This window comes from Nesoenas mayeri (genome assembly GCF_963082525.1).
Source record: "Nesoenas mayeri genome assembly, chromosome: 4".
NCBI lineage: Eukaryota > Metazoa > Chordata > Aves > Columbiformes > Columbidae > Nesoenas > Nesoenas mayeri.
Window position 1 is genome coordinate 58,451,376 of NC_137540.1, and position 131,456 is coordinate 58,582,831.

Sequence of the window (131,456 nt, forward strand, 5' to 3'; positions counted from 1 at the left end):
AGAGAACCTGTACATCACACTCACGAGATTCATTGGTGACTCCAGAGTTATGAAATGGAACAGCAAACAGTTTGTGGAGATACAGGCTCTTCCATCCCGAGGAGCCATGACGCTGCAGCCTTTCTCCTTCAAGAACAATTACTACCTAGCCTTGGGAAGTGACTATACCTTCTCCCAGATATACCAGTGGGATGGTGAAAAGAAGATCTTCAGATTATTTAAAGAAATCTATGTGCAAGCACCGCGGTCTTTCACAGCTGTGTCAACGGATCGAAGAGATTTTTTCTTTGCCTCTAGTTTTAAAGGAAACACTCAAATATTTGAACATATTGTCATTGACTTGAGTTTATGAAAAGCTGCTGAAGTGAAATTCATGTAGAATGACATTTATACACAAACAAAACAAAAAGAGACCTTTCCAAAACCAGGGTGCACCTATGGAGTATGATGACATTTTCTGAACTTTTCAAACTTGCATATTAATCAGGGATTGCATTCACTTGGTTACTGCATGACATGTCTGGTTTATCCTTTTTCAAAGACACTTTGCAATCTGCAGTCATTCAGAGAAGAGTGCAGTGCATTAGGATTAATTTGGACATCAAAGAGAATGATCTAAATTTTACCCAGAAAACTACCTTGAATTGAACATCTCATAAAAAAGTGAAGAGTAAGCCATACAAGACATAGAAATGACTTTGACTCTTACACGAACATGTTAGTGATGATTTTAAGATTAGAGCCAATTCTTCATGGCTGCTGATGAATTGTAGAAGTGAACAGTAATGTTCCAGAATACACTTTAGTTTTGTTTCCTGAGGTCTGTCTTCAAAACTCTCTTTGTGGTTTATAGTAAGACTGGGGCATAATTTTAATTTACTGTAAATTAAAAGGAAAGTCAAAATCTATTGCCATTTTTCTTCCACTGATCACTATTTCAGCAACAAATTGTGCGTAACAAATAGCCCAGCCCACAATTACAGGGTAGCCAGGAAAAGAAGGTTATGTCACTTCTAGACTGTGAGATCTTAACAAGATAACATGGACAGATAATACCAGAGGTCTGCTTGGTGCCATGAATGAAGCAACTACAAATTCTGGCCACTTTCTGTTTTATTAGGTATTTCAGCAATCCACCCCATGTTGCCCTAATTCACACTCTTCCTGATGATCCCAGTAGATTTTGGGATGTTGTGACAAGTAAATCTGTAGTGATCTCTCATTCTAGAAGGCACAGCTTAAGTTTAGCATGAAACACATGTCCACATTCGTGTTCTCCATGGTGTAGCCTGTCTGTACACAATGAGATGATTTATTCTCCAGTTTTCTCCCTTCAGCACCAGCTCACAAGCAATAAATTCAGGTTTTGGGCACCACAAGCTGTATTTGAGGAATCCTCCTTCTGGCTGAGGTCTAACTGTGACTTGGGTATCACTGAGTCTTTTCAAACCAAGGCAGCTGGAGCTGTTCCAGGCTAGAGCTAACCCTGGCTCCAAGAAGGGTTTCCTCTTGGTAGCTCCAGGCTTTTGCCAGGCTGCCAGGCCACTGAAGATTAAACAGACCACACAACATTGTTGTTTTGGGTGGCTGCAGACGGAGGCAATTCAGTCATCCAGGGCAGTCCTGGCATGCAGAGCCTCTGTCGGGATAACAGCTGGGGACTTTTCCTGGAAAGGCTTTCCACCAGCCTTACCCAACAAAGCTGTGTATCAGAGGTCCTGTTTGTTCATTTACACAATATGTTTCTTTATGTTTTCATAGTACTTAGCATAGTAGGTTGTTTTATCATGTCTTGCTGCTGCCTCGGATAACGAGGAAGCTCTGTGTAAAGCAGGCAGGACAGAGGAAACTGTCCTTAGTTCCTTCATACTCAGGGCTATCTCACCATCTCTGTGCTGAGTGTCATGTTTTTGCCCTGGACATGTGAAACATGGTCTGTTGTCACAAACTGAGATGTTCGCACAGGCTTTCCAATGTCTGAGATGTGAACAGTGCTGCAGAAGAGGATTATGCACAAGGACTCCTGTGAGGAGTCAAAACCTGCCAGTGACCTGGAATATCACAGCCTTCCCCAACTGTTGCCTCGCCGCTATGAAATAAAATTATTACTGTCAGAGACCTAACTAATTTTATTGTGTTTTTAAATGATGTGTTAAATATTTTTCCTATAGAAGTGCTCATCTTGGTTTTATTTTTAATCAATCACATTGGCAATTTAGCCCATTCAGCCACCTGAAGTATTGTGCTCTGCCCCCCAAATCCTGAAGCGGTGTCAGTCATGTTGGTTCAGTCAGACCAGAAGATGCAAATCAACCCTCTGCAGCAGGTTTTAGCAATATCTCTTCTAGGATGAAGCTAACAAATCAGACAAAATGAAGAGATGAATCATATGTCTGCTAGTGAATGCAATTTCTTACCATGTGCCAGTTTACATTTTAAAGTGTGCATGGTTGGCAAACGATGTGTCTTTAAACTGTGTTGTGGGAAGGCATTCTTTAATTGCTTTTCTGTCCAGTGTGCATGTTTAAAGAGAGCCAGATGTTCTGCCAAGAGGGGCATTTCTCAGAGTGCTGGCACTTTCTGTTGGGGCTCACTGTGAGTACCATCCATTCAGCAAGAGGCATCAGTCAGAGCTAAAAGCTAGTTTAGAGAAATTGGATCTTGTCGTTTTTTACATGAAGGAAAGCAAGCAAATGGGGAAAAGGGCTTATGTATCCAATACCAGGAGATGGTGCTCTTTCAAGAGCCAAGGGGATTTTGAGACTTGGCTATCAAGTTGAATTAAATTAAAACGGTCTCTGCAGAGACAGGCTTAATAAAGAGGATAAAGTGATCCGCAGGAGTCTAGCTCATTCGCATGGGACCAGAAGAAGAAAGTGAGAGAAATGAATGCTATGGGCAGGCTGCTGCTTCTGAGTAGCCGTGTGCGTTGGGCAGCAAGCCCAGCTCAGCAGCACTCCTGGCCGCAGTGGTCTCGGGGTTTAGGGCGGCTGACCTGCCTGTTCTGCTGAGTTAGTGCATGGGAGGTCAAAGCAGCTGAGAGGAAGGGAAGAAAAGCACCACTTGATAAAGGAAAGAGATGATGATACATTTCTCAGGGCTAAACAGGCAGTGTCTCAGAAAGAGCCTTCTTCTGCTCTTTCTGCTCCCAAGGAGAAGCTATAGGACGCAGCCATAACAGCAGAAATCACCAAGCATCAAAAGTACTTTGTACCTTCCCAAATGCAACAAGTTTTGTCTCCACGGCCTACATTCTATAACGGAAATTGTTTTGAGTAATAAATAAACTATGCATATCCATAATTTACTGCAACTGTTAGACCATCAGAACAGTGAGAAAGGATAACAGAACATGCCACCTTGTAATTTTTGATGTATCCTAAAAGACATACAACTATGTAAAGAACAGTAGTTCTTTGTAATATAAGCATATGTTTAATACAATGTGCTAGCTACAGTGGGAGCATTTTAAGGCTGTATAGACATTGAGCTTTTTTTAGTAAAGAGGAGCTGATGCAATCTATGCTACTTACACATGTATGTACTATTTCAATATATGAATAAAATGTAGATAATGAGACTAATAGTGGTGTGTCATGCATGTTAAAATATCCATGCTGTGAAGATCCACACTGCCAGAGGGATGGGCAACGTGGGCAAACGAGTCCTTGTCCATTTATCATCAGTTTTGGCTTTTGAAAACATGGAGGAAGCCCAGCTCTGCTTAGTTGAACTCAGTTTCTGTGCCTGGGGTAGCTTGGACCTGCAAGGTTTTGCTGTTCCCTGGAACATCATCCCTTTCATTCTTTCCTTACACCCCATCTAGTGTTAGCAAGTATGTAATGCAGCTGTTACTACAATTTTAGGTTCATATTAAACCTGGTTGTTTCCTTTCTTTCTTACTGCAAAACCAAGAGATCTTCCTTTTCGAAAAAAAATTCAAAATGTAAGATACTTAACCAGATTTCTTACATGCAGAGTGGGTAGAAACCAAGCCCTAAAATTAATCCCTAGATTTTCAGATCTTCAATATGGGATCTCTTAAGAGCTGTTAAATTTTACTGAATCATTGGCATTTACTCTGAAAATGCAGAAATAAATAGAAATCTATCATCAGTTAATACATTTTATTTAAATGAATCCTTGAGCATTATCCACTGATCCTGCTAGTCACTAACACAAGGAATAATTCTTTTTGTTTCCCTTCTTCAGAAACAGCACAATTCCTGTAACTAATTATAGGCTTGTACAATCAGAGACATGTCTGACATACCATAATGGGATGCAATTGTTCTGAGATCACTGCTTTCCTTTTGGGCATTCCACTTTTTTATGAGTCAGCAGCCCTAGTGATGTGGTTCACTGAAGCTCCATCATAGCTCAAACATCAGCTTCACATCAGCACCATTTCCCCACCTGCCCTCCCCCAGTTTCTCTGTCCTTGCTCAGTGAACACTTTTTTTCCACCCGTTACCAACTTCTTCAAATCTTCCTTGGAAAGTTTCTGTTCCTCCTTGAAAGTCACAGCCAGATACCAAGAGAAAATCATTCCCCACAAGCAATGCAGAGAGGGCCACTCCTCTCCAAATTTCAAGGGGAAGCCAGAGCAGGGTCTTTCTGATAGGTCAAGCTGAAGACAGATGTGTAAGAAACAGCTGGAGGAGTCCCACTCACCCTCTCTAAGGCCCATTCACTCCTGGTCTACAGACTCGAGCTGCTACCACCGCTCCCTCTTGGCAGCAGCGCTCACAGCCAGGAATCGCTGGGACTTTTTTTCACACCCAAACCCAGAAGAAATGGAGCCAAGCTGCTAATGCTGTTCTTTTATTCCCTGGTATCTGGAAAGCAGATCCTTGACTCCTCTTGTATCCCCATACAGTCCAGCATCCTTTTTGGGAAACTGCAGACTAGATGATCTAATGGGCTTCAAAACTCACCTTCAAAATCTGACAAAACCAGCTGGCACATAATGTTAGATCCTGCACAAAATTAAGAGACTGATACTGTGGAAGCATTTCAAATGATAGCTACAAAAACTTAGTCCACCCCGTAGTACCACTTTCCCCATAAGCTGTTGCCATTCTTGCTGCAGAGCTGTGTGGTGATTTGCAGAAGTGTTTTGCAAAATCTTGAATGGGAGGAAAGTCGCTGGATGTTATGAAGCACTAGGCAAATGCTGTTATCTTTAGGTCTGAGTGGATGGGTTGGAGCCATCCACATACGTGGTGGGTAGCTGCATACATTGCAAGTTGGACGTGATTCCTCACAAAGCCATGCACAGCAAAATCAAAGTCAAACTGAACCATACATCATGGCTCTGGGTAAGGAAAATGTTGAAGGGAAGCATCGGGGGTGGCACAGTGCCACCCTGGAATGATTCACAGAGGGGTGCGATGCACTTTGACTAGCAGACAAGGGAGATGCATTTTTTACAATCTGTGAGTTGGGTTGAGGAGATTATATGGTTCTTCCTATAATTGTAGAACAGTTTGAGTTGGAAGGGACCTTTAAAGGTCATCTAGTCCAACTCCCCTGCAATGAGCAGGGACATCTTCACCTAGACCAGGTTGCTCAGAGCTCCACCCAACTTGACCTGAAATGTTTCCAGGGATGGGGCATCTACCATCTCTCTGGGCAACCTGTTCCAGTGTTTTACCACCCTCATAATAAAAAATTTCTTCCTTATATCTGGTCTAAATCTGCCCTCTTGTAGTCTAAAACCATTACCTCTTGTCCTATCACAACAGCACTGTTTTAACCTTTCTTATAATCTCCCTTTAAGTACTGAAAGGCTGCAATAAGGTCTCCCTGGAGCCTTTGCTTCTCCAGGCTAAACATGCCTGACTCTCTCAGCCCTTCCTCATAGGAGAGGTGCTCCAGCCCTCCTCTGGACGTGCTCTAACAGGTCCATGTCCTTCTGATATTGGAGGCCCCAGACCTGGATGTGGTATTCCAGGTGGGGTCTCACCAGGGTGGAGAAGAGGGCCAGAATCATCTTCCTTGACCTGCTGGCCACGCTTTTTTTTTAATGCAGGCCTGGATATGATTGGTTTTCTGGGCTACAAGTGCACATAGCCAGCTTATGTCCATCTTTTTTCCATGAGTACCCCCAAGTCCTTCTCAGCAGGGCTGCTCTCAACCTCTTCATCCCCCAGCCTGTATTGACATTGGGGGTTGCCCCAACCCAGGTGCAGGACCTTGCACTTGGCCTTGTTGAACCTCATGATGTTCACAGGGGCCCACTTCTCGAGCTTGTCCAGGTCCCTCTGCATCGCATCCCATCCCTCAGGCGTGTCGACTGCAGCACTCAGATTGGTGTCATCTGCGAACTTGCTGAGGGTACCAGTGTCCCACTGTCTATGTCATTGATGAAGATATTAAATAGTACCTGTCCCAATATGGACCCCTGAGGGACACCACCTGACAGTGATCTCCATCTGGACATTGAGCTGTTGACCACTACCCTCTGGATACGACCATCCAAACAATTCCTCATCCACCAAACAGTCCACACATTGAATCCATATCTCTCCAGTTTAGAGAGAAGGAGGTTGTGAGAGACTGTGTCAAAGGTCTTACAGAAGTCCAGAGAGATGACATCTGTAGTTCTTGTCCACTGATGTAGTCGCTCCACCATAGGCAGCTACTAGGTTGGTCTTGGGAAGACTGGATGAAAAATTTCTATAGGCATCACATTATTCCAGTTTTGCCATGTCAGTGAGGTAGCCTAGATGGAGTTTGGTGGAAAGCAAGGAAAGCAGGTACCACAAGTTTAATATAAGTAATATTGAAGTAGAGATTAGAAAACTAGACATGGTGAGGCTGTAGACAAATGTTTAGTTACCTTGAGGGAAATGAATCATATTTTCTAAGCACAGAGATAAATCAATGTAAGATCAGGAAATCAGGGAGAACAAAAAATGTTTCTAAATAAAGGAAAGGAATAGGAGTGACAGCATATGAAGTGTGAGTTTACTTAATTGCTATGTAGAGAAAGTATCTAAGTGCCTTTCCAAGGTCACTCAAAGAATGCAATCCACATCATTTTCCTTTCCAGAGTCACCCTAGTTTATGCTTAATTAAACTGTGCAAGCTCTGCACACTCTAGAAAATGCCCTTTTTATTACATTGTAGGCAATTTGCATTTCTGAAGGGCATTTGGGAACCATGACATCACCAGAATGAAGAGCTTCTGGTAGCGTTGCTCCCATTTTTATTCATTTGCAATTGTTGACTTTAATTCCAAAGTTCATTTCTATTTCCTGCTTGGACATTAGCACTGGATTGTACAAGAATGCTCATCTGCCAGCTTCTGCGCCTGTTTCATTTCTTCTGACTCAGCAGCCCCTTGGGGGTGACTCATCCTCCAGCTGCAGGTGCGCCCTGACAATTCACTCTCCATTGTAGTCCTGTGAGTGAAGGGCCAGGGGGTCAAGAGAGCTCTCATGACCCACTGCTAGTGGGGTCAGTGCAAGGTCTGGACTGACACATGGAAGGAGGGAGCAGCACTGCTCTCTGCATGCTGATTATTTGCTTTCTTCCATTTCTTCCATTACCAGTGTGGTAAATGGTTTTGCCAGAGTTTTACAGAAAGCAAAGTACCAATGAGGCCGGGATGGTGCAGATTTACTTGGGATGCTTCTGAAAACAAGCTAAAAATAGAAAGGGGAAACAGAAGTTAAATCCACAATTCTGGTTAATAGCACCTGCCTACTCTTTGTTTGTAAATTCTGCAGCCCAGGGATCTCCTTGGATCCCCAGCTTCTCTGGGTTGCTGCTGACAGCATTTTCTGACTCTGTACCATTAGCTCTGGGGAGAAAACTGCAGTCCTATCATTTTGGAGAAAGACTCATCACAACTATTTGTGTCTCCGTCACCTCAGGATCTGATTACGGTGCTGGGGTTGCACCTTGAAATGGTTACAATTAAGATTTAATGAAGTGAGTACATACAGAGTCCTGCAGCTACTCCCCACCCACTTATTGCATCTGCCTCTATCTCAGGAATAACTACAACCTGATTTTTACAAATTTTAAAAAGTCAATCCTCATATTTGGAGTTTGTCCTATAAAATCCCACATGACTGGAACTCTGAGAGCCTGGGCAGCTCTCCTTCCCCATCACAACACAGGCTGGATGAGCGTGGAGCATGCTGCAGGCTGAAAATGGGTGCAGGTAGGAGAAAAAACCAAACAACCAAACAATTTTCACTGCTTTTTGGGCTGGAAGATTATAAGCAAATCCTGGGTGTCAATGGTGTGGAGAGGGCTGTGCTCGTGTCCATGTGAATCCCAGTCAATGCTGTACAGTGGTGCAGGTGCAGTGGCCCCAGCAGCCGAGGTGCTCGGGCCAGCTTCCTGAAGCCCTGCGGGAGCTCCACAGCTCCCACGGCGTTTATCCCAACGTGCATTAAGGATGTACCTGACCTAAGCCAAGACAATAAAGTGAAATACGAGACTAACTGGCACTTTAATGCCTTCTTGCAACCCTTGGCTTGAAGCAGCACATACATGTGTGCAGATGTACTTCCCAATCCCGCACCACCTTGCTAGTAACACCTTGCTAGTGATTTGTTCCTTTACTTTTCTCAGACATGGATCAAGACCGTTCATCTCCTTTCAGTTTTCTTTCTTTGCCCCCAATTTACTTGCCTCTGTCTTTCTAATTGCTGGGAAGTTATTATGTCTGAATCATCAGATGTGAAGAACCACATGCTATTTCCCCTTAAACGACAGCTCAGATATTTATCTTTATTGTTGTAGGGAGATTCATATTGACATCTGCGGGTCAGGTGAAGATAACTGGCCTTTTGATATGGACTACCGGTGGGGGCCAGCTGGTGCAAATGGTGGCCCTTTGGTGTGGTGGGCAGGGAAGAACAAAGAGGTTCTTGTAGCTGGGCATGAGGCAGCTCTGGGACACACTTTTTCTTCCCCATTGAAGGTGTGGGGGAAAATTCTAAACTATCTGTGGAAGTAATGAACTAAAATACCTATTTTAAAAAATCATTGACTTCTGTGTCCTGTTCTACTCTGGAATATTTTTGGTAAATGTGACCAGGACTTTGAACATCGTACTGGTAGCCTCTCTGATGTTGCTTGGTACAGGGGTTGCAGAAATTATTTCTAAAATGCCTGGAGCTCTAGGATAGGCAGAGATTTAGTAACAATGGACAGGAAGGGGTCCAACTGGCAGCAGGTTGCTTGCTGATGTGCTAACAGCTGTAAGAGTAGGGGATGAGAATTACCCTTTGAATTTGGGAGCTCATGAAGATGCTGAAAGCTCCAGGCTGCTAGGCAGAGCTGTACATATGCCTTTGTCATCTGACTGTGGGCACTGGGCCTTTTGGGAAGATTCTGGGAGGGAAGAATCTGCTTGCAATATGTGGACTGTAAAAAGAGGTGTGCAAGTCAAGAAGAGTTCTCCGCAGTGAGAAATGCTGCATATTTCCTGCAGTCATCAGTTGAGGCATGCTAGATTCCTTAGGAAAAAATGCAGGAATGGTAACTTTTTTAGTGGTTATTACATTCCTTATTGGTGTTGTCTTTAGTGTTTGCTTCTCTGAGAGTTCTTCTCCGAGACTTCTTCTCCAGGTTTTCTTTAGTGAGGTGAATATCAATTGTGTTTTCTACCTTCTTTTCTATTCTGTCCATGTTGGTCAGGCCTGTGATAGGAAGGATCGGCAAAGACAAGGCACTCAGGTATTGGAAAGGCTGTCAGATCATGACCTGAGCCAAAACAGAAAATGTCACAGTCATAGAATAGCTGAGGTGGGAAGGGGCCTCTGGAGGTCATCTGGCCCAACCACCTGCTCAAGCAGAGTAACCTGGAGTCAATTGCTCAGGGCCATGTCCAGACGGCTTTTGAGTATCTCCAAGGAGGGAGGCTCCACAAGCTGAGAAACCTGTGCCAGTGCTCGGTCACCCTCATAGTGAAACAGTTTTTCCTTTTGTTAAGTTTCTTCCTTATGTTCAAGTCCTCCCTACGGAAGGAGAGCAAAGAAATATGCTGCTTATGACCACTTGTATAGAAAATCCAGCCATTCCAAGAATATTTAATTCTCTGTTCCTCTTATCCTCATCAAAATGTGTATAGATTAAATAATTTCCATGTCATTTGCAGCACCGAAGTGTTCCTAAGTATAGACTTGGCTTAGTGACCTTGTAGTGAATGTCAGCAGTCAGTTAAGTCACTGACACTGAAGCTATTTAGGAAGTAATGAGTTGGCACAGCGTACTAACTTCTGGAATAACTGGGAGCTTGCTAATGTCTGATGTATGCCCCACGTAGTGGTATAATTTAGGGAAGAGAGTGAGTCACTCCTACTACTCCCAATGACAGCCCAAGACATTAAGTTTGTCTTCACTAGAAACAACTCAGGCTCATTCATGGGTTTCTCGCCTGCTATACCTCCCTTTCACTTGTCTACACTGACAGGTAGCTCAGGATCTTCCCTTTCAGACCAAGAAGACCAGCTATCCATGAATACTTGTGCGATTGAGGTAAACATTGTAAATATTATCTAGAGTCAAAATGATGATGACAAAATGATGTTCTGTTCCCTCTGACCTGAAGTAGGTAATGAGTTGTTCCCAGGGTCTCCCCGTGGGTGGGCTAAGGAGAATGCTTATTGCACTCCCTCTTATTTGGAAGAGCTTGAGTGGTAGAAAAGCTCAATTCTCCCCTATCCTAAGGGGAGACAGAGTCTGGTATCCCAGTCCTGGGGCTCCCCACAGCCTACACTTGGAAATAGGAAGATAGCAACCTTGGAAATTCCTTGGAAATGGCATGTGGTTGTTGGGCAGAGGCAGCCTCTGAGGGTGTGCGGGTCAAAAGACAGCGTGTTATAAGCAGCAGCTTTGAACACCTCTGAGCAACAGAAGGTGGGGATGGATGGGAGCTCCTCAGGGAGCAGCTCCTCCCGCCCAGAGAGGGCACAGTGCGCGGCAACTGCTCCTGCAGCTTGTTCTGTACAAAGCAAGTTTAAGTCAGAAGCACCTGGTTTACATGAACAATTCAGCAAGAGAAACTGGGAGGAAGTTTGCTCTGATTCATAAGGATGGGGTTTGGGCCTTCCTTTCCCTTATTTGCTAAAAACTGATGGTTTTTGTTGTGAAGAAACCAAGGCACAGCACAGAGTTACAAACTGGTTTGTGTGGAAGGGCAGAAAGGATGCCTGGATGCTCATGCCAGCCTTCAGCACTCCCTTCTTCCAGCATGAGCAGCTACTTCTTGTACTCTGAGTCGGTACTTGAATGTGCCACCTCAGTGTGCCGGCTGGTGACCCTCCAGTTACGGATGCTGCCTTCATTAGGCGTCATCACACCTGCATATTTCCATACTTTTGTTTCATGTTTTCAAATCAAGACCAGTCTTCCAACTGGTTCCTCTATGAAGATACAAATATAATCCTGTGAGGAGTACATAGCTTGAGTCTGAGGCAGCTTCTGGGCAGGACAGACTACTTCTTTCACTGAGTTTGTTCTCTAGTGTCAACAAATCAAATCTGAATTTGCTCAGTTTAAACATATTTTCAGAAAAACTCCATTGTTGGATACATTCTATTACACCAGTGTACAAAAACAAAAGGAAAAATGATAAGGAAAGGTTTCTATCTTTTTTTTTTTTACTGTTTCTTCTCTGAAATCTTTCACATGCAGATGTTGATGCTTTGTCAAGTACACGAAAAACAGCTCAGTTTCTGCAGATGCAAGGAAATATAATATCTAAGGAAATGGCAAAGAGTAGGAACAAATGAGAGATCTTTTTCAATAACATGCAAGGTTACAGAAAACAAGGATATTCATGAACCTTCTAAAACAGAATGCAAAGCAATGAGATTGTATTTACTTTAACAACAGAGCTTTCTTTTGTCTCTTTGTATTTAACCTCAAATTATTTGCACTGCCTCCCATGGCAACAAATTCAATCCTTTGAAAATGTATTTGCCTTTTGCTAGTAATATCTATTACAATAAAACATACAACATTTATTGTCAAGAGCTATACAGGAGATACAGATGGAAATTCAAGAAAGGTGTATTGGGTTTGCATGGCAAGATATTGGTAGCAGGGGGGCTACAGGGGTGGCTTGTGTGAGAAGCTGCCAGAAGCTTCCCCCACATCTGATAGGGCCAGTGCCAGCTAGCTCCAAGATGGACCCACCGCTGGGCAAGGGCAAGCCATCAGTGATGGTGGTAGCACCTCTGCAATCACAGATTTAAGAAGGGGGGTGGAAAAACCTGCTGTGGAACAAGAGAAGCCAGAGGAGAAGAGTGAGAATATGAGAGAGAAGCAACTCTGCAGACACCAAAGTCAGTGAAGCAGGAGGGGCAGGATGTGCTCCAGGAATTGGAACAGAGGTTCCCCTGCAGCCCGTGATGCAGCCCATGGTGAGGCCAGCTGTAACCCTGCAGCCCATGGAGGTCCACTGTGGAGCAGAGATCCACCTGCAGCCTCTGGAGGAGTCATGCTGTGACCCCGTGGCAATCCAGCGCTGTCCCCATGGACAGAGGAGCCCAGGCTGGAGCATGTTTTCTGGCAGAACTTGTGACCCCATGGGAGACCCAGGCTGGAGCAGTCTGTTCCTGAAGGACTGCATGCTGGGGAAGGGACCCATGCTGAAGCAGTTCATGAAGAACTGTAGCCCATGGGATGGACCCATGCTGGAGAAGTTTGTAGAGAACTGTCTCCTGTGGAAGGGACCCCACGCTGGAGCAGCAGGAGTGTAGGCAGTCCTCCCCCTGAGGAGGAAGGAGCGACAGAGACAAGATGTGATGAACTGACCACAGCCCCCATTCCCTGTCCGACTTCACTGTTCAGGGGTGGGGGAGGTAGAGAAATTCAGAGTGGAGTTGAGCCCCAGAAGAAGGGAGGGGTTGGGGGGGAGGTGTTTTAAGATGTATTTTATATTTCTCATTACCCTACTTTGATTTTGATTGCTAATACAGTTAAACTAATTGTCTCAAGTTGAGTCTGGTTTGCCTGTGATGGTAATTACTGAGTGATCTTCCTGTTCTTACCTCAACCCATGAAACTTTTGTTATATTTTTCTCTCCGCTGTCCAGCTGAGGAGTGGAATGACAGAGCAGCTTTAGTGGGCAGCTCGAGTCCAGCCAGAGTCAACCCACCACAAAAGGTAAAAAAAAAAGAGCTATATGCCATGTGTTCCGCACACCAAACAACCTCCTGTGTCTAAACTGTCCCTCTTCAGGTCAGTAGACATCTGAAGTGCTGCCAAGACAACATACTCCTTTTGCATGGACTAGAGATTGCTCCATAGTGACCTCTCTGCCCAGTTAAAGTCTGGACTGGAAAAAGACTGCATGTCTCTAGGGATTTCTGCCTCCTCTTGCTTGGCTGCATACTGAGAAAGACTGTGCAGGTAGTGATTACCAGCAGGTTCTTAGATGCCTTTCAAGAAACAGCATGAAAGAATTACTTCAGCTGTTGCGAGTTGTGTTTTGTTTACTTCTTAGCAGATGAATAGGTAGATAAGAGAAACACTATGTTTGATTGTTGCACCTCTGGGGACCGGGAGGAACAGGCGGGCAGGGAGGTTCGTGCATCCAACAGGGGTGGGTGGCTGAGCCAAAGTGCTGCACCAACACAGCGCTTCTGGGCTGGTAGATCCTCCAGTCTCCGCACTGCACATGGGTTTACTGGGCTGGACACCATTGCACTGTGCGCTGCACCGTGCTTCAGTGGCTGTAAATTTGGTGTCCTTGCCTGAAGCTTCAAAAGTACAGAAGGGGTCCTCCTTGCTGCTGACTCCCTTGGTGATGAAACACAGAAGACCGTTTTAAAGATCTTTCCTTGCATAATCCACCTGTCCTCAATTCCTCTGACACTTGAGATTTATGATAAGCAACATAGGGTCATGAGCAGCTCAGGGAGTGGAAAGAGCCCTGTTCCGGAGAGAGAGCTGGTTTCTGTCTAGGAAGACCGCACACTGAATTGAGCCCTCTCAGCTCCTCTCCTTGATGGAATCCGCGGTCAGAGAGAGGACAGAGCAAAGATGCAGACCTGTACCTCTGCAGTGAGAGATGGTGCTGGCTGGGGAGGGGAGCAGAGCTGGACTTCAGTGAGTGCTCATCTGTTTAAATTCCTAATAAATGGCATCATTACAGTAGGCCAAGCAGTGACTTAGAGCCCTTGAAATGGGAAACAGACCAAAGGAGTACTGCTGCAAATTGCAAGGAGGAAAGAGTGGATAGGGAGGCAGAGTGGCCAAAGAGCTATTATCTGCCTGGGTGGGAAGGGACCTAAACTAACTGTCAAAGAGGCAGAAAAGATGTTTTGCTCTTTATTCGTACATGTTTCCTGCTGAGTTCTGAGCTTCTGACTGTGTTCATGTCCCTCAGGCAAGATATGCCTCTTTGTCAAATGTTCCGGACACCCATAGTGGGTGCATTCAGTCTTCTGGGGTTTCAGGATGCAGGTTTAGCCTGTTCTATTACTCCTTAGTTTTTATGGATTTAGTGGAAACCTCTGCAGAGTTCAGGCACCCAATATTTCCACCTAAGACTTGCATATTATCCCATTGTGTGATTGAGGATAATGAAAATTTGAGGCAATGTTTTCAGGTAGTTTCTCTTCCTGCATTCTTGTGTAGTCTTGTGAGGGCTTTATAAATCTGAACCTCTATGCTCCCAGAATTGAAAGAAAAACATGCTTAAGAAAACTACAAAACTTAGTAAACATCAGAGATTTTCCATGTGATTTTCCTGACTATCAGTGTAGTCTGTGCTTCCAAAGAACACTCATTTATCTCTTCTTGGCTGTTAAAACTCCTTTTCTGTCTTGTTCTCTCTTCCTATTGCTCTTTTGCCTTATAGCTGGTGTGGGCAGCCAAGCTGAAACAAAAATGGATGGAAGAGAAAAAGATAGAAGACCTCGACCAGGAATCTCTTGTGGATGGAAAATTGAGGTATCTCTGTGGTAAGAAGGTAAGAAGAAGTTTCCAGAGGTCTTCCTGTCCTTGTCTTTATTGTCTGTCACAGGTATTGCTTGCAGGTCAGAGAAGCAGAACTAAAGTGTTAGACTGAAATCATTCCTGGAACTAAATCCTTCAAACCATCATGAGGTGGGGCTGACTTTGCCCAGTCTCCGCCAGCCCCACCTCTACTTCCATTCCCATCACCACTCTGAGCCACATGAACAGTTTTCAGCAAAGTAAACCCTACAGGAGCTTCTTGCCTCTTCTCTGTTAATTTGATTAATAGGCTGGATTGAGCAGCATCTTCTTCTCAAAGAAACCTCATGTCACCAGGAAGGTGCAATGGCTGGTTTCCAAACCACGCAGCGTGGAGCACTAGGGCTTAAGAGGCTGCTTACAGAATTGTCCTGATAAGCAGTGACGAAGGAAGCAGAGACACTAAGTCACAAGGAGACCAGGGCTTTGACAGTGACTGCTGATGATGTACAGCACCTGCATTTGCTTTGCAATCAGTTCAGGCTACTCTTCAGATATTGAGGTGTCTTTTTGGGTTTATTTTCTTTTAATTTTCTTTCTTTTTTTCTTTTTTTTTTTTTTTTTAAGCATATCCAGAGAATTATGCACATTGCTCCAGTTGCTATGTGTGTGCCAGACTGACAAAGTGTTCTCTTTCGAATCCCCGGCGGCCTGCTAAAGCCCCAAAACAAGCAGCAAGGATTAATTCATCCCCAGATAAGATTTTCCTAAATCCTAACCGATAATTTGTTTGAAGTTTAATTTTAGTCCGTTATTACACACACAGGTCTTATCTTCATTCAGAGTTGTTAGCAAAATTAAACAAGCCTCTTCAAACAGGAAAGGGAAGCATAGCAAGAGCCTGAGTAAATGAGTGAATTGCAGGGCTAATGGCACCACTGGTAGGCTTACACAGTGACGGTAAACTCAAGCCCTCCAATTTGTCACATTCTTGCATGTTTGAGCCATGCGGCAGGGGCACAGCCTGCCCTCTGGGATCCCATGATGCTCAAGCCACCTGTGCTGTGATCTATGTCAGGGTACCTAGACCCTGCCCCTCCTTCTAGTTAATAGGATGCCTCAGTCCATGGGTCCCCAACTCTTACCCATCTACCTGCATTGCAGCAGCTCTGGGTTTGTTTCCTTAGATGGCAGAAGAAGGTATAGCAGCTGTGTACAGTGCAACAAAGACGAGAACAAAAAAAAAGGCCACATCACCTCTTGTGTGGTCCTTTAAAATGTGCACTGTACCACTGCACCACTGGTTGAGGCCTGTCTTAGTGGCTTTGTGTGGTGAATCCATGTCTCCGTCAGTGACCTGAACTCTTCCTCTCTAGCCACCAAGACATAGGAGCCTGGGAGGAGGAGGTCACCTCCTCATTGCACCACTCTGTAAATGGGATTTAGGCCCCCAGTCTCCAGGTGCAGAAGAGTGTCTGAACACATTAACGTTGCAGCGTGCTCCTGATCAGGGTGATATTTAAGGGAACACTTAGGCAGCTACCATTTTTATGCTCTTTGACCTCAGTCAACAATGTTTGGATCAAAGCTCAGCTGACCACATTAGTATTTCATATGTAGTCTTCATAAAATGCAAGGTTCTCCTCAGACAGTGCTCCAGAAGGCTCCCTTCCCCAACTACAGTTTATATAAAAATTCCAGATCTAGAAAAGAGAAAAAGAGACTAAGATTACTAGTGACTTCAATCAAGCTGGGAAAAAAGCAATACTGCTGGTTACTGTCTTTAAATCAGTTTCTTTCTTCTTTAGCACTGCTGGGACCACATGGGCTCCCTCTAGTGAGTACAGGACAGATTCTTCTGCACTGACGCTGTGAAGGTTACCTGGAGCTCAGCAATTTTGGCACAAGAAACTGCGGGTGGTAAGGCAGTTAGGACATAGTATCTATAAGATTAGGCCTCAGGACAGGATGCTGAAGACCTACATTACATTTTCTGCCCTGTCCCCAGTCCATATGTCCACAATCAAGTCACTTAGGTCTAGGTTGATTGGTATGTCAGGGTATGTCCAATGTGTCCCTTGGACATCCAGCCAAACAGCCTGGGGGCTAGCCCCAACCGCTTGCACAGCTTGTAGGTACAGACAGGCACCCCAGAAGATATTAGAAATTGTGGTGGCCACCCACAAACCACTCTGTGGGGATCTCCCCTCTCAAGGTTTAAGCATTTAACCCTGGCCTCTCTGCAGTATGCAGATGCCGGTTATCAGGAGGTGGAGTGTCCCAGCCCAAGCCTGTCCTGGAGCTGGATGGCTGATGAACCCTATGGGCGAGTTTTGGTGGGATGAGCTGGATGAGTGCTATCACAGCTCCAGAGTACTTTGTGGGCACTTGCTCATGTCCTGCAATGAACACAGGGTTATGCAGGGTAGCTTACACCTCCATGAACGTGAGGAACTGTACACATCTGGGGACCTGTCAAAGGTAAAATGACTTCCTGAAGAGCTGCACCATGCATCAGCCCATTACAAACTGCTCATCAGTGTTTGGGGGCTTTTAGGTGGAGGAGAGATCATTCTTATCTTCAGTAGCTTTTCCTCCAGGACTGCTTTTAAAGTAAAGTGGTTGTGATCACTGTAGACATATCAATTGTGCTCTGAGACATGGTGGCTCAAGTCTAGGGGCTTAAATAGAGGCATCTGGACATCTGGAAGTTTTTGAACAGACATAACCGTGAGATAGATATGGAGTTGTTCAGTCCAAATGGAAAGGTGCTTCTGACCACATGCACAAGCGTAAATGCAGTTGTGCAGCAAACTTTACTTGCAAAACTTACAGTGTCACTTAGGGCAAAGGGGATTGCAGCCTTAAGTAGAACATAGGTATCCAAGACCAAGGTCCAATGCAAGTGCAGAGTGTGGATTTTGGCATTAGTCTCACTCTACCTCATTTCATAACCTTAACCTTTGATAGATAATCATATTTCCTGATCTTCTAGATGTATTACAGAGTTGACCACCTAATTTACTGTTTACCTATGGGTATAAAAATCAATACGATGAATACAATACTTAATTTTTAAATCAAATATTGTAAGTCAGGGTCTCTTTTTAACTCAGTTAAACAAAAATTAAGCAAACCAGTCTAGATTAAGGATGCACAGCAATCTTCCTTCCACATAGTCTACCTATATGTTCCCTAATATAAATACATTTGTAACTATTAACTAGCAACTTCAGTGGTTACAGGTCTGCCACATATGTTTTAAGGACAAAGTATAAGAGTGAGTGAATAACATTAGTTCTTCATATTTCTCATAAACATGAAAAATCTACTTCTACCATAGAAATGCAGACATGTTAATCTTCGTAAAGGCAGCCTTGAGGCAAGGGAAATCCCGTATCTGAACACGAATGTGATGCATCAATAAAAAACATTGAATTCAGCCATTACCTTCTGATAATAGAGAATTGACTGTATAATTTAATTTAGAACAGCCTGCAAAAGAAACTGTAATAGCCAGAAAACATCCTTATTCTCCCTGCCTTGTAGTATGGATAGGTTCGTGTAGAGTTAGATGGAACACAGAACAATTTTTCTTCTAAGTATTGCACAGGAAAGGACAAGAGGGAACAAATACAAGATGCTGTAAGGGACATTCTGGTTAGATATAAGAAAAAAAGTTCTTCTATGGTCAAATGCTGCACCATGTTGCCCAGGGAAGCTGTGGGATCTCCATCCTTGGAGATACTCAGAACTAGACTGCACAGAGCCTCAGTAACCTGGCCTGTGACATTTGCCGTGCTTTGAGCAAGGTGTTGGACCAAATGACCTCCAGAGGTCCCTTTAGCCTCAATTATTCTATGATTTTATGATAGATACCAAAGTCCTTCTGATGCATTAATTGACAAGTTTTTTTATACTACCAAGAGGGGGCAACATATTTTAATTCAGACACATATGCTGGAAGTAGGCAGGGTGAGTTCTAAGGCAGGACAAAACCCACCATACAGGCTTTAAATATTTACATGTAATTTAATGAGTTCAGAGAGCAGCCCACCTGCCTCAAGTCTCAGTGATGGATTTTGAAGTTTGCAAGTCTGGCTGTTCCTTAGACTTTGGACCACATGTTTGTAAAGTGGCTCACAGACAGAGTTGCACAGGTACAAGTGAAATTGAAAATTATTTATACGGAATGGCATTTTCAGGCTTTCTATGTGCATTTATCTGGAGGTTGTTGGGTTGTTTTGGTTTGTTTTTCTGGAAAGAATATACTACCTCCAAATAGACTGGGTAGTATTATGTTCCTCCAAGAGACTGCTAAAATTAGGCAAGTTCTTAAGAAATTATTAACAGTAAGTCACATTTTAAGTTATTTCTTTCATTATATTTTCCACAAATTCATTTAAAGCTTTTTTATTTTTTCTTTACAAAATGACCTATTTTGATAGCAAAACTGTTTAAAAATGGTATCTATTCAGGTTTCTATGAAAATACAAATATGCCAGTGCATGTGTGTTCCTCCTCAGCCTGCACAGCCACACCAGCCTCTTTGCTGTAAACAGTAACAGCATGTTGTACCTTCACACTGGGAAGAGGAAAAAAGCTTTTTAAACAGCAGCCTGAGTAGGATTGTAAACAACATAACAAGCTGTAGAAAGGCTGAAGTGATGCTCTTTTCTGAATGAAGACCACTAAAGACAGATAAGGAAGGTAAGGTACCTACCTGGGTACCAATCTGGCTGGTGTAGATATATGCTGAGTTTGAATTCTGCTGCCATGGAACTGTGCATCCCCTGTGAGATGCAAAGCATGCCTTCCATAGACTGAAAGCCATTCTCATTTGGACTAAACATTGTAACCCACTCTCATTAGAAGTGGGTTAGGTGATTCCAGGCAATTTAGATCTCCAAATCCAAGGTTCAAGTGACCAAGGAAAAATCTTCCTTCTTTTCATCACCTTGCTGTCATATCACCTCTAAACAGTTCGGAAGGTTGAGCTAGTGGAAACTCAGTGTTTAGAGAGGAGACAAAAAAACCCCCAATGCTGTGATTCTGATGAGCAGATGACAAGGCAGGTGGTAAATCTCATGTATCTGGATTCCAAATAGTGTTGATATCAAAAGTGTTTTCTCCTTATTATGATGGCTTTTTATATCCTTGAAACTTTTTTGTCTTTTTTTTTTTTTTTAATTTTTTTTCTTCTTTTCCTTCTCTGCTACTCTAAATTTTGGTATTTTTTCAGTGTTTGGAGATTCACACATATCCAGGAATCGAATTATGGGGATTCTTCCCTCTGATAGTTCAATTTTACACATTGTTTAGGGCCATCACTAAGCAGAAGTGCTGTTAGTTTTTGTGGGAAACGATGCTAACTCTCATGATGGTAACATTGAACAGTAAACTATGTTTTCTGAAAGCACACTTCAGTAAGTCTCTGTGCCAGTAGAGCTCTGGGATCAAGCAAACCTTACAGGCTCTCCAGATAAATTGTACTTGCACAGCTTTCAATTTTATATGGTGATGGTCAAAATCCAAAAGAAAAACTGTGCTTCAAACACCTCAGACATTTTGGGAGCTAAGTGTGAAACTCTCACCCTAATATGGGGTCACCTTTAATAACTTTATTTACGGAAGCAAAATTCTCTCTGATTGAGACCATGGCCCTGAAATCTATAATGGGATCTGATTTGTGTGCTTTGATTTCATCTGGGATTTTAAGACTGTTGGTTCTTATTTCTTCATGTGCTATTAATTTGTGTTCCCTGACAGAATAAGCACAAGATTCATTTACATGAATAACCCCTGAGGGCTGAAATGCCCCAATACTGTAACAGATTACCTCATTTCCATTTATTTTTTGTGGCAGTGTTTTTTTCCCCACTGGTTACTAACTGCTTTTGTCCTAACATTATACCAGTGTAAAACTTAGGAGCTATTTAAATCCCTCCCTTAACAAAGAAGAAAAATGATAGCAGCAGTGGCAGGCATGAACCCACCAGGCAATGCAAGGCGGGGAGTTCACTCCCACGTCACCTCCTGCCAGCATGGTACACGTGGTCCAGGTCACAGATGCAACTACACAGCCCTGTTGGCAATGAGATGGCTGTGGGGAAACGTGTCTGGTGTAGCTGCCATGGGACAGCTCTTTGCTTCTTTTGTAGACAGGCCATAGGGTAAATGCAATCCTGTGGACGGCTCAAATTCATGAAGGTTTCCCTCCTTTTACTATAAATCACTTTTTCCAGTATAATTTGCTAATATGCTTAGTTACTGTAAAATTCAGTAAAAGTATGTTATATGTCGAATGGATGCTTGAGTGGAGAACATTTTACAGAACTGCCTATACTACTGCTGCTCACCTGAAGCTCAAAATTAATGAGTCAGCCCCCTGAAAAGTTACAAAATTCTGCCATTTTTTGCTTGTGCACAGGATCACATAACACCACTGATTTTTTGTGTAGTTTGCACAGTGTGCAGCTTGCTCCTCTGTGCCAGGAACCCTCTGCCTGGGCTGGGAGCTGAGCAGTTCGCTCTTCATCGCTCTCCTGAGAATCTGCCTCTCCTCAGTTTTCCTGTACTGCTCTCTCCTGCTGCCTGGGGAGGTGTTCGGTGCCTGCACCCAGACTTGCTTGCTGGCAGGTAATGGCCTAGTGCTTTGACTCTGCAGCGGGAACACTCTTTCAGCCCAGCTTGGTGTTGTCCAAGTTGCTCCTGTGCCCTTTGTAAGTTGTTCAGTGCTGATTCTTCTACCTGTCAGCCTCAGCTTGGCTGCCTTGCAGACTTTGAAAGGACTACAGTGACAATCCACCCTCGCCAGCCCTCTCCCTCTGTTCTGTGCCTGTCCTTCATCCCTTGTGCTGCTTGGCAAGAGATGCTCCCCACTGAGCCGTTCTTTCTGCATCTGCGTACCATCACCACTAACTGACCTGCTGTGGAGTAATTACTGAGGGAGCAAATTATTGAAACTGATTATCGAGGATACACTTATTGAGAATAAAGTTATATCCGCATCTTCAGCATATAAGGCAGCTGTGTGGCAGGTAAGAAATCTCTTCTGCATGGTTCTGCCCCCCAGCCTGGCCTGCATTCTTGGACGTTAGTGCATGGGGAAGCCCAGTGTGCTGGCACTAAGAAATATGGGGGAGTGGAGCGGTGTGGAGGTACTGCAGCCAGGCCCTGTGTATAAGGCAGGTACAGGAACCAGATGGTATGGCTGCTGTCAGTTAAAAAAAGATGAATGTTCAATTCCATCCAAAATGCTAGTTTTGAGCCAACAGATGTGTTGAAATTTGCTCTGTGGATGAACTTTGCTCATTACAATTTTATTATAATACCAAAACACACCTCCATCTCAAAAGATATATGTCTCCCTCACACCCCTATCTCCCTTTGAGCAAGTGCAGTCTTCTTACCTTAAAAATCAAAGCGAGAGTCTTTACACCAATCAATAACAAAGTAATGTATGACTAGAGTCACTCAAGCTCTACCTAAACTTAGAAAATAATATAAAATACCCTAACAGTAGGGGAACGTTAGGGAAGATACCTGTCGCGGTTGAGACGGACAAACGACATGGACCAAGTTCCTCCAAGGTTGAAGTAATAGGGTCCATTTATTGCTACAAGTGCATTTTTATACAATTCTACCAGTTCATGTGTCTTTTCGCTATTGGTTACAAGTTACAGCACTAACATCTCATTGGTTAATTTTGCTATCATCCATGTTACTCTATCCCCTTCTCTCCCCTTCTCTCTCACGGGTACAACTCCATACCTCCGGATACTCCTTTACTCCCATCCTTCTCAAGCGTAAATCTTAATATCTTCAAGGCTGATCTCTACTCTCATATTTTCTGTCAAGGATTCCACAGACCCGCTGCAGTTTCCCACAGATACCATCACTGAGAAGCCAAGGAAACACCATGATAATTTCTGCGATCAGTCAATGGGCTGAGCCTATCTTCTCCACCCAAAAGGATGCTTTTGGGTAAGATTTGTGCACTTGGTTATTCCAAGTGTTTCCCCAGGACACTTAGACTTCAAGGTTGTATTTGTAATCATGTTAGTAGCACTATATAGTCATCTTAGAATTTATATATACTTGGTACTAATACGTATTTTTGCAAGACTGTGTATTTTATCAATGTCAATCTAAAACTTGTACCTGTTGCTTTCATAAACCTCATTATTTGTGGATCTAGTCATGAGAATTTCTCATTGGATGTGCTCATACTTACAGGATGTATATTATACTATTTGTGAATCTGTGCAAGCGCATAAGTTCAATGGTCATGACCCAGCCCTGCACTATTGGTGTATCTGTAGTCATGTGAATTCAACATAATACCGGACTGGCTGTTGAGCACGATCAGACTTACAGTGCCAGCCTGAGGTCATCTGGTGTGATTGGGCATCGCTCAGGGGTTTAGCTCAGCTGGCCCCAGCCCTCAGTGCAAGCACTGAGGACAAGCTGGAACACAAGGGAGCTCAACTTCTGCTAAATTAACCCTCTTAACACAACACCTGCGCTGTGCTCTCACACTTGTCACGCTTTGCACCATGTGCCCAGACACATCTCTTGCCACTGTGAACAAAGCAAGAATATAACACACCACCAGTATGTACATCCTCTTGTATGACAGCAAGAACCATTCTCTGTCTTTTGGCCAAGTAATAGCCTTATTTATTTTTTTTTCCCCATTTTCATTTTTTTTGGCTGTTGAGATGGAAACAGTATTGTCTCCATATGTTAAACTGTTGGATATTCAGCTGGATATTCAATGCATTTGGCTTAGCTCAAGCCTATAACTTTCAATTCCCTAGCTTAATCTGGTAGGTATTCGTCTTGTTTGGTCAATTCTTGTGCTTTCCATCATTAGCTGGCATTTTTCAAAGTCCTGCCTCAGATACCCAGCTGACCCTCGCAGGGAATGGGGTGAACTCTCTGTGAGAGCCGTGAATTGATTTGCTGGACCCAGCTCTCGTGTACAGCTCGGAGTTCTCTTGGGAAAGCGGTGGTCCAAGAGCACACCGGCAGATCCGTGCTTGTCACACACAGTCTCTGCCTACACCCTGGGGTGAGTGTGCTGCTGGTAGTTACTCTCGTGGCCTGGTTTTACCCTTGGCTGACATTACTGGAGGCTCAGGTAGGATGTGCTGTAGTGCCTTTGTCGAGGGTTAAGATTGCGGGGTGACAATAAAACCCTGGCAGATGTATTGTTAACCTCCTCTTTCCAACCCCACTTCCCCCTTTTGCCCCTCCCTCTCCCCCCTTCCACTAAGGACAGGCGATCGGGAGGGAAGAAGAACAGAGAGAAGAGAGTTGGAAAAAATTAAAGATGTTTTACTAATGCTACTAATAAGAATAGAGAAAATAATACAAAATATACAAAACCAATCTTGAAAGTCCCAGCAACTGCAGAGCCAGCAACCAAAGTCCTGGATTGGACTCCACAGCCAACCGGATCTGGATTCAGTCTGTCACTAGGCCTCAGTTCGCAGGGACGACTAGCAAGGTCCTCTCCTAATGTCGGCCATAGGGAAAAGAGGAAAGGGAAAAGGGAAAAAGGAATGAGATCCTCGTGATCTCCCACTTTTATATGAAGTGTTCACGTGAATGGAATGTTATACACAGTTGGTCAGTTTCTTAGTCACTTGTTTCTCGTTGCCCCTCTCGCGAGATGTCCATCCATGCTTATCAATAAGTTTGCATTCCATTGCCAGGTTTACCAAAATGTGTGTCTGGTTCTCCAGGAAAATGCAGTTAATATGAAGCTTTAGCTGACAGGCCAATTCACTAAAAGAGAAACTTGTTTTTAACAAAACCAGGACAGCCTTGCAAGTGCTTCATTTATAATACTCAGCAATGGCTTCTGATCAAACTGCAAATGGACCTCAAGCCCAAAAGTAACTGTCAGAGTTACAGCAAAGACAGCAGTCCTGACTCTGGCCTCATTTGAGACCGAGAAGGGGGCCATGGATGGTCCAGTGACAGATCTGGGTATTCAGGAGAGGAAAGCCTCTCTGACCTGGACTTTTGTAATGGTGAACTAGTCCTTCAGTCAGGCCCTAGGGTGGAGAGCGTGGAAAGCTGCTCAAAGGCAAAGGCACAAAATGAAGTCAGAGAGAAAAACAGCCCATCTAGAGCCAAAGGGCAGAAAGAGATAAAAAATAAAATATGAAAAGGAAGAAAAAGAGCCAATGCAACAAAAATAGGGAAATTTAGAGTAGATTTATTGTAAAGAGGGGGCGAAAGGGAAGCTGAAAGAGAGAAATTACTCAGTAGGCTAATAAAAGGCAGGTAGATGCACATTCGCAGGTTCTAATTTTCTATTCAGTTAAACTTTTATGCTTTTATTTAGAGTTAAGAGAAAGAAGATGGACTTGTAGGCACATAACAAGTTACTATTTTAGGTCACAGTGACTATCTCTGAACTTGCAGCCCAAGGGATAGTATTTGTTGTGTTATTTGTGGACAACCTCTACAGCACTCAATTCTGATGTAGCCATGCCATAGCATGCATAAACTTCTTTAACTCCTGTCTCAAAAGGAAGGATTGAAACCTTGGCCTTTCCAATGTCAATGAAAAAACTCTATTTCGCTTCAGTGTGAATTCAGGATTTCATCTCAAACATGGAGTTTGTTCAATACTAAGAGCTCTGTGAACTTCAGGTCATAAGCAAAGCCAAATCTTGGGAGTTCAGGTGTTTTTTCCATGGAAGCTAATATAAATTGGCAGGAGTTTCTCCAGTTCCTCATAAGTAGAGAGTCTGTCCCAGGGTTAGTATAAAATAAGCTGCAGTTCTTCTTACTTTGAAGATGAATTGCTCTGTGTGGTGTAGCAGGGGCAGGTTTGACAAAGGTGATTAGAAAACAAGCATTTGCACACAGGACTTTCAATGAGGACGTTATCTCTTCTAATCCATGAATTCTGCCTTTTTTCCTGGCTTGGAGCGTGCAGCGCTTTACAGGCAAATACAAAGGCAAAACAGCCATGCGCTCTGAATAACTTGCATTCAAATTAGATTGACAACAAATGAAAGCTGAATAATGTTATATTTGGAAGTCGTTGATGGAAATCATCCCCAGCTCGTATCTTGAGAGGATAGTAGGATGAGTGGTTATCTATGCCTCTGCTGCTGTGCTGCTTCTTTCACAGTCATTTTCTTTTCTCATCTTGCCCAGCACTCTTCAAAAATAGCCTCTTTAAGATATGAAATTTATCTTTATTCTTTAAAAAAATATCCTCCTAACTTTCTGGATGGACTCTTATAACGCTCCGATTATGTTTTAGAGTTGGTGTACTCAAATCCTCACTGATTTCCAGGATGGGTCTTAAATCACACATTATATACCCTTATCCCCCAATACTCTGCTTTGGATTTACAGTTTCAGTTAAAGTTACATCTGTGAAGGAAGATGACATTGTGCTGCTCTCTGTCCTTTTAAAATACCAAATCGATTTGAGGGCTTAACTTACTGTTATAGTTTATCCTGAACCTTCTGAGTCAGTTCATTGAATTTTAGCTGTAGCCATATAAAAAGTGAAATTGTTTGGCCATACTGAGAATGGCTATGCCTTGATCCATCAATGCCACTAACTGCCAGCAATAAAGAAATTCTCCTTTATTCTTCATTTATTTCAGTGAATTTGTAAAACTACTATTGAATATCAAGAGTATTTTTTACTGGGTTTTAATTTTTTTCTTATTCTTTCAGGAGCACATCAATGATATTTACCTGAAATGTACTTCACTGTTGAGCGGCTTCAGTAGCTGTCAAATAGAGACACTGGGAGGACCCAACAAAATGCAGACTTGTAAGACTGACTGTAGTAGCGAGCAAGATAATGGAAACATTTATAAGGAGAAGATTACAATTCAGTTAGAGATGTGATTTAGTAAAGGGAATGCTGCATGGTTCTGTTCAAAGAAGATCATGTATGACAAATGTATTAGGGTCATTTCAATGCATTGCTGAATTGATAAAGATGAAATCGTTGACATAATTCATCCAGATTCCAGGAAAGTATTTGTTACAGACTGTACAGGAGAACGATTTACAGGGTCAGAAAGCTGAGCATAGGGGACAACTCTTGAAATGGAATACAAATCGGTTTAGGCACAAGAAACAGATGGTGTCAGTAAAATGAAACAATTGAGGGTGTGATGAGGTATGGATATGCCTGAACGTGAGCACTGAACACCACATGATTCAGGTCCCAAATCATTTGTTGCGCTATGGATGTGGACGTGGGCAGGTCTTCACTACTTTGGAATGAGAAGATTTGCAAACCTCTCTGGAGTGATTGATTGAAAACAACCATGAAAATGCAAATCATCGTGGAGAAACCCATGCAGTAAATGCACTTCTAAAGTCCTCTATGGACAGCAGAAAAATGCCGAAAATTCACAGGTGATTAACCACTCCTACCTGCTTTTTAACACCATCTGTGCACCTTGTTAAATACCAAATTGAAATAGATACATTTTCCTGGTGTGTCAGAATCTGCCCAGCCACTAAAGATGAGAAAAATGACATTGTGCTGTTAGAGAAACCTGTGAACAGTGTAGAATTGGAGGGCTAGAGAGTGCAGGGTACACTCTCCATCAGCAAAATGTCCAAGAGGACAACCTCCAAGAGATTTTTACTTCTTTTTCTTATTGTGTGGATTTTTTTTTCCTCTTTATTTTAGAAACAGACTGAGAACAGTCTAGGACTGAGAACAACTATGACTGAGCACAGCAAGCTCACAGGATGGTCCTAAAAACTAGCAATGTTCCACCAAAGCAAAACAGGTTGGCTGCCACCCTACTCAAACACAGAAACAACAAAGGTCCACATTACTCAGTACACTCCATTAGATGACAGTGTCATTGCTTATTTTATTGCAGAAGGGACAGACGTCTTAAAGTCTGGACAGGAATTAGGCTCCTCATTGCATTTAAAGTTCCACCACAGGTGTCTCTGCATCTTCTAGCCCTAAAGTTGCTTAAACAGTATAATCCTTTCGGACTCCACCTTCAGTGGTGAACGCACTGTTAATTTTATTTATTCCAGCCTTTAAATGTACATATTTCTGTAAAGCAAAGATCCTGCTTACTCAACAAGAATCTTGATATAGAATCACAGAAGCATTTAGGTTGGAGAAGACCTTTAAATCATTGAGTACAACCATAAACCTAACACTGCCAAGTCCACCACTAAACCAGGTCCCTACATGCCACCTCCACACGTCTTTTGAACACCTCCAGGGATGGTGGCTCAACTGCTTCCTCAGGCAGACTGTTCCAATGCTTGCCAACCCTTTTGGTGAAGATACAAAACTTTAAGTCCATGATGGAGAAAACCCTTCATGGCGACAATATTTCTGGCAAAACCAGAAAGAGCAGAGGTCTAAATGTTTCTGGCTTCTTATCTCTGCATACGGCTAACCACACCACATTGCTAGTACACACTCCCAAAACTCCCTCTCGTGCTCTTTTGGAGGTTTCAGGAATGTGACTTGCAAAAGAGGGCAGATGTAGAACAGGTGGCTAAAGAAAGCACCGTAAATATGCTTGGCATACACAAATTAATTGAAATCCATTTTCATTCATTTCAGTACACTTGGTTTAAAATCCTGATTCAGAAGCTGCTTCATAATTTTCATTTGTTCTTACAAACTGCTTCTGGGGGACAAGGCAAGGGCCAGGGAGAGCACCCACTTCAGCCTGTGATTTCTGCCCACTGCTGAATACAACTCAGAGCCCTCAGCCCTTATCTTGTCTAGTTTTATGGGGTTCTGCTTGGTACTGGTTTGTATGGTGCCTCCACCATTTGTCAGAGTGAATAAATAAACATACCATCCACATATGACCTCTCACTAGGACCAGAAGATTATATTTTAAATTGATTCAGTGACCAACAAGCATGAAGATAAAAACCATTTTGTAGCGAAAGAGATTATTTTGAAAAAAACAGAAAACAATAATAAAAAGGAAAAGGTATAAAATTCAGAGGTAAAACAAGCAGAAATGAGTAAATTAAAGGTATAGCTCTACTTTCACTCAAATAATAATTTCATAGGATCATAATCTCATCAGTAAAATTGCCACCAATACAATAAAGCAGCAGGGGCAAAGAAAAGAGACTGTCACTCTAGAACCTCATCTATTCCAACGGCTCCTGTGATAGAGGAATCACGGGGTTTTATTTCTTTCCATCTGATTCAAACCTGGAGGATAAAACAGATCTCTTAATTTCTTCTGTTAAAGCTGTTGCACTTTCATAACTAAATATTTATGAGAAGAGAGGGAGGCTATATCCCACTAGCTATGGCTTTACCTGGGATGTAGAAATCCAAGCTTCAGCTCCTTCATCCAATTAACATTTAACTGCTTTTACCAACTGGAGAAGCTTCCCGGAAGATAAAAGAATGTTCATCAAACTTCACTTAGAAGAGACGGAGGTTGAAGCCGCAAAGGTCTGCACAACTTGAATGTAAAAGATGCAGACTTCAGCTCAGTGTCACTGGGTGCCACTGCCCATTCTAAGGCATGCAGTCAGGGTGTGATAAGAAATTACCTCACGAATCCAGAAAAACTGGATACCAAAACTGATACTTTTTGTTTTTTCCAGATAAATATTTTCAAATGGAAACTTATTTTTCTGTAATATTCTCAACAAGTTCTGTTTCAATTTAATTTTTGTGCTCTGTCTCAGTGAGCTTCCCTTCTTTATGTCTTCTGAATTGACTAGGAAGCACAGGATCAAGCTGGTCGTCTTCCAGATTCTCTACCTTGTTCTTTGCTTACAGTCTGTTGAGTATTGATCACATATGCAAAGTGCTGGTCTTGGTGCTGGAGGCTGGTGTGGTCACAGCAAAAAATGTCTCCGCAATGGTCAGACAATTTTCAGGGATTTGATACACCCCACCAGTGGAAAAATGAACTTACAAGTCTGAAAAGCTACTCATATGTCAGATTTGATGACAGTACTAGGTCACTCTTCAATTTCATAGTAACAGAGAGTAGTCTGAATTCCCCACCTGTATTTCTTAGTAAAATGAACTATTTCTTATCTATTTCTAACACACTCAGAGGAACATAAAATGCAGAACACGTTTCCTTAGTACCCGTCAGTTGTGCCTGTCTGAGTCACTTGACAAAATATTTTCTCTGATCTTATATTGCATTTTTAGTTACATCAATAGCAGATACTTTAAAGGAAATAATAATAATGCAGAAGGAGGGCAGTCAGAGACTTTCCAGTCTCTCCTGAGAGACTGTCTTGACAGGTGGAGTTTGATGCCTCTAGGAAAACAGAATTCATTTACACTAACTCTATATTCAATTGTAATGACAAGGCCTTGAAACAGGCTCTGAGATTTTATACTTTTTTTCTTTACTGCTGTGTTCTATATCCTACTGAGCCTTCCTTATTCTTAGGGTGAGGGAAAGAAGAGCCATGAATTCTGCTGGTGAACATAAAATAACTTATTTGTAACCCATACAAAGTTATCTACTGTCGCTAAAAGAGACAAGAGTGCTGAACTTTTCCAACACAGCATAGATCAAACCAATTAATTTTACAGATGCTCTTAAAGAACTTCGAGCTCTCGTAGTCGAATAGGATTTTAACTCCTTCCCAGCATCTTCCAGAGCCTTGTCCACAGCCTGGTGGTCCTGGGGGACTTCACTAAGTCCATGCTTGGTGTCAAGCTCAGTATATCCACACAAGAGTGTATTTGAACTGAGCATTTCTATATAATGGGTGTTTACTAGCAATATCTAAGGGTCAATGACCTGCTTAAACACCTGTGCCCACCACCCTGCCCATTTTCTGAGCCATAGCTAGGTAGGAAGCACCCAACAAACTGTTTTTCAAGGAAACCTCCCATATTACCTGAGGCTCCAAACTTCTCTAGACAGAAGCGTGCCAAAGCGCTAGGTGCTGCAACATCACAGGGCCTTGGAGAAACCAGCATTTAAACCAAAATTGTTTAAAGCACTAACAAATGAAGTTATACATAATATATTATTCCTAAAAACCTCATACAACAGAACACTATTGAATTTGCCTTCTCAGTCACTTAGAAAAAGATAAAGAAAGGAAAAAGGAAAAACACTGTCTCAAGTTTTAATGTTACATGCAGCATTTAATACATGAAGGAACACAATACATTGTAGGTGCAAAACTGTTGAAAAAAGAAACACCATCCCTTTAAAGACCTTTGGTGTTTGCCTAAGATGTGTCCTTCACAGACCTGACTGGGCACAAAAGGATTCAACATAAATTAATAACTGCTAAACTGCTTCTGATCTGCAGATCATATTGTCCTGCTGACAGATCATGCATGTGAAGTAGAAGAGCTGATACAGGACAGTGAAACCAGCAATGAACCTGAGAAAATTGAGAAGGCGCAGCTGGAATATAAATGGACCCAAAGCAGCCTCTGACAAGGAAAGGCAAAAGCAAAGAAAGGAAAACAAGTAGGGGAACAGAAAAATGCTAAAAGTAATAGTAACCCTCACAAACATAGGATGCTTCCTCCAGAATGTGTGCATGAGGGTTTGAATATGTATTTATCTGTCATCAGATTAGCAAGAACATGAGCCAGAATAATGCTGATACAAATTACCAAAGGTACCAAAGTGCATGTTTTATCTATGACAGGTTATATCCTCATTCAGAGGTATTTAAATCCTGATTAAATGGAACCCTGAAACATCTGTGGAGAGTCAAATTGAATCATCCTTCAGGGGGACAAGCACTACATGTTTTCATTACATTTCAATTATGTAGCCTGTCCAGATCTTAAGGATTTACACTGTTTTTTTAATCATATATTTCTTTAGAGCTGGACAGAGATGTAATGATGATGCTAGTGCAGTAGACAAATGTTGACAAAAATAAACGGCAAAATTTGAAGCAATCCATTCATTAGATTACCTATGGATGAAAAAATGTGTTATTTTCTTTTTTAATGACTGACAAAGACAGTGATTTCTGAAAGCTGTGTTTTAGAACTGTTGATTAAATCTCCTACACGTGAAAACTGTCGGATAAATCTCCTACATGTGTTTACCTGAGTAGTTGCATCAAAGAGCCACAGTAGCTCGGATCTGATTCTGAATGTGAAAAAAAAAAGAAAAGAAAAAGAAAGTGTTTTTAGAAAGCCTGGAGCCTTTGTAATGAAATGTGGAAAATGCTTAGAGAAGTGGAGGGTAATCTGGTGAAAAGCCAGATGAACTCAAGATACTGAGGGAAAGATTGATCATGAAGCAGAATTGCAGAGAAGGGAGATGAAACACTAGAAGCAGATAAGTTTATCTAGTGAATGTATAGAGGAAGAAAGCAAAGAAGATAACAGATCTAGAGACAAAGACAATGAGATGGTGGCTGAAGAGGAAGGCTGAGAGATGATTTTTTTCCTCAGAGGTTCAACGACAATACTGTATTCTTCTGATGCTGGCAAGGTGATGGTGCAGAAGCAGTTACTGCAGCAGGTAGGAGAAGAATCACAATGCCTTGTTAGTTTTGCAATTAAACCAGCAGATTGATACTCCTGAGACCTGCAATTTCCCTGCCTGGTTATGTTTGAAACCTTAGTTTCCTTGGGCAAGGCAATTACCTCTCTCTGGTAAATAAGGCAGAAAGGATGAGAAAAGCTGAAGAAGCTGCCAAAAGGCCTGATAGCAGGCACTAAAAGTGATTACTTACAAATACATATTTGGGTTCTTTTGTTTCCTTTCTGATCCCATCAAGAGCACTCAAGGCACATTTCAGCTTATTTTTTCTTAGTTCCCTTGAATCTTCCTCTTACTTCAGAAGAAAGTGGTTATTCTCACCCAAGAGCTTGGGCTCTTTGAAAAGCACCAGCTCTCATCAGACTTTTGATAAAATCATAAGAGCTGGAAACATCGAAAGATCCTTTTGTATTAATAACCTCTCTTTCCTTAATACTTACTTTTCATTTGAATAATTATCATAAATAAAAATTAAAACCTTATGTTTGTGGGGAGTGTGAGCAGCCTTGGGATTAAAACGAGTGACATCCCTCAAAAATGAAGGATGTTAGAGGGTTATTTTTCTTACAAGCGGAGCTGTTTCTGCAAAAGCATTCTGAGTCTGGCGTACTACCAGACCAAGAAAACAGAGGAGATCAATTCTGCAAATGAGAAGCAGAACTGGGAAAAAGATTGTTTGATTCATCTACAACAAAAATTGTGTAGCTTTAACTATTAATACTATGAAAATGATGGAGTTTCTAATACCATTAATGATTCTTTTAAGCAGTGGGTTTAAATTATAGTTCTTCTTCATTTAATTTTCATTATTTGCTATTTGCCTGTGCAAACAAGACGCGGTTTTCAGCAATGGTTTGCGGAGAAGCTTGGAAAGACATGCAGGATTGTGATATATCACACCCATGACAATGTAAACCACAGAAAAATATGAACAAAGGCAAGACAAATATACCCTCTAGAGCACTAAAGTTACAAAATGCCTGGAGATGAAGAACAGCTAATTTAGGAGAAAATGGGCCATAATTCGGAGAAAATGTCTAAGTTTGATTTATAATTTGCAGGTAAAATGTATGAACTCTGTGTCTATTAAACTAGAGCTCCATACTAAAGCTAACTGCTCTCCTGGACTTTTTTTTTTAAATATATATATATGGAGATAACCACAAGCATTGATTAAACTTGATAATTTTACATTCAAAGAGAGCTCCTGCTCTTTTCAGATGTGGCCTATATTTCTTCCCACATAAGACATCAATTAAGCACCCAAAACAGAAACGTTGTCAGTGGCAAGACCGAGGCATCACCTGCCATTTTAGAGAACAGGAGGACACTGTGCTTAGATGCCAAACCACAAACAAATCTTAACAGTGGGGAAATTGTGTTAAGGAATGAGGCACACATATTTTATTGTGTTGTCTTGAACTGTTTGTTGCGTTATTTAAAACAAAGTGTAATTGTTGGTTAAACTGCTCAAATACTCCATGTAATTACACTTGGACTCTGTTGGCTGCAGCTGAGCCACAGAGGTATCTGGAAGGGTGTGGAGTGTGCTTGGATTTCAATGCTGATGGAGGGGCTTGGGTTTCAATGCTGATGGAGGGGTCTGCACTAGCAGGGAGAAGAAGAAGACAGACCAAGTCCTGGGTCGTTACATTATTTACACCTCTGTGAACTGAGTGACAATAGAGATCTGTGCCCGAAGTGGGCAGTGTAATAGTATCATGTCTTGAGAAGATGGTTTTCTACCTCTTTGTCCTCCTGCTCTGTCTTAATTTACACATACAATGTGTGTACCTGATTCGCAGAGGGTGGGTTGCATAGAAATAATACCTATGGTTGATGAAAAATTGGACACGAGCCAGCAAAGTGCGCTTGCAGCCCAGAAAGCCAACCAAATCCTGGGCAGCATCAAAAGGAGCGTGGCCAGCAGGCTGAGGGAGGTGATTCTGCCCCTCTGCTCTGGTGAGACGCCACCTGTAGTCCTGTGTCCAGCTCTGGAGTCCTCAGAGAGACACGGACCTGTTGGAGATGGGCCAGAGGAGGCCGGAAAAATTATCAGAGGGCTGGAACAGCTCTGCTGGGTGTACAGGCTGAGCGAGTTTGGGTTGTTCAGCCTGTAGAAGAGAAGGCTCTGGGGAGACCTTATAGCAGCCTTTCAGTACTTAAAGGGGGGTTATAAGAAAGATCACAGAATCACAGAATGTTAGGGATTGGAAGGGACCTCAAAAGATCACCTAGTCCAATACCCCTGCCGAAGCAGGAACACCTAGATGAGGTTACACAGGAATGTATCCAGCTGGGTTTTTAATGTCTCCAGAGTAGGAGACTCCACAACCCCCCTGGGCAGCCTGTTCCGGTGCTCTGTTACCCTCACTGAGAAGAAGTTTCTTCTCAAATTTAAGTGGAACCTCTCGTGTTCCCACTTGAGCCCATTACCCCTTGTCCTACCACTGGTTGTCACTGAGAAGAGCCTGGCCCCATCCTCGTGACACTCACCCTTTATATATTTGTAAACATTAATAAGGTCACCCCTCAGTCTCCTCTTCTCCAAACTAAAGAGACCCAGCTCCCTCAGCCTTTCCTCATATCATAAGGGAGACGCTTCACTCCATCATCTTTGTTGCCCTACGCTGGACTCTCTCCAGCAGTTCCCTGTCCTTCTGGAACTGACGGGCCCAGAACTGGACACAACATTCCAGATGTGGTCTCACCAGGACAGAGTAGAGGGGAAGGAGTACCTCTCTCGACCCACTAACCACCCCCCTTCTAATACACTCCAGGATGCCATTGGCCTTCCTGGCCACAAGGGCACAGTGCTGGCTCATGGTCATCTTGCTGTCCACCAAGACCCCCAGGTCCCTTTCCCCTACACTGCTCTCTAATAGGTCATTCCCCAACTTATACTTGAACCTGGGGTTGTTCCTGCCCAGATGCAAGACTCTACACTTTCCCTTGTTATATTTAATTAAATTTATCCCCACCCAACTCTCCAGCCTGTCCAGATCTCGCTGGATGGCAGCACAGCCTTCTGGCCTGTCAGCCACTCCTCCCAGCTTGGTGTCATCAGCAAACTTGCTGATAGTGCACTCTATTCCCTTGTCCAAATCATTGATGAATATATTGAATTATACCGGCCCCAGTACTGACTCTTGAGGCACTGCACTAGATACAGGCCTCCAACTAGACTCTGCCCCATTGACCACGACTCTCTGGCTTCTTTTCTTCAGCCATTTCGCAGTTCACCTCACTACCCGGTTGTCCAGACCGCACTTCCTCAGTTTAGCTTAAGGATGCTGTGGGAGACTGAAGTCAAGGTAGACCACATCCACCGCTCTGCCATCATCCATCCACCTCGTTATGTCCTCTTAGAAGTCAATGAGCTTGGTCAGGCATGACTTCCCCTTGGTGAAGCCATGTTGACTGCCCCTAATGACCCTCTTATCCTTGATATGCCTTGAGATGGCACCAAGGATAAGCTGTTCCATCACTTTCCCAGGGATGGAGGTGGGGCTGACCGGTCTATAGTTACCCGGGTCCTCCTCCTTGCCCTTTTTGAAGACTGGAGTGACATTCACTTTCCTCCAGTCCTCAGGCACCTCTCCCATTTCCCAAGACTTGGCAAAGATGATGGAGAGTGGTCCAACAATGGCCTCAGAGATTCAGCAGTCTCTACTGCAGTACAGTATCCTGATGCACACCCCACAGGTGTGTTCGGTGCCTGGGATGGCAGCGGAGCCCTGCCGCTATGCAGCAGGAGGATGTAAGGAGATGAGGACAATCTGGGCAACACATCTCAGCCACTTCTGCACAGCGCTCGGTGGGTGACTGCGCTGTGCTCCCCACTCTCCCCTGCAGACCCGTCTCTCCTCCTCCTGCCCAGGCACGGCGGTCCTGCCCGGCTCTGCCGGGGCCCTGCGCCGTGCGGAGGCGGCCCTGGGCCCGGCAGCGCTGGGCGGGCAGGGCCGCGCCAGGCCGCGGGCGCTGAGGCGCCGCCGCAGGCCCGTGCCCGGCACCCCGCCCGGCCGGCCCCGGCCGCTCGGCAGGAGGCGGCCGCAGGCCCCGCCTCTCCCCGCAGGCTCCCCGGCGGAAAGCTGGGGCGGGCGGGGCCGCTCGCCGCCACGGGCCGCCGGAGCCATGAGCTCCCGCCGCAGCGAGAGCGACTGGCAGGGGCTGGTGAGCGAGGTGAGGCGGCGGGGCGGGTGGCGGCGGCCGCGGGCTCGGGCGCCGGCCCTTCTGGCATCGCCGGGGGAGAGGGGCGGGCGGGTGCGCGGCCGGCCCCTCCGCCTCGTCCGGCCGCTGTCCCGCGCTTCGGGGAGACTCCGCCGAGGCGCAGGGCACAGCCGGCGGGAGCGGGCCCTGGGCCGGGAGCGCAGCCTGACCCCGCGGCCGGCGCGGCAGCAGGTGCGGCCGGCGGGGCGGGGGCGCTGAGCTGCAGCCGGGCGAGGCGGAGCTGCGCGGCACGGCTGCCAGGCGGCACGGCCCCGCCGCCACCCGCCCGCGGGCCGCCGGCCCCTGCGCCGCTGCGAAGCGCCAGTGTCTGCGACCCTCTCGGGTGTACCGGCTGCCGGAAAGGCCGTTTTCAGGTGCCCAGCCCGCTGTCGGGCCGGGCGCCGGGGATCGGCTGCGGCCCGGGCTGGCGGGGCTGCCGGCCGGAGGGAGGCCCCGCAGGCGGGCCGCGCTGACCTGTGCGCTCCTGTGGCAAATGCTTTGTTTTCTTAACTTGAGTCATAAAGGAAAAGGTTTTGAGACCCGTGTGCAATGGGAGAAAAATCTTTCATAGGATAGGGGCTGTGAGCTTCAACAGGTAGAATGAGGATTTTCAGAATGCATAGGTAGAAACCTGTATTATCTACTACATCCTCATTAAAAGTTCCACAGTGTTTCCCGGTACACATATTTGTGTAGGATAAGTTACCGAATTCAAAACAACTCGAGGTCAGTATAATTTAAAGGAATATCACCAAAGTCAAGCTGGGTTAATAGACAAAACTATGAAGTGTGTAGTAGGTTGGCATGCTGGTTTTTACATTGCATTTTGCATTGCATTAATTCTGTATGACTATAAAATAGCATTTTTGTGTTTACAGCTAGCAAACAAAACTTTTGTGCAAACGACTTGGGCCTAGATCAACCTGGCTGAATCTACCGTCCTGGAGTATGATGGACACTGGTGAATTCCTTCGATTTCAGGAGGCCTTTGCCTCTGTTATGTTATGTGAGCATCACTTAAGGCCCTGACCTGTCGAAAAGATGCATGAGTTCAGAATCCTGAACCTGTCACTTCTCCCTGTTATTTCAGTGGGAGTTTGTGTGGGCCCAGATCCGTGCTAGTACAGTATGTCCAGAATTGGAGTCTACCTGTGCACTGGGTGCCTGCAACCACACAAAATTATCCAGAAGAAAGTAAGAAGTGTACTTTCAGTAGTATCCTAATCATGCAGCACTGCATCTGATCTCTCATTTCCCAAATGGAGTCTTATTTGGGGGCAGGGGTGGTGTCACATGGCAGGGAAGGGTTACGAGATAAGAGGCAGTTCCTGAGGTATGTTCAGTGGAAATGTCACTATTCTTTGCTTTAAAAAGTCATTTAGAATTACCTCAGAACTTTTTAACTTTTTATATAATTTAACCTAAAAACTTAATCCTGAAATTGAACACTTATTTCTGGTTTAGGGGTTTCTTGATTGCAGCAAAGTTTAATGACTGTTAAGCTATGTTCTTGCAAATATGTAAGCATACATATAATTTCTTTTTTTCAGGAACAACTGGAGGCCTAGTGATTTATATTCCATTTTTCCTTCCTTTCTCTCTGTTCCCACAGCAGGCTTACAGCCTGTTTTTCTGCATGAAGTCTATAGTACATATAGCAGGGTAGAGGCTTCCCTCTTTTGCCTTCTTCTTCCTTTGGCTGTTGTGATTAATTTTGTGCAATTAAGCCATTAACTCCAACATCATCATGGATCTGTGAGAAGGTGGCTCTAATTTGTGAAGTAACTGGTAGTGTTTTTCCAGTTTACTGTATTCCTCGGTGGTACAGAGCTTCTCCAGGCCTCTTAGTTTCAATGTAATTTAAGTTCTCTTCCCTACCCATTTTGTAAATGTTTTGAAGTGTTTTCAAAATAGGAGATAGCACAGCATGAAAAGACATGGTAGCTCTAAACAAATACTCTCACATTGCTGATGCTTGACAGTTAAAATACAGAATGGGGTTCAAAATCTTGGTATAAAAGACCAGAAGCTGGTGGGTTCGGATCCGTGGTCACATTCTTTTTCATTTCCACAAGCTCAGTCCTCCAAATTTGAAAGCTAGGAGTAATTGAACTCATTGAAGCAATTGTAATGTTTTTAGAAGTCTGGTATTGCAGGTGTTAAGAAAAGTGGTAAGATATATTTTTTTTGTCCTTACATATACACACAAACACAGCTGTATATTGTTGTAGTTTGGCTTTTAATTCTTCATTAGAGAAAAAGAATGCTTGTTTTGTGTGTTTCAGTCTTTTTCTGTATTTACCCCCCCCCCCCCCCCCCCCTTTTTTTTTTTCCTTTTGGACTGCTGTTCAATTTCAGTGCCTTTTGCTCTGTACCATTTCACATACCTTTCTCTGCTTTTATTATGCTCATCACTAACTTCTTGCCTGTTCTTTTGCCTCCATGTTTATATATTTTTCCATTTATTCTACAGCCATTTGCCTTTCAGGCCTAGTGTGCACCTGGTACTCTTGAATAATCTCTGCACCACGTGTACCTTGAACATTCTTTGAACTAACTTTGAATAGGTTGACTAGGAAGGAATACTGGGACAAAGCCAACTTGGCAAATACTGAAGGAGCAGAAAGAGTCATTATTTCCCATTATAAGCTGAATGCAACAGAGTAAACTTCAGGAGTGAGAATTCACCTAAATTTTTCTTGTCCTTAGCTGAGTTCAAGTATTGATGGTGGATTAATATAAATAAAAAGCAAAGTACTATGTTCGGTTGCCACATAATTTTTACTTGGAGTTTTGGTTTTTGTCTAACGTTTACCTAGAAAGCAGTCACAGAAAGGTGGTTGTACTGTGTTTTCCAGTGAAGAGGACAGAATTCTTGAAAACAATTTTGGTCACCAAAATTTGGTTGCAGAGTTTTGTTTGTTTGCTTTTAAGTGTTTTTAAATGTCTGTACTTACTTCTCAGCCTGAGAGCTGTGGAGAAAGGTAGGATTTCAGTTTTTGCCTCAATTTCATTTTAGTCTGTTTTGGAATCATTTGATCTAAGGATGATGACAGAATCAGGGGTGGAGAAAGGAGTAGGTGATAGCATGATCTTGGGGTGATGGGATGAGTTGAACAGTACTGGGAGATCATGTGTGGAAGGGAAAAAACACTTTTAAATCATCTGCAAGATCAGCTCTGCCCTTGCTTCAGAGATCCGACTTCTGTGAGTTCGGTCTCCTTTCTGCTGAAGTCTGTGAGTGTGCTTCCATTCACTTCATTAGGAGTTGGCACTAGTCCTAATTTAATGCTCCTTGGAGAACGTGTACTTTTAGCAGTGTTTTCTACTGGGAGCAAGAAAGGTTTCCTAGGAAACCCGTAAGACTACAGTGGTTGTCCTCCGTCCTTTCTGCTAGCTTCTCCCTCAGATTTGCCAGCTTCTAGAATTAAATCCAGTGTCAAAAGGCCTCTCTTTTCCTTGTCAACTCCCACACATTAGAGCATTTACTGTATGCTATTTACAGCTACGCATATGTGACTGTGCCTCCTAAAATTAGTTTGAAGAAATTTAGTCTCCATTTAATTTGTCATTCTCAGGAGGCTATTTCTTGATTAATAACTGTGTATGATCTTTGGCACCACAGAGGGAAGTTATATGCTTGTGCTCTTGAGCTTCCTTGCCTAGTAATTACCAACTTAAATTTGGAGAAGGAGTTTTGGGCAATTATTTATCAAACGTGCAACTACTGAGCAGTAGTTCTAGTTGAAATAGTTGAACGTTCCAGACATTAATTCTAAATGAGAGTGAGAAACCTAACCTACTTGTAATTGGCAGAGAATGCCTTTCCCATTGCTTGCACTTTTTTTACTTTTTTCATGTGGACAAGAGAGAACAGAAAGAAAAATTAGTTTATAATATCTCTCTAACTTTCTGTCTCGTTGCTTTTTCAAACAGAGCGTGAAATGTAATTCACCAAACCTCTATAAGGGGACCCAATAGGCTTTGGAGCCACTAATTTCTGAGCTTTTCTAAATGCAGGCAAATGCCAGTGGCTGTAGGGAAGAACAAAGTGGAGTGGATGCTCTGAGGTCCCCAGGCGATTGGGTCGACATTGTAATGGCTCTGCCATTTGGAAGAGGAAGTGGAAATGCTAAACGAGCTGGCACTGTGACTTACTGCTCTCCAAAGTTCTTGGGAGCTTTGGCAGAGGTGCTACAGAGACCTGCGTGCTGGGCTTTCAGGCAATAAAACAAGTGTTTGCTTCTCATGTTTCCATGTTCCAGGCTGGACTAAGATACCCACAAGGATGCTGAGGAACAAACACAGATAAATTAATGATGCAATCTGATGCACAACTTGCAAAACTTTTAAGGATTGGGCCACGTTGCAAACTAGTGTTGTTTTGACTAATCAAGTTGAATGATAGTAATTCCTAAATGTCTAGTGATGATTATGTGGTATAATATTGTCATCAAGACAAGATGTGGTGCTCTGGAGATCTGCGTATATCACTCATGTCATCAGTGAATGACAGCAACCTGCTCTGTATTTCAGCAGTCAGGAGGCAGCTGGTGACGCAAGTGCTGGGCAGCAGGAAAAGCAGAGGTGATATTGTGGGATAAAACCAAGGGCACTGCATTGTCTCAGGTTTCATCAGAGATGAGGACATGAGATGGCAGGCAAATAGCCAGTAGTTGTGTATTTCTCTGGGTTTGAGTGCTTGACTCCTTCAGATAAGTTGAACAGTTTAATCTCAAGCCAATGGCAGCAACATTACTGAAATGCTGTCAACAAACACCTCGAGTAGTGACATTGCAAAGCATTTGGGGACTCTGCAGTTTGCCATTTCCACAGCATAATTACCTCCAAGAGTACAGTGATGAGAAGTTGGATAAAACTTCAGGCAGTTCAATAGCAGCTGGATCAGTTGTATAAAAAGTGGTGAGTAGAGGTCATGGTTTCTCTGAGAGCATGGCAGACAATTGTTTTCCAGGCCCATGTACAATGTGGTGGTCCATCGGCATTTTGAAGGACGCCAGGTCCTGGAGTGTTGAGGGAACATGGAAAATATTCCACGGTAATTCCAAAGCACAGTTTGAAGATCTCTGCTTTTACCCTCAGAAAATTAGATATTTTCCTTCTTGTCACTAATTGCCATTAAGTACCCAAATATAGGCCAGTAATTTGTACAAATTTAAAATAAATTATTTTGTGATAGGAATTCAGTGTGTTTGTTGGTTTAAAAAAAGAAAGTCTAAAACCTTGACAGTGTTCCAGCTTCATCAGATTATTAGACCATGTCTACTGTGTCGTTAATGAGATCTATCCAGATTTGTCAGTAAAAATAGCAATGGACAAATAGTAAATGTTCAGTCTGGAGAGTCACCTTGGAGCAGTTACATTCTCCTGTAATGTCAGTCTCTTTTTACTTAATTTCACTAAAGTAGTTATCTGGCTGTAAAGCAGTTCAGGCAGTAATGTAGGATGTCATATATATTCCTTTAATTATTATGATCTTCCTTGTAGCAATTATAATTTGCTTTATTGCAGATAACAGTGAATTGGTAGATAAAAGTCACTAGACAGATATGAAAAGTTGTTCATCATAGCTTTTAGATTGAAAGTATAGCAACTGATTCTTGGTTAACTTTGTTTTTTAAATTCAAAGATTATTTTGGAACATCAATTTAAAAAAACAAAAGACAATAAGAATATTTTGTAGTAACTAGTGCACAATAGGATTCACTTATTTGTCTCACTGATAGTCAGTGTGTGAGATGTATGCTTTCTTTCAAGTGCAGAGGAAGAAATATCTGTATGAATGCCATAAGCATCTATTGAACTCTCTTTCTCAGACTATATGAGAACATTTTCCTTATTGCTTGCATTGCTCCAAAAAGACTGTTAAGCTCCTATGTTCCTTGTGACAGCACACCAGTTCATTTGTCCATATGTGGGAAATTGTTGGTGGGACTCAGTTGTTTCCGTGGGTAGAATCCGTTTCTGGTGTACAGTTGTTAGCTCAGTTTATGGTCATTGTCAGTACTTTTTTTTAACATTCAGAAGCATATCTATTGAATAACCTGTTTGAGGTCTGTCTTTGTATAATTTGATTTTCCTTCAAAAATGGTAACAGGAATTGGAAGCATAGATCTGTCAAATAATCAAATCCCACAGAAATGCTGTGGCTTTATTGTTTCTTGTGCCGTACCCCCATGGAAACAGATTGCCTTACAACATTATCATTTTTATCCCATTTATTTGGGAAAGTAAATATATGCAAAAGGCAAAAATAGCTTCAAAACTCTTCTAGGTGGTCACTTTCATACTAAAATCCAAACAGTAAGTTGATGAAAGATACCAAGCCCCTTCCTTCTGTATGGCACACCATCAGTATATAATTCATGAAGTTAAAATATACTTTAAACTTTTCATTTGTACTTTAAACTTTTTATTTAGAGCCTGAATACAACTGTCCCCACAATCTGTTTATGGTTCATTATCCTCAACCTGATAGATGACGAAGAATTCCCATGTGCTGCTGTGAAAGGTGACGCCTTCTTTTGTGCTTTGAGGGTGTCCTTTGTGGAGAGCTGTGACTCATGGCAGAAACAAGATTTGTTTAGCACTAGGTCTGCATTTCCTGCCTGATAAGTATAATTTTTACAGCTTTATCCACATGTTCTGGTTGCTTCCAACTCTTTCATACGCTGTTTTGTATTCCAGCACTTGTGGCAGGGCCCAGAGGTACCTGCTGGTGGTGTGGGTGTCCTAAGGTGACTTGTTTAGCGTTGCTCTCTCCCACTGTGCATGTTGTACAGGCTGCTCTGCTCCACCAGTTGGCTGGATGGGCCAACTTCGTTCTTCCTGGAGGCTAAAGGAACAGGCCATGCTACTTGCTTCAGGAGCTTGGGCTGTTGAGGTTTTTTTGTTGTTTGGTGGGGGGGTTAGTTTGTTTGTTTTTGTTTTGTTTTTTAAGTGATTGCGAGGTTTGCTTTTACTCATTTTTGTTTGCAGTAGCTGTATCAGATTTTTAGTATTTAAAAACAATTTAGTGAAGGCATATTTTAGAATTGACTAAGACATGAGATGAAACCAGAAAAAAGAAGAGAGATTATCAGAGGCAAATACTTCACTGTAAGGGAAGGAATTATTTTATCAAGTTTGAAGCGGGTTTACCATGTCACTATAATCACTTGCTGACAATATTAAAGTTTAGCTTCTGATACTTTTCAGTGCTTTATCAGGGGACTTGACATTTGTGTTAGGTATCAGTAAGGACATAAGTACATAGGTACAGTTGCCTTAGTAAAGTTGATGCCAAGGCATCATAATCCAGAAAATTTATGGCAGGATTTCAACTTCAGTGTTGCCAGAAATAAAATTAATCCAAGGTGGAAGTATCCTTTTTGTGAGTTGAAATCCTTCTTGGAATTGTTTTTCTCATTCCCTCCTCACGTTTTTGCAACTAAGCATTTACCATTTTTGGAAAATGTTGGCTGTACTAATATACCAAACCTGCTTTTCCCTTTCTCATTGACTTGAAATTGAGGTTAACAAAGTCAATTCCAAGCCAGGTGTACATACAAGTAATGATTTTTGTCCTGAAGAACAGCACGGACTTCAACAGTATGGAAGTGCTGATGCTTTGTGCAAGAGCCCATAATGACAAACTATTCTTGTCAGGGTATATAATGAAACTATAAATTGTTTTCATGACTGCTGTGATATTTGCTCTCTTGCAGAGCACATTCAGAAAGTATTTAGTGGCACATCTTATGTGAGTAACATCAGAAATAGAAATACATGGTTTAGCATGAGAAGTGTCAAGTGATGGGTGAGAAGAATCTGCTGACTGAACATCCCATTAAGTGTAAAAAGTTGCCTGAAACTTGTGCTAGGTAACACTTAGCCGGTGCAGGACGGATGGCATAATCGGCACTCGCTCTTCCTCTCAGTGGAGAAGGGCAGTGAAGCAGGTCAGACTGATGCAGCACAGCTCAGATTTGCATGTCCTGCTTTGCTTTGTGCTGGAGCCTCCCACATAAAAGGCCGTGCCTGGAAGGGAAGGCTCACTTCTGCCTTCCCTCCCCATGCAGGTGCTTGCAATATTCCTACATTATTTCCCATACTTGACTCAACAAGCAAGTGCATCTATTATCACAGCTAAATTAGTTTATTTTACCTGTGCTGATAGGGTATCGCACTGTAATTGTTTCAGACTCAAGGTACATTCTGCTGTGCCACGGTCTTCTTCCCCTGTCCAGGTGGGAGGCTGAGCACAAGGACATTGCTGGTTACGGGAGCAGGGAGGGGCAAAGAGGTGGGAACTGCTGGTTGCAAACTGTGAGCTGGGTATTGTGGACACAAGTAGAAAGGGAGTTTGCAAAGGCTGCTTCTTTCCAGCAGCCTTCCCAGGGCTGTGGGTTAAGTTGTGAGGTTCCTTACGCTGTTACATATGAGGAAAATGAGGAAAAACTTAAATTGCTGAATTTTCTAATTCATAGTGGTCAGGTGAGTGTGTGGCCTTACAAATGCATTTCAGGCTTCTGATACAACAGATTGCTTTCCTATGATTGTTCTTAATAAGCTAAGACAACTTGTGACAGACTTTGATCTTGTGCAGACTCTTTCTCCGTATTTTCAGAGAAAAACTTGAGCAGGGCTGGCTGGGATAGAAATGGCTTGTTCCAGTTATGTTTTATTTTCTCTTTTGCAGTATCTGGTGTGTAAAAGGAAGCTTGACAGTAAAAAGGAGGCATTGCTAATCCTTTCCAAAGAGCTGGATACCTGTCAACAAGAAAGAGACCAGTACAAGCTTATGGCCAACCAGTTGCGGGAACGACACCAGTCTCTGAAAAAGAAGTATCGAGAGCTGATTGTAGGTTGTTCTTTATGAATACTGTATAATTGGGGAACAAGAATCAACCTCCAAAAAAATCAAAAGGAGTCCATAATCAGTAGTGTAAAAATGTTCAGGTACTTGTTTGTGGTAGTCCTGCAGTTGTACAGCTCTGATCATATTATTACTCATTTGTTCCACATTGATGAGATAGTGCCTGTTATATAAGACACAGAAAGACAGTGCATGCTCTGAGGAAATTAGTTTCAGTCATAATTTCATTTAAAAACGGACTGCAGTATTATTATTCCACAGCAACTTAATGTACCGTTATGAAAAATAATGCAACATAAATTTGTAATGACCCACTGTTCTAGAGACAAAAACAAATCTTCAGGCTTTGACAATTTTTTGAGATGAAACTATTAACCAAGTTGTTAACCAAGATGTAGTATTTTAGAAAGAAGTTTGATAACATTTAGTTTAAATATGTGTTTTAAAATTTGATCCACAAACTTATGTAGTTGCTGGCTTCAGAAATAAGTTCCCAATAAAATATGTCTGTTTATTTGTAGGATGGAGATCCATCTCTTCCGCCTGAAAAGAGGAAGCAGGTAGGATTTATTTTTCAGTTGGCATTATTTATCTGCTGCAAAACTACTTTGCAAAACTGTGAAAATATAAACTAAGAAGTCTGGTAAAAAGCAAACATTTCTGTCTGTTCAAAAACTGTCTTTAAACTGTGGCGTCTTGTGCTTTTGTCTAAACGTGTTTCGCTCTGAAATATCTGAACTATCATTAATTAGAATATATGGCTATTGCTTTTATCTTCACCTGAGACTGAAATTGGTCAGTGTACAGAGACTTTAGATTGTTCTTGTTGTTTATCCTTCTTGTATTGAGTCCTAAAATGGGTTTGTAACAGTACTTCTCATACTTAAAAGCAATTTGGGAATGCATTGTCTGCATCCCACAGTTGTTAATTTATTGTTGTGAGTGCTGGTTTCCATTAGGCACTCTCCCAGATTACTTGGGCTCTATGACTTATAAATGGTAAGAACAACGGTAATTGCATTTTATGGTTCCCCTGAAAAACTTTTTGCTTGCTCACTTCTTTTTTTTTTTTCCTCCCCCAGAGATCCATGTAGTGTGTCCCTGTTACAGAGTGTTGGTTGTCATATCTTAAAACTATCTTAATTTTTAGGGTAAAACAGCCCCCAAATACAAGGTGTGAGCAGGAGGAGGAGAATCAAAAAGAAGTGTTGCTGTAATTGCTAGTCCGGAAAGTCTTTTAACCATGTTTAAAACATGGTTATTGCATTCTCTTAATGAGTCAGAAGTTTTATTCATCGTCCTTTCCCTGGGAGTTTGCATGTTGTTATTGCTGTTTTTTCGAAAGTTTGAGGGCTTAGGGTTTTGGTTGTTCTAAACTAAACTTTCAGGGCGATATAATTACTCCTTCAGGCACTTAAATAGCTGTCAACAAGTCAGTAGCTCAGTGTAGAATCATTTAACTCCCTCATTATTGTGCATCATTTATTTGAAATTCTGTTATTTCAACAGAGTTCTATTAGAAGTTTATAAACAGATATAGGTTTGTGCATTCTGATTACTAAAATTGAAGCTGAAGAATACACAATTAAAGAGAACACAAAAAATACAGTATATGGGTCATTACAGAGGTAAGTAGGAAGGGAGGTTTGCCATGCCATGGATGTTGTTCTAATTCCTCTTCTGTCTTTCAAAACAAATAAATTTTACATTTGTTTCTAAAATACTAACAAAATTTAGCCTAAATTCGGAAGCTGCAATTATATTAAGTTTTGGCAAATCTTACCATGGTAAATACCTGGAAAGGCATTTAATGATCTAGCTAGGAGTCTTTTTTTCCGAGGAAGTTATGTATTCATCCTAGGTAACAGTGAAGGAAAGAAAATCTTATTCTCAGATGGGATCATATATGGATCTCCCGGAAGGACAATATGTACCTTACAGTAGCTGTTAGTGCACGTTCTCCTGAGAAGTGTGTCTGTAGCATACGAGGTGGGTAATCTGGAGTAGTTAGGGCAGCCTTTCTAAAGAAGAGTATAGTTTTGCTTTGAGAAATGCATCGAAGAATAATAAAATTATGAATATTTTCCGTTACTACTTTATGTACATTTTTTGGCATTTTCTCATCTAAGAAAGAGTGACGTTCTCTGTGCTCTTTAGGACTTTTTCCAGCCTTTTTTTTGTTCAGAAGCCTGTTGCAAGCTAGGAGAAGTTTGTGACCTCAGTCACTTTACAGGATCAGGGTCTCTGTTTTTGTAATGAATTTTGTGTGACTCAGAAGTGCATTCTCTTCTCATGGTTAGAAATGAGATGAAAACATGACATGCTGAACCATTTGCTATCTGTTACATTTCTTTACTGCAACGGAGAAATTATTGTTGAAATTGCAGTCTAGAACCTTAAATATAATAGGTGGGTTGGGATTGCTACTTTCTTCTCCTTCATCTCTTAATTTTTCACCTTTATCATCAATTATGCTTTGTGACTTCTTAAAATATGTTGTTTTCCATACTGTGCCCATACATGTTTTCATGTTTTACGTGGAAATACCATGTAAGCAGGCAATTTCTATCAGCAAGCAGTTAACTCAGAATGTGTATTTGTAAAACTGGTGTGATTTAAAGGTACCTTAATGTGCAGTGCTCTGCACTGTTTCCCCTCTCGGAGCTGTGTGTACAGTGGTGCACATCTCTGACACAATCCGAAGATTGTTCCATGCGTATCATCTTCTGACAACCAACAAAAGCAGGAAATAAACTGTGCTACCGAAATCCCTTTTCCTGCAGTAGGTGTTTTAACATTAGTGTTGTTATCACAGCCTGTGAGCTTTCAGTACTTTTCTGGCCCCTCTTACCAAAGAGGCACAATTAAATGCCACAGTTGAAGGTAGTTTATAATGTCATGTGGTCTCAGGTGTAAGGTAGTTTTTGGAAATGTAATGGAGGGGTGAAATGTTTCAAGAGGATAGGAATAATGAAGAGCTGATGTTAAAATTCACCAGAGATGGTAAACAATAGACACTACCCATTTTGAAAGGCATGTTTAAATGTTGCTCTGTCTACAGAGCCTCTGCTTTGCATCCTGTGTAAGTAGAAGTTCTACCATTCTGCTGTGGAATACATTTATATGCCATTGCTGTGATATAGAACATTTTCATCACATTGGCAAACAAATACTGGATATCTGTTGGGCAGTGTTGCCATGCTGGGAAACTTGAAGAAAAAATAATGATGGGATTTCTAGCTTGATTTGTACTAACTATTGTTTTCATCTACATCGCTTAAATTTTCAGTATAACTTCAGTTTAGGAGGAGTTTTGTCATTGAAATAACAAATCAGCGAATCCTTTGACCTTCTATAGGAAATTAAAGCTCTTTTAATACAAATGAGATGCTTTGAATAAACAAAGGTGAAGTAAAATGCATGGTTGGGAAAATGACTGTGCTGGGCCACAGTCTTAAATATGCCTTGCTTAATTTGATCTCGGTGAGACTACTCAGTTGGAGTTAATGGGTTTGCAGTGTAGCTGTGTGTCAAGAACAAAGTTGCAATGCATATGTTCATTGGCGAGGGCTTATATTTTTATTTTAAATGTATGACAAATCTTGAGATCAACTAGTCCAATCCACCTGCTCAAGCAGGGCCATCTAGAGCAGGTATCCCAGGACTGTGACCAGTCAGATTTTGAACATCTGCAAGGATGGAGACTCCACAGCCTCTCTGGGCAACCTGTTCCAGAGTTTGACCACTCACAGTAAAAAAGTATTGGGTTTTTTTTTTTGTGTATGTGTGTGTGTGTGTGTGTGTGTTCAGATACCTGCAGGTATTGGGGTGACTAAAGTCCCTCATGAAGATCATGGCCTGTGAACATGAAATGTCTTCCAATTGTGTGAAGAAGGGCTCATCTAATACTTCTTCCTGATCAGGAAATCTATAGCAGATACCTGATGTAAGAGCATCCGTGTTGGTCTGCCTGCTAATCTTGACCCAGAAGCTCTTAAGTGACTCCTGAGCTGTCCCAGGGCAGAGCTCCATGCATTCCAGCTGCTCTCTCGCATAAAAGGCAACAGCCCATCCCACCTTCCCAAATATCCTTCCTAAAGAGCCTGGATCCCTCTTTTGCAGCACTCCAGTCATGTGAGGTGTCCCACCATTTCTGCATGATCCCAGTGAGATCGTAATGCCGTAACCACACACAGACTTCAAACCCTTCCCCATGCTCTGTGTGTGTTGGAGGCCTCTGGGGGGCATCCAAGTGTGCCAGTTCTGCCATACAGGCTTGTGAGCTTTCCCCACAAGGCTGTTCTGCAGGCACTTCCGTCTACACATGCCTGTGCTCAAAGGGATTACACTACAGCTCGGTTGTTTCGTGAATTGCGATGTCCCTTCTCGTCCCATCATCCCAGGCTCTTGGCTTGCCTACCCTCTCCCCAAGCCTCCTTGTTTCCTCCTCCATCATTTTTAGTTTTAAAGCTCTACCTAAGAAGCTGGCCAGCCTATTGGCAAAGATACTTTTGCCTCATGTAGTCTAGTGCATCCTGTGTCTTCCAAGTAGCTGTTGAGCCTTTGAGCGGATCCCATGGCCATAGAACCCTCTTTGAGGCTCCTAGGAATGAGCCTCGTAACATCATGATGACATAGTCCTAGTAGAGAGCTCAGCTTGATAGTTACTGTTTTTGTCAGACAACCTGTGTGCATCTTCCCTGCAGGTCGTGGTCCTTCACTCTGTTATTGTTTCCTGTTGGTGTCCCAAGGTGATTTGTTCAAGCCAAGACTTTGGTTCAGTGATCATTGACATCACAGCAGCATGCTACCCACTCACTAAGATACTGGTCAGTCAGCTTGATGTCTGCTAATGGATAAATGAATAAGCCTGGCCTTTTGGGGCAAGTAGAGTGTCATATGGACTGGAGGCTCCAGGCAGGGGTATGTTCTGACACCGCACAAGTGGACCCATTTTGATGCCTCTCATTTCCACTTCTAGCGTAATGTACTCAGATGTCACAATTCACTTTTGAAACAGAATTCAGGGATTACTTTATGACCATTTTTGACATCATCAGAAAAAATGACTGGTGTGACTATTTCTTGTTAATTAATGAATTCTGGAGGTTTTGCTAGACTTGTGCTAAGGTGCAAAAGCTGCGTTCAGAGTCCTGTGAGAGAAAATCTTCAGATAAAGTACACTGCAGGGTAAGCAATCATTTTGTATTTGTATCACGAGGATGCTGTGAAGATTGATGTGATTTCCTCTTCTCTTCAGAGGGTTTGAAGATGAAAAACACTATGCATGTGCCAAACTGAGGCCTGCGTGCTTTGCTGTGGTTTGTAGGTGCATGTTTGATTCCCATAGTGTGAGGTAGCAGATGGAAATCAGTGTGATCGTTTGCCCTGGCAACGCATCAGAGTAGTATTCCCATGGATTTCAAAATGTGCCTGTGCAAGAGCACAGCCAGTGAAGAGATTTTGGTTTGTGCACACTGAAATTTGCTGTTCTATTAATAGGAGCAGGTGACAGTATGCAAAAGCTAGAACTTCCTAGCCACGCAAGGAGTCAGGTTTTGTGAAGTGATGCTGTTGTTTCTTCAACAGGTAAGTTCTGCAGTAAACTTGAGGCTAGCAGAGATGAAATGTTGATTCTAATAAATGTGATAGTCCCTCTTTAAAATTTGAAGCACTATTCAGGCCTGATATGTACAATGTCCTTTCCTCTGGTTGCTCTTGATGGAATGAGAGATACTTTTCCACACCCTTGCACCTGAATATTTTTGATAAATATTCTGTTCATTAGTCATAACACTCAAAATGTGTAAGGGATTCTAATTTCTTTTGTGCGTTATCTCAAAGCTTAAGTTGTCCTTAAGATCTCAAAGCAGCTAAAATATTTCTGCTAAAATAAGCCAATGAAACAATCTTTTCTTCTATCTTAGTATAGTAGTCTTTGTATAAATACAGGTTAACAATTTTTCTTCGACTTTGTTAATCTATTGTCAACAAAAGCTTGAAGCCTATATGAAATATGGAGAGACTGAAGTACCTTATTGAACTTTCACAGTGAAGGAATTTCTACCAAGTAACTTCTCATGATAACTGGTAGCTAATACTGACAATCTCAGTTGCCACTTATGATGTATGTGAACAAGTTGCTTTGCAAAAACTGGCCTCCTGAGGAGTCTTTAGTTGATGATGACCCTGTTTTGTTTGTCAGCCTTTGGCAAGTGTTCTAGATCTGGCTGGGTGGCGTTTGGTACAACACAAAGCTAATACACAGAAGACTGGTTGAAAAGGAGGGGTAAAATGCTAATTTTCTATGTGTACTGATAAAATGGCTTTTTGGTTCTATTAATCAGCTGTATAAAATTCTGGTTGCTGAGTGTCCTGAGTGGTGTCTTTCTGTGGTGGGATTCCTGCCGGCTTCTCAGAGCAACATGTACTCAGACAGGGAAAGGATTTTCTTCTCCTGTTTTATGTCAAGTGACTGCTTGGCAAGGCTTTGATTTTTTGCTGTTGTTTATCTGCAGGGAAATATGACCCATGTTAAATATATTTTGTTTAGTATGCCCAGGACCTATAATTTCAGGAGTCTTCTCTACCTGTTTTTTCAAATAAAAGAGAAAAATACAATATTTTTTGCTTTTTGTTGTAAGGAAGCTAGTGCTAGGGTAGATCAGCAGTTCTGCCCCGGAGTGAACAGTGGTAGTTGGTAAGCAAAGCAGGTTTTTCTGGATTAATTCAGCCATTGCAATCATATGAGTGCATTGAAGGAGAAACCGCAATTGAATTTGCCATCAGTCACACCCATCAAGTGTGCTTAATGTTTCATCAAACTTTTCTTTCTGCCAGCCCTATAATTCTGTGTTCTTCTTTGTTTAAAGGTGTGGCTGAAAGAAACACAAAAGACTGTAAACTGCAGTATAGAAATGCTTGTTTGTATTTTAAAAATATCTTGAAAATCTAAAAGTGTGTTGGAAGTTTTTCCATCTCTCCCCTTACCAAATTACTTTTTCGGGCAGTATCTAAAGGCAGAAAGACCTTCTTTTAAATACTTTTTTGTGTGTGTCAGATAAGATTTATGTGCAACAGAATTGAGAGCTATATTAAAGACTGTGTTACTATCCATCATTTTTAAAGTGGTGTGAAGAAAAATAACACTGTGTAGATGTGTGGCTAGTTTTGCAAAATTGTTACAGGAGACAAATTCAAATGTGCACAATGGCAGGGATGACTGTTTGGAGTTACTGTTTTGTTGGGGGTTTTAATGGGTTTTTTTTTTCCTTCTTGGGTCGTCGGTCAGTGGTGATCAAAGATCTGTCACCGTCTGACAGGTATTCACCGACTTATGTTAATCAATATTTATAGGTATTTTTGTCAGTAGTTTCAGTTGCTCATCTGTAGCTAAAAGTAAGGCTCTTTTCCACCTTCTATCCCCAAAACATTCTTGCAAGTTTTTGCAAAATCTAAGTGGAAAATGATGAGGTCTGTGGTCCCACCCCATTGCATCTTTCACACTCTGGTCTGTTTGGATTTGTGGTGGTTTTTTTCCCCTATATAATAATGGTAGGCACTTCCCACTTGGTGCTTTCACATCAATCTTTTTCACCTTTCATCCTGCCTTCTAGCGGGATCATTGTAAATAGTTGCTCTTGCTTTTTGTTAGAGGAGAAAGGAGTGTGGAGACACTTTCTCCTGTCTCCAGGGGTTTGGGCTGTGCTCACTCTGTACATGCACACTTCCTCGTGCCAGAGGGACGTAAAACAAAGAGCTTGTCGTGCTGCGGAGCCACAAGAATACGTGCTGGAAACCGAATGTCACCAGAGGTGGACAGAGCTCCAGAAAGATTCCTTGATACCACACCGTCAATTAGAGGCTTGAGTGAAGCACTCTCTGTTATTTAGTATTACAAATAGCTGCACTGAGAGGAGGTAGGAGGTACAAGCACTTTCCACTCTTGGGACTTGTTGCAGAGGCACGACAAGGCTGCAGAAAGGGACAGACCTCAGTGTCGTTCCCCCCCGTTACCGGGGCTCAGACATCTCTCTTCACTGGTACTTTGGAGTCAGCGCTGAATAGTGCGAGCGAAGGAAGTGAAGTCTCTGGCAGATACAGGAGCCTTTTTAAGGCTTCACCTGGAGTCAGAAGAAACTATTGAAGAAATTGAGTCTAGGGAAGCTGAATTTGGCCAACTTTCAGGGCGTTGTTCTGTGTTGCACGGGTAAATTATAGGGGCGTTATTGTCTGCTGAAATAATTTGTCTTAAATTTCTAAGTGAATTCTGTGTGTGTTCTATGAATGTTGAAAGGAAGTTGCCAGGTGGAAAAATGAATCGCCTTTCTCCTTGCATAGATTTCTCCCCTTTCTTCAAAAAATACGTTCCTACAGGTTCACAAAGCCAGTCCTCCATTGTTAGTTTTATCATCTTTCAACCATATGGTATGTTTTCTTATATATGCCAAAGAAATGGTACCAAGTCCAGGTATTGTTCGACGTATCCTCTTGGCTGGCTCTCTTTAAGCCCAGTAGAGCACTTTTGAAAGTCAAATACTTCTTCTGTCCATGTTTAACCAAGAGCTTTAATCAGGTCTTGCCAAAACCTTTAGAGCTGGGAACAATTTAAATTATAGTTGTATGGAACCTCTAAGCCAGGGAAGTGAATAATTGCTGGAGACTACTTCTGTGACATAGCTTGGTTGTTTTAGTTTAACAGAAGTATAATAGAAGCTTTGCATTAAGGAGCAAGTCTATACTTAGCTCATTGTAATGCTCTTAGCATGCTTAAATGAGACTGGTTTATTTTGGTGTCTAAAATCTTTGTTTAAAGTTTCTTCCAAAATCCCCGTCTTGAGTATAAAGGTTTTTGTCACATTGAGTCATTTATATGACTGACAAATAAAATTCAGCATAGAATTGCAATCCCAGAGAAATGGTTTTAAAGGAAATAAATCTGAGCAGGAAGAGTTAGTATAGGCATCATAATGCCTTTCCTGCAGTTGCTGGGAGCTGAGTTTTGACTACAGACTGCTAGAGTCCTGGTTTTGTGGCTGTAAACGCTAATTAGTGAGATTGAGTTCTTCCCAGGTGTGGAAATTACATGCGCTATTCCAGCGTTAGGAGTTGTTCAAATCCATCATAAAAAGGGACTTTATAAATAGAAGTGTTTCAGAGAGGTTTGTGCAAATCATGTTCCTTTTAACTAACACAGTCTGGTGGTTGGATGGGCTTTGTTGAAAGTCAGCTTTCTTTAAAAAAAAAAAAGGCATCTGAGCACTAGCCATAGGTACTTCAGTTTAAATACAATTTCCTGCAAGCATCGGCTCTTTATTTTCTTTCTTTTAAACAGCCCTTAAGAAGTACCTTTTCAGAACTGACTGAATGTGTTCTGAAGCTCCTTGACTCAATCAGTATATAAATGACTATTACACATGTGTTTAACGTGTAGAAAAAAACCCAACACTAAACCAACATTCTACCAATGCGTACTTAAGGAACCTTTTGCATTGCTTGAACGGTTGCTGTTTTCAAAATAAAAATAGATGCAGCTTAATTTTGGCCCTGCAATTGACTATTTACAGGTTTTTTTGCTATTACACTCTTTTCCCAAATAATATATATATGCAGTCTTCAGGTATATCAGTAGCTTTAAAAAAATGCTTTGTTTTCTTCCAAAACTTTGGGAAAGTTACATTACTTTCTTCAGAATCTTTGACCTCGGAGCACCAGAACTGTAGAAGCTGTAGCAGTGAATTGGGCTTGTTGTTGATGGAGTAGGATGTAGCAGTTGGTGCGTTGGCCTCAAACCCAGAGGGTGCGTGTAAGGGTAGCTTAGAAATACTGACTCGTGGGGCTGTACCAGGGACTGCTTAGAAGATCTGAAGTACCTTTTTCCATTTCCTTTTATTTTCTTCAGATTTCTGGCAGTGAGAGACACCCCTAGCTGTCTACAGGCAATGTCTCGAAAGGCTGCGCGTTAGCCAGTGTGATTATAACTCTCTCAGGAGATGTGTTGTTGGTTCGGCTTTTCCTGAGCTGGGTCAGTGTTTGTGGATTCATGACAGTTCGTTAGGGGAAAAAAAATAATAAATTTATCTGTAATACCTGCTTGTTTTCAGATATCATAGCTAAGAAAGGAGGAGATTGCATCATTTTTTTATTAGTGATCAAGGTGATGGAATTTAATTATAAAATCATAGACCAGACTGTTTACCCTGATAATTTAGTAGGTTAGTGTAAATGATAACTTTTGACCTGGATTATTTGGGGGGGTGGTGTGTGTGTTTTTAATCTCTGGCTTTCACTTCTCATTTTCTAGAAGTATACACACTAGCTAATGACTCAGGTCACGTTTGAAATTTTGTGCTACTAGATATCCATGGTACAGCTCCATACAGGGGCAGGGACTCTGACTGGTGTCCTCCTCATTGGCTAGGGATGGGCTCTAAACACTATTAGAGAATATAATTATATCATAGTTATTTCTCAGCTCTGCCTGTTATCTAATTATATACAAGTTTAAAACTATTATTTTGGGAACTTTGTATAAATATTGTCTTGCTCCTCACAGTAGCCAAGATATCACAGCTAGCATGGATGTTTTTCACTTTGTTTTTTTTTGTGGTTTGTGTGCTGTTCTGGGAGTGCGTATGCAGACCTGCTGTATGTATTTCCTACTATTAAAGGTAAAGGAACTCTGGTGATTTTTGTTGTTGTCTCTCTAATGAAGCATTAAGTCTGGGTGCCAACAACATAAATAAAGATTGCTGGCAGATAAGGAGTAAGTCTACAGTTTCTTTTCAGTCACCACTTACACTTCTTTCCACAGGCACTAACTTTTGATTACTATTTGCTCCTTTTCTAGGCAAATCTTGCTCAGCTACTGAGTGAGGCTCAAGATCGAAATAAACATCTTGGAGAAGAGATAAGAGAGCTTCAGCAGAGACTGGGAGAAGTACAGGGGGACAATAAGGTATTACAAACTTGTGTTATCCATAAATGGCATGGAATGTGCAAACTGGGCGGGAGTTTTGCATTTATATCTTAGGAAAACAAATAAAACAATAGATTGCACAACTTCTAAAATACTTGGATTACAAAAAAATGCTTAAAATAGAGGAATGAAAGAAGCTTGTATAGGAAACCAGTAAGCGCAGCTAATAATATAATTTTTTTATACTGCTTTTTCTCTGTTGTCCTTAGCTACGTATTTTGCACCTAGTCTTGCTTTAATGATCTCAGCTTTTCTTCCTTCCGTATATTTTATTACCGGTATTTCTTCTTACAAATAAGTACAGATAAGCATTTCTTTTTCCTCATGGGATAATTTTCAAATTTTTTTGGCAATGCAAATGTAGAAATTTTAGTAGGTATTAAAACCAGGGGAGGCATAATTTTCCTTTCAAAAATATGGAGCAGGTAATTGCAAATATACATAGTGAGCGTTGTATCAGCTCTCATCCTATTACACTTACATAACCCCATTTATTTTATTGCTAAATTTAGCAAGTTATATGGAACATTGCTCAAAATCTGCCATTTGGTATTAATCAAACTCCTGTTGTCTCTGTTAATTGAAATATTTAAACTCAAGCCAAATGTGTGTAACATTCGCAGCTGGAGCTGTATGCAAAAGTACATTCAGAGATCAAACTAGTGCGAAGTTGAATTTAAGAGTCAAAGTGGTTAACGAAGTAAAAAATGAAACAAATAATGAATAAGAACTTACCTCCCTCAACTACCGTTTTGAAGTTACGGGATTTGAAAATGTGAATAAAAATTATGTGGCTTTTAATTATTCACATGGCTTTTTTCTTTCTATTTGTTTTATTTTAAACATAAGTATATTGTGATAATGCAGTTTGATTCATTGTTTATCACAAAGGATTTTCTCAAAGACATGCAGGGGGCTGGGAAAGGGTCAAGTGAGACCTGAATTTGTAGCATGCATAGCATTCAGTTTAACTTGCTCAGATCTTCAAAGACCAGCTTCTCCAGTATTTATTTTCATTTGCATATTATTGTTTGAGTTATATTACAGTGTGGAAAGCAGTACCTTGCAGTTCTCAAGTACTGATATTATGCCATACAGCCTTTTCCAAACGAGTCCTGAAGAGATAATAAGGGTTTGTTAGTACAAACAACACAGAGGGTAGTACAACTACAGCGTATTTAAATATCAAGGTTATGTACCTCTTCTAATTCCTTATAGCAATATGATCTTGGTAACACAGAGCCGTGTATTTTGTGCTTGAACTGGCTTTGTTTAGATTTACCCTTGCGGATTAACTTGATATCAGCTGGTTGTCTTTGTGACATCTGTATTCTCGGCATGAATTTGAATACATGACTCTCATAAGGAATGGAAAAATCCAAAAATGGTTATTCGGTGCCCCTCTCCAAAAGGTGCAAAATAGTGCATTGCTAAATAAAGAGGGGGAGGAAAGAACTGCATCAGACAGGGATTAATTTAGAGTAGGATTTTCATTTTTGGAACACATTCTTCACTTTCCTGGTAAATGAGAAATAGAGCTTATTTTAGAGTCAGGTTGCTGGTTTTTGAAGTGCCTAAAAAAGCATTTCCATCTCTCTGAGGGATTTAACGCTCTCCTCCTGTGTCAGATTTTGCTCCCTCCTAGCTTTGGTGATAAAATTCTAGGCTTGTTCCTGAAGCCGTTGTGTTGTGCTCATCAGTTCTCCTGTCCTGGCAGCTGGGTTACTTCAGGCACTGGAGTCCAAATAACGCATGGTATATACAAAAACAAAGAACTATAACAATTTGCTTGTTCTTACATTTTTCCTTTGCATTCTTCTCTCTGCTTTCTTCAAAACGAGGGAGGGCATCCTGCCCAGCTGGTCTACGTCAACCTTACTTCTGGCAAGAGATAAACAAACAGCTGCTTTTGCAGCAAGTGAAGCTGCTTATGGATGAACAATTCTGCCTGTGTCTGAGCAGGGGTGACTCATGCAGGCTTTGTCACTGAGTGGCAAGAGCTTTGTAGGACTGAAAAAGAAAAAAAAGCTCTTTAAATATCACACATTAGCTCTATTGATAAAGAAATGTTTTGATAGCTTGACTTGTTTTTCACCACTTTAATGTGTGCTACTAGTAGGATAGAGTCACTTGGATTAGCAAGAAGACCTTAAACTGGTGACATTTTGCTTGTTGTTGAAATCGTGTTAAGTCCGTCATCAGTTAGGTAATAACAAATTACTTGCATTTGGTTTAACGCGACTATTTTTTTCCTTTATTTTCAGCTAGAATTCTGTTGGCACAAAAAAATAAAACTTCTTCAGGCAGCCTCTGGAAGGATTTGTTGCTGCAGTTTGAGAAATACTGCAATAGACTGCAGCGCTCCAGCAACAGATATATAAGACTATTTATTTTTATGATTGATCACAATCTCTTATCAGCTCTGACACATGAAAACTATTCTATGTTTATGATAGTTATTTGTAAATCTTTTTCCTTCCTAACATTCTGGCCGCAATGCTTGGAGAACAATTACTGAAACTTAGGAGAGGATAGTTGGGAGATCTAAAAGGGTGAAAATGGAGAACATAAGAGAGACTGGAGGCATCTGGGAGACTAGATGACTCAGTTGCCTCCACTTGAATTCCTACCCACGTGAAGAAATGGTTTTGTAAGCTGTCGAGGGCAGCATTAAGTGAGAGGAAGATGCATGGAAAACAATGGCTGTGGTATTGCTGACAGTTCGTTATTGTAAAGCAGACAATCACTCATGCAGCAGCAGTGCAAAGTGTTAAATGTGGTGCATGTGTTTTGGCAGAACTGGGACTTAAGGCAGCAAATCCACATAGTTCTGGTCCACTTCTTAAGATTTTGCAGACAGCGTGGTAAAGACAATTGCTGTCAGTGGCCGTGGCTAAACATGATGGTGTCTGCCTTCCATGAACAATTTACTGGTTGTGCTTGTGTCCCTTTTTCTTCTGCATGTGTTATCAACAGGCCGGAAGGCACAGCCTTGGTGCAGGCGTTGCCTGTGGACTCCTCGCCTGCACGGCAGTGATCACAGCCTGCGCAGCAGCTATCGCGGTGAAGCCTGTTTTGATCATTGTGGGACTGTTCAGAGTTGCTCCCTTATAAATAATTAGTTTAGCTAACACTGATGAAGAAAAAGCTGTGATATTAAAATAATAAAGACTAGTGGCTTGCAGCACTGGATTGTTTTGGTTAACAATCTATGAATTTTTGACAAACGGGAGCTATCTCTGGTAAAGTGCCATTAATTTATAATAAATCCACTCTGCTGCAATTGCTGTTCACAGAATCCTGAGGAGTGGCGTTAACCTCTAGCTGCAAAATGAAGTTGAGCATTCCTTTCCTCAGGGATTTCTGAATGACAGAAATAAAAATACAGCAGCCAGAGGGCAGGTGTATAAAGTTTATAACAAAGCACTAATATATGAAATAAACCCTTAACCGTCTGGCATAACACTTAGTGTCTCTTTGGGTCACAGCATTTTCAGGGAAGAATTTTATAGCAGGTGGTGCTGCCTCATGAGACGTTGGCAATGCAGAATTAAAGGACTTGGCCTGTTCTGCCCTGTCAACTCTCAGATTGGCCAACTGTCTGGAAGAAGCATTCTGTTGTTTTATGGATTGGTGTTTTACTTTATTTTATGTATGTTTATAATGCTGCTTTTACTGGCTGAATCTGGATTTCAGAAGCATTCTTTTCATAAGACTTCATACATTTTTTTTCACCTCAAAATTAGTAATAAGTAAGGACATCTCCTTTTACTGGAAGACTGTTTGACCTTGCAAGTAATAATTACTTGCAGTTAGAATTGCATCTTATGCCACCCCGCCTCCCGGGCTGGAGGAGAGTTGGTCATAGTGTGTGAGTCACTGCTCTGGTCCAGTTCCCAGCCTGGTGCCCAGGGTTATGCAGTTTTGCTCTGCTGCAGCCGTTGAAGTGTCATTCCCCTTCCCATTTCCAGTTTTTCTGAACAAGATTGAGTCCTCAAAATGTAATTCCGTTTGTTTGTTACTGCCTTTCTCACTAGTGAGAGATTCTAAAAATTATGTTAATCTAACTGAATTAAATCATATTACTATGCCTTTTGTTCATCAGCCTTTTAGCATTTAAAAAAACCCAGTCCCGTAGCTATGCAGCCATTCTGGGATTTGCTAGGTGCCATTTTGACTTATTTGTTTGGATAAATAAATTAGTAGGAATTATATCTCCTAGGATCTCTTCAGCCTGTGCAATGATTTGTACTTTCCCTGTGGGGATAGGGAAGTGTAGTTTGCCAAAACCCGTTACTTTTGGGGGCACAGCTTCCCCTGAACAAGTGAACTGCTTATCAGAACAGGTTGTACTGCCTTCGGTGACTTGCACTGAACTGGAGCTGAAATAAGTGGGCAGGATGATTTTGGTATTTGGTCTTGCATCAGCAGGATTTTAATTGGCACATTGCAGCTATGGTGACTGGCATCCCATAAATACCAAAGATAGATTTTAATGTACAATCTTCTACTTCAGAGGATTGATATTTTTTTTTTCTAGCTCTGCAATATAATGATGTGCATTAATTCATTGGTGCAGTCAAAGATACAGGGAAAGTCAGGCTGGTTATTGTGCTGGGTTTCTCTAGTCTCTGTGGAGCTCCTACAAATGAGGCCATGCGGAGGCAACACTTTTGCCTAGTTGTACTCAGTATAAACCACTGTAAATGCTGAATGCCCTGTAGCCTGTTATTGCGTGTTTTGGCCAAGTCTGTTTGTTGTTGGCCCATTGTTTTGGTTTTAACGTGAATTAACCTTTGTAAATTGATGAAAAAAAATAACGTACACGCAAATGTATTAGCAGCTTTTCATGCAAATTCTGCGCTGATGTAGTACAGTGAGATTTTAAGTGGTATCACTAAAATGAAGCTGGGCAAGTCACTTCATGCCCTTTCATTCTTAATTTGGAAGAGTTCTCTGCTGCTGAGAATTTTAAGATTTGCATATGAAAATGGCTTTCTGAGAATTCTCTATTTTTAGTCTGTCTAGAATTAGTTCCTATCACTCCCAAAAAACACCGACCGTGTGTCTATGTTTGCTTGGTCTTTCATGATTTGTTATACTCTAGTGACTGTTGTTGCAACGTCTAATTCAGCTCCCGTTGATACTTTGAGTGTTAAACCAGAATTTTTCACTGAGAACAGGATTGAGCGCTCGGCTCAGAAAATTCCCTCTGGTTTAAATAATACCAGCTGTTTGACCTCCAAGAGATGAAATCTGTGACAGCTTTACTATTACTAATAGAGAGGTACTCTGATGCTACAGCCTGGCTTCTCTTGCTTACTGAATCTGTTTTTGTTATCACAGCTCCTTCGAATGACAATAGCGAAGCAAAGACTTGGAGATGATGAAGTTGGGGCTCGTCACTTTGCAGCACATGAGCGGGAGGACCTTGTTCAACAATTGGAGAAGGCTCGAGAACAAGTAATAGTTAAATGGGCATATACTGTCATGTTGTAGGGAGCTAGTGCAGTAGCAAGCAAATGACTGCTTCTGTTGTGTTTGGAGGGCTGGTACCTGATTAACATTGCAAATAGTGGTGAAGATACTGGGATTTTTACTGAAACAGTTCTTATTGAGCAATCACTTAAACATGCACACCTGGTTAGAGTGAGTTTCCTAATCTCATTAATTCCTTCTCTAGATTATTGATTCTCCTCTTTTTGTAATGTGCAGCAACAACTTGTGACAGTTGAACATTTTCAATGAAAGAGACTCCTTAGCTACAAGCTGTTACAAGTATTCATCACAATATGTGGTGGCTGATGCATCTCCTAAAGATATTCTCAGAATGGATTTATCTGTAGGAGTGTTGTTAGTCTCCTCTTCCTCCTGCCTCGTAGGTATTTCTTCCCCTTTTTTGAAAAAGTCTTGCATCAGACCTCTGTCCCCTACTTCAAGTCTGTATTAATACTGAGTACCACACAGCATCTGATTTATCAGACTCTTTCCCTAACACCGATACACAGCTTTCCGGACAATTTTGGGGGGTTGTGTTCTTCGTTGTTCCCACACTCATTCCTACCAATGTCAGTTCCCCCTGAATGACCCAGGGGGATCTGTCGTGCAGGAAGAGGTGGGTATTTCTTGGTTTTCAGTCTTCACTCAAGTGCAGCGCTGCTTTAGCTCACCAGAAGGACTGCTGACTGCACTTGGTCTTCTTCCAGTGTGATCCTCTTTGCTGTCTCTGTTCCCAAGCTCACACTATGTTCATCACCTGGCCTCTTTTCACATGGTCTTCTGTTGTCCTTCCTGGCTTGTCAAGTGTTTTCTGAGGTGCCAGGGGAGACTTCTCCACTCATTGCACACTTTTCTCACACTCTCCATTTCCTCTCCTTGGAAGTTTGAAGCTGTTACTCCTTAAGTATCTTTTATACTGGACTCCTTCACCTTTTTCCTTAATAGCAAAGCTCACCCTGTCAACTGCTTTATGTTGTACTTTTCTCAGTTCTTCTTCCTATTCTGCGGAACTTAATTGCTGAAAGTCCCACGATTAGTATAATTTCTGCCTTACAGACTTTTTCTTTATTCTCCGAATTTGCCAGATTCAGTTGAGTTCATTTCTGGAGTCCTAGAAGTTATGTGCTAAAACCAGCCTAATAAGTTTGTAACAAAATTATAGTATGGATTAAGGTTTATTTTGCTGTTACATTTTAGTTGTTTTCTAGAAATTCTGTAAAACCAGTCTTACTTAACTTCACATTAATGAAATAATACCAAAACAGAGCAAAAGTACTGGGGGTTATTAGCTTTGGCAAGACTTTTGACTGTCCAAAATCAAGCCTTTTCAGTGCTTGTTGCTGTTTTCAGCTATGTGACCTTTTGTTTAAACTTCAAAATATTCATACAGCTTTTCCTTCTTCCCAGATCGAGACTCTGAGACATGATCTTCAGGCTGCACTGGATGAGTTACAGGATGTGAAAGAGGAACGTTCTTTTTACCAAGATAAGTCTGACAGACTAAACCAAGAACTTAATCATGTCTTAGGAGGGCATGAGAACCGTATCATCGACGTAGATGCTCTGTGTATGGAGAACAGGTGAGCGCGTTGCAAACTACTGTTTCCCTAGAACAAGCAGTGCATTGCTTTAACAGGAGTATCGGGAAGTCAAGAGATGTTGGTAATTTGTTTTGTCTGTTTTGTTTGTGCTGTAGCTAACCATCAAATAGTATTGAGAAAGGCTGCAGGAAATTACAAGTGTTTTATTTGGCTACAGAGATGTCAGTGATACTCCCAAATAGAGCTAAAAAAGGAAAAGGAAGAAAAGTGCAGACTTTTTTATTCCCATCACTGCATGCCACCAAAAGCAGGACTGTTAAAATTCGGTGTCTTCAGAAAATCAGTGAGTTGTAATGGGCTGATCTTGGATTGGAGACAGGGACTTTGAGTACCCTGAGCTAACAATTTCAGACATAGTTCTCACTACAGGGAGAGGTTGTCAACATGGAGTGATTTGCCAACAAAAGTTGCTGGTGAAATCACCCATATAGGTATTCTTGCCACTTCCTTGGGAAAAGAATTTGCTTTATGGTTTCTGCTAAGGACGACAGAGGAGTCACTGCCAGAGCCATCGCAGGTACTTCCCTTAATGTCAACAATTACCTTAAAGTGAAATAGATCTCTTAGACACTTTCCATTTACAGGGACTTATACTTCAGGTAGCAAAGTGTAATAGCAAAGGCATTACTTCCTCCTAGCAACTCCCATTTTTTTTCTGTTTTGTGTGGCTTATACAGTTCGGTATGAATTTAGGCCCCCTGCTCCCCTGAGAGTGATATGATTTTTTTTTTTTTCTCCTCTAAAATAGTTAAATTGTCACAAACTCTTAATACATCTGCAGTTGCACTACCTGAAAGAGAATATTTTATAAAGCCTTTATGCCTGAAAAAGGTATTTTCCTATGTGGAAATAGCCATCTAATCCAAGTGCATAAGCTCTGTTAGGAAGAAATGTACTGTTTCAGTTAACTGTGTACCATTTTTCAACTATACTGTTAAATTTTCTACTTTGTGATTGCTAATGAGAAGTGCCATGTAAGTGATGGATATTGCAATCCGAAAGTTCTGCGTAGTTGAGTCTTGTGTTGACATATATACAAATCTTCATGCATCCATCTCACAGACCTTCAAGTACAGAGGGCATGAGTAAATGCTTCCTGTCCGTTTCCTCTAGACATAAATATATCCTTTTAGCTTCTCTCCCCAAAAACCTAAGGACCGATATAAAATGGTTGTGCAGCATGCTTGGCAAATCTAACAGGAGAGCAGTCTCCTTCTCATGCAATTTGTTTCCCTACTCAAAGTTTTATGAGGTCAAGAGCAGTAAGATTTTGTTATTTTATCCCTCACAAAACTGCAGAGGGAAAAGAACTCTTAGGAGTTCAAAGAGAGGACATGCCAAATAGTAAAGAGGAGTGCTTGAGGCAGTACTTGAAGGTAACATGAAGTAATTTCTTTTTCAGGTATCTTCAAGAGAGATTAAAACAACTTCAAGAGGAAGTCAACCTTCTTAAGTCTAATATTACTAAATATAAGGTAAGATCCTCTCAGTGTATTATCTAAACTGTGCTTTGTTGTTCATGAAGGTAATTGTTCATTCTCATGTTCAAGTGCATTTAAAGAGCAAAATTGTGTCTTCAAAGAAAATCCACCCCAACATACTGACAATACTAGCATGTATACATATTACATGCACAGTCTTCTTATAAGTTTCTTAGCTGATGTAGTACAAAGGGATACCCATTAAGAGTATTTTGAAAAATGAATTTGATACCTTTTTTAAGTTTTGTGGGAGAACTCTCCTCCTGCTGGTAGGTGCAAAGTAGCAGGGCAGGCACTGTGTGGTGAATGACTTCAGCTGTGTTGCTGTCACAAGCAGGTCTTGTCTTCCTGTTCCTGAATAGCCACTGTTTCTTCACACGGCTTAGTGATTGCTAAGTTGTATTTGTTCTCCCTTTCCTGGGTTAAGATATATGCTGTTTTGCACTAAACCTTCAGGTTTGAATTCTGAGGGCAAAATATTCTTGCTCTTCCCTGAGGTCAAGCACTCTGGTTTCTTCTGCAAGTGATTTTGAGGTGTGGGAGGGGAGGGCTGCTTGTCAGGGCATGAGAAGAGTTGTCCTAGGATTGCAAGTAGCACTTCTTGCTAATGGTTACATTTAGGTCACCGTGAAGCAGCCACAACACTAATTGCATTTTTGTGTGTGAGCAAAGCTCCTCAAAATACCAAGTTCATTTCAGCGTCTGTTCAGACTTATGACTTGGGAGCCTCAGAGTGTGAGTTAGTTTATCGGTGAGAACTGAGCATCATGGTGGTCTGGTGGGTTTCGTTGAATTGTATTAGTTTTGGAAGAGCTGGACTTCTGTAGCAGGATCGTTCTGCTGCTAATTCCTGAAAATCAGTATTTGCTACTAAAAGGGCTTCTAGAAACTCTGATAGAGGAGTTTGAGCTTTCCCTCTGAATGCTATCCAAAGAGATGCTGGGGAAAGTCTATTTTGTACCCAACCAATATTCTCTATAGGGTACTGCAGTATCTTCATTGGCATTGAGCAGATTATTAAAAATTAGGCAAGTCTTAAAAATGCATTGGGTCAAGTAGGTGGAAGAGACTACAATAAAGAGATTGCAATGAGACAGAATGAGCCTTTGTTACATTGCAAAGACTCTTCTGGCTGGAGAACAATTCCCCAGGAGAGTCATGTTCCCATGACTTGCTATGGGTGTAGGCTCCAGGCCCTGCAGAGTTGTTCTGAGACTGGAATCCAAAGTTCCAGATCATTTAATGAAAGGATTTGTTTGCTACTGTTTTTCTAAACAAGATACCTCTTGTTTCCTTAGAATGCACTAGAGAGACGAAAAAATTCAAAGACTCACAGTAGATCCAGTAGCAGTGCTCTGACTGGAGTCCTGTCTGCAAAGCAAGGTATTACAGAAATGCAGCATGATCTCATTGAATTCCTTCCGTCTTACCTCTTAATTTCAGTAACCTTTCCTCACTAACCAAACCACAGTCTTTCATCTCTTTCTCGTTTATTATCATGTACTAATTTTTGTTCTTTTCTCAGTCGACTTGACAATATAAAATTTGCCTCTTGAGTGCTGCTTCTCCCTTTGTTACTCTTGTGCCATTTATTCTCTCCCTTTGTTACTCTCGTGCCATTTATTCTCTCCCTCTCCAGTTTTATCAACCACTTTTTTTTTTTTAATCTCTAAACCCCTCTGCAACTTTGACCCTGACAAATCACTCCTTTATTCATCTCTTTGTTCTGCCTACAATGGCAACCACAAATCATATTCCAATGAAAAATAGACTGGGTGGTGGAGGAAGGTCCCTAACTCAGGTTTTCTGCTCCTGTTCTTGGAAGCTTTTACACTCAGATGTTTTGCAAGAAATCCTTTTGTTCCCTGTTTCTTCATGGGTAGTAAAATGGAGTTTTTTATATATAGATATATATATGTATATATATATATATATATATATATGTTTTTTAGTTTTTTCCCCTTCAAAGAAAATATCAAGATTAGGAAAGAAGGGAGAATGGAAAATTCTCTATACCAAACAGTATACCTGGCACCCTACTGTTTAGGTCCTGGTGTACACACATGAGATCAGTAGTATTTGTTGAAATGCGCTTTTCTGGTTTTGATTTATCTTTTGTCCTCTTCTCCATGTACTTGTATACATGTAAATATATACATATATAAAGAGGCAGAGTCAGATTCTTGTTACAGAAGTTAGTGATACTTGTGAACTTCCTGGTGTGGCTGGGAGGGGGAGGCTCTGAGCTGCAGAGGAAGAGCTCATGGGTGGCTGTGTTTTCACATTAATCTTAAAAAACCTGAAGATAAAATAATTCTAAAAAATAAAAGCTTCTTTATAGGCCTATGTTTTAATGTAAGTGGGAAAAAATACATAATTTTTACCAATCCATAGGCCTGTAAAAGAATGAGGTTGCTTCTGTATGAACAAAAATAATTTTCCAAAAGCAGCATTAAGTTAATGTAAGATGTGTCTGTCTGTACTTGTTCTGGCAAGTGCTGTGCAATAATGATCAGCTTAGAAAGCCACTGTCATTATGCCAGCTAGAGGTTATATTTCTGGTCTTTTGTCTTTATTTGTTAATTCAAGGAAAAAGAATATTCATTTAAGTAAGGAGAATAGTTCTTTAATGCTAAGTAAATGTTTATATCACATCTCTGTGCGTGAGTAGCCAAAACTGATTTGTGTTTTTAACATTCTAGTCCAAGAGCTGTTGTCGGAGGATCACGGCTGCAGCCTGCCAGCCACACCACAGTCCATTTCAGACCTCAAATCACTGGCCACTGCATTGCTGGAAACTATCCATGAAAAAAACATGGTCCTACAACACCAAAGGCAAACCAACAAGTAGGTAGCATGACTTCTAAGTAAAATAGAACTTAACAAGCTATGGAAAAGTCATAGTTTTGGGGGAGTTTGGGAAATGGGAAGGAAGATCCATTTTCACAGAAAATGTATTGTCATTGTTAACTGCTGAGTTCTTTAGTTTTTAAGGTCAGGTATGTGTTTAGAAAAAAAATTACATTTTCAAAGTCAAGTCTGGGATTGACAGAGACCTGTCTGCCTCTGCTAGGCAAGGATTGGTTTGCTGCTCAAGTTAAGACAAACCATATTAACACAGGGGGCACTTGTAGGAAGGGCTGAAGAAAAACTGCTGGGAGGAAGGATGCCATTGAACTGGAGGAGAAGATATGTGGTAATTGGTTGTTATTGTAGGAATTTGCTAATGAATGTTGGTGAGAATAGTAAATATTGCACCTAGGAAAGGATCTGAAAAGATTTAATGTAACATTTGTCACAGGCTAGCAGCCTGTCATACAGATGATAGCTGTTGCTCCTGCAGTTACTTTGCCAAAAGTTGTAGGAGATAAACACATTTGGATTGCTACTATGTGATTTTTTTTTTTTTTAAATCTGAACTGAACTTTCAAGGAGAATTTGTTTACTCTTAGCTGTTCTACTCATCAGTAGAATTCTTTGTCTCGCACAGGTTCTGTCATGTCAGAATATAATCATTTTTGACACATTTTCTGACATTCTGATATTATTGTCCTTATACGGTGTATGAAAATCAGGGCTGGGAAGTGTTCCCTGATTCTCTGCTCAGTATTTTTTTCTTTTTAACACTGAGTCACTACTGGTAATCAGAGGTTATTCAGGCTTCTCAAAGGCACATCAGGACCAAATGCCAGAAACAGGCAGACATCTTTCATGAAAAGGAGGAGGAGTACTGAAGTGAACTGTATTGCACTAGAATAGATGATTCATTTTGAAAATTGATAACTCTGATACTAGGCAGACTCTGTTGCATAATTCTTAGTGATGTGGCAACAGAAATGGAGGAGCAGTTTATAGCGACTCTTAATATGCTTAAGAAAGCAAATGCCTCATCAGCTAAAGGGAGACCCAAGTGTTGAAAACGTAGCCCAGGTCTAACTGGTGGCAGCTCAGTCAGCTTGTGCCTGTGTGTCAGGTAATGCAAGAGGAGTTCCTACACTGAGCAGTGCTAACAAAAGGCTAACGCCTGCTTACTTCCTCCTTATTGCTAACGTAACGTCAGATGAACACATCCAGAGAATAACTTTTGTTATTCCATGTATAACCAATCTTTGCCTTTTACATCTTCATACTGTATCATTACCTGATGTTCTAGTTTGCGTACTCTTCCCTGTAACTATGGCAAAAGTCTTTCTTAATTTTGTATCTCTCTCTGATCACATGCAGCCTCTTGCATCTCTCAAATGTCTCATTGTGATGATGGCTTTACTTTCTGATACTACTGTCTCTGCTTTTGACTACTGAGTATGGGTTTTCCTGCGATAAACCTTCTCAGGGAGATAGGATTCTTTTATCTGCAGGCCAAACTGGTCACTTATAGCCAGGGCAGTAGAGGCTGGATGTGTGCACCAAGTAATATTCTGTGGCCAGTAGAAGATCAGTTCTTAGAGGGAGGTGACCGAGGTCAGGCGTATGCTCAGAGCTGTAGTGTTGGCATTTATTTCAGCATGCTTAAGGGGGAAAAAAATAAAGACAAGTCCTGGGCAAGTTGAGTGAAGAGCCTCAGCAATGCTCCTGTGTGGTGTGCTCATTCTTTTTGTTATGTCTGGCTTTAGTTGGATTAAAGAAGCTTTTAAGCAGCTAGGAGGAATGGGAGCTACTTCAAGTAGACACACCTAAGACACAAAAGGGTTTAATTGAAAAAGGGAAATACAGGTAGGACATCCAGGAAAAACACCATTTATTGGAGGTGCACTAGCTGGCTGTTGGGGGCACTTATTTGCCAAGTAAAAATTTACAAGTAAATACTGATGACTTTAAAAATGGGGAAGAAACTGCCCATCTGTTGGAGAAGGTTAGAGATGAGAGTGAGGTCAGTGCACAAGTAAAACAGACAGATCCATAAACTGGTACTAGCACAAAATGCGTTCTTTTGTTGAAGACATGTCTCCATTCAAAGTAGAAAGTTGAGAAAGATGTGGAGCTAGAGAGAATTGTAATGACAAAAGGTTTTACGTAAATCAGATAGAAGTCTTCTCCTTTACCCTTATGTTTCTCTGTTTTGTTTGCCCAGCTTTCCCTGTGCAAAGAGCATGTTTGGAGAACACAGTTACTCTCTTGGGTTGTTGGGTGAAGAAGGTGAGATTTGATTGGGTAAAGAATGTGAGATATTGAGGTGTCTGTATCATTCATGGAAGAAGTTCTGCTTTTGATATTTGATAGGTGATTGACCTATTAGTGTTTCTGTTATCAGTAAATGAGACTTTTCAGACCATATGAACTTATTTTCCTCCAAACAGTTAACCTGCTCTAAAGTCAAAACATCTTTTGCTTGCAGGTTGCGATATGGCTATGTAAGCTTACAATAGCAGAGTGGAACATTTGCTTTCTGATTAGCTGAAGCAATGAGACAGTGGATTTTTTTAATATAGATTAGAATTTGAATGTCCTGCTGAAATTGACTTTCTGCTGTTATACTATTGTTAAAAACATCTGTTGCCACTTGCTTTTGGAACAGACACACTATTATTATTACTACTTTTCTAAATAAGCTAAAAGGAGCTGTGAGAGTATATGCGTAGGAATGAGTGGGCTAAATCCAGCGTTTATTTTTTTTAGCCCCACTTTTAAGGAAGAAAGCAGTTGTTTGGGAAGAAAGCAGGTCGTTTTCCCCAGGTGATTAGTAGCTGCTACTGCTAAGTTTAAGTAACCTCCTGTTTCTCCTCAGAAGCACATCAGCTTAATTTGAAAAGGCAGTTGTAAATGAATTCTGTATGCAGTAATGTGTTGTGAGATTAAATAGTTACATAAATGCAAAAAGAAACAGTCCTAACCCTGCCTAGCAAGTGGATAAAAATATTTTTTTCTTCTGCCAGCTGTAAACTATTTATTAGATGTTCTTTTTTGTGCAATTTGTTCCTGAAATTGCCAGCACATATGCAAGCCAGATTAGTGTAGAAGCTGCTCTGCTGTGTAGACGTGTTGCACTAATTTTAACTTTTCCAACTTGGGCAAGCTCAGTCATGACCAAAATTACAAAAAGGATTGTGTCAGTGTGTATCCAAGTAAATGTTTCCGTGTGATGTATAGAAATGAATTTGTGACCGTGATAGACGTTATTTACAGACATTTGGGTGATTGTGTCTGTGTGAGGATACGTGTCTTCTGCAGCAGGATCTGAGTTGAAAGTGAGGTGGGTGGAGCTCAGGTGCTGCACATCGGCACAACTCCCTTCAGATCGTGGCCACGGATGTTGGGAAGCCTGGGACAGCCAGGAGGGAGCTTCTGCATTCAGGTGGGAGCATCACTGCTGTTACCTGAACGATGGATTTCTGCAAAAGGGAGGTTAAGACTAACGCCTTTGTGGCATTAGACACATGACTGGGGACAACAGAAATAGCTATCAGCACCTTTGTCCATGACATGATCCTTCTTTTTTAGTTGAAGGATCTGATCTATTATGGCTGGAGATTAAAAAAAAAAAAAAAAAAAAAAAAAAAAGAATAGATTAGGGAATTTGATGCTACCAACTTTAAAAATAAAACCTCCTGTTCCAGGCCACCACAGCTCAGTCTTCCCACAGCACATACAGGGGTGGCAAATTATCTGGAGGTTATAGGGCAAAGGAAGGAATGGGATAAATCACGCTGTGTCCAGGATTGCTTACACGTTTATTTTTCAAAAAACTGTTTCTGTAAGAATGCAGAGTTTTACCCATACCAGTCTTCAGATAATGTGGTTTGGAGCAGACTGAATCATACTCATCACTGAATGTATTCTGCTTTCTTCCTGAATGAAAGGAACAGGGTTAAGCATTGTCCTCCCTGTTTGCCAACCTTTGTTCAGAGCCGCAGAATGATCCTTCTATGTGAGAAACTGCAACAAAGGCTCAGCCCTTCTTCTGAGGATCCACTGGGAATTATCAGGACATATTTGCTCCAAAACCTTTAGAAATAGTGTGGTACAGCTGATAAATGAATTACGAAATTTAAGAGAAAAAGAAGAGTGACTCTGCTACTGTTGCCTGAATAAAAAGAGCAGTAGTAATAACTGAACTTGCTGCTGAGGGCTGAGTTTCCTTCTGTGATGCTGCTAGCTGACAGGGAGAGCAGGATCTTTCCCCCCTTTTCTGCCCTGGAATTACTGGTGAACTACTTATGAAAATAATAAGGATTTTCTTCTTTTCCTGGCGGAAGTGCTAAACTTGTGACCCATTTGTGGTGACAGTCATTAGCCACATCAGCTTTGCTTTGTTGGCTCCCTGGCTGAGGTAACATGACATGGAAGAAGTCTTGGATCATCTCTCTCTGTTGGCGGCTCCTCCAAGCCAGGGAGCTGTGGGGCCAGGCGGGGGAGACGGGAATGGGCTCCCTGTGTGCCAGGCAGAGCTGCCCGCAGGGCGCTGTGCCCTCTCCATCGCCCCGGGCTTTGTACTGCACAGCACGGCTGCTGCGCATCAGGCCGTACGCTGGGCTATGAGAATAAAGTTATTAAGGATGAGTCTCTGGTACCAGATGGAAGCATTCTGAAAGTGAAATCTAGACTTGAACAATTTTGGTTGTAATTGGATAAGACAGTAATAGATCCATCATGACCTTGGTAACCTATTTGATTATTGAATTTAAATGGGGAAATAAACATAACTGCTCCCAGATGTCTTCTCTCTTCTGCTTGTAAACCTGATGGACTGTTTGCTTTTTAGTTGATATATGCTCCTGTACCTCTCAGTACTTTCTTTGATATGTATTATAAGCTTTCTCCTCTTTTACATTATCTGTCTCATCTTGATATTTTTGTAATCTCCAAAATACAGACTTTCATTTGGCATTGCAGAGCCCTCACAGTAGAGGTTTCAAGAATACTTCTTAATCAACTTTCCTAGACCCTTTGATATTTACTGGGTTTGCTCTTCTTCATGTCCTTCCCACGTTCTGGCGTCGTGTCAGCAATGACATTCCCAGTGTGCTCAGATGTCTGCGGCAAATAGCCCTCGTGGGCAAGCTCATGGCATAGCGTTACACAGCCCGATGAGTGGGGGATACGCTGCTTCTCAGCATCCACTTCAAATTTAACTTATCCTTCTGCTTTAATTTGATGAGTAAAACTTGCTGTCCATTCTGTCTGCTGTTGTTTAGAATTGCTGCCTCGTCTAGGTTTCTCACTCTGTTGAGTATTGTTTGGGGTTTATTTAAAGACTTTAACTCTAGAAGACTTGCTGTGCCTGTGAAGAGAAACACATTCTGAAATTCATTGGGGGAAAAAGAGCTCTCTTTGCAAGATAGAAATCTCTCATTTGATTTTGTGAGAATTAAGACTAAAAGTTAAATCCTGCAGGAAAGCTAACTGCAAATAGTATTTGTGTAGGAATAGGATACAAAAGAAGCGATGACCTAGGAATGCAGTGAAAACTAAGAGTTGGTGATAAAGGCGCTAAAGAGCTTGAAGCTTTTTAGTGAAGTAGAGAACAGAGTTGAGCACTGAAAGAAAAGGCATAGTGGAAAATATATTTTTTGCCATTTTAAGCAATTTTAGTGATAGAGAAACCTCTATGAATAAAGGACTAGGCCAACATTGTTCTTAGGACTTCAGAATCAATCTAGATGTTGTCTTGAGTTGTCCATATTTTGTCTGCAAGTGGTTTACCTTTGGGTTTTAGCTGTAGAGAAAGTAAAAGTAACCAGGAAGAGAAATTTGCCAGCAAGGAAAGAGTAATGTTGTGAGTTGGGATTCTTTGTCTTTGCCAAAGGGCAAAAGTTGAATGTCCAGTACATCCTATACCTTTTTTTTTTTTTTTTTTTTTTTAATCCATGGGATAGATTAGACAACTATACTTCAATTTTTTTAACTCTGGGGGAGGGTGTCCGTTGCCATTAATGAAAAGAGATGACTGTATCCAAGTTTACTGCACTAGTTAAGTGACAAGTTGAAAGATGGACTGTGGTCATGTGTGCAATTGTGCTTTGGTTACCTTGGCATCACAAGGAGTCTCACATCAGCTGACTATCCCTGGCTTTCGTTTTTGTTTTCTTTTTCCAAAGAATTCTAGGTAATCGAGTTGCAGAACTAGAAAAGAAATTAAGAACTTTGGAAATTGCTGGCTTGTGGAGTCTTCCAGGTTAGTAAAAATTCAAGGGAACAGCTTGCATTATTTAGTTTTTGAGGGTATATTTGCATCTAAGAAAAGGTTCGCTATAATTTTTTACTGACAATTATTTTGTGAATGTGCTGTTCAGCACATTTGCAAAATGAGAAATCTCTAATAAATGTTAAGTTGAAAACAAAAATCACTAGACTATTTAAACTCAGAGTCAAATATGTATACTGGGAAAAAAAAGTTTCAAATACTGGAAATAATCAAATTACCTCCGTAGTCTGCAGGCAAAAAAAAAAAGGAACTATATTATTTATGATACACAGAAGATGGGCCATGATATTTTTTCAACAAATTTTATTTATTAATTTTGTACTTCTTGAAACTTCCATGGATTTTATTGCTGTATTTTTGATGTTTTTCTGTAGAATCATAAACTCTGAGAAATTTGAAATGTAAATGATCTTAAATTTTCTAGTCCATCTCTCCATAACAGACTTATTCCCAGTAGCATTTTAAGTATTGTATTTGGGTTTGAATTACTAAAGTAATGGGAGATTAATCTGCTTCCTAATAGACCTCGCTGTTAGGAAAATATACAACATTCAATTTACATTTACTTTTTGCTTCTTTTCTTCCCATTACACCTAATTGTGTCTTCTTTAACCACTGTATATTATGCAGCTCCATTGCTGGTGTTTGCATCATTAGGCTTTGTTGTTTACAGCTTCCTATCAGTACTGCTGAGGGTGGGAGATAGTGTGGTTTAGGCTTCTAGGTTTTTTCGCTCCGTGTTCCACCCAACCTTTCCATCTAGAAGAAACATCTGACAAAGCTGAAGAGACCTTCGCACAAGCTGTTGCTGGTAGCCCTTTGGCCTGGGGGGTGTATTTCCAGTTCAGCGTGCCCACCGTAGCCATTCTGTCACCTGTCTGGAACGGGCTCTCTCATTGACACCTTCCAGAACTGAAGGTCCCAAATTTGTCGCCCTGTATTACTCTTCAGTCACCTAGTCCTGCCCCATGTTGTCCAAAAGGTCCACGTGAAGTATTTGTCTAAAACCCTCCTTCACGGCAGTTTTGTACATTGTTGCAAATGTGTATCATCAACTCACCAGTCTAAGGTACTGTAGGATTTTTTTTTTCAAATACAATGTTCCGTGAAATTCATACACTAATAAATGCAGCCTTTCTAATCTTTGCAAAATATATTTTAAAAATTGAACAGTGGGAACTTCTTGCACTGTTGTTGGTCTCTGTAGGTAAGACATCAAATTAATGTTTATACAATAACAACTGTCTCTTTCCTTCCTTTCTTTTGCTGCCTGAAGGCCTGAGCTACAATGTCTCAGTGGGATTTGGGAGTAGGTTCTGCTTGATGTATATTTTTAGTAACTGATTATAGCAGTACGTTAAATATTGTCACTGCATGTAAATAAACGGAAATGTTATTTGAGCATTTTTATATCCAACAGATTAAGATGTTCAGTCAAGTGAGTTAGATGACCACAGGAGAAATAGAGACTGCTCTATAAGACGATTCCTATAAATTGAGCAAATAGTAAGAAATTGTGATCTTAAATAGTTGCAAAGGAATTTTACAGTGGAGTGTGAGCTCTGTTGAGCCCAAGGTTTGTTGATTTGCTGTGTGCCTTTTGAATTAAGAGTGCGCTTTTGTTCCCAAGTGCGCTCTAGATCCAAGGTGGTCTGTGAGAGGCTCACACCACCTGCTGGGTCACCAGTCTCCAGAGCGTGGAAAGCTGCTGCTCCACAGAACAGCGGCACGTAACAAATAGTGTGGGAACTACCCCAGTGGACTCTGCACCTGAATGTTGGCTTGGGCGAGGGGCAAAGCATGCACAGTGTCTCATCTGGTCAGCCTGAAATCCAGAGAGGCAAAATTCTTATTTGATTGTGAGTTTAACTTTTTGTCATTGGGAAAAAAATACGCAGGTGAAAGCTGATGTTCAGTCTGGCACTAAAAGAAACGCACATTTTAAACTGCAGGTTTTTAATCTGAAGTTAATGTTTCTACTTAGTCATCATTGTCCATTGTAACAAAACATCCACTGTCACCATGGTATTAACATCTTCCATATGGTGTTAACAAATGATATTAAGAAACTTTATCCTATCAAAGAGGTTTTTTTTTGTTAGGGGACGTGTTTGCCATCCACTTTTTGAGCAGTGCATGAATGAACTATGGGGGAGCTCAAACAAGAGGAAACGTGTGTTTAATTTTTGAAATGGTGGAAGTGGTATCGTAGTTCATTTTCTGTAGAAGTTCTGCCTGCCACAAACTTCAGCTTCCCATCTTGGAAAATGTGCTTAAATTAAACAAGTCTCTTGCAAGCTTCATTACTGAAAAGAAAGCAATCTTGGGCATAGACTTGGCTCTGATTTTCTTTGTATGAGCCTACTTACCTTGAGAAGGAAGCAGAGAACATGATGTTTGCAGAAGCATTTAATTATTCGCTTTGTCTTAGGTACATTGTGGTTCAAATATGCATGCATAATATGTTTAGTGTATTCAGTAACAGTACATAGTGAACAAACACCACCTTATTCCTCTCAAAATCTGATGTCACTAGACATTCAGTTAAGCAATTCTGTATTTTTAAAAATTTATAGTTTCCTGGAAATTCCCAATTTCCACTGAAAAAAAGCCTGAGAAAAGAGGCGGCTGTGACTCGGCCCTTTTCTGTGTGGGGTGACAGGGAAGGGTCGGCACAGCCTCTTGCTGTGCAGCGCTGGGCAGGGAGCAGAGCAGGGGGACAGTCCCCAGGCTCAGCAGCTGCCGGGGCTGGAGCCACTTAGAGCCAGTCGGTGCAGCACAGGGTGCCCAGCCCTGGAGAAGAAAGTTAAGAATTTACTGCTACTGGAAACTCACTCGTCTGCTTATTTGGCGATGTGTATAGTTTTCACTAAAGCCCTTGAAAAAATCATTAAATAGAGGAACACAAAGCTATACAAGCTATAAAATTGAGGTTACACAGCAGCTAATTGAAATTCCCCGTGTGTAATCCAACTTCAGATCACGATTCATAGAATGTAGTGCAGCAATACCCCCATGTCCCTCCTTCATTAATGGACGTGAGTCATTGTTAATAAATAAATATGCCTCAGGTTCTTTGGGCCACATCCGTTGCTTACATGTGTGGATACTGAACTTAGGTCAATTTTCTGTAACCAAGTTGGTTTTCAGAGAAGAATGTGAAAGTGAATGTGTTTACTGTCTCAATGCTGGCTGAAAGTCAAGAAGTTTCTTTTTTGAAGTTTGTCTTGCAATCTTTGGGCACTTTAGCTCGAGCTTTACTTTAAAAAAAAAAGAAAGAAAAATACTCTACTTTTCTGGCAAAACTCCTTCTTACCCCCCAATGCTTTATTCATCATCTTTTTGCATTTTTGTTCCTCTGTTGAATTCTTTTGTATCTTTTTGGATATGTGGCTACTTTTGACTGTGTATGAATATCTATGGGATGTTTTCATACCACTAGTTCTCTGTATGACTTAGCTCTTCCTCCAACACAAAATTCCTTCACTGTTACAGGAAAGTGCATTCTTCTAAGAGCTTTTGCATTTTGAAATAGCTATCAGGGGTTTTTTGCCTTTTTTTTACCTTTTTAATTAATTTTGCCTTACACTGGGGGGATTTCCCCACTTTGCTGTTAGGTTTGGTTTGGGGTTTGGGTTTTTTTGTTACTTGCTACGGTAAAGGCAGAATTCTGATGCGTACTTGACAGGGGGATCAAAGTTTGAGAAGATCCATGTTTCAAAATCACTAATGGCATGCATATTGCTGCAGTATATGCCCCAACACATTACAGATACAAAAACATCATTAATACCTTCAGGATCAGGATATTTACAGCCAGTGCTTTCAGAAGTAGTTAGGGACTGGGGCAGTCCAGTTAGACTCCATGGGAACGCTGTGACTTTCATTGTTTTTTAGTAGGTACCAGAACTTTCTCAGGGCTGGATTTATTCCCAGTATCTCCTGACCTTGGTGCTCTTTGGAAAGGCTTTGTTTTGGATGGATGATCAGATATAGGATGTTGCCTTAAGGTGAAATGTTCAAGCAGATTGAGAGGAGAGAAGTGGTTCTTCCATAAATGTCCCTTCTCAGGGAGATAAATAGCGCAGGAGCTCGCTGCCTCCCCAGCCATGACTGATGGGTCGGCCCTTGTTCTAGAGGCCACACGAAGACCACGCTCAGCTGATCGTGCACATTTCCTGCTGTTTCCCCTCTGGATTTAAGGTAGTGTCAGTCACTGAAAACATGAGCATCCCGGATAGTGGAGGACTTCCTGAAGGGTCTGCAGGTGTTGCTTTCTGTATTGCTAAAATATTTAAAGACTAGGCATCTGCAGCAGAGTCCTCAGCTGAAGAGTTTCTTGCACTATTTTGTCTGCAAAAGAGCTGGAAAATTGCCCTTTTCTATTTGGCTTAAAACAGAAATGCTCAGAAGTGGTTTTGGAATTTTCAGATTAAAATCTCTCCTGTTTCCCAGCAACGTATGCTTGTTTGCTCCCTCCATTCGTAGTTACTATTTTTTTAAGGCAGCATTGTAGGATATTACATGTGTGAGTTTGTAGTGTAAAACTACATATGTGATATGAGCAGGTTTATCACCAAGGCAGAGTAATAGAGAGTAAAGATAAAGTGCGCAACACTCGCTGGTAAAAGCATGCAAATGATCCGTTACTCTTTATAAAACTTTTGGTATGATCTGCTTATTAATATTCTGAATTGAATTCTAATTTCTAATACAATTTACTGCATACAGCACCTGTTCTTTTTCAAAATCTGTCCTTTACTCAGTCCTGTGGATAAAAACATATGCCTTTTCTGTGTTTGACTGGCATATTCCAGCCAGAGTACAGAGTATGTTTTTCTGTGCTGCAGAAGGATCATTTGAGATGCTTTTCCTGTTTTGTACTTTTCAATAACATTGCAAAAAAAAAAAAAAAGTAGGATATGCTTGAATATCATTAGTGCACGATGAGTGTAATTGGTGAATGAATAGTTCTAACACTTTGTTTCAGGTGGAAAGGATACGATAACATTCAACGACCCAGCCTTGCCAGTGATACAGCGGTCCAGGTCACCATTGTTGGCGTTTACTGATAAGCCACAGAAAACTGAAGTGCAAGGTGAGCACCTGGAATGTAAGGACCATGATGAGAGCTGAGCACTCATTTCTTTCTAAATAAAAAGTAATAAATTGTCATGCTGGGATAGCAGAAGGCAAAGTTTCAGTGGTCGCAGAGACTGAATAAATCATCCACAAGTGAAATGGATAGGTGGTCCCAGTACAAATAGCGAAGAAACGACTGAAAAACGACTGTTGAATAGATTGCTCAGGGCTAGGGATCAAGTCTTACACCTCAAAGAATTTTCCTGGCAGATAACTCGATACTGTGAGAAGCTATTCATGCCACCTCTGTTACAGTTAACAGCCTCCTGCTCCTTTTCCCTCGGTTAAAATGCGCAGTAGGAAAGCAGCCTGTGGAACTGGCTTAGCACTTCCCTGCATTATAGTTGATATCTAGATGAAAGGCTTCCTGATTGCGCCCCGCAAATTGAAATACCCTACTCATTTTCCCAGAGAAATTGGCTGCTTTTTTTGTAGTCTTGCATGTGTTTTGTTAAAAATCCTTCCCCAATAGCAAGCTTTAACATCTCTCCAAAGTCAAGCTTGACTTTATTTGACAGTATCAGAAGATAGTGTTTTGCTGATAACCTTGATTTATTTTTTTCCCTTAGTTTTTTATAGTGACTGGGAGATGGATTATTATGCTTGCCTATCGGCATTTGGATAAGCTCTTTAATGGGCATAACATTTTGGTATGCCCAGATTTTACTCAGCTAACCATGAAGCATCATAAACTATTTATTTGTTAGTTCTGAAACTAAATAGATTGTGGTTTAATTTTGACTTTATCATCCATGTCATCATCTGATAAAACTTGACAGCCGGTCTGTTTTTTATAATCTTGATCAGATGATGCTTTTGCCAAAAATAAGAAGTGAAACTATAGTGGATAGTTCTCCAGTGAGTAACTCATAAATATTCATTTTTTGCCTGCTTAATCATTGACTTTTAATTAAATCTGCAGTCACTGAAAGTATTTACTTGGTGGCATTATGTTCTTTACGTATTTGTCCTAGGTGAGGCTGGTATTACAGCTTTGATTAAAGCTGCCCGTCAAATCTCACCAGACCCTGTTTCTGTTGCTTTGTAACGCTGCCAAACTTTTGCTCTGGGCTGCAGCTTTCCATGCTGGGTTTTCTACTTCAGCTGATTTTCATAATGACAACCAGATCACTTTTTCATGTTAAATTCTGATGATCACATTTGTTTTGGTGTTCTTTTAATTTGTCTGTTTTTTGTTGTGGTGTCAGTGGTTTTGCTTATTGTTTTGGTGCAAGCATTTAGTATATCTATAATGGAAAGGAATTAGAAATCTGGAGAAAAAGTTTCCACCCTAAGAAAACAGGCTGGAATTTCCACCCCATTCTAAACCATTCATTTTCACATCTCATACGCTAAAAACAACAGAAAACAATCCAATTATTCTGTTGAGCTTGCTTTGTGCCACCAATGCTGTTAAAACTGCCTGTACCATTCCTTCAAAATAATGTAAACCTGGAAGGAAAAAAAACCCTGGAGCAGAGAGGAAAGAAAGGCTGAGATCAGGACTCTTGAGTGATGGGGAGTGACAGAGTCCAAGGAAGGCTGAGTGAGGGGGGACTTGGGTCTGGCTGAGCAGAACTCAGAGCACAGGAGCAAGGAGTTAAAATGCTGACAGTGAAAGCAAGGTGTGATAAAAAAAGGTGGAAGGGTGGATGAGAAATGGGTGGAGTTGAGTGCAGGGGCTGAATAAACAAAGGGTTGTAGGGCAGGAACAAAGAGCTGGGCAGGGGAAGAGGAAAATAAAACAGCCTTGGAGACCAGAAGGCAGACAAGGATTAGGACTGTGGTGGTCACAGAAGGAATCTGCTCCCAGTAGGTCGTTGCCCTCCTTCCCCCTCCTCGTCCTGTCACTGTAAGAGAGACAACATCAGTCACAGAAGTCCTGTCATTAAACTGGAGTAGGTAAACCTGATAACCTGCAGCGAGAACTCGGACAAAACTCACCTCTGTGATAGTTTAAAGAAATGAGGCCAACCTTTCACTGGGCCGGATGAGCACTTAAATACTGCCCGCTGTGCTGGAGACGCCATAGCATCTAGCAGCGGTTGGAGCAACAGTGACTTCTTCCATCGCTCCAGATCCTTTTTCTGGAGAATGTTTGGGGCTGGCAGCCTCCCTTGGAAGCCTGGGAAGGAGGCAGCGTGTTTTCAGCTCGGGAGCACATCTCTTGGAGTCACACAGCTCCTCTGCACTCAGCGGCTGTATGAGAGCGATAACTGAGTCACCTTTGTGCCACTCTGCATAGAGAATGACTCTGTGGTTGAGGTGTAGGAGCTTGGTGCACAGTGCATTTTTTCATCTATGCAATGTGGCTTCAAAATCTGGGGGAGGTGAGCAGCTGGGAAGAACGCAGGAATGTGTTCATCTGCCTTTGTTTACCAAGCGAGTATGTCCTTGCTTTAGAGGTATTCCAGAAATATAAACAAAACCACTTTTATTTTCCTGTTAGTTAAATGATCAGTTGAGTGAAAACAGCTGATAAGCAGAAGGGCAATGAAATTCTTAAATATCTTTGAAAACAAGGCTTGATGTCACGCCAGCTATGGCCATTTAAGTAGTACCATTGATATTTGGTGCCTTTTTGGCGCAGGAAACATTTTTGGCTTTTGCACTAAGATACATTCTTTATCAAAGCTTTCTATAATACATCAAATGTTGCTCTAGCTAGGCCTACAGATAATCAGATGGCTTTTCCAAGCTTTTTTTTAATCTAATCTCTCTGCTTACCCTGATCTCATCAAGGCCTGTTCCAGTCCATACTTGCTATCACTGTTTCAGTTCGGCTGGATGGTGGAAGTCTGTAGGCTGTACTGAGCAGTTCCTGTGTGAAAATGCATAATGACATAGTGCAGTCATTTGAATGAAAGACTCTTGTGCCACCAAATCTCCCTTTATACAGCGCAAGGGATGGATGGTGTCGTGGGATAGGTTGTGCTTGAGTATCAGGGCTGCTAATGAACAGCTATTCAGGTTTTTTTCCTCTCCATTGTTGAGTGCATTGTTCCTGCTGTATTGCCTGTGTGCTATTTCAAGCATTCCCTGAAGACAAAAGTGCTGTTTTTCTACAAACCTATCTCTGCTGTCCTAGTGCTTTGAAACAATTTATCTTCAGAAAATTGCAGCAAGGTGATGGGATGGTGTTATCCCACTGGAGAGGGAGGAAACTGAGGCATGCAAAGAATAGGGTAGAGTCCCTGCTAATTTCAAGTGCCAATTTGAGGTACATAAGTTTGGGCTCTTTTTGGAGCAGTTCCTGCGTGTGTGTGTGTGTGTGTGTGTGTTCAGACATACAACGTGAGCAGAGCAGTGCTGTGATTCAGTCTCCCAGGCTTCCAGCTGAGCACTCGGATAATGAGGATTAGATCCAGTGTGTGATCACTTTTTGAAAGTTAATTTATCCCTGGCTTTTCCACAGACTTAAATTCCAGCTCTTCAGAGTAGCATTCCTAGCTTCCTTAGTGGCAGTAAGATTCTCTCCCTCATGCCAACCCTTGTCCCACTGACTCAACAGCTCCCAAATTATAAATGAGGCAGATCCAATGGAGACGAAGGCTCCTCAGTTGTGTAGCTGCGATCCCTCCCTGCAGCCAGGCTGTCCTGTGCTGTGCATGAGGCAGGAATCCTGCGGGAGAAATGGGGTAAATGCTCAGATACCACAAGGTAATGCATGTGCATGACAAGTGTCATTTTAAGCTGTCAATACCGCCATACTTCTGGCATTTCCTAATTTTTCTTACTTGGCTTTGCAAGCTTATTTTCAATGAGGCTTTTTGTCTTTAACTGAGATGAGGACAAATCCTCCTTTTTGCACAAAGCTGTTTGTTTACACATTGGTGTTTTCTCTATTCTGACATTTTGTTCAGTGTTTGCCTTTTGGTATAATGGTATATTTAAAATTCTTCCACTGCGGCTTTGTTTTATGATGTTTCCTGAATTAGAATAATCTTTTATGCTAGGAGAAATGTTGCAGGACCAATAACAAAACTTCATTATTGGATGAAAGCCCGTGAAAAGCTCCAAATGGAGCTTGGGTTAACCCCTGAAAGTGGTAATGATGTGAGGATTAATGTTAAGCTGTGCCAAAAATTTCTGTAGCTGAGTGCCTTGCTTAGAGTTGATACTCCTTTGAGAAAGCTTGCCTGACCCTGCTTTTCTGCAGTGCAGTATTGACTATGAATCTTTTAGAATTGTCAAGTGTTAGGGAAAAACAGGCTCCAAAAACAGGGCCAGATCCAACAAGAAACTCTGTGTAGATTGCTTGTCATCTAAGAAGTGGGCCTGGGATGGGCATAGGGAATCACTTTTAGAAGTTTGTTACCGAGGTAAAGATCTCTGTGGCCTGGCCCGGTGGTGATGGTCTTCAAATTAGATATATAACCACTATCTGTGACTGATCAGCACGTCTCGCTGTTCCATTTCTCTTCCAGCAGAACAGAAGCGAGAACGTGATGAAACTTGTACTGTTGCAAGTGAGTCCTTGGCTCCAGAGGGAACAAACTTAAATAACAGAAACCAAAATAAGCATTTTTATCCTTCATTACCTCAGCTACCTTCTGAGGAAGAAGAAATAAGCAAGCTCGGAAGTCAGATAATTAAACTGACAGAGCAGGCAGTTGCAGGACTGGAAGGGAAAAGAGCAGGTGCTCCCGCAGGGGAGCAGAGCGCGATGGCTGGAGCGGAGCTTAATGGTTCGTCTGAGGGAGAGTTCCTGCTTTCCAGCCCTGACCCGTCTGACCCCACAGATCCCTCAAACTCAGAGAACGAACAGACGCCTGAAACTGAGGCCCTGAAAGACAATGACGCAACCTCAGAGAGCGATTGTGAAATTCCAGATGAAAGAGGACATGGAAACAGCAGCACTGTGGATGTGGTGCGTGCCGGGGAGCCTGGAAGGCACGGGAGGCTCAGTGTTACAGCAACACACACAAGTAACAGCTCTGAGAATCTTCCTCAATCTGAAAACAAGAAACCATCTGATCCTGCGGAAAACTGTGAATATTTGGATAACAGTTTAGCTTGAGGTATGAAATCCAGGCCTTCGAGCCTCTCACTGTACTCCTTTTGCAGTGTTTGTGCTGCTGTGAATATGATGGGTGAAACTGTGCCGTATTGTTCATTTTTGCATCTAACTGCTAATTTTTGTCTAATAAAGGTGGTTTTCTGTTAGTTTTGGCTACAGTGTACCAAAGATGTAGATTACCTAAAAGAAAGAATTAGTGATGAGGTTTAATTGTGTTGGTTTTTTATAATGATTTGAAGTTTCTACGTAGATTGATGCAATTTACATTGGTATAGCAGAGAGACCAATGGTAATGATTTACCATGTTATCACTAGGCTTCTGTGATGTGTATGGTCCTAGTGCTGGACTGTATTTTAATGGTTAGAAGTGTCTTCCAAGGATGAAAAATTTGAAGTGATAAATGGAGAAGCATGTTAAGGCTACAAGCTTTTGCTCGTTTCTCAGATTGCATTCTTTTTCTCTTTACTTATAGTGACTGTAAGTACATCCTTAGAATAAAATCACTATTCCTTGTAGGAAGTTTCTAAAAACCATCCCTGCATGTATATAGTTCTCTCATTACAAACCTTTATATCTTCTCAACTGAATGAATTTTTCCTTTCCAGCTCATCTCATGAAAACACAGGAGTTATTTCACTAGATACCGAGAACCCAATTTAATGTATCTCTGAGGGAAACGTCATCAGAGAAGCCAGAAGTCTTTCTGTGAGAAGCAGCAATGCTGTTCCAAAGTAAGGAGAACAGCAAGAGGAGAACCAGCGATGCCCCATCCACCTGCTTGGCTCTGTTACTGGAATTGCATTCACAGAATCACCTCAACCTACAGGAGCTGGAACAGCCCTCGGGCTGAGGAACGGGTGGTACATCTCAGCCTACTCCATCTGTGCCCTCCTTTTTAAAGGAATCTGTGTCTTTTCGTTTTGTCATGGTTTGGAATTAAGGATAGATAATTCCTCCTTTCCTCCTCATTTCACCAGACTGTTGTGTAATAGGTTTATTTGCATTGCTGCCACTTTCTTAAACCTCTTCCTTTGTTAATATTTAGTCATAGGACAACGTTCCTATAATAACTGGGGAAAAGGGAGGCTGCTGTGTCATTCCCTGTTCGCTCCTGCTGCTGGAGCTGTGCCAGTCTGCTCCTAGGAAGGCAGCAACAAGGGGATACTTAGCGCTGAAGTTAGCAGCTGTTGGAGAAGGGGAGGCACGTCCTTCCTCTCCTGTTTGTAGCATAAGGAATAGTCTCTGCAGCTGTGGAGCTTCTATGGGCCAGCAGCCGGCAAGGCAATTTTTCTGCTGGCTTGAGACCTAATTGTCTGTAAATGTTCATTTCTCACTCCTAGAACTTGAAACCAATCAGAGAGAATTAAACCAAATTTAATAAAATACTACTAATAAAAAGGAAAATCCCTCCCAGATTGAATCCTTCTTTGACAAATAACTGCCAGCTGCAAATTTTTACAGCCCACTTGTCAGCTACGGAATAAACAGAGTTTATATTAGCCGTACTGACAAACTCTTCTGTATGTGGAAGATGAGCTAGCAGGTGCTGCCATAATCAAGGTGTTAGAGTCCATGAACGGTTTGTATTCAGTAGAAGAAAGGCTGTATGTAAATGATTACATATAAATATAAGGAATGATATTGGGAAGGTGAAAAATGTGGCTTGTCTCTCTTCTCATGTGTTTTCCTGAGCAGGTGCATCCACGTAACCCTTTCAGTGTCTGTCTGCAGGCTGCAAAGCCACACTCACAGTGCTCCTCAAATATGTTTCCTTCCTCTTTAAAGGTAATTTGACATTGCAGCATTTCACTGATATTAAGCAGCAGCCCTTAGGAACAAAATCCATCCCTATATTTAAGCATATTAGGGATATGGAGTAAAAAGTTTTTCTTTCATTATCCTCATCACCATTTAAGTTCCTCACCACCTGAAAAAACGAAAAGAGTTTAAATGTTTGAAAGATTGTTATGCTGTTCCCATTAATGGTAACTGACTGCACTATTGACTCATTTATACAACAGTACTGACAAGTCAGAAGAGAAATAGCTGCAGAAACTGAAATCTCCAGGAGAATGTGGCAGGGCTTTTTCCTTTAGTGCTTGAATGTCACATGAAGTAGCATTTTATTCAAGATGTATTCTTTTCAATCTTTCACAGACTACTCTTGCGCAGAGCTAAATATCAATGCAGTCAGAACGGAGGCAAGTGACTAAGAAGGTCAAGGTTTCACGTAGCTGATCTCTGAAACATTCAGGATGTTGCGTTGCATGCCTGATGCACAGTTGTGTGAGTTGGCGTTTTGCTCCTGGCCCTTCAGCAACCAGTTAATGCCATTAACTAATTAAGAGCTTGGTGCAAAAATTTGAGCAGGTAGGAGCAATGCTGGGCCAGCAGCTTTTTAGGGCTGCATTTTGCTCATTCTGTTTATGTTTTCTCTGTGAGAACATAGTGATGTACAACCCAACAACTAGGACATCTTGGTAATTATCCATTTTCCCTCTTACAGGCCATTTTTATATCTTTGCAACCATTAAATTGCAGTGAAATATCTGGATCTCTGGAAACCTAATTTTCAGTGCTGTGTCACTGCTGCAACGCTGTCCCCTCTCCTTTCTGCCCTAGTGAATGTGTATTCTAGCTCTGGTTTTAGCCTTCTTTTGAGAACACAAAACTCCAAAGCTGGGAAACTTGTAAGACATTTGCTGCACTATGTGTGTCAAGATCTTCCTTGTATATTGCTTTAATTTATGTTGGTTTGCTATTAGAACAATGATTACTTTTTTTTCCCCAGAAAATTAATTAGTGTTTTGTTGTGGAATCAACACTACTTGAGATTTTTTTAGGGGAGTTGGCTTTGTTTGGGGTTTTTGTTTTGTTGGGTTATTTTTAGACTTGTGTTCACTTTTTCTGGAACCTCAGAAATGCAGACATTGCATCCAGCCATAGAAGCCATTTTGGGCTCCGGGAAGCAAACTGGGAAGGGAATATTGTGGCATGGATATAGAGAAGATGCATTTCACAAACTGGTTCTAAAGAAGTTTTCTCACCTAAAAGTGAATTCGTGCATTATCCGTGTGAAAATATGATGTTGTAGTTATTTAAGCAAAGAGTGTTGACTGAATTTGTAAAATAAGTGCGTGAAAATGACAGATGAAGACGCATCTTTTAGAATGCTGCTGCTTTTCTAAGTGAGACTATTTTAAGTATATGGGAATTTGTATAATAAAGAAATGGAAGTTCTTTAATCATTATGAGCTCAGGAATGTATTTCAAAATCCTAACTGAGATGAAGTTGAAAGTCTGCTACATCTCTAAAATATAGGATTTTGTTTACCAGCTTCTGTTTTGTAGTTTTACTTTCTAAATTATGCAGTTTAATTTATTTGCAAACCTCTCTTTTATGCTGCTTGGATTAACTGCACAACATGGCTCAACTATATTAATACATTTTGTCATCTTTAATAAAAACATTTCCTGATACGTTTGTTCTACCTGCTCATTTCCTTTCCTCAGTACCAGATGAATGATATTCATGTGTTTTAGTATTTTCAGTGAGTTGTGTTAAATTAAAAACATAAAGCTTTATTGAGTGAGAGTTTTAAGTTTGAAAATTATCTGATTTAAATCTTTTCACGGTCACTTCTCCAAGTCTAAATTGATTGATTTACTTCCTACGTTTCTGTATAAAGAAACACAGCCGCTAATTTTTTGCTTTGAAAATAGTATTTATCTCTGATCTGAACTGTCATTGTCTAAGCAGCATTAAAACTTTTGTGTACGAACTAGTTACTAACAGGCACAAACTAGAGGCTTTAGGGAATTTTTGTCTGTTTTCAGACGTGAACAGTGTGACTTCGCTATGGCTATGTGGACAATTAAAAATAGTTAAGAAGCTCAGACATGTTTCAGGAAACAAGCAAACTTAAAATACAAGTAGAACAATGAAATTGCCCTAAAGTTTAAAACAGAAATCTCTGTACTTTCCTTTACTTTTAGGGGAAGTCCATTATCCAGGTCTTGCAGCACAACACCCAACACTGTTGAAAGCATAGAGGTCGTTTTACGTGTCAGATTTGGAGCTAAATACAGGGTAGCATCTAATGAAAGGCAATTTTTTTACTTATTCATATTAACTTTTTTTCCTTTGGTATCTAACTTATGATCCCTTTGCCATACACACTCTCTTCACAGACTGCCAACCATATCCGTTACCTCTCTCACTTACATGCATTCAACTCCCAAACTGCATAAAGAGGAATCTTATCTTCAAGAAAATACATCACAGTGTTGAGTTGATGCTGGTTTTATTGATGGGCTTACAGAAAGGAGGCTCTACAAAGCAATAATGCATTTCTTAGAGGAACAAGTGGATGGAAATGGGAATGCTTTAGCTGTGTGTCTTAGTGGCCAGTGGCACAGCCTGAGGTCTTTCGTGCTGCCCAGGCTGTAGCCGTCTTGTTGGTCTTCACTTAAACCTGGTTCTATGTTTGTTTGTTGAGCCCTCTCTTCTTCTTGTCTGTAACTTCAGACAATTTCTCTTCCCACAAGTTCTTGTTGCAGATCCCGATCACGCAACAAGCCAGACGTTTCCCAGCATTTCCATTTTCCAAACTGGCCTTATTGTTGCCCTTGCCCATGTCGTCTTCCTGTTCGTGGATCACAACAGATCTGCCCATGATGGAATGTGGACCAAACATAGTGGCAAAGAGATTAGTTTTGTATTTTCTGATTTTGCCTTCTTTAGGAAAAAAGTTGCCGAAATCCCCTGGGTGCCGGGGGTGGTTCACTCTGAAGGGGTTGTAGTGTCCTCCCGTAGCATCGCAGCCGTTGCTGAGATCCCCAAGTTCGTGGATGTGGATAGCTCTACCAGACTGATTATTATCCAGCGGAAACCCATCCAAGTAGAAAATGGCTTCTAGTCTTCCATATGAGTAATACTGCCTGAATAAGACTTGTCCAGTCACTTGTGGCTTGTCAGCATCTATTTTGGAGCTGGGCTTCATTTCACAAGTGGCGTAAATCATCCTGTCGCTCTCATCACCAAGCGCTACCGGATAGAGCAAACTCTGCCAGAGGTCGTTCACTTTTGTCTGTATGTCTTGAAATGGCTCTTGGCCTGAATCACTTTCTTTGTCTGTCACGCCACCAGAGGCAGACAGGGCAAGCCCAGCGACCAGAGAAAGAAGCAGAAGCATCTTGGCAGCTCAGATCCTGAAAAGGTACAAGAAGCTACAAAGAATTAGGGGAGTTTTGCAGTGGCACGGCTGGAGAGAAAGGCACGCAGGCTGTGGCGGGGCTGAGCAGAACAGCTGGAGCAGGGTCCCCGTGGACTGCTGCTTGCTAAATCTGTCTGATGGGATGAACTCAAACTAAATCAGAATGCAAACGCATGTTTAAACACATAAAACTGAAACCCACGTCTAAAATACTAGTGATTTTGTATCTTGCACTAGATCTTGATCTTAAAAACTGTCTCTGTTTTCATGCAGGAAGCAAGTAAACCAGAGTGTTATTAAATACATTTTTGAGTTTGTATTTAGAGTTTTCTCCTACTGCAAATTCCAGCGAGACAGTTTGCCAGGAGGCTTTCTTTGATCCGCCTGCTTAACCACTAGTTAGGCATTACAAGCATAAAGTAAAAATCCAAGAAGCTGATTACCTTGCAGAGCTGCTGCAGAACCCCTCAGTAGTAGCTCTTTGCCTCTGCTCCCCTAAAACAAGATGTGATCAGCCAGAAAGCCGGAGCTGTTTGAGGTTGTTGCTTGTGGGAAGTGCGTGTTTGTGTAAAGCTAGGTAATGCTGGCTCAGGGGAGGCGGCACCGGGAGGACCCTGGGAGGGGATGGAGAGGGAAAAGTTTTAGGCATTTTCATTTTGGGCAGCGTGAACACTTTGTCCTTTCTTGGTCTGTTAGTCTGGTGCTCAGTCCTCACGGACATTCCAGTAAAAGGGGAAAAAAGTTAATAAGCTTTTAAATTAATCTTCCCTTTGATGACTTCATGTGTTTATCTAAAACACGCAACCTTCAACGTGCAGTGAGGGGAGAGGAAGGAGCTTTACTAAGGCACAGTTGGGCTAGCTCGCTCATTTACGTGCTGGTTGTCATGGAGCTGGTTTGCATTTTTGTTTCTTCATTAGTCAAAACTGGAAGTGGTGCTTGAGCAACATAAACTGTTTTACATGGATGTATCCCAAAGTTTTGGTGGTTTTAAAACCAGAAGGGCACAACTTAAACTGTCAGATGTTGAGATACATTTCAGCGATGCTGCTCGGTCAGATTTTAGGGCTGCTGTCTGCTACTGTACCTGCCAACTTATCTGCTCCACTGAAGTAGTTTTTATTCTTCTTTTGGAGACAGCAGTGTTTTCTTTCCAAAGAGAGGAGTAAGCAGTACTGAGGCAGTGCAACAGAGAAATTGTTTCCCAGAAGCTGGCTGGAGCACAGAGACTTCACACACGTTTCATCGTCCCGTGAACTGAGAAATGCTCTTCTCCTGGGGCATTGCCCTGCTCCTGGAGCTGAAATGTGGGGTCAGCCGTCACAAGAGCAATTTAACAGACTGAGATTTCTGTAGAGAGAAAAGAGCAGCTCTTATTACTCAGGAACAATTCTCAACTTGAGAAAATTGCAAAGAAAATCCTTTTTCCCAGTTCATGTTTCCTGCCAGCTGGGTAAGGAATGGGACTGTCGGCTTCTGGAATGGTAAAATTGAGTGTTTCAGTCTTAGTGCTATCATATTCTACATCAGATCTGAGATACTGGTATTTGAGAGCTATTTTTTTTTCTTTCTGATGAAGGAGAGTAGAGCTAAAGGGATGTCCACCACTTGGATCATTAGCCAGGGACTGGAAATCCAGAGCTGGCTTCTGCTTGAGCTATTGGGATATTGAAGGTGTTACTTTAGCCCTGGGCTTCAGTTCCTAATCTGTGAAACAGAACAACTAGTATTTTTATTTTTTCAAGGTACTTATGCGTTGTTCAAATTATTCTGCTCATGGGAACCATGGAGTGCTCGGTGGAAGCCAAACTCTGACCAAGGGCCAGGATTGCCCGTCACCCCAAGCCCAGTGCTGCCTCCTTGGCAGCCTTTTCCAAGTTCACTGTCAGTCTCTGAGCTGGGAAAACCCATTCTTGCAACATGGTAATATTATGAAATTTCTCAGTTTTAAAGCACTTGAAAGAAGTAAAATGTTTTACAATCAGGTTTTATAAATATATGCAAAAAAACGTTCAGCTGAAAACTAGCCAAACGCAAAGCGGGGTGGTTAAAGTTTGTAAAATGCAGCTGTCCAGTCTGGGTACTATTAGAAAAACTATTTCTTAGCGTGATAAACTTTTTTTAAGGAGACATGATGAATGGAAGAAAGAAAGGAGAGCATCATTTATGGTTTACTCCTTGAGTCACGAAGTAATGGACTGCAATTGAGTTTAACACTTCTGCAAGGAAATTTCCAAGCCAGCAGTCAGCACTTCAAGAGAAGAATTTTAAAGCTTCAGTTGAATTATATAAGGCATTTTGCAATGGGAACTAGGGTCAGAATTTTAGCTGGTTTAAATACAATAATGCTGCTGACTTCACTGGCATTTGTGATGTTTTACACCGGCTGGGATTCTGTGCCTCAAAAAAAAACCACGCTGGAAAGCCCAAGGTACTTGCTGCAAAGCTCTTTTTTGATGTACTGCACACGTGGGAACGAAGCAGAAATGCAGAAGGGTGTAAAGGAGACGATCAAAGGGATGGAAGGGACTGCAGCAAAGCTAAATGATGTATTTGTAGTGCTCTGCACTTCAGAGAATGAAAAGGAATACTAGCTGTGGGCTGCTGTCAGAAAGATGTATTTTAAAAAGCAGGAGGGCTGATAACTACAAGAAATGCAATTGCCAGGGTGATTTGGCATTCAGTCTGGGTCTGAAAGATGGAAGTCGCTAAGTACTAACCAGGTGTAGCATCAAAGTCTGTTGCTACTCCCTGCCCATGTTTTAGTTTCCTGGTTAAAAAGAGGTGCAGAATAATGGCTAACAGACCTTAGAGCAGACACAGCTGACACAGGAAAGCCCACAGTGACCTGACCATGCACTTGGACTCGTGTTACAATCCCTGTTTGAAAAATAGACTTCTGCTTTTGTCCAAGTTGTACAGGATCTATCATATCTCAAATTTCATGTGTTGTCCTAGACCCTCACGGGCTACACAACACAGAGTTGTCAAAAAAACTTCTGCAAGGCTCTTTAGACCACACAGAAAACCCAGACTTAACTTTACTCATGGGCTTTACAATGGACTTTATTGCCTCTGCTCACAAGTTCTCAACCCATGCAATGACTTTCAGGGTTGGTTTCACTGGTTGGTGGGTTTGTCCTGGGGTGACTTTGTCCATTGCACCACTCTGCTCTTCAACTGAACATCCTTTGATCCAGTGTAGAGTTAAATGCAATGAAGAAAGGCTGCGTAGGAGAGCATCCTTTTGTAGCAAGCAGTTGCCTTGTTTTGTGTCTCCAGCAGTTGGATCGGCTGTCAGTGATTTATGGTAGAGTGATTCTCCATAAAAATGACACCCACAGAAGGCAGGTTTTACATCTTCTGCAGTGGCTGATGGAACTGACTGCTTTTCTCCACATATGGCTGAGGCTGGAGCCGCCAAAAGAAGAGGGATGTTTGTAGTCTGAGGGAAACTGAGGCCGGATCTTTGGGAAACCAATCTGCTCCTTCGGTTCAGGGCACTTGCTGCTATTTCTGAGCCACAGTCCCAGCTATACAGGTGGGTCATCGGTCAGCTGGGCATCTGGTGTTTGTTGGTGTGTGGGAGTTACCTGCTGGCTGTAGAGAGACTGCAGGTCACCAGAACTTCCACACACCGAGGTTGGTGCAGTATCAGACATGTTCCGCACAGCAATAGCCTGCGAGCACGAAACCAGCCCCGCCTGAGGCCTGGGCCTGCCTGCGGTCTGCGGCACAGCCTGCGGGGCTGGGTTTCCTCTGCAGAGCTGGAAGCCGTGCTGCGAGCTGGGCAGGGTTTAGAGAGCAGAAATCACACAGAACCGCAGAATGGCTGGGTTCGGGAGGGCCTCTGGGGATCATCTAGTCCAACCCACCTGCTAAAGCAGGTTCACCCAGAGCAGATCGCACAGGAATGTGTGCAGGGGGTTTTGAATGTCTGCGGAGAAGGAGACTCCACAACCTCTCTGGGCAGCCTGTTCCAGGGCTCTGTCACCCTCAAAGAAGTTTTTCCTCAAATTCAGATGGAACCTCTGATGCGTCAGTCTGTGCCCGTTGCCCCTCATCCTGTCATTGGGCACCACTGAAAGGAGTCTGGTCCCATCCTCTTGATACCCACCCTTCAGATATTTATACATATTGATAAGATCCACCCCCAGCTTTCTCCAAGCTGAACAGACCCAGCTCTCTCACTCTCTCCTCATAAGAAAGGTGCTCTAGGCCCCTAATCGTCTTTGTAGCCTACCAGTGGACTCCCTCCAGTAATTCCTTGTCCTTCTTAAGCTGTGGAGCCCAGAACTGGACACAGTGCTCCAGATGTGGCCTCACATCTGAGGGCAGAGCAGAGCGGGAGGACAACCTCCCTCGACCTGCTGTCACAGCCTTCTTACTGCACCCCGGGATAGCATTGGCCTTCCTGGCCACAAGGGCACAGTGCTGTTGGGGTGCCCATGAGGGTGCAATAACCTCAGCTATTTACTGCCCGGCCTGTCCAACACAGCCTGTGGATGTCCAGCGGGGCTCCGGTGCTCAGGGGAGAGGAACTTCATCCTGGACTGGGCCGTGTTGACCTGTGTGGTGGCTCTGGGACTGCAACAGCATCTCCTTCTGCAGAAGTCACCATGGAAGAGCTTGTTTGCGATTGCTGTGAGGAAAAAAACAGGAAAAAAAAAGAGAAAAATCTTGCTGTAGCAAATGGAAAATCTGTCACTGGTCTAGGCTTACTCTCTCTGTTTATTCCTGTTCCTTGACTTCGTGTTCCTATTTAAAGAAATAAAGATATTTAGTGCCTGAGATAAGCATCCATTTATAATATTATTGCAAAAGAGCGATATGCATTTCCAGCTTCTCAGGACATTACCCATAAAAAATCAAGTTAAATAAATATACAAAAGAGAAACAAAACTGTTCTCTCTGGGGAATAATTTCTCTTTAAAATAGAAGATCATGCAACTGTTAAACTAGGCTGCATCAGCCAATTTGAAAAATTCATGAAATTTTTCCTCTTTAATGGCTTGAGAAGAAACCATTTTATGAGAGTGAGGGAGAGATGAACTGTGAGGGTTTTGAAAAAGCTGCATTCAGAAACTCATTCTAGATCTGTCAACCTAATTTAATAGAATTTCATCTTCACGTGTGGATATAAAATATAAATGTGTATGTAAAAAGTAGGCTTGGAACACAACTATTAGATAATGTAGGTTTTTATTTGTGTTGGCCTTAATTCCCTGATCCTTTATTAAATGTTTATCTTTCTGCTGCATACCAAAAATCTGGAGAGGAGTTTGCTGTTTGACAGGAGATAAATTCTCCTTAAGTTCAGCAATGGCCATAAGTAGAATCATCTTGATTTATTTTTGTTCAAAGTGTGCAAAACTGTGTGTAGTTTCAAGTGAAAGGACTGACGATGAGTTTCAGATCTGTCCATCCTGGCGTATTAAAGTGAGAGAACGGCTGGCAGCAGGTGCCCCCTGCCCTCTGCTTGTGCACGCTGCCACGAGCTGCTCCCACGCGCGACGCTGGGGCAGGCGGTGGGTCGGTGGGTGCTGACGGTGCCCAGCTGCCTCTTGGGAGCAGGAGACTCGAGGCCTCCTGCTCATCAGGACTTTCAGGACCAAAAACATTATGGCGCAGTCCCTTCCTGCAGGAACAAGCCCAGTCCTGGCCCAGGCTGGTCCTCGTCCTCAGAGGCACGTCCGCAAAGCAGGAGAGGGCAGGTGAGAGCTGCTGCACAAAGCAGGGATGGAAACAGGCAGGAAAGAAAGACAGACCTACAGATATTACTACGAGAAAGCTTAAGAGTCCCAAAACCTGCCTGATCCTTCTTCATACATTCAGTTTAATTTCTGTTACATTTGTATGTAAAGGATTCATCTAGTTCCACTTAAGCAGCAGACAGTATTTCAAATAAAATATTTTAAACTCTGTTCATTTATGTATTGACACACAGTTACATTTCACTTTTTTGAAAAAAAAAAACCAAAACCACACAAACAGGGTTCTCTTTAAATAACCTCTAGAATTTATTTGAAAGGCTGTGGACTATCATGGATACCCAGTGCAGTTAAAGACTAGGAGTAAAACAAACTGTGCAAAGAAAGTGGTGTTGTGTTCACTCGTAGCCCCTTGATCTGTATTTGTGCCAAGGCCTGAAAGCGGTTTAGAGACAACGTATGCAGCCATACCAACGTAGATCATGACTTAAGGCTTGTCTGTCGTGTTCCTAAAAGTCACCATTGATGAGGAATCTACCATGACGCATGGCTTGCCTATCCTTTCTCTTACAGGTTTTCCCACTCTTAGCCTGGTTATGCTGCAGGTCAAAGCCCTTGTTCTGGTTGTATTTGCTGCAGACATGGTGGACAGATTATTCTCTTCTTTGCAACAGCCTTATGTAAACTTAGGAAATCAGCCCTATAGCAATGGCCCTTCCCTCTTTCAGCTGAACAGTCCCAATTCCGTTCAGAGGCTGCAGGCTCCTGTGTTGGGCAGCTCGCCTTTTCCTATGGGCTGCGCACACCTTTCTGGGAGAGAAGTGCACAAACATTCAGCCGACCAGCATGGACAACTGCTGCACTTCTCTGCAGACTATATTGCTGTCTATATCATAGCGTGATCTTTGCCTGATCCTTTCCTGCAGAACTGCTGTCTACGCAATTGTTTTCTTTTTGTATTTCTTTAGTTGGCTATTCCTGCCAAGCATGGGGTTTTACTTCTGTCTTCATTGAGTTACCTCCTTTTTTGTTGTTGTTTTTTACTTTCCCCACCCTTTATTGTTTCTGCAGCTTGTCATGAACATTTTGAATTCTAATCCTTCCCCACAGAGTATTTACAGCCCTTCCAGCTTGGTGTCAGCTGTGTATTTAATCAGTTTACTTTTCATTCCATCATCCAAGTCATTAACAGAAGGGCTGAATAAAACCAAATCACGGGCGAACTCCAGCACCCAAGGCAGGCTGTCCTCCCCATTGGGAGCTGACTGCTCACCAGACTGGGTGCACATTTCCCATCATCTCTGTGCCTGTTTTGTAGGAGTGTGATGAATACTGACTTTTTCCCTAGTTTGTGTGTAAGAATGCTTTGTGAGATAGCAGTTGAGATATTACATAAAGTAAAGATAGACATCTACTACTCTATATGCAACACTTGTTATTCTCTCATAGAAAGAAAATAGAAGTTCCTGATGTCATTTATTTCTGTTTCAGGCTTTCAGGTCAATGCAAAATTTTGCCTCTTTTCATGGTTTTTCTATGGCTGTGACTCCTGGATTGAGCCTGACCAATCCTCCCTGAATCCTCAGGCTTCATAGGGACCGAGATAATTTACTGCTCCTATCTCAATGTATCTGCTTCACCATTATTCCCCTGGGAGAGGCAAAGTGTCTGAAGTGCTGCTCGACGTTAAGTGGTGCCTGAAAAGTTAGGCATCCAAAAGCTAACGAAAAGGTGCCTTTTATGTGCATATCCCCACATTGTTCTCTTCCTTTGCTAAAACAGTTGATGGTACCTGTTGTATTTTAATGTTACATCAGCTATGAAAGCAAAGATGAAGTTAATTCATGCTAAGAGGACAAAGTATATTTCCAGAGGTTCACGTTTCTGACCATCTTACTTCTTGCAAGCAGCATCTCTCCGTAAATGTCTCCCAGGTTGTCCATGTTCCCCACCACCTTCAGTGCAATCACCCAGACAAGACGGCACAGCTCACCAGAACCAGGAAAGCCGTGCCCATTCTTAAGTTTGCATTTTATTGCATAATCATATGTACATGCCAAGTTATTAAAATAAAGTGAAAAATTATGAGGTTTTGTTTACAAACTCAGGAGGATTTTGGCATTCCCATACCACAGACGTGAAGCCTCCCACAGGGATTTAAATTCTTGCTGGCACCTGCAGGCACCAAGGGCTCTGCTTTGCCAAGAGCAAGCTGGAGCTCAGCTGAGGGCAAGCAGGTTTTATGAAGACAAAAGCCCACCTGGCTTTGATGGGAGGCAGCAGCTCCCTCTCTGGTAAGAGCCCAGCTGCAGATGTCACACATAGAGGCTGGTACCATTCACTGGCAGCTCTAGAAGACCCTGTCCCTGGGATTTTGCCAGGGTCAGCACAGCAGCATCCAGGAGGCTCCTTGTCCTTGAGCACTTGGGACAGCAGGCTGCGTTCCCAGAGGCTTCCTCAAAGCAGGTCTTTCCCCACAGATGTTGTGGTATCTTACTATTACAAAACAAACAAACAAACAACTATGGCTTACTGTTGGACATCCATCTCCTTCGAAAAATGTGTGGAGTAGCTCAGGGCCTGAACCTCTGAGTACTTTTGAAAACAGTTTGTGATAGAATCATTGTATTTGTACCTTTCAGAACAGCAGAAAAAGAAAAAAAAATGCATTTTTTTCAGTAGAGTAAAAATTGTGTTCAATTTTTAAAGCGGCTCCCCACCTTTTTAGCTATATTTATTCTAGTGGGTTGATTTTTGTAAGCATGACTAAAACCCTGGGAGACTAATGAAGTTTAACAGTGTGTGTTAATTATATCCACTTCTGTTTTCTCATTGAAAACACAAGATCCTAAATCCTATTTACAATCTGAAATTCCAGAGGTTCCAGGCCCCTCATCTGACCTTAACATCTCTTAGTTTCATGCAGCTTTTGTAAGACCTGAGCACATATTTAAGTTCCCCCATGGAGAATGGTTTGGGGGGATCAGATGTTCAGGGATTAGAAACACAAAAGTTTTTTACCTTGTTTAAAATCATTTTGACACTTTAGTGTAAGTCATTAAGATTGTTTTCCTGAACTGTCAAGTGGGCCACAGTATGAGCAAAGCAGTTTTAGGAAAATTAAACAAAAGCATTTTGATTTCTAAATGACTCGCACACTCTGGAGTTTCTGTCTGAGGTGAATATTTTCACCTGAATATCTCCCCTGGGAAGATTCATTCCCAACTAAGAAAATAATGAAAGTCAAAGGCCATTTGGGGGGGAGCAAGTAGGAATGATCACTTGTATATGAAGGTGCTCTCAGTATTGTTCATTTTGGATTTGCTTTATTTTCTTCTTTTGTTCCGCTGCACAGTTGAGAGAAAAAAGCTTCTCCAAATGGTGTCGGGTTTTAGGATCTCTGCAGAGATCCCGTGTGGTTCTGCAGATACTGATTTCTGACCAGGTGAATCCCATTAGTTCCAGCCCAGCTGTACAAAGGACTCGAGCATCTCTGAAGCCGGGTGTTTTGGTCTAGAAAACCAGAGAATAGCGAGGAAGCAAAACACATGAAGGGGCTATGGTTTTACCAGCTCGGATAGACGCATTAATAAGCAAGACTGAGAATGCCACCTGCTTACAGGAAAGGTTTTCAACAAGCAGGGCATGGAGTTCTTAATAGCATTCCATTAGATATAATGAGGTATGCTGGTGCAGATTTCCCCCATGAAGTTAGTACACATTTGTACAAAACAAGGCTCCTGCTGGGATGTTTTATGAATGTGGAGATTTTCAGTTCCACTTAAATAAGATAACCAGCTGTTTTCCAGGGCACACGGCTTGTTGTTCCTACTCTCAGCATTAAGATGGCTTCAAAAAAAAAAAGAATAAAAACATATAAATATTTTACTGTGGCCTTGGTGAAGGGAAAGCAACCCTTCATATATATCACAAATTGTTCTAGTAGATTCAGGAAAAAAATAAACAAAGATAAAAATCTGTTTTCCTTGTCTTTTTGTTACAAACCTACCTTCCATCTTCAGCTTCTGGTTTTACCTCCCCTGAGTTGTCATCTGTTTTGTCACTTGCAAGTCTTTTTTCTCAAAACCTGCAAAAGTTATTAAAACTAAGGATTATAAGGTTATGTAGTATGTGGTAGAAGCCAGATACAGATTTGATGCTTTTATTAGAGGATTACCAAATTTTGTTAACAGGGTTGTGCCCAAATAATTCCACTGGAAGCTCTGCTGGGCTTGTTATGAAACATCTGATCCCACAGCAGATACCAAGCTCCCCCTTGGCAAGGTCCAGCTCATGCTTGTGATGTGTAAAGCTGGGTCATTGCAAACAATGTGTGATGGTTTAACTGGAAAACACGTAGCGGTCATGGCAGAAAGTATCTCGCCTGTCCTAAAATGCCAAATGTCTCGTTCACTTCCGAATCCTTTTCCACTGCTGGCACACATTATAGGCAACAAAAGAAAACTAGCATATGAGGTATGTACTTCAGTGCTAGTTTCGAATATAGTGAAAATATCTAATGCTTTTTTGTAGCTTTTTATAACTTGTATATCCCTAGTATATGGTACTAGGGCCTTAAACAAACTTGTTCCTCCTATGGCGTGAGATTACAATGACCTCATAACTAACTCTCCTAATGTCAATACATTGGTGTGTTTGTGAGTGAGGGGCTAATTCAAGCTAGTGAGCCTAAAGCAAGAAATCAGAGAACATCAAAACTAAAAAACTAGAAAACTAGACTAACTAACCAACCAAACACACCCCCCCACTCCCAATAAATCTGACCTTGGAGCCACCATTTTCTCACAGTGATGAATTGTCTAACTAAAGCCATCCAAGAGCAGCTGAGGAGGTAATTTCTGCAGGCTCTTCAAGAAATTTCTAGGAGCTTCTAGCATTCTGCTTAATGACTTGAACCTGGTGGGCAGCTCAGGCCCACCCAGCCACTTGTTCCCCTGCAGGAGATGGAGGAGAGAATTGTAAGGGCAAAAGTGAGAAAACTTGTGGGTCAAGATAAGGACAGCTAAATAAGTGGGGGAAGGAGGAACACACACGATGAAAAGCAGTTGCTCACCAGCAGCAGACCAGTGCCCAGCTGTCCCTGAGTAATGATAACTCTGGAAAAGCCTCTACCCTCAGCTTTAGTGCTTAGCATATGCTATGGGGTTTGGTCTGGGGTATTCCTTTGGTCGGTTGGGGTCAGCTGTCCTGGCTGTGTCCCATCCCAGTATCTTGGCCACCCCAGCCTGCTCGCTGTGGGGCAGAGTGAGAAGCGGAGAGGTCCTCGATGCTCTGTAAGCACCACTCAGCAAAAGCTAAAACATCCAAAGCACACCTGCGAGGCTGGATGCTGGCACAGCCTGTGCTGAGAGGAAAACGAGAACAGAGCTCTGTAAGTCACAGACAATGTGGTTTGCAGTTCCAAGAGGAAAATGAAAAGTATTGAATAAGGACTCAGTTTTGTGCTCTCAGTTACACCTTTCCTTCTGCTACAGGGCTGAATTACCACTGCTGTGATAATAAAGTCCACTTGATTTGTCTGAGCAAACTCCTAATCACTTAATAAATCACTTGAAAAGTTATTTGTTAGAGTGGCAAATTATTAACTGGCTGGAGATCCAGCAAGCAGCAGCTGTTTAATACTAGAAACTTGACGGGGAGAACTGGCCCAAGAACACCTGTGTTGAGTGCCAGAACCATGATTTTTCTAAGTTTTAAAGTTATTCCTCACTTGTATCCACAGGGAAAGGGAAAAACTTGGCTCCATATATATGAAGCGTAATTAGTGGCACAAATGAACATTTGGTATTTATACTATATGTATGTCCAAGCTGTTAATTAGTCAAACAGATCCTGCTCCACTCTGATTCTATTAATCAATTTGAGTTATTACAGTTATTCAGTTTATTAAAATCCAGTTGTATGTTTCTGCAGGAAGGATGAGCATCTTTTGCCTTAGTTATGGATATTTACTTGTGTTTCTGACTAGATCTCAGATGGCACAGTAGGATTTTTCGTTTTTGTTTTGATTTAGTAGATAATTTTGAATTTTAAGATCGCTCTCACAATATCCAACAGAATGGGGATTTTAGAATCACCTTTGGGGGAGTTCAGCTAGAATTCCAATATCACAGAATCGACTGGGTTGGAAAAGACCTCAGAGATCATCGAGTCCAACCCTTGGTCCAACTCTAGTCTGTTTACTAGATCATGGCACTAAGTGCCATGTCCAACCTCACTTTAAAAACCTCCAGGGACGCCGAGTCCACCACCTCCCTGGGCAGGCCGTTCCAATGCCTGACCACTCTCTCTGTAAAGAATTTCTTCCTAATATCCAGTCTAAATTTCCCCTGGCAGAGTTTAAGTCCATGCCCCCTTGTCCTATTGCTGACTGCCTGGGAGAAGAGGCCAATCCCCACCTGGCTATAACCTCCCTTCAGGTAGTTATAGACAGTGATGAGGTCACCTCTGAGCCTCCTCTTCTCCAGACTAAACAACCCCAGCTCCCTCAGCCTCTCCCCATAGGTCTTGTGCTCAAGTCCCTTCACCAGTCTTGTTGCTCTTCTCTGGACCCGCTCCAGCACTTCAATGTCTTTCCTGAACTGAGGGGCCCAGAACTGAACACAATACTCCAGGTGTGGCCTCACCAATGCAGAGTACAGGGGAAGGATCACTTCCCTTGTCCTGCTGACCACTATTTTTGATACAGGACAGGATACCATTGGCCTTCCTGGCCACCTGGGCACACTGATGGCTCATGTTGAGCTTCCTGTCAATTAGTACCCCCAGGTCCCTTTCTGCCTGACTGCCCTCCAGCCACTCTGCGCCCAGCCTGTAGCGCTGCAGGGGGTTGTTGTGACCAAAGTGCAGCATTAGATTTTTAAAAACATGACAGCAGAAGGTAATTTTCTCTATAAGGTAGATTAGAGGGTGCATGCTACAAGTAATCACATAGTTACACGTTCCTCATTATAGCCATATAGTCTCATTTTTCAGACAAGAGAAACTCCATGTCCTGAACACTCCTGGTGCGGTGTGACCGCATAGTTTGATAATTGCTGCTTCATCAGAGAATATTGTCACACCACAACAGGAAATACAGTCCTAAACTTGAACTGCAGATTTGGATTCTGGATGCATCTTAGTCCGTGTCTTCTTCTTGATGTGGAATAAGCTGTCTAACCTCCTCCTACCTCCAATTTGCCCTTCTTCAAAACGTTGATAAGGATGACTCACTTCCTCCTGGGGGTACTTTGAGGCTTAGATGAAGTCTGAGAAGTTGTTTCTGACCCTGAGAAAATTGATGTCAGAAATTGCAATATTGGAATACTGATCTTTCAAGGCTTGGATAAATAATTGTCCACAAATGAAAAGCAATTTTCTCTGCCATTTTTTTGCCCCCCTCTAGAATATTCCTTGAATTAGTAGAGTCCAAACATAATACAGACAACAGAGGAGACAGTGGACACTGCTTGCTTAAGTAAACAACAGCCAGAGCCCAAATTATTAGTAAATACCAAGGCTTCATTTAGGTTGAATAACGCTGCAATCCAACAAATAAATGAGCCATCAAGTTTGAATTTATGTAGCATACGAAACACATTAAAGCCATCTGACCATGACAAAGGCCTCTTCTGCTGTGAATAATGAGGCCAACACATTATAATATCTTTTAGATGAGGCATTAAACCCAAGGTCCTTTTTGTTTGTCTCTGGTGGCTGTCCAGGTGGAAGTTAAAGACTCCATGGCATTTTGCTAAAACCATAGAAAATCTCCAGCTCCCAACAGTATTACTTTCCCTGTAAATAAATAAAATAAGTGTAAAAATTCGAATAGCCAAGGCTGTGTATGGGTTGAATGCCATGAAGCAAAATGCTGGTGTTCCTGTCAGTGAGGACAATGGGGAAGTTCTCTTGCTTTAGTGCGAGCAAGGTCAGTGTCCCTGGTACAAATGTAGGACTTGGAAAGTCCTTTCGGATCTTGAGAAGGTAAAGCACAGAAAAATGCTTCATTCTCACCATTAACACTTATTGTGGTAAAGAAGAAGAAATCAAAATAATCACATTTGCACGTGTCTGTGCTTGGATAACTAGACATGCACCTTTATACAGATAATTTCCAAGAAGAAATGGTTTGGAGACAGGAAAAAATTGTTACCTTAGCCTGTACATGTGTGATTTACTTCTCAAGCCCATCTCAATTTTCAGCAGCTTTTGCATAATCCCAATGATATTGTATCACTTGAGATATTTTAGCTATACTTTTAATTTGTATGAGACTCAGTGAACATTTCTTTACCAAGTAAACACACAAGTGTTCCCCAAGCCTGCATCTTAGTTGCGTAGTTTCACATTGAAGTTTCTTAGCATTGGACTCACATGAGGATATGGCACAAGAGGTCGTGTGAAAGATAAATTTCAGAGTCTTCGCACAGGTGTAAATCTATTGTTGTTATCACTCTGACTGAATTCACTCATTTGAATTTAAAGGAATTAAAGAGAGGATGGGAACCCCTTGAAAGGAACAGGAGAATCATGCTAGAGCTGAACCCCCTTAGCAGCAGAGATGATAAAGCCTTTCATGAAGAACTGACTGATTAATTTGGGCATATTTCAGTTTTCTGAATAATGAGCCAGTTCTTCCCTCTTGCCGAGAAACATATGGGCTGTGAGGAAATCAGCTGGAAACCCAGCCGTGTCTGTCCCACTCACCATCCTCTCCGCTAGAGGCGGGGAAGTGGGGCCTTATGAGCAACGATGGTTTGAGGGAAACCTTGGTGTTCAGTTAAAGCAAACTCGGTCTTCATGATTCTCATGCGCCTTGATGTCTGCTCCCCTCTTTTCAGCAGGGATGCCACAGAAAGCTGCGGTACTTGTTGAACAGAGATTAATGCTGGTTAGGCTAAGGAATCTGTTCTGCTTCCTTTTTTTGAATGTATCTGCTTGAAACTTCTGACTCAAAGGAAATGTCCCATAGGACATATCTTTCCTGTCCTTATATATGAGAAAGGCACGTTCCAAGTGAGAGGGTGGTAAGAAGAGCGATGTAGATCTCTTCTAGGTGTAAATGTCTATTTTTGACACATCTTAATATTGTTTTCATTGACTTTCATTTAATTAATCTCTGTATTTGGGATAGGAACATGTAGCAATGAGAACCAATAACATATATTGGCTTTGACTTTTTTGAAAAGTAGCTGAAGACCAAACTTTAAATGTATTTAATGCCACTTAAAGATGTATGTTCTTTGTGGGCTTTATTTTCAAAGTGCTGAGACCACAGCAGTATAGACCACCTCGTGCAGGGAGGATGAAGGCTGCAGAGCCAGCAGGGATGGGCTGTGGCACAGGACCGGTCCAGACTTGTCTTGGTGCTGCAGAGCACAGGTGTCTGAGCTTTGCTTGGGTGTGAGCTTCAGAGTAAGATGTGAACCACACTAGGGGTGCTCAAAGTTGATGCCATGGATGGCAACTGCTAAAGGCTCTGCCCATGGAACAAGGATGGGGGGCTCAGCTCCAAACACCTGATGAGGTTGATGCTTCTGTGCTGGTCTTGCACTCCGGGGATACATGTACCCTATGACGGTACAGCCTGGTGTGACACACGTAACCTGGGTCACGGCAAAGGAATTGCCACAAAGTTGTGCAGCTGACTGGTCCCTTATGGTCACCATGTGACTCCATTCCACCCTGTAACATCAAAGTCTCAAAAGGTTAAAAAGATTGTTTCAGATCTTCCTGTTGACAAACATTGAGCGTGCTGTCCGTACTACTTGTCTAAATGGGAAGGACTACAAAGAAGGTATTTAAATACCAAATGGATTTTTCAACCATGCCTTTTCTTTCATGGCAATAATTAAAGATGCTATTCTAATCTAAAGGGACAGATTCAGCCTGTGCTTTGTGACAGATACTTTGCACCAGGTAAATACAACCTTGGAAATAGCATAAGTGGTTTTCAAAGCAACAAGTGGAGACTTCTTTGTTGTGGATCTCTCCTAGATGGACATGGAAAATAATTTGTCCCTTCAAATTTAGCTCAGCAACTTTTAAAAAAAATATTTCAGTGATGTGAGATTTTGTCTAATTTTTCACATGATCTGGTTTGATATCATCGTGTGCCCTTTCACAAATCACCTATGGAGCTTTATTCTATATCTCAAAATATTTTCAGCATGAAGTATTCAACTCAACAGGATTTTTTCAAAAAATTAGTTATTCCTGACCTTCCTTTTTGCCTCTTTACCTGCTGTCCAAAAAAACTGGAGGCAGGGTGCTCACAGCACAGGGTCTGTGATATATGACTGGATTGTTTGGACTTCATCCAGTGGAGGGTGGTGACAGACATCTGCCCAAAAAGCAATTTTCTGCAATGTATTTGGAGAGACAAAATAATGCAATGGTGATTTACCACTTCCAGAAAGGGGGTTGTATCAGAAATGGGCTTGTTGTTTATTGTGGATTGTTTTAAGCTGTTTTATTCTCAATTTCCAAGAATTAAGAAAAAGGAAAAATTGCAAAATATTTCACCATATAACACAGACAACAATATGTAGAAGTAATTAATAGGGACATCTGAAGGGAAAATAGGGCCGCACCATTAGCCCCTACTAAAATGCATCAGAGTTGATGAATTATTTTAATGGGACAGAATGACAAAAAAGGGACTGTTTCACCTAAGCAGGGACAGCTGGTCCCTATGACAAGGATACATTGCTGTCTTGTGGAGTCTGCCAGCCAGCAAGGCTGAAATAATAGCGCTGAGAGAGGGATGAACGCTCCTTTTTCACCTTAATTGAGAGCTAATATGAAGTCTAATTATGAACACTTTGTGTTAACCGCTTCATGTCTGAAGGCAGACCTCTGATCAGCAGCCTCCGTCACGTCCAGGGAAGGCCTGCTTTGATTTTCCGGCCTGTCGCACATCCCAATGCCACGATGCCAGCTGTGCCAAACCTCATCCAACCAACAACTGTCCCTACCGCTGGCTTTTCATCCTATTTCTGTTCCTGGGCAACGGGAGCTTGGGACAAAATTTCCACCTGGGGACCAAACTGCGCATTTCTGGAAACCAGAATTTGTCCCTCAGCACGGCCTGCGGGGCCAGGCAGCAGCTCTGCGGGACCTTCCCAGGCTGTACCTGCACAGACCCCCCTCATGCAGCCCCCTGGGCAGGGCTGGTCCTGCTGCTCATGCGGGGACAGCCACCCTGTCACCCTGTCCCAGGAGGGAGCTGCAGGCATAGACTGCACCCACCCAACCATCTGCCGGGATTCAAAGCACGACAGGTGGGATTAGAGGATTTAGGCGACTAATTGCAGAATTTACTTTCATACAAAGTGTTTGTGTGAGGGGAGAGAGAAGAGGATTAACTTAACTGCTGGAGATTTTGCCAGTTATTTGAAATGTGGTTGTAAAATGACTATTTAATCTCGCATCTCACCTGCTTCTGGGAACAAAAGTGCTGAAATTTAAAAATGCCAACTAGATAGGGATGGGATGGCTCTGGGGACTAAGGCTGCTGGAGCTTCATCTGTACGTCACACAACCCAGGCCAGTGAAGAATGAGAAGCACCAACCATTTGCTGGCTTTTGTGGAGCATGTTAAATCAGACTGGAAACTACAGTGCAGTTCCAAAAAAAATGAAGAGCTTCATCCCTCTTCCACTTAAAGCAGTGGGCCAAGACCGAGGCTTAAGTACCGTGTTGCAAATCCTCAGCGCTACTTTTAGCAGCCGTCCTGGCAAGTGGTGTGGAGAAGGGCGCTGAACAGCGAGCGCTTGGTGCTGCCTCACAGCAGCGCTGGGCTCCTCCTGATGCTCACATTCAAAAGGACATGATGGGGAGTGTGTGCTGTCTCCCATTAGCATTAAAAACAAACAAACCAACCAACCCACAAAACAAAAAAACCTACGTGGGATGGAGGGGAAGGAAAAGGAGGCTGGAAAACAAGCTAAGGAAAAAAAACAACAAACAGAAAACCCATGCCAAAGCCCTCGGTCCCCTGATCAAAACAAGTTTGATCAATGCATCTATTCTCAGAAGCGCCTTATTTTAGAAAGCAGCTAGCTTTCTAACAAATGAAGAATTGCTCTGTGGTTTCTTTCTAAAGCTTAAATTCAGCTTTCTAGAGTAAGACGAAAAGCTAATTTTCTTGAAGTTTAACATATTTGTGTAAGCACGTCAGGTGAAATAAATGACATTGATATTCAGCGTGTATATAGGTGGCACCAGCTCCCAAAACCCTATCTCTTTTTCATCTTACTGGAACATTAACTTATGCTCCCGAGGGCTATGCAGCATGCAGAGTGAGAGTGTAAACTTAAAGATAATTTATCATAGCTCTCTCTTGTGTATCACTCTCTTTCCCTAAACTTTCCCATATCAGAATAAGAACAGAGGGGGGTTTATTTGTGCCTTAGCTGCCTCTAACTGCACCCATGCAGGATCTCACTCAAAACAAATGTTTGCATCCCACAGATTGACTTCTCAGCATGTTCCCTTGGTATGTAGATGAGCAGACATCCTAATGTAATAACTGGGTCACAGAAACCTTAAGAATTGGTCTTTTGAATAAGCATAGTAACACTAAAATATTTTGAGAGCTGTAGTAAGGGCAGAGGGAGGGGAAAGAGGAAAGGAATTTCATGGGAAAGCCTGTTATCCAGGGCAGTAGGAGTTGGTGACAGAGAGGACCAAGGAGCACCATTCTTTGCTCCTTGCTCCAACTGATGGTGAGCAACAGCGCTGGGAAGGCTTGGGCTCTCTTTTTACTATGCACTTATTTACTGACGGGTGTGACAGAGGTGATGTTTCACTAAAGGTGCCGTCTGAATAAGCACAACTATTAACAAGAGAATAGAAATGTAATGTTAATAACAATGTAGATTATGTAGTGTCGGCACCCAGCTTCCCTTTTTCTTATTAATATTGATAAATTACTCTGCATTAATTACTTAAACTTATAATTTACCTTTCAGGTAGAGCTTAGTTTTGCGCTTCACATTTTGCAGAATGGGAAACGGAGGCACATGTAGGTTATGTGACTTTTTTTCTTCCTGATCTACAGTGAGTTTAAAAAACAAATCTGCCGATTTCTGCGCCACAATACTGAGCTGCTTTTTCTGGGGTTTTTTTTGTTTTGTTTTGTTTTTGCTTGGGATTTTTTTTGTGTGTGTTGGTGTTGGTTGGTTGGTTGGTTTGGGGTTTTTTGTTGTTGTTGGGTTTTTTGCATAGGAATACCAAGATGTTAGCTAATGACTGATGTTGCTGATAGGGATCAGCATTAGAGATGTCTGGAGATGGAACATTACATAGCTTTATTTTTAAAGTAATGTATTCTGAGGTGTAATAGATCTTCCTGAATTTTATTGTTCTGTTCTTGTTTATTTGTACATGATGTTGAAGGCAGGAGTAGGAGTAGCTGCAGAATAGGTAGAAAGCAATAAGTGAGAGGATGTTTGGCCCTTGAAGAGACGTGATTCAGAGTGCAGCAGTTTCCCTGAAATATCAAGATCCAGAGTTATTGTTTATTTGTCTTTAGCTGTCTCTATAAGAGAAACCGGCAGAGCTTGGCATAGGAGCACATCTTGCAAATTTGCTTCCAAGGCCTTTACTTCCATCCATCAGAGAGCCAAACTCATAGAAAAACAGTCCTCTGAAAAAGCCAGCAGAACATGTCATCAGACCAGCTGCACATTTTGAAGAGAAAACTGACTGCCTCAGTAGATGATGGTATTAGACAGTCTTGAAGCCATAGAAACATGCAACATCTGGGCAAAAATAAGCAGGACAAAGGAAAGTCTACGAAGGGGTAATGGGTTCAAACTGGAACACAGGAGGTTCCACTAAATGTAAACTCTCTGAATGTGCAAGGAGCTGAATGACGATGTGCAGTCTGAGGGCACACGTAGTGCTAGGCAGTGCTCTTCCACCCATAGCTATACCTGCCAGAATAAAGCCATCTCACAAAAGCTTGCCGGTAAAGGGAATGAAATAGCAGAAAAACAAACTCCGCGTAGCTTGGCGAGTGTACACTGCACAGAGACGACTGCACTGCCAGCTATGCAACCATATCAGATCATGTTGTAAATATGGTTCCAACGGTGCATGATAGAATAAAATGTGGAGAATGCAAGGTCTATGGTTGTGTCAGGAAACAGACTCCTGCGTGCAGAAGGCTTTGAGAGTATTCTCAGAAATGCTTATTGCTGTACTTGTCCTGTTCTTTGAATTTCCCCTTACTCATATATTGCTGGCCATGATCGGCAAAGGATGCTGCCTAGTCTGGCTCAGTACAGCTTTCCTGTGCACCAGTGTTCAAGAGGAGCTTTTCAGCCTTTAAGAAAAGGTGGCCAGTGACTGTGGAAGCCACATGGTAAAGAGACTTTCCAAAACTAACACCAGCTTCCAATACCGGTTGTTCTATACAACATATATAGCATCCCTGTAATAACTTTGTGGGAGCTTTGTTGGGATGGAATGGACTGATTTTTCCTAAACCCTTGCAGCAAGAATTGTTACATCTCCTATATAGGATACCTAGACATGGAAAAATCTAGACCACAAGTCAGAACCATGCTATGCAAGGATAAGTGGACCTAAGTAAAGAAAAAATACATGTTTAAAAAACAATAAACCATCAAAAATAGCTGAATCAAAAATCTGGGAGGACAATTCTAGAAATTGTAACACCGTGGTCTAAGGTTGGCACAGATTTGTTTCTTTGCGCTGCAGACGAATATATATTGGTTTTGGATTATTACCATCATTGGCCAGAGTTGCATTGTTTGTGAAGGCAGTTAGAAAATGGATAATCTTGTAGGCGTTACCAGAAACCACTTGTAGTAAGAAATATTGAGCTGTAACTTAATAGTTATGTGTTTAAATATTTATCAGAAGAACATGATAACAAGCACTTTCCTCTGAGAGCAGAATAGCCAATGGTTCCATTTAAGATAATATTAACATGGTTAAAATAATATTTTAAATGAAAGGCTAAGGAATGTTACACATATTCCATGCAGAGCTGGCACCTGAAGGAAGTGTTGTTCAACAGAAAGGTTATTACCAAAGAACCTGACTGAGTGTGAAAGTTAAAAATAGGGGGCTGTGAAGTTCTTTAAACACCAGAAACAAGCACACAGAAATCACAAAGCACAAGCTATAATCTACACTATGGCAGAACAATATGCATATTACCATGAAGAATAAATGCAGGTAAAAAGGTTTCTTTTGCTTTTTTGAAGTTGCTTTAATTTTTTAAACCAGAACAGACTAAGGAGGAAAGGGATTTGGGTTCTGAATCCCAGAATCAGAAGGTCATAGAAGAGTGTGAGATCTTTGCAAGGACAGACTGAGAAGAACAATGCAAAGAGTAGGCAAACTGACTCGCAGACTGGGAGTACAAGGTGTGCTGTCTCACAGTCCGTACTTTGTCCTTTCCCTTTGGAAGAGGGAGATATAAAGATGGACATTTCTTCAGTGGTTTGTACTGAACCATGGTGTTCCTGGTATAATATCTTGGCACAGGCTGGCTGTTTGGAGTCAGTATTAACAGACTGACTGACTTGGAAATCCCTCTCCTTCTCCCATGAGCTCTTCTACTGTTACCTGCTGGTCATTGTATCACAGACTCATCACAGCTACGGCTGCTGCTCAACAGGAAAGAGCTGTTGCGGAACAGGAACAAACTACCATGATGCTAGTGATAAAAAGTTTGGCGTTTTCAAGAAGTGGGGTCCAGGCAATCCATTTTTGCTTCTCTTTCACACCAATGCAGCACTTAGAAAAAAATTATAGACATATGTATATATATATATATATATATGTAGAGAGAGAGAGAGAGAGAGGATAATTTTCATCTTCTGCTTCACTAAAGTCAGCTCCCTCTGCATGTGTCCATTCTTGAATAGTTAGCATCAGCCACGGCTAAACATATCCATTGCACCCTAGACTTGTGCCCTCTTTAAAAACGACACTGTTCAAAGGTTTTCCTCCTCTTTCACACTGAAACCCTTGAGTATGAGGCACAATGTTTGTGTAAGTCAGTCATCACAAAACCAGGAAACCACCTGCCAAGTGTTAACCACTTGTCTATCCTACCTGAGGAGCACTTACTGACTGCCCTTAGTTTAAGCTCTTTTTTCTTATCTGTAGGTGTTTGGGAAGAGAAGTTTCTATCTATTTGATTACAGCAAATGAAGGCAGTGAAGTACCAGCCAGTGCAAATCCCTAACACATCCACCACAAAGAAATGTATCAAAATGCATTCACTTTGGTCCACGGACACAGATCTAATGTGCCGTAGTGTTAAAAAAAAATTACAGTGTAGTGTAAAAACTGTATTTTGTAGTTGCAGCTCATATTATAACAAGTTTATGATAATAGGTACGCACAAATATTGGTGCATTTCTGTGCATGAAGCAGGCTTCTGAGGCAGGAGTGTGGATTCTAAAAAAATCCATCAAGGTGTATTGGCTTTTGTAGGGATAAAGTTAAATTTCTTCACGTTAGCAAGTATGAGTCTATGTTTTGGATTTGTGCTGAAAACAGTGTTGATAATACAAGGATGTTTTGGTTATTGCTGAGCAGTGATCACACAGAGTTAAGGCCTTTTCTGCTTCTCACACCACCCCACCAGTGAGGAGGCTGGGGGTGCACAAGGAGTTGGGAGGGGACACAGCTGGGACAGCTGAGCCCAAATGACCAAAGGGATATCCCATAGCATATGACATCATGCTCAGCAATAAAACTGGGAGGGGGTTGGCTGAGCATCAGTTGGTTGGTGGTGAGCATTTTTTTTCATTTGCATCATTTGTCTTTCTTGGGTTTTATTTTCCTCTTTTTTTTTTTTTTTTTTTCTCCTGTGCTTTTCTTTTTAAAAAATATTATTATATATTTTTAATTATTGAACGGTTTTTATTTCAACACGTGAGTTTCTCCCTCACTTTTACCCCTTCTGATTCTCCCTCCATCCCACTGGTGGAGGACCAAGTGAGCGGCTGTGTGGTTCTTAGATGTTGGCCAAGGTTAAACCATGACACAGGGACAATGGTTTCCATTATAATTTAATTTCTCATAAACAAATGATATTTTTTATATTAAAGGATCTGGATGGCCTAGATCCTACATACTGAATTAATCACTTAAGCGTGTAGAAACCATTAGTACGTAAAAGTTGTTGATTTTCAAGGTAAAACTAGCATCAGCAAGCAAGGGGAGCCTAAGAAAGAAACAGCCCTCACACCATGTTCTCACCTAGATCTCTAACTGTTTTTTTCAGTCTTGCTGTCTTGCTTAGCAGGAGTCATCACATTGGCCAAACTAAGAAAGAATCAGCCATTCAGTCCATGGTTGCTCTGAGCCAGTAGAGGAGACTATTGCCATTCTACCAAGAATACACTAGAGTTGTTGGCTTGCTAGGTGAATCAGTGTTGTCTGTTTACTTATCTATGATTAAGATGGGAATAATATAGGAATTATAACAGGAATATTTGTGCATACATTTTTTTCCTTCTTTGTTCCCCACTATACTTCATATAGCATCAACACCATGTTAACAAGGATGAGGTTGCGGCTTTTCTAGATTGCTCACTCAGGACCAGTATTCTTAATGCCTTGAAGATTTGCCAGAATAATAACCTGCAAGCTTAGAAAGTAAACCCAAACTCTTGGAATCTGAATGTATTCATCAGTATGTTCTCTTGTGCTAATGGTAACAGGTGAGTTATATACCTATGTATACAGAGCTCAATTTGAGACCTGTCTTGGGACAAGTTAAGTTCACATCAGCTACTGCTTAAAGTAAAAGTGGCCAATATATTATCAAGACATAACAAAGATAGCACTGAATGTGATGTATGCGTACATCTTTAAAGCATCCTTGCTATAGATGGTTCTCTCTTCTAGGCATTTGATCTCCAGGGTGAAAACAATCCACGGCATCTGAAATCTCACTTAGATTTTCTAAGTGCAGGCAGCAGTTCAAAACTCCATGGAGACTGCTTAGATGAAGATGGAGTATTGGATACTATGGCCAGCGGGCTCCATAGACAGTTTCTACACAAAAAAGGAGGTGAAGTGTAATCTTTTCTCCGTTCAAAGCAAAGTAGGTTTGTCTCTGAGGCTTCCAGCCTCAATGGATATCACCCTAAAATTGAGAGCATTTTACCCACGCCTGTGTATAGTGTGAAATCTTGTAGGTCTCAGCTAAGCCACTTCCTGACTGGAAGCTACATAAAGATGTGCAAGGAAACAGCACAAAATCCAAAGGTGACCTGACCAAAGAGAAAATCACTCATTCCCTCTTATATCCAAGGGTTCTGATGCTCCAGTCCTGCTCAGTTTTTCTGTGGTAATGAAAAGATTATCAGCCCACTGTCTGCAATGCCTAAAGCAGTAGCTTATGGACTGATTTATTAATTTCAGCCACCACTGCACGCATCTAAGGGATGAAAGAGTTGTACCAGTTATTTTCTACAGCCCACAGAGTGGTGTTCATACTCATTCACTTCCTTTGGTTCATTGACACCTTGATAGAAGCACAATTACCCTGAGTCACTTGAAGAGAACAGCAGGGTAGTTCCTCCAGAACGTCCTCTAGAGTGACTCCTTATTTGGGTCTTGGTGTCCTTCTTGGTTTTTCAGGGTTCCAGAAACTTGCCTCTGTGCCTCCTTTTTCCTTCTGCAGGATGCCCACTCACAGGTCAGCCTGGATCGTGCAGCTGGTGACCTGCACCTTGCAGCAAAACTAGCCAGGTCAGCAGGCAGGTCCTTCCTGTGGCTGAGGCATCTGTGGCTGTTTAGTCTGGAGAAAAGGGGCTGAGGGGAGACCTTATTGCTGTCTACAACTGCCTTAAAGGAGCTTGTAGTGAGGTGGGTGTCCATCTCTTCTCCCAGGTAACAAGTGATAGGACAAGTGGAAATCGCCTCACGTTGCACCAGGGGAGGTTTAGGTTGGATATTAGGAAAAACTTCATGGAAAGGGTTGTCAGGCGTTGGCACAGGCTGCCCAGGGAAGTGGTGGAGTCACCATGCCTGGGGGTGTTTAAAAGTCCTGTAGATGAAGTTCTTATGGGCATAGTTTAGTGGTGGACTTGGCAGTGCTAGGTTAACAGTTGGACTCAATGGTCTTAAAGGTCTTTTCCAACCAAAATGATTCTATGGTTTCCAACAGAAGGCAGAGAGAACTCTGGCTTTACTTTGGCAAGGTCCCTCAAAGTCAGGGACAGCTGGTGAGAGGACCCATATCTGAGACACAGACCTTTCAGCATATGAGAGAGGTGCAGCTACTGGCTCTGTATTCCACACATTGGGATCCATCTCTCCATAGGCACACAACGTGAAGTACTCATGGCTATTTTAGCCAGGTGGGTTTCAGAAGCCAGCAAATGCTCACCATTTGCAGATGTGAAAACAGTTTCTATAACTGTGCTTTGACCGCTTCTCATTATCTACTGATAATCTCCTTCAGACATCAAATCAACTGGAGGGGGACAGAGACTCTGTAGACAAAGAGCATCATTTGCAGTAACAGAGAGGCTTACCTATTAATTTGAACAGAGTAGGAGAGACTCTCTTTGCTGACCTGCACCATACAAAATAAAATTAGTTGCTAAAGCGGGATGGCTCGCTTTCCTATAAAAATCCAAATTTTTCTTCTCCCTTGTTTGATAAATGAGTGTCATCAGAATTATGTGCTCTCCTAAAGCAATTAGTCATTATTGGATGATCAAAAGTATTCATCAAAGCTTCAGGTGCAGTGCGATTGATCTTCATTTGGGTTGGAAGTGTTTCCTTGCTAGATTATGGAGAAGGAATACATCAGTGGCACAGCCATCACACAGAAAGCAGCAGGTATATCCTTGTCAGAGAGATATATGACTACCAGAAATTCAAAAAGGAGCCAAAAAATGCAGCTCAGTAGCAGAGGTGGCTACTGTCACCTGCCAAAGCTGTTGGGGTTTTGAGCAGGAGATGGAAAGAACAGTTAACCAACCCACCTACATCAAGAACACCATAGCCTACCTTAAAATGTGCACAGAGGGATTTTCATTAAAGGATTTAAACAGCTGTGGAATCCTGAAATCCTGAGTAATGTGCAATGGACTGAAACCTTCCTGGGCATGGCTCTTCAGTATTTGCAACCTTAAAAACCTACAAAGGAGCTATTCTGACATGATGTGCTTGATCCACCTTAATCAGAAATCCTAGTTTCAAGATACACAGTCTGGGTCAAAGTACTCTGAAGTGCCATTATAGCTGTTACAGCATTGTGTTCTTGAGCAACAGATGTGTTTGAGAAGACATCTCAATGGCAGGTCTTGATCTTGTAAAACGCTTTTAGTGCTAGTGAAAGGTTATCAGCTTTCTGAATACTTATCTTCAAGGTTTTCTGGTGATCTAAATAGTTTGTGACTAGACATAGTGCAGAAACTCTCTTTGTGTGTTAATCACCATTTCCATATGCGAACGAGGTTAATGTTTACTCAGGAAAGGCAGCCTTGCTCCTTGAGACACCAGCTTCCTCTTGCTATTCAATAATTCAAACACAATTAAATCCCCAGCTGAACTGGAAATACAGAACTATCAGTGGGAATTACATTTGAGATTGTCTTCCTTCCTGCGGTGAGTGTTGCAGCAGCAAAGCATCACATATCAACTCATACTCATTTTGACCATTCAATAAGCAGGCAATTTTTTTTTCTAATCAGTCTGTTTCTTTTCCTTTTTTTTTTTTTTTTTTCATTTAAGCTGAAAGGGAACCATTTTTGACCATTTTTATAAAAACAGGTATAAATTCAGACTAATCTACTGAATACAGTTGGGTTACTCTGGATTAACAGTGGTATAAATAACAGTAGAACTTGGCATCGTGTTTCCAAATTAATAAGCCTAAATGTTTTTCAACTAATGAAATGGCTTGAATATGATCAAACAGATTTTGCTTTTAATCTGTGAAAGAAAAATGTGTTTGCTTGACCTGTAAAGCAAGTTATGCCAAATTTGATCATGAAACAGTATTTATGACTAATTTTTAATGCGCTGAAAACAACTGAAGTGGGAAATGCTGATACACTAGTGTAACTATGATTGTGGAAATGGAACTAATGTAATAACTAAAATGAATGGGTGTAATGAAAGAATGAACCCACAGGGGTTGGTAATGCCTTAAAGTGGTGTGATTTTTTAACCTAATGTATAGAGGGGGATGAAACAAAAAGAAGTCAGCAGCCACAGCATGTGGCAGGAGTCTGCTGACATTTGCAGAGCTTTGTGTTGTGCCAGCACTGCTGTAAGAAATGCCTGAGAGCAAGAACATTGCAAAGTAATGAACTCTGGAGCACACTGAAAAAGAATTACATGTGTGTGGACATAAATGTGGTCAAGTCCAGCATATTTCTATTGAAATTGGCATAACAGATGATTTAAAAAACAGGCTCAGAAGGTTTTCTCGGTGACACAATATCCCTTCCCATTCACTGTACTTGAAAAAGAAAAAAATTCAGTTAAGGACATTCATTTTTGACAGACAGCACATGTGATGGAGTGCTGACTTTGCGTATATCTGAAAATAGAAGTAATTGTACCGCAAAGTAAAACTTGATAAATGGAGAGAGAATTTGCTTCCACTGAGAGTGGTGTTTTGTTGTTTTTAAAGTATCTTTTTATTGTTGTTAATAGACCTTCTTAAAAATAAATTATTTAAGGAGGCTTATCTTTAAAATACTATTAGAATTATGACTAGAAAATATATGAATCGTTGTTCTGTAGCACAATTAATTTTCATGGCTGTGTTTGTGACCTACTTATACAGACTGCAAACGCTAATCTCACTGGATAATTAAAAGAGTGTAAATATCATTTGTCCAGTCCCCAATGACTTGTTTTAGAAATCCAATGAGCTCTCTACATTAACTTAACTTGCAGATAAGAAATCCTTAGTTACATATAGACTTTAATTATAATGTACCACTAATGATTCTTCATACTTGGTCTCATATTTTACACTTAGAATAATACAAACTGTATTTAACATCCAATTAAATATTTTCACTCGTAAATTCATTTCTCTAACTGTTACCATTCTGATGCAAAAGGATGTGGATACACTGTACAAAAAAGGCAAATATATTTGTCTTATATTTAGCCTTGGATAAAATATTTATAATATTTCTGCTGATGTAAAAGAGGTTTTCTTTAAAATTTACTACTGGCCTTCTAAATATAGGTGTATTTCAGGATTCCACCAAAGAAATCAGTTTCCCAATAAAGGAAATATTTGGCTAAAAGCCATCCTGATTCAATGATAAAATACATTTAGCAATTAGAGATCATACATATTAGCTGCATGTATAATAAATTACATTGGGAGTCATAACAAATGGGAAGTGGTAATATAAATAGAATGAATGTCACAAGCACAGCAAATTGATAAGAGAAGCAAAAGACAAGGAAAAAATCCATGACAGTGAATGATAACTTTATAAGGTATAGTAAGAGATCCCAGCAATGCAATAAAATTGTACCTAGCTGAAGACAGCAAACTTGTTAATAATGATGAGGAAGGAGAAAGAATTTAATTTTAGGGGGTTTCTGTTGGAAAGAAACTAGATGACATACTTGTGTAGCATGAAATGCTTTCACATAGTAAGCTGTGAATAGTGTAACCATACTTATTTGGTAGGTCTGTGTTAAATGGATAAATACATTTCCTGTCCTTAAAAATACCTTTTAAAAGTACTCCAAAGAAAGACCTTGAGTCCTGACGTGTGTTGATTATTAAATCATTTAAATACAAAATAATTCAATCTCTGTTAAATATTTTATAAATAGTTCCAAAGATCAAAGCTCTGTGCTAGTTAAAATTGTGGGGAAAAACAGTAAATACCAGAAACCATTAATAACAATTGCAGATCAAAATATAGTAAGTAACTAGGTTTCATCCTGTCTGCATAGGGCACCCTCAGGGTTTCTCATCTCCAAGACATCTGTTCCCAGCCACTCTACTCCTGTAAATCTCCCTGTCATCCTTGGCTTTCTGTCCATCACTAGAGGTGATGTTTAGGCTCATTTGCACAGCCCTGTCATGTTCAGACTGCCAGGAGCTACTGCTGCATGTCCTCCATCTGCCTCTTGGTCCTTCAACCCAAGCATCAAGCTGGCCTTGTCACTCCTTGTGACACTGCAGGGCTCAGTCTCTTCCCAGTTCCATTTTTCCTTCTCCTTTCCCTTCTCTGAGGGCAATAGTGCTCCTACTGGCCAATGCACAAGACCATATCAGTACAGTGTTGGTACAAGCCAGTAAAATATTATTAGAAAGCAATGAACGCTTTATTTTACTTGATTGGTGATGACGGTCACAGCATCGTTACGTGCATTACTACTATATTGCATGACTGTCTTGATCTAACTTTTACAGGGGGGGTTGCTAAGAACAGGAATTTCATCTCTCTCTACAGGAAAAACTTATGCTGGCCTTCTAATAAGAAGAAACAGGCAGACCCTGCAAAGATATTGACATTCTTCCACACCCTAAGCTGAAGTGAACGCTATTCACTGTAAGAACACTATTTGGTCACCACTTGCTGTTGTCATAGCTCTAGCAAGAGAAAAGATGCAAACACTGTGCTGAGACAGTAACAGCCACCATGTGGAAATTACCATCAGAGACTGTCCTGTGAGAGAAGACTGCAAGTGACACAGAGAAACCTGGAAATGTGTTGGATGCAATGAGATTATTCTTCAGCTGTGACATGTGGCCTACCTAAAGTGGAAAAAAAAAAAGATTCCTATTTTTGCATTTGAAGAATTATTTTAGCAATTGAAAAGACTTATTTACCACTTAGATGACTCAAAACTTGGTAAACAGGCTTTCTTTGAACTTTCTAATTAAATTAGTTTTGGGTAGAATGCAAGCACAATAAATTCCAGCTCTAAAGGTCATATTTGGGAAACGTTATAAGCCACTTAACAACAGAAGCTTAGAAGGAGAATGCTTTCTCAGCCTTTATGACTGCCTTGCAACGCTGTAATAGCACTGGGACAGCAGTATTACTGTAATTAAATATCCTTTGCAATAGCCTGGGGAAGCGGAAACACTCTGGTCATCTAAGATGTGTAGCTGAGCAACTACCTTGGGACTGAGACGTGCATCGGGGTTAACTCTTTCCCAGGCACTCTAATGTGGCAGCATCCACTCCCACACATATAGCTCAGCCAATAAGCTTGAATTTATATAATGATTGAATTTATACATTTTATTGGTCAAAACATTTGTATTTATGGAAGGGGTAATTCTTAAAGCTGTCTGCTATGGGATCCAGGAGATTTAGCTTTAGCCACTTGAGACTGTTCCCCTCCTCATCTTTCTGTGGTTACACTTTGAAGGGCAGAGAGGGTAGGATGGGACATGTGTCTGGGCCATAGTAAAAACAGCAGATACCTTTCCAGTTGCAGCACCCATGGGGTGGAGGGGTGGCAGAGGCACACGGGGGCCTCCCGCTGGACATGAGTAGCTTCCTAGAAAGAACAGAGAAGTCGGCAGAGCAGGAACATCCAAAACTGTCCCAGCTGAATCCTCCAGAGCCTGTCTGTCAGGGTCTCACTACCACAGCTATTTCACGTTAGAGAAAACAGCTACTCAGCTACTCAGCTACTCTGTCTTATTAGCTGCGGGTTCTTAAGCATGAGTCTGAGAGCAATAGGTATGTATCCATATTCAGTATGAGCTTCTGTGCTCTCCAAGAATTCTTCAGTGACAAAAGGTAAGGACAAACTTTGGGAACTGCTCATTCCAGTAAGTTAAACTTTATTCTATGGGAATACACTTGGATAGTGTCACACAATCATTATAATAAAAAACATAGAAATAGCATGGTTTTGGCTGATAGCAAGTTTGGTTCTTAACCAAAGCTGGAAGAAACTGCATAGCTTGCACACCAAATGATGAAAGTAAAAAGTATGAGAATGCTATGCTCTCTGTAGAGAGAACACAGAAACACATTTAGAAAAGAGGTTTTCATATTCCCTCGAGATATGCAAGTTCATTCTATATATATCTATGCCTTAGCAGCTTGAATCTTCTAGGAATATTTGTTTCTGTGGTATCTCCCTTTTTGACCAACACTGGAGGTTTTCACTGTTGCAAGCAGAAGTTTTCAAAACCTGAGCTTGTCAGGGAGGCTAAGAGGTTTAGCTGAGAGCTGCAACTGTCAGCCTCTCTGATTTGGGCATGGATAACATTACACAATTCATACCGACCAGTAAGTAATATTTGTACTGACCTGCTGCATTTCATTTCATGGCTTGTATTACATTCTGATTCCAAATATAAAGCACAAAGAGTGGGATTATACTAATGTAGTAAATTTGTTTCTACATGTTTTGAAAACTATCATTTGTGGGATTGCTTATGGCTTACTTGTGCATTTAATGTATTGAACAGTCATATGTGATTCAAGTTGCAAATCCCAATACAGTATTTCTACATGCTATAGAAATGCAGATAATTTCTTTGTGCCCTCCCCCCACTACATATTCGTACTTCTTATGTCTGCCAGATGGTGTGAAGCAAATTATTCTAGCACTCAGACCATGTGAATTTTAAGCAGATGAATATAACAGTTTGCGCAGCATTTTGCCTTCTTTTATCATTGACTGTGGTGCTGGCCTGTTTGATCACACCCCAGAACAAACAAACCTCATTAGTCAGTGTTTTCCTTTTTTTCCCCTTGGTTGCTTTTTCCTTTCCATTCACTTTTGGATAATTTCTTTGGGAAGCCTTGTTTTCAGAGGGACATAGATATTTCAGTCTGTTTAGTGTTTTTATTTAAAAGTGAATTTAGCTTTAAGAAAAAGTGTCAGCTTGATAAAACCGAGAAATAGCACGGTTCACTTATAAATGCAACTTGGCCTGGATATCTATGAAGTAAGTTATCCACTAGTAATCCACAGCAATTTACGTCTCTACAGTTGAAAGGGTAATGTGATTTAAAATCCATGTACCTTACATTATTAGGACTCTTACTGAAACTGTCATTGAAGATTCTGAATTATGCAATTTGAATATAGCTACTTCACCTCAAATGTCAGCGACATCAGCCAAGCAATAATTTGATGTTGCTTAATTCACTCTGCCATGACTGAACTGGTCTTGAAGCACTCCTGACTTGTTTTACTTTCAGTTCACAGAGTCGTAAAAAAATTGGTCAAAAGGGATCTTTGGAGATCATCTGGTCTAACCTCCTGTGTCATTTGGGACTAAATCAGGTGACTAGTGCTAGATCAGGTCAGCCATGGTTTTATCTATGTGAGCCTTGAAAAGCCCCACTGATGGAGATTTCACTGTCTCCCTGGGGAAACAACGGTATGAACCTCCTCCAATGCTAATGAGTCCAAACCTCCCTAACTGAAATTTGTGCCTATTGCCCCTTGTCACGTTATCTGTTTGTGTGGAGAAGAGCTTTGACCTGTCACCTTTGTGACACCCCTTCATGCACTCTAGCTGCTAACAGATTGCTGCTTATCTCTTTGTCAGACTGCCCAGCTTCCTCATGGCTCACTGATGGCCAATGACCAACCACTCCTGCTTGATGCCTCAACCGTCTTGTTGGCCCTCAGATGGACCCTCTCCAGTTTCTCCACATCCCCTCCAAAATAGGACACAGACTCCAGGTATGTGCTGGCCAGTGCACCTCACCGACAGACCCTCTGCACAGGCTGGCTTAAGAAAACAGGTGCTTTTTAAACACTGTTGGATGCTGAGTTCTTGGAGTAGTTTTCCTGTATTAGGACTTGGAACTCTAAAGACCTATGGTTCTTAGAGAACTACTGTGGAATACACAGCTTTTGGTAGAGTCTTGGCTTTGCTTCTTGGCTGTACCGGGGCTGCTTACAGATTTCAGGACAATCATTCCTGTAGGAAGTTTATCTGGTATCATGATGACATTGTCTCTACTCCTTCTCCAGACTGCAGAGAGAAGGTAACAAAGTCAATTCGCAGGTCAAGGCGCCATCACTTGAGCACATTTCAAATAAATATTGAGCAAAAATATAGTCTTCTGTAAAGACTATATTTTTGCTCTGTTGTTTTTGCTAATAAGCCCTTTCATGGAATCACAGAATGTCCTGAGTTGGAAGGGACCTACAAGGATCGAGTCCAACTCCTGTCCCTGTGTATGACAACCCCAAAATTCACACTATGAATGTCCCTTTGATGGTAACAGGAAAGAGCTGGAGGTCTGAGGAATTTGGAGGGGAGGGTGGGTTGTAAGGCTAGTTTCAAGAGCTAAATTTAATCATGTGGCTATTTTTTGCCATATTATAATACATAAATATTTCTATCAGTGAAGAACTACTCAGAAATATAGATTCCACGCTGGGAGGGAGTCTTAATGTTGAAGGTACAAGAACACTGTAATAAGTGATTGAGAAACCCTTACTTATCTCCTCTTCAAAATCAGAAGCCATTGTTAATATTCCAGCACAGACCTGGTTTATGGAGCTGCTGGCAATAGCAGCAGATCTATTTGAATCAAAACGAAAGCTGATGGAAGAAATAAAGAGTACAGTGAAGCAGCCCTGTGCTGATGACCGTGTATGGTACACATCACATAGAGAGGCGGGCAGGAAGGAAAAGGCACTGAGAGAAGTACCAGTGCAAACTGCGATGTATTGCATCACAGGTGTCTTGAAAGAAAAAACAATGAAACTCAGAAAGCTGCATCCACTGAACAACAGCAAGGTCAGAATTAGGCTAATGCTTAGTTCTGATCTTGACTCAGTGTAGGCTAATTAGATTTATATGGTATTTATCATTACGAATTTTTCCCTTCCCTTCCCTTCCCTTCCCTTCCCTTCCCTTCCCTTCCCTTCCCTTCCCTTCCCTTCCCTTCCCTTCCCTTCCCTTCCCCTTTTTCTGTTTCTGTTTCTTTTTTCTCTTTCTGTTTCTTTTATTTTTTTCTTATTTTTGCCCGCCTCAGTGACAAAGTCACAGTTGCATTTTACATAGCATCTGGGCTCATCTCCTGGGAGATCTGTGACATTGCACCTAGAACATATGGCCACTTCGCGCTTTCCCTGACTAAAGTTTCACCTGCAGCTTTCTTTCTTAATATGTTCTGTATTATTTTTCCTCCAATGAAATATTAGCTCTGCTTCTCTCTCCTTTGTGGTTTAGAGTTGATTTCTCAACATTGGGAACTTGAAAATTATTTTTAATTGAAAGTCAGCGTTGGTGTGTGGGAGTACATACCTAGCCTATGCGTGCAGCACAGAGGAAGAAAGCTGAAGACAGGCAGGGCTGCATAGCCACAGGCTGTATGTATTTTAGAACATTAGGATAAAAGGGGAACAATGGGTAGCAAATATGTCTGAGGTTTGCAATTTCATACCAATCTGCTGATGAGGACACACAAGCTTACACACTAAATGTCTGATGGGGGCTTTAAGCCAAAAGATGGTGATACTGTTCCTTAAGTGATTTGTCTTTCGCTCTTCCTTCCTGGGACTCTTCATCCTCACTTTAAAATGTTATTCCTTCAGAAAGTCTGAGAAGAGGCTCTCTTGGGAAGGCTGAGTTTTTCTTAATCTTTCTTCTGTTTCTCTTTCTTTCGTAACTGTCGGCTCTTATGTTCTTCTATCCTTTTAATGCTACTTTTTTTCCCTTGGCATTCTCATCTTTTATAGCCCCTGCTCTTTTTCTTTTTCTCCAGGGAAACACAATGTTGGAACAGAGATAAACCTAGAGAAGTAGTACTCCTCCAGGGACCATCCAGATGATAGGCATGGGCAGAACTGGGTGATTTTGTGACTGCAAGAGTGCATAGGACAATCTGTATCTCAAAAACTTAATGCTGAAATAAATTAGCATTTTTCATAGTAACCCTATGAAGCAGCACAATTTTCAGGTCAAGTCAGCAGATGTTTTTTGAAAGCACTGACACCAATCTCAATCTTAGCTGTTGTGGAGTTAGTATAGAAAAGTGGCTTGTTGTTAAGATATGACAAAGCAGATTATAAACATGCCTCCTAGCTATTTCTTAGTATTAACTAGTGAGAACATTTTAATTCAGTAGTATTAATCACCATGGCATTAGCCAGGGGTGGTACTTACTCTCAATCAGAATAGAGATGGAAGATGCTGTGGTTCCAAATAAAGCTACCATAGATCACCTGCAGAATCTGTACTGGTTATTGTTCTGTGGTCTTCCTAAAGCACAAAGCTGTAGAACTTCTCCTAGATTCATCCTGGGGATTACAAGAGATTATTACCCTCAGCTTCCTAGCGATGTCCCTCTTCTGGACTGTTAATAATTTCCTGCTACCCTAATCTTCCAAGAAAGCAATTTCTGTAAGTGCTCCCTAACTCATTTCTGTCCAGATGAGAAAGGTTAACTTAAAACAGTCCAAAAATTGGCTCTTTGTTAATGCAACTTATCTGACAAATGTAGATCAGAAAGCTTATTAAAACTACACCTATGGGAGAACGTGAAAGGATGTGTAGGAAGGATATTAGAGCTTTCTGTTATATGAATGTCTACCAACAGGCAACAGAGCTGTTCAAGCCTTGTTCCGGCTATTTTAGATTTATTTTAAAGTGTCCAAATAGATACACTGTTAAAAAAGATGAGCATGTAAGAGTCTCATTTGATTTAACATCCTCTACAAGGTCCACAGTGTTTCAGATATGTCCTGGAGGACTTGAAATGTTTTTTCCTACTTAACTGTTCCCACTGACTGACATGCTTCAGTGCAGGATACTGCATGCTCTTCATAGAATATGAAGGCTTTTCAGAGAATATTTGTGCTGAAGATTCAGTTCTTACCCCATCACGCTCCCACACAAGGTGCTAAGCAGCACTTCCTTCTTTTAAGGAAAAGAAATTCTCTAGGATTCTCCACTATAAATTTGGTCCGAGGTATTAATTAATTCCCACTGGAATCTGTAGAAAAAGAAAGCTGATGTCAAATATCTGAATATTCCTGCAAAAAAATGCTGAATAAGTGTTTTGCTAAGAACAGCTAATATTATTCATGTAAATGTATCCAAATCAACCAGAATATCACTTTAATGTAGGATTAGTCACCTGGTATGGAAAAATGCTTATTAAAAAATGGCTTTTACAAGAAAATACACAATTATTTGGTCCTGATCCTCCAATCGTACATTCAAGTACTGAATTTTGTTCACTATGAGCAGTGTCAGGCTGTTATGTCATGGATTTTTACAGGCAATATGGCAGCTGACACAGTGTCCTGTCTCCAGTTGCTTGTCTGTGTCCCCATGCTACTTGGTCTGTTGTCCTTGACAGGAAACCAAACAGGCTCAGAAACTGCTTTATGTTGTTGTTGCTAGGCTACTTTTTTAGCCGTATCAGTTTCACAGCCTGATGCAGCGCATGACTACCCAACCAACCATGCTACAGTGAGGGAGAGGTACTGCAGAGATGGGACTGACCAGGACTGGGAAGGTCAGGGACTGCTTAGGTAGTGCTGCAGCACAATCTTGAGAAACTTCATCTACTCCCATGGAACTACGTGCTGCACGTTAAATATAACATAAGACTGGACTGTGTGTTACGTATTTCATGTGTCATTGCGTAGACAGAAGGTACTTCAAAAAAAAGCTAAAGCTGCAGAAGAAAGCACTTCTTTACCCGTGATAACCTTAACTCTGCCTCCCTTATTATTACAGTACTACTATGGTAATAGCTGTATTACACATTCACATAGTACATGAAAATATTATATGCAACGCTATACAGCACTATACACAATATAGTGGTATTACACATCCATAGAAGACAAAAAGAAGTCTGAACCAGCACTGCTTTTTTTGGTCCATGCAGGCTGCGTAACACCCAACAAACACAGATGAGTCCCAGCCATTCTCTTTTCTGGAGGTGCCTCCCACAACAAGATGTTCACTGACATGATGCAAGATGGGGCCCAAGAGAACGAAACCTGAAAACAAGCTGCTGCCTTCAGAACAAGTTATCTGCTTTACAGTCCAGGTCCAAAGAGTCTGAGCAAGACTATGGCAATAGCATGCTCCTCGCCATCCTCTTTCCCAGCAGCATTTAGACAATAAATCCAGCCTGCGCATGTATAGCTCAACTGTCCTGTGTGCCCAGGGCAGGCGCACTTACACGACAAGAAAGGCCACGCACATGGCTCACCTTTGCAAAGGCAGAACTGTGTTGAAGACAAGGTCACCGCTACTCTAAATACAAAAATGAGTCTAAGGGCACATGAGACAGTTCTTTACATTAACCTAGATATGGCTATTATAATTTTTAAAAATGCTGTAACTGTAGTGTTCTCCTTTTTATCAGCTGAGAGACAAGTTGCACTATCTCTGAAAGAAGGTCACTTACCAGCATATTGTATCAATTCTTTTGTTTTTACAAGAAGGAGCAGCTCTAGCAGCACCCTCTCTTTTCCCTTTGGGAACAGTCTTGCTCATTAGAGAGAAGGATATCATTACAGGGTATGCAATGTAATACAATAGTGAATTAATCCCCACTCCCCACAAAAAAACCCCAACAAAATCCTTTAGGAGTCTCATACTGTTTTTCAGATTGCATTAAGGTTGTTACTCCCAGCTGTGAGCTGGGAAGAGAAGGACACACACTAAAAAATAACCTCTCTTCTACAAGGCTGGTAAAAAGTTGTCAAGAGGCAGCTGCAGAAGTTTAAATCCACTTTTGGTGTTTTCATTGGCTGCTGAAGATTTTTCTGCAAGTGGTCTTTTAACACAGTTGGAAGAAAAAAGTTTTGATCATCTGGAGAAAGAATAATGAAGACCATTTGTCAAAAAATTGGGCCCAGATGGGCAGGGTACGAATGTTAATGTTTATGTTTTTTACAAACTATTTCTACGACATGATGGATTTTTTGTCAGTATAATTTTCTAGTGCTATTATTTTGTTAAGTAGTCTGGAACATATTATGAAGATAAGGATTAGTATTTGCCACTTTAGATGTTAGCAGCCCGTGATGCAGAGGTTATTAGATCACCTATTCACTGCTCGCTAGGTTTTTTGTAATCTTAGATTGTTGAAACTATGCATGCTCTATATAGACAGCAGAAACTAAGCAAATAAATCTCCTAATACTTAAGCAGATACTCAGAGTAAAGATGTACCACTGGCAGATCCAGCACGCCTAATCTTAGGTATGAAGATGAATGGTTTACAGATTCTATTAAAGAGAGAACTAAAAAAAATCTTAAGGAGTTAATGCAATAGTGAATAAGAGGTGACTACTCAGTACAAAAAGAATGAAAAATATATATCAATGTAGTACATTTTTCCTCCTGCTCATGTGAAAAATTTGCAAAGAAAATGCAGGAAAGAATCAGACCTTTGCAAAAGAATTGCCAACTAAGAAACTTGTATTTCCTCCAGTATCCTAGCACGAGATCAAACGATTAGCTTGAAATCGTGTTTTTCTCTGACTTCAAACAGTTGCCCGTGAAATAGTTACTATTCCCTAAAACCACATTATATCTAGGGAGCTTCTCCCAAGATTTCAGACTTGGCCTAGAAAGCAGTCAGATTGTAAGGAGCTTAAAAGATAAACTGCCTTCACATACAACATGTTAGCTTGTAGTTTCAGACATTTCCCAACATGGAAGCTACTAAAACAATGTCACTTTAACCACAAAGATCTAGAAGTTACCTGAACAATGTGTAAATTCAGTGTATAATAACTGTAAATTAGATGTATAACCTAAATTACTCAGGGGTGACATTTTGTATTTACACTGCCTCTTCAACTTCTGTTCAAAGTACATAATGAATACTGGGTCTTGCAAGGTTTCTCAGAGTACTACAGGTGACCATAGGCCTCAGCAGGTGCCCAAGGGCCTTAGAACAGCAGCTGGGTGTCTACAACTATGTATTTCCTTCTGGACCATGGAGTTTGGTTCAAAAAGTGATTTGTCACTCTGGTTAATGTTCTAGTAGATACCACTGCAATCACTCTCTTCTTCTCTTTCTTTCACTCTCTTTTTTTTTTTTTTTTTTCCCCTTCTTTATGAAACTTTACCAAGACTATTCAGATCTTTCTGACCGGCAGACTCAGTTCTGATGGTGCATTCTCTATGGGATAACATTTAGTAACCATTCACAAAATTCAGACAGTGCCTGTACGGCCGATCATGCTTGCTGTCCTGGCAAAAGCACTGTTGCCATGCTGGCTTCCTACAGTGTACTTCCCAGAGCAATTCTAAGCGTTGTCCTATATATATTTGAATTGTTGCAAAGTTTAGTGTCTGTAATTACAGAGAAGCTTCTTATTTTCTTCCCTGCAGAAACTGAGATCAGCTCATGTGTTCATCTTCATATCTTTAAATTTGAAAATGTAGAAGTCTGGTATTTTTAAACACACTCTGATTGCGAGTTCTTGTCTCAAGTATTCTTTCCCTGATGATGTGACAGAACATGAGGATAGGATCCACTTATTTATACGGACTTGGTGGGGGAGGACAGAGTGACAGCTTCTCTATGATGAGCATTTGTATTTAAGGCTCCTGCCTTCAATACACTTTGAAGGGTATTACCCATTGTGGCAGGAGCACCCACCCCAAAAAAGACCAGGGCTTTCAACATGGCAGACACTGGCTCTTTCGCGCCTTTCATCTTCTACCATGGCTATCATCACAGACACACATTGGCTGGGTGCTGACCATCATGTACCCACTGGGGTTCAGAGACTCCGGTCACACACACCCCTCAGATGGTGGTGCAGGAGAGGCGAGATCCCGGGACAACAGACAGGGTCCTCAGCCAACAGGGCACCTCAGCCCAGCCAACCATCCCCTTGGGCTGGAATGTTCCTAAGGGAACTTCCCAGGACTGAGAGCCCCACCTTCCCCTTGGTGAGTGACAGTTTCTCCTGGATACATCCCTGAGAGAGCCCTTGTACTGTGGGTGAGCGATCATGTCCTCTGGGTGCCCTGAAGAGCGTTCTCCCCTTTTGTGTGTGTGCTTTGGATCATCATTCTGCTGTGTTAACGTGCAGTAATAATACACCAACTGGTACACTGAACCTGTAGTGTTAGGTGTTATCGAACTGCTGATTGTTTTGGATTACCCGTTTACTTATCGGTTTCTGTCACTTAGTTTTGGCTTCATCAGGAAATCAACTTTGTTTAAGCTTATCACTCATTTGGGTTAGTTTTGGTGCATCTCCATTGACACTCATTTATATATATTATTTTAAAACAGTGATTGCAATGATAATTATCAGAAATACTTCCAGTTTTGGTATTTTTTAAATTAGTTTGCACAAAAATGTTTAACTTAATGTTTTGTAGATTTATAAAAAATAGGGGCTGGACTTGTTTTTAGAAAGCAAACTGTTGAAAAGATATATCTTGGCAGCGTAAGTATGGCCATAGCCTTGGGAGCATATAGACTGTAGCTTCAGGTCTACTGCAAGCCAGCCAGCCATAAAAGAAATACATACTACAGAGGTTGTAGGGCTCTAACACACAAGCCTTTAGCAGATTTAACCTCGCCTACCTGTCTTACAGCTCTGCTCATTATTATGGCTTCCATTGCAGCAGTGGTTTGTGGTTGCACTTCACCATCCCCTGTTTTATCTTAAGCAGATGAAGGTGTGTTTCAATTAAGAAGTTAGACTGGATAGATCTCATTTTTCTGCCCTTTACAGACTGGGTAATCTCTAGCAAAAGGGTGAAGCAATTAGCTACAGGCAATAACATCCTAAACTGTGACACTAGACTTCTCTGTCAGAAACCTCACTTGAACGAGGGTAAGTCTTTGAATTATGGCTTGTCTCAGACCCATATTTATTCTTTTGGAGAGAAGGCCCTACACAATAAAAATAAATAAATAAATAAATAAATAAATAAATAAATAGCGATGTTATTCCCCTAAGCCATTGTTTCAGTTCTAAAAGTCAATGCTCCTTTCAACCTGAATGGCACAGTATTATTCCCATACCAACAACAAAGAAATATTCACTGGAAATTGGCTAAGAGGACTTTGATACTAGTGACTATATTTTTTAAAATGAGGGTAAGAAATTGAGAATAGAAGAGTAGATAGTCAAATGGAAACTCAGATAAGCGTCTCCTGTTTCAGTAATCTAGATTTTCAGTTTTATAGATGGATATAGAAGACTTGGGGGGGCAGCATATAAAAATCTCTTATTTAAAAATGCCTTTTAAAAGGCAGAAAATATGCTTAAATATGCCCTATTTTACACATTCCTTTCATCCTTTAGGCTTTTGACGCAATGCTTATCAGTTTGTCATTATGTCAATTTGTGCTTACCAATCTTTTTTTCTCTTGTCTCATGTTATATTTAGGCTGTGATCCTGTGAACACTTACCTACATGCTTAGTTTTGCTACTCTTAGTAATCCCTTTGAAGTTAAAAGGATTATTTGCATTAGCAAAATAAGGCATGTGTATGCTTGCAGGATGAAGGCCTTACATTGTAAACTCCTTGGGATGGGACCAGATGGTTTATTATGCAGTTGTATGGTTCAAAGCATGGTGGGGTGGAGGATGAGTTCAGGAGTCTGCAAAGTGTTGTTACCAGAGTGAACTAGTATGTGGGACATCAGTCTGGCACACAGCACTCAAGCAGCTGCTCACCCCAATTGACACACAATCTTCTTCCCTTCTTTCTTGCATTTGCTGCAGAGGTATAGCCTAAGATTTCAGACCTGCTGAGACACCTGCTACTTTTTTCTTATTTCCTAAAGCAGAAACTTCCCTGGTGTTGGCCATGTGGTAACCTGGAGCAAATCCATAAATAGCTTTATGCTGCTGTGTGCAGGGAGAAGCAACCAAGATCTGGAATGTGTAGCTGCAGAGCTCTCCTGGCTCCCATTGTTAGGCAGTTGCTGCCTTCTGAGAACTGCATAGCAGCAGTACTACTGTGTGTAATGCTTTTGTCTTCTTATCCTGTTTTCCCACTTTCCAGGGAGACCTGGCCACTATGATTTTTCCTCCCCTCTCTGAGAAGCTAAATGTGTGCTATTCAGTCTGTTTCAATTATCATTTACTTTTGTTTGATGGTCATAATTCATAATCCACTTGTGGAGATGTGTAGAAAGTCTTCCCTTAGCCATGTTCTGAGAAAGCAGCTCTGTGTACACTATCACAGCATCA

At 41.5% G+C, this 131,456-nt stretch overlaps 3 protein-coding genes across 12 annotated transcripts in view; 2 read left to right on the forward strand and 1 right to left on the reverse strand.

The window, feature by feature from the left end:
- The window catches only part of LGI2 (leucine rich repeat LGI family member 2), a gene marked incomplete at both ends in the record, with an annotated part of 17,287 nt that extends 16,935 nt beyond the window's left edge, over positions 1-352 (forward strand). Inside the window, one exon of the mRNA XM_080343864.1 lies at positions 1-352. This exon is cut by the window's left edge and continues 466 nt beyond it. Within this exon, the coding sequence (XP_080199990.1) occupies positions 1-352 (352 nt within the window).
- A 36,152-nt stretch (positions 353-36,504) lies between these two features.
- Positions 36,505-87,811, forward strand: CCDC149 (coiled-coil domain containing 149). 10 transcript variants are annotated; one of them, XR_013922059.1, is made up of 16 exons: positions 36,506-36,606; positions 37,512-37,639; positions 37,724-37,827; positions 45,335-45,496; positions 46,033-46,071; positions 56,361-56,468; positions 61,836-61,952; positions 63,396-63,568; positions 64,992-65,064; positions 66,369-66,453; positions 67,773-67,917; positions 74,106-74,182; positions 79,203-79,310; positions 83,782-84,375; positions 84,981-86,745; positions 86,882-87,811. XR_013922059.1 is itself a non-coding variant. In XM_080343382.1 (16 exons), exons 3-15 carry the CDS (start codon positions 37,762-37,764, stop codon positions 84,372-84,374), a joined length of 1,473 nt encoding a protein of 490 aa, XP_080199508.1. In that variant the 5' UTR covers positions 36,506-36,606; positions 37,512-37,639; positions 37,724-37,761; the 3' UTR covers position 84,375; positions 84,981-87,811. The 10 variants fall into 10 exon arrangements, 8 of the variants coding, with proteins under 8 accessions (XP_080199506.1, XP_080199508.1, XP_080199509.1 ...); XR_013922060.1 differs by having other exon boundaries at positions 84,981-86,160; positions 86,533-87,811; XM_080343382.1 differs by having other exon boundaries at positions 83,782-83,823; positions 84,097-84,375; positions 84,981-87,811.
- A 1,045-nt stretch (positions 87,812-88,856) lies between these two features.
- Positions 88,857-89,570, reverse strand: SOD3 (superoxide dismutase 3; the record flags this gene model as incomplete). The annotated part of the gene is made up of 1 exon (XM_080343607.1): positions 88,857-89,570. The coding sequence occupies one exon, from the start codon at positions 89,568-89,570 to the stop codon at positions 88,857-88,859; it is 714 nt and encodes a 237-aa protein (XP_080199733.1).
- Positions 89,571-131,456: the final 41,886 nt, after the last annotated feature.

What these genes read in the sequence shown, in the direction of transcription:
- CCDC149 (XM_080343376.1), top strand. Translation starts at nt 37,762, where the DNA reads ATGTCCAGAATTGGAGTCTACCTGTGCACTGGGTGCCTGCAACCACAC. An exon ending in GCTCTGTGTATGGAGAACAG is followed by an intron (nt 63,569 to 64,991) that starts GTGAGCGCGTTG and finishes TTTCTTTTTCAG; the next exon opens with GTATCTTCAAGAGAGATTAA. An exon ending in TGGCTTGTGGAGTCTTCCAG is followed by an intron (nt 74,183 to 79,202) that starts GTTAGTAAAAAT and finishes ACTTTGTTTCAG; the next exon opens with GTGGAAAGGATACGATAACA.